Source organism: Malania oleifera, chromosome 3 (genome assembly GCF_029873635.1).
Source record: "Malania oleifera isolate guangnan ecotype guangnan chromosome 3, ASM2987363v1, whole genome shotgun sequence".
Lineage (NCBI taxonomy): Eukaryota > Viridiplantae > Streptophyta > Magnoliopsida > Santalales > Ximeniaceae > Malania > Malania oleifera.
The window spans coordinates 69,464,719-69,608,897 of record NC_080419.1 but is presented as its reverse complement, the minus strand read 5'-3'; the positions used below and the strand labels follow the sequence as shown (position 1 = coordinate 69,608,897).

The 144,179-nt window shown below is 35.6% G+C and overlaps 1 protein-coding gene, 1 long non-coding RNA gene and 1 pseudogene across 11 annotated transcripts; all 3 read left to right on the top strand.

Moving 5' to 3' along the window:
• LOC131151356 (uncharacterized) overlaps window positions 1-1,777 on the top strand; it is a 4,754-nt pseudogene extending 2,977 nt beyond the window's left edge.
• A 44,717-nt stretch (window positions 1,778-46,494) lies between these two features.
• On the top strand, window positions 46,495-93,197 carry LOC131150625 (uncharacterized). 10 transcript variants are annotated; one of them, XM_058101460.1, is made up of 5 exons: window positions 46,495-46,851; window positions 47,565-47,837; window positions 69,356-69,461; window positions 82,254-82,397; window positions 92,692-93,197. In XM_058101460.1, the coding sequence occupies exons 2-5, from the start codon at window positions 47,578-47,580 to the stop codon at window positions 92,938-92,940; spliced, it is 759 nt and encodes a 252-aa protein (XP_057957443.1). In that variant the 5' UTR covers window positions 46,495-46,851; window positions 47,565-47,577; the 3' UTR covers window positions 92,941-93,197. The 10 variants fall into 10 exon arrangements, with proteins under 10 accessions (XP_057957443.1, XP_057957449.1, XP_057957448.1 ...); XM_058101465.1 differs by having other exon boundaries at window positions 46,580-46,851; window positions 47,570-47,837; XM_058101464.1 differs by having other exon boundaries at window positions 46,700-46,843.
• On the top strand, window positions 54,505-55,317 carry LOC131150626 (uncharacterized). The gene is made up of 2 exons (XR_009135578.1): window positions 54,505-54,813; window positions 54,929-55,317. It is a non-coding gene; the product is annotated as an uncharacterized LOC131150626 (long non-coding RNA).
• Window positions 93,198-144,179: the final 50,982 nt, after the last annotated feature.

Here is a 144,179-nt window from a genome sequence, read left to right as displayed (position 1 = left end):
TTGATATTAGAAAATGTTTAGAGAAAATGTCCATTGAAAATAATGCAAGTGAAAATCAAGAAGCAAACGAAAAATCACTTGAGGATAATGAGAATGGAAATCAAGAATTGCCTAAAGATTGGAAATACATTAGAAGTCATCCTATAGATCAAATCATAGGCGAACCATCCCGCGGAGTAGCCACCAGATCATCATTGAGAAATATAGTAAACCACTCCGCTTTCTTATCCCAAGAAGAACCTAAAAATATTAAAGAAGCCGTAGAAGATGAATCTTGGGTAATGTCCATGCAAGAAGAACTTAATCAATTTGAAAGAAGCAAAGTGTGGACCTTAGTTCCTAGGCCAAATGAGCACACCATCATTGGAACTAAATGGGTATATAGAAATAAGAAAGATGAAAATGGGGGTAGTAACTAGGAATAAAGCCAGACTAGTTGCCCAAGGATACAACCAACAGGAAGGGATTGATTTTGATGAAACATATGCTCCTGTTGCTAGATTAGAAGCCATTCGTATGCTACTTGCCTTTGCCGCTTTTAAAAATTTTAAATTGTTTCAAATGGATGTTAAAAGCGCATTTTTAAATGGCTACATCAATGAAGAGGTATATGTAGAACAACCACCCGGTTTTGAGAATCATAAATATCCCGATCATGTTTACCGGTTGTCTAAAGCCCTGTATGGATTGAAACAAGCTCCTAGAGCTTGGTATGAGAGGCTTAGTGGTTTTCTATTAGAAAATGAGTTTACCCGTGGCAAGATTGACACTACACTTTTCATCAAGTCCAAAAATGATGATATGCTCCTCGTTCAGATTTATGTGGATGATATCATTTTTGGAGCAACCAATGATGAGTTGTGTAATGAGTTTGCCAAATGCATGCAAAGTGAGTTTGAAATGAGCATGATGGGTGAACTTAGTTTCTTCTTAGGTCTACAAATTAAGCAAGCTAATCATGGAACTTTCATATGCCAATCTAAATACATAAGGGACTTGCTAAAGAAATTTAATATGGAAGATTGTAAAATTCTTGGCACACCTATGAACTCTTCCATAAAACTTGATAAAGATGAACAAGGGATCCCTGTTGATGTAAAATTATACCGTGGCATGATTGGAAGTCTCCTATACCTCACTGCTAGTAGGCCTGATATTATGTTTAGTGTGTGCATGTGTGCTAGATTTCAGGCTAACCCTAAGGAATCTCATCTGAAAGCTGTTAAACGAATCCTTAGGTATCTAGTTGGAACTATAGAGTTAGGACTTTGGTACCCTAAGCATACTACTTTTGAGATTGTCAGTTACACTGATGCTGACTTTGCCGGTAGTAAGGTTGATAGAAAAAGCACTAGCGGCAGTTGCCATTACTTAGGACAATCTCTTGTTTCTTGGTTCTCCAAGAAACAAAACTCAGTTGCCTTATCCACCGCCGAAGCTGAATATATTGCAGCTGGAAGTTGTTGTGCCCAAACTCTTTATATGAAACAACAACTTGTGGATTTTGGATTGCACTATGAAACAAACAATACCGATTAAATGTGATAATACTAGTGCAATCAACATCTCTAAAAATCCTATCTCACATTCACGAACTAAACACATTGAGATTAGACATCATTTCCTTCGTGATCATGTGCAAAAAGGGGATGTGGCTCTTGAGTTTGTATGCACAAATGAACAGTGGGCCGATATATTCACTAAGCCACTACCTGAGGATAGATTTATACAAATTAGACGGGAGTTAGGCTTAATGCATAATAGAGAAGCTTCATAATCTAATATATTCTATAACTTGCACAAATTTAGGGGGAGCTGCTTTATATTGTGAAAGTTGGTTGTTGACTGAGTGCTTATGTCATACGTTCACTTATTGCATGTTCATATTGACTATTGCCTATGATTGCATTATTTGTCCAATTCATGGCCATTTTGAAAGTTTATTTGCTATAATTGGCTTATACTGAACTGTGTGAGTAGTTGTGGATAAACTGTTAGGAAATATAAATTCAAACAGGTTACACTTACACAGGTTTATTTTTGGAAAGTCCTATTTACAAACGGCACTCTGCCGAAATTTTTCAAAACGGCACTCTACCAACATTAGTCTTGTGTAAATGTACCTAATCCAAGCCTGTTCCTTTAATTCCGATGACCCTTTTTGCTGTTGCCAAAAGGGGGAGATGGACAGAAAGGCAAAATTGGATGCATTTTGTGAGGGGGAGCCTTCTCAAGGCTTAACCCTAACCCTATAGTTTTGCCAATCGAGTTTGTCATCATCAAAAAGGGGGAGAATGTTGACCTTATAGGTCACACCCTGGTTTTGATAATGACAAACTCAATTGTATTTAATAAATATCCAGTTCATGTGCAGGTTTATACTAACATACATTCAAGGGCACGTGAAAACTTGAAGACAATTTCATATTCCCAATTGTAATATCTCTAAGTGAATTTTGTCTGTAATAGTACTTAGGTTGTCTGTAATAGTAATTAGGGTACTGGTTTGTAATAAGCTCACACACATCACATGAATGATTTACTTTGTAAGCTCAAACCGAACCATAGAAAGACCTTAGAGTGTACCTTCGGGCGACCGAAGGTCGACCGACATCGGACTTTTTCGGTGTCTTCAAAATTGGACCCCAAGTGGCCTTAAGACACACACATATGCACATATGTTTATTAGGCACTTAAAATTGATTGAGTTGGGTCAATTCGGGACCGAAATGCACACTTGGTGCACTTTCGGTCAACCGAGCCAAACAGTTCAAATTGGCCCGGTCGACAGAAACCGGTCCGGGTCAACTATTTGACCCGGTCCCGGTCGACTGACCCCTTACAGGTCATTTGACCTCGGTCGACCGAACCACCTGGGAGTCAACTATTTGACCCCCCGGTCGACCGACCACTTTTGTACTCCAACAACTCGGTCAACCGAAGTGCCTCGGGAGAATTCCCAACAACTCGGTCGACCGAGCCGTGCAGTTCAAAAAGGCCTCGGTCGACCGAAACTCGGAGATTTCAAAAATCGCCCTTACCCGGTCGACCGACCCCTTAGTTCAAAATGCCCTCGGTCGACCGAGCTACTTGAGTCCCGGTCGACCGAGCTACTTTTGGTCGACCAGACCTCTCGGGTTGCCCTGATTTTTTTACCGCGATTAAATTTTTTAAACAGGGTTAAATTTTCTTAAGTGTCATTAATCTTTTCTGAAAATTCCTAATAAGTCCCCAACGGTCAAAATTCTTGGTATGTCTATATATACTCCTTCATTTGGTGGATTAAGCACGGATTAGCAAATAAATTAAGAAAAATTTTCTCTCAAGCCAAATACTCATATTTGCCTCCTACTACTTACATTACTTTGAAAACCTACTCAAGCTTACACTCTTCATCTATCCAAATCATTTGTAAGTGTATTGAGTCTTTTATTTTTGGTTAGCTCTTCATATTGCTGTGTATTTGAATCGATTTTTGAGAGCATAACCTAAGTTTTCTTAGGAGGCTTTGCCAATAAGCCTGCCCTAAGAAAGACTCTTTGTGACATCCCAAGTATTGCACTCTAGTTGCAATATCTTAGGAAGTTCATTTTTGTTTGGAGATTGCAAAAATACTTTCAAACATATTTGAATATCTTGTGGTGTTCATATTGATATATTTGGGAAAGGATAGTCGTGTGTGTGTGATATATAAATCTTTGTGGTATTGTTTGTACAAGTTTTATAAATATATATCATTTACCGAAAACAAAGATTATCTACTTTGCAATACAAGCACATACGCATTCTATTGATTGATAATATTGAGGCTTGCTTGGTATTCTGTGTGAACACTCTTGACTGAATATTTTGAAGTGCACAGATTACTATTGACACTCTCACGTACGTGTTACACTGATAGAAAACATAGTTGAGAGATTGACATATTTAGACCACACAGAGCTTACATTTTAAATCACTTGTGGTGTTTGTGTTTGTGCGCATTTGTGGTACATATCTGCTTTACTTGAAAGCACAATTGTATTGTACCTTTGATTGTATATCTGAGAGATTCCAGGCGTGGCCTGAGGGGGCGGTAATCCAGCCCGGTAAGGATTAGTGTAAAGGTTGAGGTCAGCCCCGCTAATTGACCTGGTTAAGGTTGAGGTCAGCCCTGTGGTAATTTGACCTGGTTTGTATAGGTGACGCTCCACCCGTTTAAGTGAGTAAGGTATTGTGATAATCCTTGTGCTGGTTAGCCAAGGCGGGGACGTAGGCGGTTGGCTGAACCTCGATAACATATCCGCGTGTCATCTTCTCTTTACTGCTTTCTGATACTTGTGTGATTGTTTAAACTGCTTCATCTGATCTCTGGCACATTTACATCATTTGCACTAGATTGACCCTAGGCTTGTGAACATACTGCTACTAGGAGGAATACTTAGAAGGTAAAATTTAAAAATACCAATTCACCCCCTCTCTTGGGATCACGGTAAAGCTAACAATTTGTACTCTTAAATCGAACTTGGATACTTGATGGGAATTAAATATGCAATAAAAAAAAAAACATATTCATATTTAACTTGCACATGCTAAGAGATTTTTTTTTTGAATTTTAATATAATATAATAACATTTAAATTATATTTAATTCTTTATAAACTAATACAAAATTAAAATTAAAGATTTTTTCAAAATATATATTCTTAAATTAAGTTTGAATGTTTTGATAAAAACTAAATATGCAATGTAAAAATACATATTCATATCCAACTTGCACATGTAAAGGAATTTTGTGTAAATCCAAATTTTAGAATATACTTTTTGTTCATATCTGTTTGCATGTGTAGCACCTCCAAACCCAGTAGAGTCTAATGTGCTACTTCTTATATTTCTAGTGAAAATAATAACAACGAAAATAAATAAATCTCAGATATTATTATATTATTATATTTATATATATGAAAATTTTAAATTATTAATGAATCTGATCTAGCAATTAATTATGAGTCATCAATATGGGTACGTGTTTCTACAAACATAAATAACATATTTAAATTAATTAACGTGTCTTCAATAATACTACCATTTTTCTTAGAGAATAAGGATTGTTACCTATCCTTGGGAGCCTTCACATTAATCTCATTTTCTCTAATGTTACTATCTTAAGGATCCATTCTTAAACAATAATTAAATGTTATTTTGAAATCATAAATCTATTATGAACATATAATAATATAACAAACTAAAAGAAATATTCTAAACTACCCAATCCTACCCAAATCATGTTTTATGCCTAAACTCTGGTAAAATCTATATGTTAGAGTATGTAGAACCTATATCCTATTCTCTAATACCAATTGTAAGGACCCGAACCCGAATGAGTTTCTACATATAAATTTTTCAGCAGACGCAAATAAATCTGAATAATTTTAATACCAGAGTACTAATTAACTTTATTGTAAATATATGTCTCAACTATTAAAATGCAAAACTCGAAAATTTTAAAATATACAAACCTATTCTAAATTTTATTATGCTAAATTTTTTTTTATTCTACTTTACTCTTTCTACTCCTGCTCATGCACTTGCTACTCTAGATTTTTTATACACTCTTCAAAATGATTTGAAATGTAAAATAATGATTGAGGTGAGACGACACTCAGTAAGTAAATAAGATTATTATTAGTGTGTGACCAAAATGAACTTTCATAATTTTATAAAATAATATTTAATACTATAACTTCAAAAAAATGCTTTTAAATAAATGTAAATTAAAAAGTTATGCATAAAAACTTTCGTCATCAACTATAACAGTAAAATTTTATAATCATATACTATAATTGTTAAATTAAACTTTTAACTTTAAAAAACTGTAATTATAATTTTTAATTATATACATATATATACTTTTTCTTATACGTTTATTTTATATCATCATTTAGGTACAATAGTAGTCATGTTCATATAAACTTATACTTTACCTTCAAATCATCAATAACTCTGTATACGTAATTTAATATGTATATACATATACTGTAAAAATCAACCTTAGGCCTATTAATTGTAAGTCATGTTTACCCCCATGATTGAGTTGTGCGGTTCGAAGACTGAACTTAACTGACTGGCCGGCTAATCTAAATCAACGTATATCATCATTAAGTGAGATTTTCCCTATTAAACACTGGTCCAACCCAGGTGTGCACTCAGGAGAAATTCACTACCATATAAAACCACTCTATAAACAGTGTGGGTGCACTTTGATCCGTTTAAATTTTAAGTTGTGGTACCGAACATTCGTAATTTTCTGTATCGTCTGTACCATAAAAGGTTTTGAAAACATCTTATTATAGAATTTATAAAATTACAATAATATCATGAAAATCTCGATTTTACTCATATTTTCATAAAATACGCAACGTAAAAATCAACTCATGTCATTTTTATTTATACTTTCGTGAAATATGCAACGTAAAAATCAACTAATACCACACAATTTTCGTGTTAAAAATATTTTCTTGAATAAAAATTAATGATGTAAAATACCCGAGGGGTTTAGAACATTTCTTAACTCAAAAATAAATACAAGTATATTAAAGATAAAACTAGTATAATTAAATATGCATAAAAATAAACTCAAGAGAATTAAATGAAACTAACTAACATAATCGAAATTTACTTACAAATAAACTCGGGAATGAATTTTAAATAAAAATCTAACATAATCAAATTTACTTACCTCTTCTTTTACCTTGTGCTACGAACACAATGACTATCTCTAAGAAATGAGATCGGAAAGAGTGGGCAAGTAAAAACTTACTCAAAAATTCTCTCTCCACCACTAATTCTTTCACTCACTAATCTTTCTTTTCCTTTGAAAATTTTTATGAAAAATGAAGGTTGAGAGCTTCATATTTATACGAAAATTTTGGGGAAGAAAATAGAATTTGTAAAAGTGTAAGGAGAGGGGTGAAATTATAATTTTTTTTTTAAATTAAAGAATGGGCATGAGATGGGTTAGACATGAGTTAGTTATGGGATAAGGATGGAGGTCATGTGAGAGTGCTTGCCACCGCTCTCCTTTAATTAATTTTTAATTAATTACTTACTTAATTAATTATTTATTTTTTTAACTCATTATTATTATTATTTTTAAGTCATGTTTTAGTTTTTTTTTTAAGAATTAAATTCGAATTTCGAAAACTCATGTGGGCCCCACATGGTCTTGTGGGCCCTAGACAACTTCAAAACCCAAGTGGGTCCTATGTAACTTCAATAGTTCTCACATGATTTTATGAGCCCTACATAGTTTCGAGACTCATATGGATCCCACACGACTTCGGGACTCATGTGAGCCTCACATAGGATACCTATTATTATTATTATTATTATTATTATTATTATTATTATTATTATTATTATTATTTTACCATATATTTTTACAAATTATGTTTGTTCAAACACTATTTTATGTATATGTACTTATTTACGTGTACAAACAATGTCTATCCTGTTTATCCTATGAAATTCTATTTTGACCAAGTCTACCTCTAGGGAGCAACTGAGCCGCAATGGTCTATGAGCACTCGCTAAGACAAGGTCTTTCTTAAGCATCAAACATGTAATCAATGATCCTACAGAAGAGCACTTTTGTATTGATATTAACTTAATGAGCATTTTTGTTATTATTATTATTATTATTATTATTATTATTATTATTATTATTATTATTATTATTATTATCTTGCTTTAATCGTATATATATTTTTGAGTCATCACATAGATGGCTTGCGATCAAGCCATGTGCCACCCATCAACACATGTCACCCTCGGGTGACTCGTGGCATTATATGAAGTTTTATCTTTTAAAAGGAAATATATTATTTAATATTATTTTTTTCTTTTCTTTTATCTCTCTTTCTTTCTCTATCTCTTTCTTTCTTTCTCTCTCTCTCTCTCTCTCTCTCTCTCTCTCTCAAACACACACACACACACACACACACATCTTTTCTCTCTATTCTTCTTTCTTTTCTTTATTAACTCTTTACTCTCTCTTCCTCTTTTTTTTTTTTTTTAGGTGTATTGGAGAGCCTTGCCACCGTTAGATATCACCCTAGCTTGATCTATTCTGATCGAGTCGTCGCCAAGTCACTTTCAATGATGAGGACTCCCAACCTAGTTATGGTTGAATCTCTCTCTTTCTTTGATATTGTAACGCCCCGACTCGCCACGTGGACCTAGAGTGTTAGAAAACATAACATAACATACAACAAAAACACTCTTTGATACCATAAATAAGAGGGTTCAACCCCGAAGGGTTCACGGTTGCCCTTTCCATAAACAACATACAATAAAGCAGTGGAAAAGTTTCATTTTCACAATACCATATCAGAGTTCTAAGTCATTACTATTACATAAATACTTCCAATGTTTCTATTACAATCCCAAAAGATACCTAACCATAGTCCAGTACTTACACGAGTACTTACAAAAAAAGATTCCCAAAACACTACGCTCCATAACCCACTAGAACGCTAGGTCCAGTTTCTTGTAGGACCTGAAATAAGATTTGTATATTGGGGTGAGACACTTCTCAGTAAGGTGGATCAGATTACATTAGTGTGTGATCATATAAGTTTATTCCAATAGAAGATAATAGTAAGTTTAACTGAAATGAGTTACGTAGTTAAAACATTCTCAATCCTATAATATAGGATATATATATATATATATAACTCCTGCAAAAGATAGTGTAGCTCATTACAAGCAAGAGTTCTCGAGGTTGGGGTAGGATACAGGCCCATACAATGTAAAATCCCTCGGCTCGGTTCTCAAAGTTGTAACTTCGCCCATTTTATTTTTAAATCATGTATATGCATATCAAACTCCTCCCTGCCCAAGAACACCACATAAACACCATTTACTTCCCCCATAGTACGGGTTGTGCGGTCCGTAGACCCGATCTAGCTCTGGCAACCCACCAGTCTAATCACTTCAATGTTTCAAGTATGCCTTGGTCAATCCCACCCTAGATCAAACACCAGAGTCAGTGACCAATTGACTTTTCAGATACCCACCCTTACCAATAAGGTGTGGTTGCACTGTATCACCCACTAGCAACTGTACCGTGCTCTCTTAGTAACTAGTTCCTCAAGTCGTTTATACATCACATATATAATTTATAATGAAAGCACAGTAACCTATTTCCATTCCATAAAGTATTTAAGTTATTCTAGTATTTTTCACAAACTCATTCATTTATCAGCATTACCGGACATTCATAGCCCTCGGTCTTAAACTGGCATCTCGTTTTCCCACAATTCCCTGAAAACAATTTGGAACTCTAGTTCCTATATTTCATACCAAGTATTCCACAAGTTCAGTTCATTCCCATTAACCATCTCATGTCACACTCATTTGATTAAATATGCTATAATATCATAAATGGTTTGCAAAACTACGATTTACATAAAATAGGATTTCAAGCATCTCCAACTTTTAATATAATAAGAATATATAAGTTTAATGAAAAATGGAGACCATACCCCGAAACCATAATTTTTTTGAAATCATAAAATATAGTTTAACCGATTTAGATTTCAAAAGTAACTGATGTAAGACAAATCCCCTTACCTGACTTACAAGAAACCCCACTAGAAACCCCAAACTCCACACCCTACGATGTTTGCAGTTCAAAATCCTGAAACTACATTTTTACCAAAGAAATCAACACAAACTCTAGATCAACAACCATTAATCATTTCCTAGTCCTTCCTATAGTTCACAACAACCATAAAGCCTTAAAAACCTACTTACCCTAATTTTGGAGTAATGCTTGAAATGTTCTTATCAAAGATTTGTTCCGCTAGACTTGTAGAGAATCTCCCCTAGATCCTTGTAGTAACTTTCGATCGTCGAATTTGTCAACGAACGGCAAGAAACCATAGAGAGAGAGAGAGAGAGAGAGAGAGAGAGAGAGAGAGAGAGAGAGAGGGAGGGAGGGAGGGAGGGAGAAATTAAGTTTCTTAATGAAGAAGCAAACAAAATATCCTATTTATAGACCCCTTGACCAAGTCAAATTCGTTGACAAATGACGCCTTTGCTGACAAGCTACTGAAAGTCGTTCATCGAAGAAAGAAGGACCTCATCAACGAACCCTAGGCCTGATATTTTCTTGACGTTCTGGATCTCTTCATCGATGAAGCTCTGAATTTCGGTGACGAACCACTTTGGGAATTCGTTGACGAGAACATGGAACTCGTCGACGAAACCTGCTAAAATCCATTTTTATTTTCTTTCTCATTTATTTCTTTATTTTACTGGTTTGGGTGTCTATAGATATTTTATCTTTTTCCCCCATTTCTTTTTTTTTTCTTGGCTACCAAGAAGACCGAACCCTGAACCCCCCTCTTTAATCTCTTCTTTTTTCTTCTTTTCTTGGTTTCCAAATAGCCTAAACCCATTTATTTTATTTTCTTGACAAATAAACAAGAATATTTTTGTAATGACCAGAAGAATAATGGTATTTAAATAATAAAGAGAGATGAAAATGGAAATAAAAAAAAGGCGGCAGCAGACTTCGTCGACAAACGTACGAAGTCTGCTTCCGCCCTTTTTTTTATTTCCATTTTCCTCTCTTTATTATTTAAATACCATTATTCTTCGGGTCATTACAATTTTAGGGTTTGGACTTTGGGCTTAGGTTTGATCTCGGTCAAACTCGGTTTGGGATTAAGTCTAAATCAGGGTGTTTGTATAGCGTCCCAAAAAATTATATGCATGGAAGTGTATATATATATATATATATATATAAATTAATTAATTATTATTAAACTAAATTAATTAAATAAATAATATAATAAGATATTAATTAATTAATAATTAATAATATATATATATATGAAAACAAGTTGCTGAGAACTTGAATTGCAATTGCAAACAGAACCCCCCCCAAAGCGTACTCTCCGTCTCTCTCTCTGTACTTTCTCTCTCTCTCTCTCTCTCTCTCCATGCTCCATCTTTTTCTCTCTCTAAAATTTTTTCATCAAATCATGCGCCAATTGAAGAACGAGAAGTATCCTTGGGTTCCAAATTCGCCCACCGACATTTTAACTGGAGTGGATTTGTCGTAGGGTTGTTATAGGCACCACTCCAGGGATAAGATAACTCTCTCTCTCTCTCTCTCTCTCTCTCTCTCTCTCTCTCTCTCTCTCCTCAATTTCTCTTCTGATCTTCAGTTAAATTAACGATCAGACGCAATATCAGGGTCCCAACTTCCATCCTCGTTGTTTTAATCGGAGTGGATTTGTGATTTGGCCTTCCTAGACACCACTCTTGGGATAAGGTGAGGAGTATAAATTGTGTCTGTTGTTTTAAAAATTTACCTGATTAAATTCTATTATTTAATTATTAAATTGCAGTATTTGATTATATTAGATTTTTGGAGATATTATTGAGATTAAATTAAACTACAGGATTGGATCATATTAGATTTTTGGAGATATTCCTGAGATTAAATTAACCTGCAGGATTTAATCATATTAGATTTATGGAAATATTCGTGGGATTAAATTAAAATATAAGATTTTATTATATTATATTTTTAGAAATATTCTTGGGATTAAGTTAAATTGCAGGGATTTGATTAAATATAATTTTTGGGGATTATTGTGGAATTAGATTAAATTGTGGGGATTTGATCATATTGGTGTTTTTAAATATGTTAGAAACTAAATTTAAATATGGGAAGTGGATCAAACTCACATTTTTAGAATTTAACCGGTTAATGGGAGCGTGTGAGTGTAGGAATATTGAGATAATTTTAATTCTAGGGTTGAGATGATTGAATTGAAAAATGTGGTTTCAGGGTTTTGAGCTCCAATCGCTACAGGCATCGATTTAGGGATCCTAGCAAACACCTTCTTAGTAAGTAGGTAAGGGGAATAAATTATAATAGATATTTTGGGAAATTGAATGGTTGATTAAAATATGTGAAAATGAGCACATGGTATATAGTTTTGAAAACTATGATATTGATATTTTTCCTGTGATTATTATATTATGATTACAAGTTAAAAAAATTGTGTGGCATAAGGAATATGAAATAACTGCTTTATACTGGAAATGTAATGAAATGAGATATATATATATATATACAAATGATGTTATGAGATATACGAATACATTTTTGTATGGATATGATAATATGAGATAAATTGACATGTTTTATACAAATATGAAGATATAAAAAACACAGATATGTTTTACTGAGAAATGATAATATATGTGATATACAGATATATTTTTTAGAGAAATGATGAAATATGATATACATATATGTTTTTACAGAGATATGATAAAATGTGAGATACAAATATATTTTTACTGAAATGATGATATATGTGAAATACATAGAGTTATTTTATACTGAAATGTTGAAAAGAGAATTATACAGAAATGATGAGAATTACAGAAATGATGAAATATGGACACGGAAATGTGGAAATGAGAATCCTGATGGACCATAGTATACAGAGCACGATACTGTTGCCAGTATTTTGTGATTAGTGCAACCACACATCTGGTACAGAGTGTGGCGAGACAGTTGATTGGGCCTGTGAAGGGTTGTGTTACCCCCTAGGGTCCGAACCAGGATTGGGTAGGCCAATTGTACTACAAACGCGTTCCCCATTTTGATCTAACTGGGTAGACCAACCGCGGTTAGGTCCTGCCTTTAGGCTACACAACTCAGTTATGTGGGGTGAATACATGACGATGTGAATATCCATATGTTGGTTTCTCATTACAGACGCGATAATATGCAGCCATGAGCTATAGATGCAGCGTGTATTATATACTGGTGGATGCTCATGAGTTAGAAAATGTTTATGAAAAGTTAAAAGTGAAATGAACAAACATGAATTATAGACAAGTTTTGTTTTATGCTGGTGGATACTCATGAGCTCGATTATAGAAATGAGAAATGATATGAGAAATGACCAATCATGAGTTACAAACGCATTGTGCTATATGTTGGTGGATACTCATGGGTTAGAGAATGAATATGAATATGAGAAATGAGAGAGTATGTATATGATAAGAGAAATGAAAGAGTATGAATATAAAGATGAATTATGAAAGTATATGTATATGATTATAAGAAATGATAGCTTATGAATATGAATATGAGAAATGATATCAAAGCTTATAAAACTATGTTTTATATCTATATGATTATGAGTACATATCTGTATATTTTTTTCAGATGATATAATCATTTAAATGAGTGTATTATGATATAACTAAACTCATGTGCCACACACTGTCAATAATTTATTCCGTCTTATTGAGAGGTGTCTCACCCAAAATTTAAAATTTCAGGAAACCAAGACAGACTAGCAGAGAGAGCTCCGAGGTAGAGGAGATCGTAGTATCCTAGTATTCAGGGAAATTGTTTGAGCTAGGGGATGTGTTTTGTGTAACCCTTAAACTATTTTATGGATTTTTGGGGATATATATATATCCCCAAAAATCCATAAAATAGTTTAAGGATGTATATATATATATATATATATATATATAAATAGTCTAGGGATGTATATATATATATATATGTGTGTGTGTGTGTGTGTGTGTGTGTGTGTGTGTGTGTGTAGAGTCTTGACACTCTGGTATTGTATAGCATTTTGGATGGTATTGTATATTGGGCTCAAACATTGTATGTAATCTGCTACATGGATAGAATGTTTGGATGGACTAAATACCCAATACCCGCCTTAGGGTTGGGTTATGTATAATATATGGTATCAGAGTTAGTTGACAGAAGATGATTTATTATTATTGTTGAAAAAAAATGGTAGAAAAATCAAGTCGTCATAGTTTTTTATCAGAGCCTAGGTTGCTAGGTTCTGCAGGCTTCAGCGGAATACAATACTAGAGTATAAGAATGGATCTTGAGGAGAGTAGGGGATGGGTAGATTGGGATATGAGTCAGTCATTAATGAAGGATAAAATAGAAATTTAGGGTTCTATCTTGCAGCCTAGAGATAGGAAATTCTGTGGTGGTTTCTGTGATTTTCCTGGGGTGACGATTTTAGGAAAGCTATAGTAAACTATTGTCGGTTCTTATTTCTGAGTGGTAAGACTGGATCTTAACCTAGGAATAAAGCTGATAAGTCGATTGGTAGTAAAAGGATATTTTACGATTCTTAATTAGATAAATGTACTAGTTATGTTATGAAGTTAGGATCCTCAGACTACTTTGTTTTATTTCCAGGGAAATTTTGGTAAACCCCTTGACGGTTTTTGTTTCTGAGCAGGGAAACTGGAACTTGAGAAGTTAGTTGGTTGGGTAGGTTATAATTTCTGTGGATTCAGGGTTTTGTCCTTAAAATGGCTTGGGGCATATAAGAAGGATGATAGTTAAGGTTTTGAGATTGAGTGGTGCGTTAAGACTTACCTTGGAAATGTGGATTTTTAACTGTTTTCTTAGTAAGAAAATTATATTAGTCATGTTAAGGTATCGAAAATCTAATATTGTTTTGGTTCTATTTTCAGGATGGACCTCGGGAATAATAACGCAATTGCTGGAAGTAGTGGCAACGTGGGGGCTTCCAGCATAGATGGCAATGACCTTGAACGCTGTATAGTGTAGGCCAACAGGTCGTGGTAGGGATTGTGTGGAACTATGGGGGACAAAACTGCCCACCTGCTAACCCGGGCTGCATTATCGAGCAATTTACCTACATGAATCCCCCGACTTTTACGGGGGGAGCCGATCAAATCATTGTGAAGGAATGGATCCAAGAGATGGAGGGTATATTGGTAAGTCTCCGCTATGCAGACGAGTAGAAAGTTCTATATGTTGTTTTTAAAATGACTGGAGAGGCCAAGCGTTGGTGGATGTCGGTGAAGTTACTCAAAGAACAAAGGACGGAACTAGCAACCCTGACATGGAACCGTTTTAAAGAAATTTTCTATGATTGATACATTCACTCTTCTACCAGAGATGCCCAGGCGGAGGAGTTTACGAACCTGAACCAGAGGAAGAGGTCCATGCCTCCTGGATTTCAAGCAGGTACCAATCAAGGGCCTTGAAGAAGACATAGTGGTAGTAGAGGCCAGAGATAGGGAATGGGAGATTAGATTGAACAGGGTAATCTATCACGCCCTCCTTGTCCTAGGTGTTACAAGAGACATTCAGGGGAATGCCGGACTAGGAGGGTGATTTGTCATCAGTGTGGAAGATCCAGACACGTGGCACATGATTGTTGTGCACTGCCTAGTAATATGTATGCTTCTAGATAATTCCGTGGAAACATCTAAGCACCCCAAGGTAGCTAGCAGAGGAACACCGCCCAGGCGCGGGTGTATTCGCTTACACCAAAAAAGGTGAAGACTGTAGGTGACGTGGTGACAGGTAGTATAGTTATAATTTTACTTAAATCTATTGTTTTGTGTGATTTAGAAGCAATATGTTCTTTTATTTCTTGGAAGTATATCGAACCGTGTAAGATGGAAACTTAATTGTTAGATACCAAATTATTCGTAACCACACCAACTGGAACAATGGTAAAATGTATAAAGGTGCTTAAGGGAAAGATATTGCCCACTGATCTTGTAAGTGCTTGATATACATAGGTTTATATGATCTTGGTAGTGGACTAGCTAGCTGTCAATTATGCCAGTATTGACCGTTATAAGAAAGAGGTAGTATTCAGACCTCTAGGAGAGCAGGAGTACATGTTTGTAGGGATATGTGTGCATACCCCATCACCGATATTATTAGCCATCCAGGCGAGGAGGTTGCTACTGGAGGGATGTCAGGGATACCTGGCCTGTGTAAAGGAAGCATTAGAAGGGGAGTTGAGGTTAGAGGATATCCCAATAGTGAGGGATTTTCTTAATGTATTTCTGGAGGATTTGTCAGGACTGCCTCCTAATCGTGAGGTGGAGTTTGCTAATGATCTATCTCCAGGAACAGCGCCAATTTCTAAAGCTCCATAGAGAATGACACCGACAAAATTAAAAGAGTTGAAAAAACAGTTACAAGAATTTTTAAACAAGGGGTTTATTAGGCTTAGCAAGTCCCCTTGGGGAGCACCGGTATTGTTTGTGAAAAAGAAAGATGGGTCGATGAGAATGTGCATTGACTACAGAAAAATCAATAAAGTGACAATTAAGAATAAATCTCGCTTCCCCGCATTGATGACTTGGTTGATCACCTTCAGGGGACACAGACTTTCTTTAAGATTGATCTTAGATCCGGGTACCATCAAGTGAATATTAAGGTAGGGGACGTTCCAAAGGCAGCGTTCTGGACTCGTTATAGCCATTATGAGTTCTTGGTTATGCCGTTCGGACTGACAAATGCTCCTACCGGATTCATGGATCTGATGAATGGGGTTTTTCATCAGTACTTGGATCAGTTTGTTGTAGTTTTTATTGATGATATTCTGGTGTATTCAAAGAGTCCCAAAGAGCGCGAGGATCATTTGAGAATAGTTTTATAGGTGCTGAGATAAAGAAAGTTGTATACCAAATTCAATAAGTGTGAGTTCTAGTTGAAACAAGTCACCTTCCTTGGACACGTGATGTCCAGGGGTGGCATTTCTGTGGATCCGAGCAAGAATGAGGCGGCAGTGGACTGGGAAAGACCAAAAAATGTTCAAGAAGTCAAGAGTTTCTTGGGATTGGTAGGATACTACCACCGGTTTGTAGAGGGACTCTCTAAATTGTCAACTCCTTTGACAAAATTGACCAAGAAGAGTATGAAGTTTGAATGGACAAATGAGTGTGAATAAAGTTTTTAGGAGTTGTAGCGGTGACTCATCACTGCACTGATTCTAACAATCCCTTCAGGAGAAGGGAATTTTGTAATTTACAGTGATGCATCACACAAAAGGCTCGGTTGTATTCTAATGCAACAGGGGAAAGTGGTAAATTATGCTTCCCGACAACTTAAAGAGTGTTGACTTTTTTAGTCCAATCCCTGATTTTGATAATGACAAATTGCAAGTTACTTAATGTGTGTATTCGGTGCTTGATCAGGCTTAATATTTTAGCGTATACATAAGAAAGAGATGGAAGCTAGGAGGAACATAAAGACCATATCATCCGACGTATTCCATGACAAATCTGAGGAGAAAAAAAAGAAGGAGAAGACATTTGTTCTATATTGTAAATGCGTTTTATTTTATATTTTGGGTTTGTACTATTATGGACTATAATAATTGCATTGCATGCATGATGGAATGAAAAGTTCAATATGACCATAGACTAATTGTAAGGAACCAAAGTCGATTGACGTTGGACTTTTAGGGTCAAATTCAAGGTTAAAATTGTACCTCTGAGTAGCCCCGGTCGACCGAACCATTCTGGTAATAACTAGCTTGGTCGACTGAATACATTGTTGGTTGAAAAGACTAAGCCTTGGTTGACCGAATCCTAGGAAATGTATAAGCCTTGGTCGACCGAGCCAGTCAAAAGTCAACAAGTTGACTTCTCACGGTCGACTATTCTAAAATGAACGTGTCGTCCTTCATCGATCGAACCGGAACGCATCTGACCCCCAACTGTTCAGCTAATCGTTTGTATAGTTCAAATTGACCACGGTCAATCGAACCACATGAGCGATCAACCGAACCTTAGCAATGGTAGACCAAACCTACGAAGGGTTCTAAATCTCCTTGAGACGGCCAACCATTTCCGTGGTTCAAAATTGCCACGGTTGACAAAACTTAGCAATATGGTCGACTGAACCTTGAAAATGGTCGATCGAACCTCTCGAGTTGGCAAAATTTTTACCGTAGGTAAATTGGGTTAATTTTCATTAAACATAATTAAACTTTTTCCAAAATATCCTTGATGTCCCCAATGATTATATTTTTTCCAAAAACTATATATACCTCCTCATTTGCTAAGATTAGTAAGAGATTAGCATATCGATTAGCATATTTTTCTCTGAAAATTTCATTGTGCTAAAATTTTATATACTTTCACATCTTCTTAAGCATATTTTTTTAAAACTCTTTCTCATACACATTTGATCATAAATTCTTAGAAAGAGCATATTTCCTCACCTTCTTCACTTGCATATTGATTGCATTTCGAAGCTAGGTTGAGTGTTATTTTTGTGAGAAAATTTCTTACCACTCAGAAGCTTAAACTCTCTCCCATACTTTCATTTGTTGATTTGATTTTGGAGAGTAGCTTAAAGTTTTTCCCATTGTATTTTTCATATAAATACTAAATTGGGAAAAACTCTTCATTTTCTTAAGAACTTGCATCCTTATTGCAAGTTTCATAAGCTTGCTTTGTGTTTTGATAAAAAATATTTTGAGTAAGCTTAAATTCTAATATCCATTGTGCTTGATATTTGAAAAATACTATTGCGATATTTGCGTAGGGTTGTAGAGACTCTTTGAATATTCATATTGCGAATATATTATCTTTAAATCAAAGGTCTCACTCTCACATATATATATTAATACACATATTATTGAGAGTTAACACAACGGTTAACAAAATCTCACTTGAGCTTAATATCTCATCATACGTGAGTGTATTGAGTATACTGTTGTACATCATTTGCTTAGTTTAGAAGCACATCTATTTGTACACAAAATTATTGATTATCTGTTGTATTCTCGACGGGTTATGGGAAGAGGGAGGCTAGCCTTACGAATAGTCCTGAATTGCTTAAACTCGGTTAGGTGAGCACCAGAGTGGTTCAGACCCGGTTAAAAGAACTAGGTGCACCAGCCTGTGAGGTGTTGTAAACGGTGTTGCTCCACTTGTGAAGTGAGCAACTAGTGGAATCCTCTTGCTTGTAAGCTTGAGGCGGGGATGTAGGCAGTATTGGCCAAACCCTAATAACATATTTTGTGTCGGCTCTCTATTTAATTTTTGCACTTTCAATTCCGCACAATGCTAGTACTTTAACTGCAGTGAATGTTTTAATTACTTTAAATATTTGCATACGTACTTATTTGGGGAATACTGAGCTTCCTATACTTGTCTTGATCATTTGCTCAGTTTTATATTAGTGGGTAATTGACATTTGCTTAGAAGGACCCTAGGTTGCAAAATACTGGTGAGGATTTAACCTAGGTAGAAAGTTTTAAATACCCAATTCACCCCCTTTTTTGGGAATACACCAATTCCAACAATTGGTATCAGAGCCTTGTTGCACTAAACTTAAATGTTTTTGCAAAATATGGCAATGACTCACATTGGTGTATCCCCATTCGGTAAGGGACAGTCACCTTCTAGGCTTCCTGTATTTTGTGGTGTAAATTACACCCACTGGAAAATTAGAATGAGAGTATTTATAAAATCAATTGACTAGTGAGCCTGGTAGGTGATTGTCAAAGGAATTTGTATGCCAACTAATGAAAATGATATAAATTTATTGCATACGAATTCATGTGCCATGGATTTATTATACTTTGCTTTAGAGACTAATGTTTTTCTTGAGATCATGGCATGTAAAAGTGCACAAGAAATTTGGGAAGAGCTAGAAAGGAGATATGGAGAAAGCAAAGAGGAGGAGTCTACTACTCCAAACATTTTAACTCCAAAAGATCCAGAGGAGGTAAATCATGGGCCAATAACATTTATTAATAAAGAGGTATATGGTTCACCTTCTATTTTAGTTAATGATGTATTTGATGATTTTTGTGTTATATCCTGCAGTACATCATGCTATGAATCATCTTATGCTTCTTGTGATGATAATGCTAGCACTGATTCATGTGATAATTCTTGTATTAAATCTTACGTTGAATCATGAGCATCTAATTTTGGAAGCATGACATCTTATGAGAAACTAAAAAAGAAATTCCTTAATGCTCATCAGATTACAATTAGGATGTCTAAGTAGAAAATCTTTTTAAAAAACAAAAGTAAAAAGTTGGCAGCATAATTAGAAAATCTAAAAGATTATCATGCCACATTAGAAAAGAGAAAGATTAAAAAGATATTGAAATTTATTTGCTTAGAAGAAGAAATAAATGATTATTCTAAAGTTACACCCAAAGTTAAAAATGAAAAGAATAATCATGTTAAACCCTTTGGAGTAAAAAGAATTAGTTCTTTCAAAAAAGGGTTCATCTTTTAAAACCCATATTCATCTGCATGCCTTATTTAGAGTAAATAAGCAAAATTTTTTACATGCACATAAAGTATGTTTATACGGTGAAAGAAAAGGGCACATCATATACACTTATCCATCTAGAAGTGTCAGAGGTTTAGAAAAAGAAATTATGTGAGTAATTCTGAAGGCAAATCTCTCTAGATCTAAGGAAAAATGGATTCAAATTGAAATTACCTAATCATTTAAATTTTTCCTTAGATCTTAGGATTAGGTGTAGAGATTGTGATGACCAAAAGGCTAGGAAGTGGTCTAAGCTTAAAATATCAAATCTTAGTATATGCATTCACTATGTAATATTGTTTTGCTAAGAACCATTAGAGAATCATGCCAATGTGGAAATACATGTAATATATCCAATTGAACTTAATGCATATATATCATAATGATTGGCGAAAATGAGAAAACATTGGCTATAACTTACTAAAACGAAATCCACTTCCAAATGGACAAGGCTACTATGCCTGGTATATAATTCAAAATGCTTAACCCACACTTAAATATAAAAATCTTATAGTAGAAGCATTTCCTTATCCACTCATAATGAATACTCTTCTGAACCTAACAGAAATTTAAATTGATAAGAGTATTTATCCAAATTCGCTTCACAAGCTCTCAATCCTTCAAGTCAAATCCTTAGAGTTTTGTATCTTTTTAGCTAAGTGAAATGGCTAATATGATGGCCATAGGTTTCAACATATATGACAATGCAATAACTGAGATACCTATGCATGAATGTTAAGAAAGAAAAGTCATTTGAACTTGAGCCTCTCACACGTATTGAGATTCATAAGAAAAGAGGCAGACATAGGCTTATCACCTTAATGGATATTCATTGTGACTTTTTTGTCCGATAAGCCTAAAGCATTCATCACCAAACTTAAACCATCAAAAATCTTAAAAATCTTGGCTAATGGAATTAGAAAATTATGAAAAGGCATAAAATGGATTAGCGCATAACTCAAGGGGAGTATTATACTTTCATGTCTATACAAATTAAATGCTCTCATTATCTCATAACATTCATGCCCATATGCCTTAATGAATAACAATATTGCACTAAACTAAAAACTATCCTCTATTCTCTACTATTTATATTCTTTGATTAATAGATTATATTTTATGAATTGTTGATTGCTACCTGATTACATGCGTAGTCTAGAATACCTCCTGCATGGCAGATGCAGTGATGTGAACTGCATGCTGGTAGTTGATTTTAGGTTGTTACATGATTCATATGTATATTTTGTTGAAAACAATCATTTATCAGGTATAGGTTTTATTGGGAAAACTTTCAATTTACAGATGGCATGCTGCTGAAATTTAGTAAAATTTTCCCAAAATAAAACCTTGTACAAAGATAATTATGATAAAATAAATGTTGAAATATTTTTGAAAGGATGAGTGAAAACAAAATGAATATTAAATTTCATCCTTACATAATCATCGAGAATATTTAGGGGAGCTCAGCTCCATCCCTATAGCAAGAACATAAATAACTCATATGCATCACATCGTTTTTTGAATATTGAGGCTCTTTTTATATCCCTGAACATCATATCCATCTCTTAAAACTCAAATGAATTGATATGGATTGTTCTAGGCTATGTGCACTACTTCTTGCCTTAATATATTACCTCTGATGCAATCATAACCTATAGGGACGATTATACCGGTTGCATGTCTAAAATGATTCATCTGATATCTAGTGTGAATGGGATTAAAATATTTAAAGTGATTACTTACTGACTAGCTTTCTTAATGGAACTAATCTATGTCTAGTATAAGCAGCTCATTGCATCTAAGCTAGGACTCAAATTAAAAGGGGGAGCATCTAAACTAAAGTTCTATCCTATTTTGCTCACCAACACTTATTCTACTTAGATCTACTTTGAATTTATTGTGGCATGTAGTAAAATGTAATATTTCTATTGCAAATCATAATATGTCAATTTGCCACAATCAGTTATGTTGCCATATGATCCTTAGTTTAAATTGTTTGATATATTTAGGATCTTTGTGGTTGATTTTTCTGGTCATATTTTATGTGCGCTTAAATGATAATACTAGAAAAATATTGCTTGCATACTCTTTAAAGTTTCTTTTTCAGCAAACACGCCCCCAGTACTTCTTGACAATATCATAAAGGGGGATATATATATATATATATAAATGCATATTTATAACTTTATTTTGCAAGAAATGGTTTTATGTTAAATATATTTTGTTTCTTGCTTGTGAACTAAATTGTTATGCCCAAATTTTTTTTAAAAAAAAGGCAACAGGAGGAGTTATATATTCAAAGTGCTACATCAAAAAGGGGGAGGATTTTTTTTTTTTTAAGCTTAAATGCCTAACAAGGGGAAAGTTTTTCAAAAAGGGGGAGCTCTCTTTTACTAAGTCTATTTTAAATGAGCAATTTTTTATACTTAGCCTAACCCTTTTGCTGATGTTAAAAGGGGGAGAATTTTTTCTGAGCAAAATGTGTGAAAATGTTTTTAAAGAGGGGTAAATATTTTCAAATGGGGTTGACATCTGAGCTGCATACATGTCTGTGCCTTAATGCCTAAACTAAATGCATTTAGTTGAAATGTCTTCTTTTATGAATATGCTTGATCTATATTACTTATTTTTCAATTACGCATATTCTTAGGGGGAGCCTTTTTGGCTAAACCCCATTTTGCTTTGGTGCGTTTGTCATCATCAAAAAGGGGGAGATTATTGACTTTTTGAGTCGGATCCTTGGTTTTGATAATGACAAATCGCAAGTTAAGTATGTGTGTATTCGGTGCTTGAGCTGGCTTAATATTTTAGCACACACATAAGAAAGAGATGGAAGCCAAGAGGAACATAAAGACCATATCATCCGGTGTATTCCATGACAAATCAGAGGAACAAAAGAAGAAGGAAAAGACATTTTTTCTATATTGTAAATGCGTTTTTGTTTTATATTTTGGGTCTCTAATATTATGGACTGTAATAATTGCATTGCATGCATAATGGGATGCACCCGAACCTCAGATCGAGCACCTGAATCTCGCGGGGTAAATTAATTTTTACTGAAAAATTAAAGGGTCAAACATGATTAAAATGTTAAACTCATTTAAAATCTTTTTAATAATGTCCATTAAGTCCCCAACGATCATAATTTTGCCCTTGCCTATATATATCTTCTTATTTGAAAAATTAAGGGTTGATTAGTAAGATCATTAAGGAAAAACTCTCTCAAATTTTCAAATCTCATTTAGCCCATACTACTTCCATGCACTCTCTATTTTGCTATTTCCTTGATAGATCAAGTTCCCAAGAATGTTATTGAGTGTTTTACATTACTAAAACTCTCCTTGATTGTTGATTGATTATTGTCATTGAGAGTTCTTAGCTAGGGTTTTTCCTCCAGTTTAAACAATAAATCCTTGAGTGGGAATACCCTTATAGCTAGTGAGTCTTTGCATCTTGATTGCAAGACTCATCAAGCTTGTGGATTTTGATTTGCAAAAACATTCAAAATATCCTTAAGATATTTGATTTGGATTATGTTAAATTTCCTTTGATCATTTGTGTATTGAATATCTTATCTTGAATCAAAGGTTGAACTCTCACATATACATACACTCATACATCTAAGAGAGTTTACATATTGGATCTCACCTAAGCATTAAATCTATATCATCTATGAGTGCATATTTGTTTGTGCTGTATTTTAATACATATCTGCTTTACATGAAAGCATAATCACTGTACCGGTTATATTGTGAAAATACTGTTGTATTCCAAGCGCGGTCTGAGGGGGCGGTAATCCTGCCCGATAAGGATTGTTTGTAAAGGCTGATGTCAGTTTTGTGATAATTGACCTGGTTGTTTAGGTGCCACTCCAACCGTTAAGTGAGCCTTAGTGTAATCATTGTGCGGATGTGCCAAGGCGGGGACGTAGGCAGGATTGGCCAAACCCCGATATTATATTTGGTGTCACATTTACATTTCCTACATTATATTCTGTTGTGTACTTGATTTAATTTCCTTACTGAATATACTGCGTATCTAATAGACACAGAATTGCATTGAGTTGAGAAATATTGAAATTGCGTTGTATGCTTTAAATATTGGTAAATATTTCATATCTGCAATTTCATATATACTTAGACTACCCCTAGGTTGTGTAATATTGCTGCTAGATTAGTTTATCCTATGAGAAAATTTTTAAATACCAATTCAACCTCCTTTTGGGATTGTACCAAAGCTATTATATATATATATATATATATGTATATATTTCTTGCAATAGATAATTCAGCATCGTTACAAGTGAGAGTTCCCGACGTTAGGGTCGGGTACAGGCCCATACACTGTACAATCCCTCTGCCTGGTACTCAAACATGTGACTTTACTTATTTTAGTTTTTAAATCATGTATATACATATTTAGAACATTGTCCAGCTTTGAAACAATAATGACTATGCCAACACTACCCCGTGCGAGCGGGTTGTGCGATTTACTATAGTCCGACTGAATCCACCTGGTCCATTAATCCACCAGTGGCACACTCCAACCCAGCCAAAAATCTCGATACTCACACTGAAAATCATATGTGTGGTTGCACTGTATCCAGAATATAGTAACGAAACCACACTTAAACTTTTTAAGGCTTCATATAACGTTGAGCTTTTTAAGGCTCTTATAGTAACAAGTTGCGGTCCCAATATCATATATACAATTTACAATAAAACAAATTAACTTGTTTTCAATTCACAAATCTCCTGTACAGTTCCAGTATTTTCACAAACTCATTCATTCATACTCTGGTATAAACTAGCACACACCCTCTCGATTTAACCCTTTTCACATATAAAACTCAATATATAATCGACACCTGTTTTCCAAATTTTCAGATAGTAAAATGGAACTCCAGTTCCTATAGTTCATATACATGTATAACAGTATAGTATATTCCATTTCATATCATATGTCACACTCATTTGGTCAAAAATCCGCTATATATAGTATATAACTCGAAAAATAACATTTAAATGGAAAACAAGGGGTTCAAGCATCTCCTACATTAAGATTAATGCAAATAACGAAGTTTTGAAAAGTTTGGAGATCATGTGCCAAAACCCTCATTTTTACCAAAACCATAAAATCGTAAAACCAGCATTTTTACCTGTTGAAACTTCACAAATAAGCTATCAATACGTGCATATAAACATAAGCTAACTTTTTAGAGGTTTAGTTTTCTAAAAAGAATGATGTAAACAAATCCCTTTACCTTTCCCCGAACTCCGAAACATCAACTATACGGCTCCCAAAACAACGAACCTAGTTCTTAGAACCTATAAACCGAAGAACAATACTTTAATACAATCCTATTTACTACAGATCTACCAAACCAAAAACGAACTTAGACCCTTACTTCAAATTCGAGATAAAACCCAAAAATCCTCAAAATGAAGATCTGATCTGCTATAATCGTAGAGGTTTTCCCCCTTATCCATGTAGTAACGTTGGATTGTGGATTCGGGTGACGAACAACGAAGGATCGAAGAGAGAGAGAGAGAGAGAGAGAGAGTTCGCCAGTTCTAGAGAGAGAGAGAGAGCTTTTGTCTTTCTTAACCATGAAGTATTGAAATAGATATTTATAATTTAGCTGACCCGGCCAAACTCATCGATGAAGTGGAGCGCTCATCAATGAGAAGAAGAAGGGCATTCGACGACGATGTAGTTGGCCTCGTCGACGAGCCTAAGATTCCAAAATTCCAGAAATCTTTCAGTATACTCTCGTCGATGATCCTTTGGACCTCGCCGACGAGTCACAGAAGAGACTTCATCGAAGAGAGAGGAGCCTCATTGAAGAACCCTGTTGTTTTCACCTTTTTAAATTCCCTCCCCTTTTTTTTATTTGTTTAATTCACATTTCTTGGGTCGGGTCCTTACAACCTCCACTCCTTACAAGAATTTCGTCTTCCAAATTTGTTAATTGTTTCTAAGCACAACCTTACCTTATAACTCAGTTCTATAGAAGAGTCGGCAACCACCCACACAGCGGCTCCCGCCCAATTTATTACATACCCTCACATATGGCAGAGGAATACCATGGTTACAACAAGATGCTTCGGGAGATTACAATACACATACAAAACTCTCTTGAAAACCATATCTAAACTAACCTAAACCACCTATTCTACTACACATACATACATTCTTACTTACTTGTCTAACTATGACTATCTCTAAATAATTGAGGCTACTTCTGGCGTATCTCTAACTCTAATTCCCATGAAGCTTCCTCCACTGTGTGATTACGCCATAATAACTGCATTAACGGTTTCTCCTTAGTCCATAACTGCTACACCTTCTAATCTAATATTTGTAGCGGAACCTCTTCGTATGCTAATGCATCATTGATCTCCATAGGTTCATAGCTCAATACGTGCGAAGGGTCTAGCACGTACTTCCTCAGTACTGACATGTGGAACACGTCGTGAACTATGGATAGTGCTGGGGGTAATGGCCCTCGATAAGCAACCGGACCTATCCTTTCCAGGATCTCGAATGGCCCAATGTACCGAGGTCTTAGTTTCCCCTTCTTCCCAAACCTCATTACTCCTTTCATCAGAGCGATCTTCAAGAAAGCTCCTACTTCAAACTCAAGCTCTCGTCGATGAGTATCTGCATAACTCTTCTGCCAACTCTGAGCTACCCTGATTCTCTCTCTAATCAGCTCGACCTTTATAGAGGCCCACTTAATCAGTTCCAGTCCTAATATCTGCCGCTCGCCTACTTGATCCCAATACAATGGAGATCGACTCCGACGACCATACAATGCCTCATATGGTGTCATCTCTATACTGGCCTAGTAGCTGTTATTATACGCAAATTCCACAAGCGGTAGATATCGTATCCAACTATCCCTAAAATCTAGTACACATGCCCGCAGCATATCCTTTAACGTCTGAATAGTCCTTTCAGACTATCCATCCATCTGTGGGTGAAAGGGCATACTGAATGTAAGTTGCGATCCCAAAGCATCCTGTAGACTCTTTGAGAATCGAGAGGTAAAATGTGGGTCTCGATCTAAAACGATCGAAACTGGGATACCATGGAGTCGTACAATCTCTTACACATATAGCTCTTCCAGCTTATTTAGAGAATAATTGACTCTGATTGGAATGAAATGTGTAGTCCTTGTTAACCGATCTACTACAACCCATATAGCATTCTGCCTATATACCGTCGTAGGTAACCCCAATACTAAATCCAACGAGATATGCTTCCATTTCTAGGTGTTCTTCTGGCCTCTGGTGCTCTGCCTTGACCTGCTGACATGTTAGGCACTGCGCTACAAAACGGGCAATCTCTCTTTTCATGTTCGACCACCAAAAAGATTCCCTCAGGTTTTTGTACATCTTCATACTTCCTAGATGTACGGTATAGAGCAAACGGTGTGCCTTCTCCAATATGACCCATTTAATCTCAACATCATTCGGTACACAAACCCTACTGTGGAATCTCAATATCCCATCATCAGAGATATTGAAATCCGACTTTAAACCACTCTCTACCCCTTCCACAACCTCTACCAGCTCTTCCTCCTCCTTCTGAGCTGTTTTGATCCTCTCTTGTAAGGTCGGTTGTACCACCAAGCTAGCAAGAAGAGCCTGGTGATTTCCTTCCACAACCTCTAAGCCCAACCTTTCCACGTCTATACATATCTGATGCTGAACTCTCATTGCTGAGACTGACGCTTCAACGAACTTCCAACTCAGAGCATCAACTATCACATTTGTTTTTCTTGGGTGATAACTAATGGTACAGTCGTAGTCCTTTATCAACTCAAGCCATCTAAGCTACCTCATATTCGGCTCTTTCTGGGTGAAAATGTACTTAAGACTTCTATGGTTAGTAAAAATATGGCACCTTTCACCGTACAAGTAGTGCCTTTAGATTTTCAATGCAAACACTACCGTTGCTAGTTCCATACTCTTTAAGTTGACAAGAAGCATAAGCAATCACCCTTCCCTGCTGCATTAGAACACACCTGAGACCTTTCTTAGAGGCGTCACTGTAGATAACAAATCCACCATCCCCAAATGGAATGGTCAATATAGGAGCAGTAACCAGTCGTTGTTTCAACTCTTGGAAACTTAGTTTGCACTCATCCGTCCAATCATACTTCATGTTCTTCCTCGTGAGTCGTGTCAAAGGACCAGATAAATGGGAGAACCCTTCTATGAACCGTTGGTAGTATCCTGCAAGACCCAAAAAACTTCTGGCCTCCTGAACATTCTTCGACCTTGCGTAGTCCACTACCACTTTTATTTTACTTGGATCCACTGATACCCTTTCTTTGGACACTACATGCCCTAGAAACGTAATCTGTTCCAGCTAGAATTCACATTTCTTTAGTTTAGCATATAACCTCTTTTCCCTAAGCATTTGTAGTACCAATCTCAGATGAACTTCATGTTCTGCAGCACTCCTAGAATACTCTAAGATATCATCTATAAATACCATGACGAACTAGTCTAAGTATTTGTGAAAGACCCTATTTGTAATGACCTGAGGAATAATGATATTTAAATAATAAAGAGGGAGGGAAATGGAAACAAAAACAGAAGGAGGTAGCAGACTTCGTCGACGAACGTTCCGCGTTTGTCAACGACATTGCACTTTGGGAGTAATAACTAAGGAATTTAATCAAGGACTCATCGACGAATAAAAGAGATTCGTCGACGAGGATAATATAGGGTCCCGTCGACGAGGGTATGTTTCGTCAATGAAAAGATATCGAGAGAATATTGGGGTGACTCTGAATTTCGTCGACGAAGGAGAGAGCTCATCGAAGAATTTCCTATTGGCCTCGTTGACGAGGTGACGTGCTTCATCGAAGAAGCTACTAGTATAAATTGTGAGAAATTTGGGTTTAAACGCAGAAATTGGGAAAAAATCTCTCTCTCTCTCTCTCTCTCTCTCTCTCTCTCTCTCTCTCCTCTATGGTTTCTCTCTCCTCTCTCTTCGATTTCGGCTCCGTTGTTTGCCGGATTGACGATCTGAGGCCACCACGTCGTTCCTGGGGAAGTTCTCTCCAAATCTGTCGGAGCGGATCGTTGGTGGAAGTAAGTTGAAATTCATCCCTGAGTTGAGGTAAGACTTTTTATTTGAAATTTGGTTTTTCCATAGTTGAAGGAAATGATGTACTCGAATAAATACTAAAGTTTTGTTCTGGGAATTATCATTTTCAGGGTACTGCTCAAGGTTTCGTATGGGTGTAAGACCAGTATTATAGAGGGGCTTTTCAGTTGCCAGGTAAGGGGATAAATTAAAACAATTATTTTTCATTGAAATTATTATTATTTAATAGTAGAATAATTTTCAGAAAGCATGTGATTATATATGAGTATAATTGAGAAAATGTAAGTTTGGGAAAATACTGCAATTGTATAGAAAATGTGATTTTAGAACGGAATATATGGTTTCATTCAATTCGTGTGGCGTGAATATTGTTTTATATATATATATATATATATATATATATATATATATATTATACCATGTTAAGTTAGATTTACAAAATAAAGCATGTTTACAAATATTTTTAGGAATAACATGATAAACACAGTAAATTATGATTTCAGAATATATGATATGTTCGGCGCAAAGCCGTAATTGATGGTCGGTGCAAGGCCGCAATTATTCATGTTATTTGGTGCAAGGCCGCATTTATTCATGTTTTCGGTACGAGGTCGTAATTATTATGTTAATTTAGGATTCAGAAAATGCTATTATTTGATTTACGATAAACAGTATATGTTTATGTACTATATGTTAGTAGAACCCGGATGATAGTTTAGTTTAGTTTCAGGTGCACGGTACCGTAGCGTATTAATCAAATATCTATGTTCAGATTGGTACTAACCACCCCAAGAGGGGTGGGAGATGGATAGTCGATGTGGCTTTCAGTGTAGAGTTGTAGACGTCCACCTGGCAGTCCTTATGAGGGTGTGGCGGGCCCATTGTTCTTACAGACATTTTGACTCGGCAATGGTCGACTAGCCATTTTCGGGTCCCGCCTTCAGGCTGCACAACCCGTCATGGGGGCTAATACATGACATCAGTTAGTTATACATCTTGGGTATTTTTCAGTATTATAAATTATATAAGATAATACATGATTAGTATGATTACTTGGAAGTATGAAATTATATGTTTATCTAACCATATTACGATTTATGTTTTATGGTATGTGAAATGTACGATATATGTATTACAACATTAAGTATTCATGTTACCATACAGCTGATTTTAATTTATCTACCCTTACTGAGAGGTGTCTCACCCTAAGTTTAAATTATTTCAGGAAACGCAGAGAGACCGGCGAGTCAGGGCTGCCGCTGAGTGAGTTGAGCTTCCTTGCTAGAAGGGTAAGTTTTGGTTTAGGATTAGGAGATTTTTGTTGTAAGATCCTAGGTTTATTTTGATGTTTTGGAGTTTGTATATGGATACAGTATCTTTGGGTATATAGTAGACTCTGGTATTATGTAATTTATGGTTGATGAATGTGATTTTCATTTACTGTTGCTACCCATGGGTTCAGGTTGACTATTTTATTTATTCTGCTTTTATTATATGAATATCTAAGCAAGTCGTTACATTGTTCATCAGATCTATAAGTGTCATAGGTGCATTCGTCAAATCGAAAGGCGTAACCATAAATTCGTAATGACCATAGTAGGTTTGAATTGCTGTCTTTGAAACGTCCTCCACTTTCACCTTCAGCTAGTGATACCCAAATCGTAGATCGATCTTAGAGATCATCTGTGTGCCCTGAAACTGGTCAAATAAATCATCAATCCTGAGTAATGGGTATCTGTTCTTTATCGTCACCTTGTTAAGCTCTCTGTAGTCGATGCATATCCTCATCGACTCGTCCTTTTTTTTTACAAATAGCACCAGTGCTCCCCAAGGTGAAACACTTGGTTGAATATACCCCTTGTCTAGTAGCTCCTATAGTTGCTCCTTCAACTCTCACAGTTCTACTAAAGCCATACGATATGGAGCTTTCGATATTAGCGTCGTACTTGGAACCAATTTGAAAAGTAAGGTGTAGTCCCAAGAGGGGGGTGAATTGGATTTTAAAATTTTCTTTTAATTCCTTTTAAGAATCCTTAAACTTCTTTTATTTCTTTTAACTAATTCTTGACTTGTTTGTTTAATTTTTTAATCACACAAGAACTTAGTTTATTTTATATAATCAACAACACAACTATGTAAACATCCAATCTAACACCACAACACAAATGACCAAAACAAAGTACAATCAAAAAACCAATTGATTTGCCAAGTATAAGTTAACTGTAGCACTATTTAGATTGATGAAAGCTTGCAAGATTCAGCACTCTTTGAAATATAAACATATTCCAATTAATATCAAACTTTAAACCATTCAACCACAATATATTATATTCAACTTTCAGCTTTTGTTGTCAGCCCTGAGTATATAAATTTGAATTTAGCCCTGTATATATGATATGGTTTCTTTAATGCAATCTACAACTCAAATCCCAAACAACACAAAATTTAAATAACCTCTTGGTTAATTTTTCTTTGGGTGTTAACCAACCAACATACTTCCTTTTGAGGTTTCCGCAAAAGTTTGATCAACCAACGTACGCACTTTCGGTTTCCGCAATCCCAAATCAAAATTGAACCTTGAGTTTATTTAACTTCTAAATTATGTAGTTTGTATGATACCAATTAAATCATCCACGCAATTTAAATGTGTTGAAAATAAAGAGTAAGGGAAAAAGAAAGTGAGATCGGGATTTTTATGAGGTTTGGCTTATACCCAGCCTATGTCCTCACCTTTGGAAAATCAAAAAAGGATTACTAAATTCAGTTCCTTTTCCTGGCGGAACAATATCGTTTACACACTCCTTCAGTAGGCTAAAGCCCGCCTTTCCAAACGATGTACCCTCGTTCGGTCACTCCTTCAATTAGGCTAGGGGTTGCCTCTCTAAGCAATATCCCCTTGCGTAGACAACGATCCAAACAACCCTTGGAATCGTCAATCTACAAGATACAAATCAAATATTTGTGTACAAAGAATTTGCTCCTATAAGAGTTGATTAGTACAATAATTCAGAATTATATACTTCAAAGTAAATAATAATATGAAATTTAACTTGAAGCTCAATGAAGTATATCACCGATTAATTCTTTCAATGATTGAAAGATTTAGAATTTGTAGCACAAGATTGGTGAATAGAATCAGCAAGAACTCAGTAAGCTTCATGCAAGTTGAGAGGGAGAGAGAGTCTTGAGAATTTGAGAGCAATTGAGAGAGATGCTGAATTTAATTCTTTGTTGCATTGATTCAATGATATTTGAGGCCTATTTATATACTTTAAAAGGTATGTAACTTGATCCCCAAGTGACTTAGAGTATTCCCTAAGTTTTCAAAAAGTTTGAGCCTCAAGCAACCTCATTTAAAAAATTTGACCGTTACGAAAATTTCAAAACAGCCACGTGACAATTGACTGTCCATTTTTGGTAGTTGGATGTCTAGTTAAATTAAAGGGATAGCAAGGTGGTAGTCGCCTGTCTGAACATGAACAGGCGTCTCAAAATGCACAAACAGTCGTCTATCAAGTACTCGACAATCGTCTGTCATGCTGTCAACTTCGAGCACCCTTCGGTATTTTGGTCATAACTTTTTTTATGTAACTCCAAATTTTATTTTCTTTATGTCAAATGAAAGCTAAGGGAAAAACCTAAAACTTTAAAGTTGAACACATTTTAAAATAAAGATTATTTGATGAATAAAAATATACATCAATGCAGATGTAGAAAAATTGACAGCAATTGAAAAATCCTCTTTTTGGTGCTTTTTATTCCAATTATGATTCTAACTTTTTTGAAATAATTTTTGACCTTATACAAATATTTTCCAAGTATGTTAAAAGGTATCTAGGTCCAATAAATTAACCTAAGAGTTTCATGCATCCATATTAAAATTCTTTGAAGTACTTACATGAAATTTCCTAGACTCTTTCGAATTTTCAATTCTTGAATTCCTTGAGGCTTTTATACTTGTTTCATCTTTCTTTGAGTTTTCATCAAGTTTTCTTTAATCCTCATGCTCTCATGATCTTTAAGCTTTATTTTAAATCCATTTTTGAATCCATGCTTTAAGCTTCATATTGATCATCTTTCTTTGATATATAAGCTTTCATGAAATTTTTAACCTTACATTCATCATTGAGTCCTGAAAATATATCACTTAAACAAAGCATATTAAGTTCTACTTGTTTGTTAGCATCAAAACAGGATATTAAGCCTTGTAAGTCCAACAATATCCTCTTTTTTGATGATGACAAACAAGAAGGAAAAATTGGAGTGAGCTTTAAAAAAACTCTCCATTTCAATAAGCATCATCTTAACAATATTCGCAAGATCAATCATGCTCATCACTTCATTTTACAATCATGCTCATCACTTCATTCAAGTTCGAGTTTGTCAATCAATATCAAATACTTCTCCTCCTTTTGATATATATTATGTTCATGCTCAATTTTTGCTTAAAACTTCCCCCCCCCCCCTTTTGACATCAATCAAAAAGAAAAAAATAAATGATTGAGTTCAAATAACGTCACATTTTGAGCATATCATCAAACATGCATATCAAACATATGTGCACACTCAATTTATTATTTTTTAATATAGTATTTGTAGTGTGTTTTAATGGTCATGTATATGAGTTGTAACATCTTCATTAACAACTTTTTCCCCCCTTGACATTATTCAAGATACCAATTGTTGATTTTATGATACCAATTTAAAATTTAATTCATGATATCAATTCATTTAAAGGGAAAAGATCATAATATAAGTAATAGGTCATAACACTCCCCTGAATTCAATACATTCAGTTTTGTTACCAATTATACTTTTATCATCCCATGTTTCAAAACATTGATTCACATCATGTATCAAATATCAATATCATCTCAATATCATCAATGTCATACTATGCTCATAGATATAATCATACTTGTCATGCTCAAAAACAAATTGAACTTTTAGATTGTGATACCAAGTGAGCTTTTAAATTTTGATATCAATTAAAATATTCATGGATACCAAAGTAATTTATAGATACCAAAGTCATATTCACATTATGCATAGCTCATGGATACCAATATAACTATTATATCTTTCATAACTTATAGATAACAATATAAAGAGCAGTAAGTTTATCCATGTGATTCATCAATAGCATGCATAATTAAGAATTAATCTCATATCAAAATTCATGCTTTTGCTCAATAATCTCATGCTCAAATTTTCAACATAGTGAGCCATAAAATATCAATATAAGTCAAGTCAAATCAAGTCATACATATGAAGCATATAACATATCATATAAGCATGTAAGCATGTAGCATATAGACTTTCATTATCAAATATCTTTTTCTTAATCAATGTACTTATGTGATAAGCTCAATTTAATATTTTCTTAAGTTAAGCCTTGTAAAAATCATCCTATGATGTTTGCCAACAATGTCATTTTGAATTTGTTATAATAAGCTCTTAAACTCATCTTTAAGTTTTTCTATTTCAACTAGTTCATTTGTTGATCATGAATTAAGTTACTTTCTCAATTTTTAAAGGGGAATGACTTAATCCATGGAATTTTTTATTTATGAATTAGTCTTTCATTTTGGTACCCAAACTTTCTTGGGTCCAGTTGGTTTAATAAAAGATGTTTCCTTAATTCTTCATACTTGTTTAGTTTTCACACCCTTTCTTTTAAATGGACATTCAAACTTTATATGTCCATTTTTCTTGCATTGATAGCATATAGTGTTAGTGTAGGCATTAGAGGATGTGCTAGTATAAATTTTGGAAGTTTTTGAAAAATAACCCATGTAAAGATTCTTTTTCTTTTTATTTTCAATTCCATTAAAACCAATGTCTTCTTTATTTAGAGATATTCTTTGTGAGCTTATCATTTTATCAAAATTTGTCTTTCCTTTTGTGAAGTTATAAATGACCTGTTCTTTATCTTCAACTTGATTTTTGAGATCATTTATTTCAATGTTTTTCTTGTTATCAACCTTCTTTTGTGATTTCTCTAATTCTAAAGATAATTTTCTTATTTTATCCTCTAATTCAGAAATATATATATCTTTCTCATATAACGTTGAGGATAGGGATCGAAGGTCTTCTATTATTTTTTCATTCTTGCATTCTAATTCTTTAATTTTTAAGTTTTTTTCTTTTTCAGCAAGATTTTTGTATTCTAACTCCTTTGTCATAACTTCATTCTTACTTTTTATTTTCTTGATTCTTGAATCCTTTTCTCTTTCAGCAGTTCTAAGGGATTCTAACTCTTTCATTATACCTTCGTTCTTATTTTTCAATGATGTGTTTTGTTTGGTTACTTTGATTAGCATTTTATGTACTTTGAATAAGTCATTTTGAAGTTCTTCATAAGATGGCATACACTCATCATTGGATTCATCACTACAAGAATTATTTGAAGATTTAGATGAGGAGCTTTCCTCATCGTCCCAAGCTATAAAGCACGTATAAGCAGCCTCTTGGTCACTTGATTCATTTTCCGAACTACTTGTACTTATCATGTCCCAATTAGTAGCTTTCATGACCTTTTTGTTTTTATTTTTAGACTCTTTCTTTATTAGTGGACATTCTGGTTTAATATGTCCAGTTTTGTTACAATTATAACACGTATGAGTTTTATTCTTTGATTTCTTGGTGCTAATATCTTCTTCATCTAATCCAGATTTGGATTTTCTTTTGAATTTATTTTTCCTTCTTAGAATTTTTGCCAGCTTCTTAGATATGAAGGCTACTCCATCTTCATCCATCTCTTCTTCACTATTAGAGTTTTCTTTTGAAGTTTTGAAGGCTATAGATTTTTGGGCTTTAGTTTTTCCACTTCTATCGTTCATTGTCATTTCATATGTTAGGAGAGAACCTATAAGTTCATCTAAGGAAGTGGTCTTAAGATTTCTTCCTTCCACTATGGCGGTAGCTTTTGGTTTCCATTTAGGTGGCAACCCTCTAAGAATTTTCCTTATCATCTCATAAGTAGTGTAGGTTTTTCCTAGCGGGGAATTGATTATGTGAGTGAACCTAATAAACATATTAGTTATAGATTCATCCAGGTTCATCCTAAAGGCTTCATATTCACTTGTAAGCATATCGATCCTATTATCCCTAACATCTATAGTTCCTTCATATGTTACTTCTAATTTGTCTTATATCTCCTTAGCTAATTTGCAAACCATTACTCTATTAAATTCATTGGCATCTAAAGTACAATATAAGGCATTCATGGCACTTGAATTAACTTGCAACATCTTATGGTCTAAGTCTATCATATCATTTTTCTCTTTGGGTTGTCTTCCATCTACTAGTTTAAAGGGAACTTGGTCACCTTCCATGACAACCTCCCATGCTTTCCAATTCATAGTTTGAAGATATATTTGCATTTTCTTTTTCCAAAAAGTGTAGTTTAAACCACAAAAGATGGATGGCCTAGTTGAAGATTGTCCCTCTCCAAAAGGAGCTACGCCTAAGTGAGTCATTAGAATCTTTTTATAGCTACTAATTAAGATTTGCTATAAACTGTCTCTGATACCAATTGAAAAGCAAGGTGTAGTCCCAAGAGGGGGGTGAATTGGATTTTAAAATTTTCTTTTAATTCCTTTTAAGAATCCTTAAACTTTTTTTTTTTTCTTTTAACCAATTCTTGACTTGTTTGTTTAATTTGTTAATCACACAAAAACTTAGTTTCTTTTATACAATCAACAACACAACTATGTAAACATCCAATCTACAACCACAACACAAATGACCAAAACAAGGTTCAATCAAACAACCAATTGATTTTCCAAGTATAAGTTAACTGCAGCACTATTTAGATTGATGGAAGCTTGCAAGATTCAACACTCTTTGAAATATAAACACATTCCAATCAATATCAAACTTTAAACATTCAACCACAATATATTAGATTCAACTTTCAACTTTTGTTGTCAGCCCTGGGTATATAAATTTGAATCAAGCCCTGTATATATGAAATGGTTTCTTCAATGCAATCCACACCTCAAATCCCAAACAATTCAGAATTTAAATAACCTCTTAGTTAATTTTTCTTTGGGTGTTAACAAACCAACGTACTTCTCTTTGAGGTTTCCGCAAAAGTTTGATCAACCAACGTACTCCCTTTAGGTTTTCGCAATCCCAAATCAAAATTGAACCTTGAGTTTATTTAACTTATAAATTATGTAGTTTGTTTGATTACCAATTAAATCATCCACGCAATTTAAATATGTTGAAAAAAAAAAAGAGTAAGGGAAAGAGAGAGTGAGACTGGGATTTTTACGAGGTTCGGCTTATACCCAGCCTACATCCTCGCCTTTGGAAAACCACCAAAGGATTGCTAAATTCAGTTCCTTTGTCGGGTGGAGCAATATCGTTTACACACTCTCTCAGTAGGCTAGAGCCCGCCTCTCCAAATGATGTACCCTCATTCGGTCACTCCTTCAATTAGGCTAGAGTCTGCCTCTCCAAGCAATATTCCCTTGCTTAGCCAACAATCCTTATAACTCTTGGAATCGTCAATCTACAAGATACAAATCAAATATTTGTGTACAAAGAATTTGCTCCTACAAAAGTTGATTAGTACAATAATTCAGAATTATATACTTCAAAGTAAATAATAATATGGAATTTAAGTTGAAGCTCGATGAAGTATATCACCGATTAATTTTTTCAACTATTAAAAGATTTAGAATTTGTAGCACAAGATTGGTGAATAGAATCAGCAAGAACTCCGTAAGCTTCGTGCAAGTTAAGAGGAAGAGAAAGCCTTGAAAATTTGAGAGCAATTAAGAGAGATGCTGAATTTAATTCTTGGTTGCATTGATTCAACGATATTTGAGGCCTATTTATAGACTTTAAAAGGTATGTAACTTGATCCCCAAGTGACTTGGAGTATTCCCCAAGTTTTCACAAAATTTGAGCCCCAAGCAACCTCATTTAAAAAATTTGACCATTATGAAAATTTCAAAACAACCGCGTGACAGTTGACTATCCATTTTTGGCAGTCAGCTGTCTATATAAATTAAAGGGACAGCAAGGTGGTGGTCGCCTGTTTGAACACGTACAGGAGTCTCAAAATGCAAAAACAGTCGTCTGTCAAGTACTTGACAGTCGTCTGTCATGTTGTCAGCTTCGAGCACCCTTTAGTACTTTAGTCATAAATTTTTCTGTATAACTCCAAATTTGATGTTATTGGTGTCAAATGAAATCTAAGAGAAAATCCTAAAACTTTCACATTGAACACATTTTAAAATAAATATTTTTTGATGAATAAAAATGTACATTAATGTGGATATAGAAAAATTGACAGCAATTGAGAAATCCTCTTTTTGGTGCTTTTCATTCCAAAAATGATTCTAACCTTTTTGAAACAATTTTTGACCTTATAAAAATATTTTCCAAGTATGTTAAAAGGTATCTAGGCCCAATAAATTAACCTAAGAGTTTCATGCATCCATATTGAAATTCTTTGAAGTACTTATATGAAATTTCCTAGACTCTTTCGAATTTTCAATTCTTGAAATCCTTGAGGCTTTTATACTTGTTTCATCTTTCTTTGAGCTTTCATCAAGTTCTCTTTAATCCTCATGCTCTCATGATTTTCAAGCTTTATCTTTAAATCCATTTTTGAATCCATGCTTTAAGCTTCATATTGATCATACTTCTTTGAAATATAAACTTTCATGAATTCTTTAACCTTGCATTCATCATTGAGTTCTGAAAATACATCACTTAAACAAAGCATGTTAAGTTCTAATTGTTTGTTAGCATCAAAACGGGATGTTAAGCCTTGTAAGGCCCACAAAATTGTTGGTCGTACAAGGTTTAACACCTTGTTTTGATGCTAACAAACAAGAGAAACTTAACATATTTGGTTGAGAAATGATATTTCGGACTCACAAGGATCAAACATGTAAATGCAAGGTCAAGGATCCATTGCAAATTTTTACTTCAAAGAAGGATGATCATATGAAGCTTAAAGCATGAATTTCAAGATGAGATTTAAAATCTTGAAGAATATAAGAAAAAGCTTAAAAGTATATCAAAGCTTGAAGAAAAGTAAGAGAGGCAAAATAAAGCAAAGCAAAAGAAAGATCAAAGAAAAGACAAGCATGAAAACTCAAGCGCCAAGAATGTTCAAAGTCTTAGAAATCTTTATGTAAGTGTTTCATATTTGAAATATCTTTTGAAATATTGTTGAAGCTCTTATAGGGTTGAATATGGACTTAGAGACCAGATTTTTAAAACCCTAGAAAATGTGTTTGACAAAGTTATTTTTAAGTCTTTCAAATAACAAAGGGTTTAAAAATGAAAAATGAAAGATTTTCAAAAAATGGACTGGTTAGCCGAAGATTTTCAAAAAATGGACTGGTTAGCCGACTGACTAGAAAATATTAAGATTGGCTAGCTAACTGACAAAATACCAGAATGAATAAACTACCCAGCTGACTGATAGTTTGAACTAAGATCAGTCAGCCAACAGACATGCCTAGCTAACTGACCATTTTTGAATTGTGTCCGAGCTGACTGATATTTATTTGGGTTAAATTCTAAATAGACAGAAAGGTGTCAACTGCCTGTCCAGCCGATTGACCCTGTGAAATACACTACCCAGTCACCTATTCAGCCGATTGACTCCATGGGAATTTTAATTTTTAAACCTCAAAGGGAAAATTCTAAAAATTAGTTTTTCAAATATGAACGTTATAAAAACTTGGTAGACACTCCAAGTAACTTGGGGAGCAAGGAAACTAATCCTAAAATGTCTATAAATACTACCTTAATCCTAAGAAATTAATAACCAAGCAATTATACAGCAAACTTGCATTCAATATCTCAATCTCTCTCAAAGTTCTCCATTGCTCATACTCGTGCTGGGGGAAATCATCTGAATTGCTACTAAAATATCAACCTACGATTCTCATACTGAGTTTTCTCAATCACAAAAGAACCCTTGGTGATCTCTACACTTGAACTTCAATTCTATTTCATATTGGCATTTAAATTCTTGAAGTACATAGTACTGAATTTGTGCTTTAGCCTAATTAAAGGAGTGACTGAGTGAAGGGATATCACTTGGAGAGGCAGAATCTAGCCTATTGAAGGAGTGTGTAACGGTGTTGTTCCACCTGAAAAGGAATTGGTATAGTGGAATCCTTTGGTGGTTTGCCAAAGGCGAGGATGTAGGCTGGGGATAAGCCGAACCTCGTAAAAATCTGGTGTCACTCTCTTTCCCTTAACCTTTTTACTTTCAGCATATAAACTATGTGGATGTTTAAAATTTTTTAATACATTATGTGGATTAGATATTAAATAAATTTAAGCTTAATTTGTTTTTTGGGATTATGGAAACCGAAAGGGAATACGTTGGTTGATCCATACTTTGCAGAAACCGTAAGGGAGTACGTTCATTGGTGAAACACCCAAAGACTCTTTAACTGAACGTTTATTTAACATCTAAACTTTTGGAAAGAGTATTGGATTTTTTATTGGACTTCATTTTGAGAAAGCAAAATCATCATCATAGGGCTTGCATTAACCACAGGGTTTGAATCAAACTTTCATATATACAGGGCTGCAAACAAACAAAAGCTGAATCTTATATCTTAGTTTGGATATTGTGGTTGATTAGAAAAATTGATTGGTCTGGTTGATTGATTGGTTACTTGATTGTTTAAGTACTTTTGTTGTGTTGGTTACTTTGTTGATATATGATTGTGGATTAGATATTGTTTTAAGTATTTGTTGTGTATTTGATAAATCAACAAGAAGTCAAGAATTCATTAAAAAGAAATTTTTAAATCTAATTCACCACCCTCTTGGGACTACACTTTAGTTTTCATAACTCTATAACAAACTCCACCTCTCGATTTGGAGGTAATCCCAACAAGTCCTCTGGAAACACGTCAAGGAACTCGCACACTACAGGAATCCCCTCTAGTTTACATTCTTCTTCCGATGTGTCTTTCACAAATGCCAAGTACCCTTGGCATCCCTCCAGGAGTAACCTCCTAACTTGCATAGCTTAAAGGATCTGTGGTGCTGAACACACACACAACCCTAAGAACTTGAATTCATGCTCCCCTAGTGGTCTAAACACCACCTCTCTCTTATGGCAATCGATACTGGCATAACTAGTAGATAATTAGTCCATCCCTAGGATGATATCGAAGTCATGCATGTCAAATACAATCAGGCTGACTGGTAGTACCCTCTCATGAATTTCTACTGAAAAATCACTAACTATTTTACTACATACGACTACCGACCCAGATGGCGTAGCCACTACCAGTTCATGATCTAGCTGTCGAACCTCTAATCCACATAGTTTAACGAATCCCCAGGAGATAAAGGAATGCGTTGCCCTTAAATCGAATAATATAACAACTTCATAGGAAAGCATGTAAATGGAACCTGTGATTACATCACCAACATTCTCTGATGGAGTTAGGGAATACACCCTTGCCTGGTCTGTACCCTCCTATTAACCACCACGTTGCACCTGCATACCTCCTCTGTATGGTTGTTGTGGGGCTCCGCTATTCTCCTACATGTGACAATCTCTTATCTGATGTCCCGTCTTACCACATCGAAAGCAAGCCCTTGTAGTCCTCCAACACTGCCAAGAGTGCCTCTTACCACGTGTAGGATAAACAGGAGTGGATGTGGTGCTCTAATATGTACCACTATTGTTCTTCTTCCAGTTGCCTTGCCTTGCACTAGAAGAGGAACTGGGAGGTGCTGGCCTTTTCTTAGGAACGTGGGCCTCTGCATTTTCCAGTAGACTCTCATCTGCTACAGTGGCTTTGTCTACCAGAGTAGTAAAGTACTGTAACTGCAAGATCGCTATCTACCTCCAGATCTCCTTCTTCAGACCCTTCTAAAACTTTCAGGCCCCTATGAAACTTTTAGGCCTTCATTGCCTCATCTGGTATCGTAAATGGAGCAAATCGGGATAGCTCCTGGAATCTGGTGGCATACTGTTAAACTGTCAGCTACCCCTGCGTTAGACTTATAAATTCCTTCATCTTCGCGTTTTTGACCGTGTCCAGAAAGTACCGAGTCCACGTCATCGCTACTGGTATCGGTCGGTGCTCCTCCATCATCTTTACCGACACCCACCATCTCTCTGCCTCCCTTGACAACTTTAATATTGCAAAGATTACTTTCTACTTCTTTGTGTAGTTCAGAATATCCAGGATCTTCTCTATCTCTTGGATCCAATTCTCAACTCGAATCGGATCTGCACTTCCTATGAAAATAGAAGGCTTCAGTCTAGTGAACTGGTCAATGGAGCATCTTATCTCAGTTGTGGGACGGTCTTGCCCCTTATTCATTCGCACCACCTCAGCTATAAGCTGTTGTGTGAAATCCCGAAGTAGACTTGTGGAGTCACTGCCAGCCTCATGGCCGGCTCCCTCGCTACTACTGCCTCCCACGTTGGCAGTATTATCCCTAGACTCCATCCTAAAGAAGCAATTAAGAAAATCAATTAGAAGCTTAATAACCTAAGTATCAGCTAATACTACAATATTATTGACTCAATTCCCAAATCCACATTCCTAATATTGGCATACTTTAATGATTTAACATTCTCATTCTAACTCAAGTTCTGCCCCTCCACTCGGAAACAAAACCGTCAATGGATTGCCGTGATTTTCTGAACTTTTCGATTAATCTATAAAAACACAGAAGTTTGTCAATGGATTTCCGTCTCCAGGTATACAGAGTTAAACTTAAGATCTTATTTTAATCCTAAACTCTGGTATATTATAGTCTACAAAACCTAGCAACCTAAACTCTGAGCATTTCCATAACTAGGCAGTGTAATTCACATCACACCTCTGGATGGCTAAGGCTCTGATACCAACTGTAATGCCTCGACCCTTTATAAGGCCCCGAAGTGCTACTACACTTGTCTCTGATAAACATACATATACAACCCAACCTGAATAGAAACATACGGGTGTTTAATACTGATTTGTAATCTCATGCGCAGCAGAAAACATAAACATCCATATGGAAATCCAGAAGACATACTAGAGTTTCTAGCTGTATTCTCACATACATACAATCGTGCTTAAAACATAACCCATTCTTACAATCCCCAAAAAGACATTCTGAACTAAGTCTATTACATATACAAAACACTTATGTAATTTATACACAATATGACACTCCAAGTCCCTTTAGCAACTAGGACCGACGTCTTGTAGGACCTGAAACAAAGGTTGTATGTTGGGGTGACATACTTCTCAGTAAGGTGGAAGATATTACATCAGTGTGTAACAATATGTGTTTATTTCAGTTGAAAACAGTTACATATAAAGCATATTCTCAATATTGAAATATAGGAGATATATATATATATATATATATATATATTTCATGTAATAGATAATTCAGCATCGTTACAAACGAGAGTTCCTGAGGTTAGGGTAGCGTACATGCCCATACACTGTACAATCCCTTTGCCCGATACTCAAACCTATGACTTTACTTATTTTAGTTTTTAAATCATGTATATGCATATTTAGAACACCGTTCAGCTTTGAAACAACAATAACTATGCCAACACAACCCCGTGGCGCGGGTTGTGCGATTTACTATAGTCTGATCGAATCCACTTGGTCCATTAATCCACCAGTGGCACACTCCAACCCAGCCAACAATCTCAATACCCACACTAAAAATCAGAAGTGTGGTTGCACTGTATCTAGAATATAGCAACGAAATCACGCTTAAGATTTTTAAGGCTTCATATAATGTTGGGCTTTTTAAGGCTCTCATAGTAACAAGCTGCGACCCCAATATCATATATACAATTTACAATAAAACAAATTAACTTGTTTTTAATTCACAAATTTCCTGTACAGTTACAGTATTTTCATAAACTCATTCATTCATACTGTGGTATAAACCGGCACACACCCTCTCGGTTTAACCCCTTTCACATATAAAGTTCGGTATATAACTGACACCTATTTTCCACATTTTCAGATAGCAAAATGGAACTCCAGTTCCCATAGTTCATATACGTGTATAACATTCAATATATTCCATTTCATATCATATGTCACACTCGTTTGGTCAAAAATCCTCTATATATAACTCGAAAAATAACATTTAAATGGAAAACAAGAGGTTCAAGCGTCTCCTACGTTAAGATTAATGCAAATAACGAAGTTTTGAAAAGTTTGGAGATCATACGCCAAAACCTTCATTTTTACCAAAACCGTAAAATCATAAAATCAGCATTTTTACCTGGTGAAACTTCGTAAATAAGCAATCAATACATGCATACAAACATAAGCTAACTTTTTAGCGGTTTAGCTTTCTAAAAATACTAATGTAAACAAATCCCCTTACCTTTCCCCGAACTCCGAAACACGAATTATTTGACTCCCAAAATAGCGAACCGAGTTCTCAAAACCTATAAACCGAAGAACAATACTTTAATACAATTCTATTTATTATAGATCTATCGAACCAAAAACAAACTTATACCCTTACCTCGATTTTAGGATAAAACTTGGAAATCCTCAAAATGAAGATCCGATCCGCTATGATCGTAAAGGTTTTCCCCTTGATCCACGTAGTAACGTTGGATTGTGGATTCGGGTGACGAACAACGGAGGATGGAAGAGAGAGAAAGAGAGTTCGCCGATTCTAGAGAGAGAGGGAGAGCTTTTATGTTTCTTAACCATGAAGCAAAGAAATAGATATTTATAATTTAGTTGACTCGGCCAGACTCGTCGACGAAGTGGAGCGCTCGTCGACGAGAATTCGTCGACGAGAAGAAGAAGGGCATTCAGTGACAACGTAGTTGGCCTCTTTGACAAGCCTGAGATTCCAAAATTCTAGAAATCTCTCGGTATACTCTTGTCGATGATCCTTTGAACCTCCCTGATGAGTCAAAAAAGAAACTTCATCGACGAGAGGAGGAGCCTCGTCGACGAACCCTGCTGTTTTCACCTTTTCAAATTCCTTCCCTTTTTTCTTATTTGTTTAATCCAATTTTCTCGAGTCGGGTCCTTACATTATGCATTTATGGAAGCTTACTTCCTATGAAATTGGTTTTTATCTCTTCCAAACCCCCCCCCCCCAATGTTTGAATCAAGATTTTATTTAAGTCTAAGAGGATGATATAAGATTGAACATTATTTTAGTACTTCATGACTTAGGTTATATTCTAATAGATCGTGTTTGAGAATGAATTTTTCAAACGTGCTTGAGAATATTTATGGTGATGTGCTTAAAAAAGCAACGAGCATAATTACTAAAGCACAGAAAACCTAATCATTGTTTGGTCATTACTGCAGTGATTGATGAAGGGTTTGGTCAATTTTGAGAGGCTATACTATTTCTTTTATAAGACTTAAAACTCTAACTCCACGTTTGGTACGCAGAAATGAGAATGGAAATTAAATTAGGAGAAATAAAATCAAAATTTTTTCTTGATTTTATTATGTTTATATTTAAATTTTTATTTCATTCTTTTTTTCCCTATCCATTATATTTCATGAACCAAAACAATACGGTGATTGCCTTATTTTTTTTAAAAAAAATTTATTCACCAAATTAGAGGGCATAGGTAGTGTTACTATCTCAAAGGATCAAGTTTGTGAGTCTTGTGCCCATGTTAGGGGTAAACCCTTATGCTTAGACCAACAAGGAAGAACAACTTGAATTATAAGTTTGATTTGGTGGCATTAGACCCCGACTATCCTAATCCAAACAGTACTACTTAGTTTTCAGATATGCTAATGACAAGTTTAGGAAAAACCCAAAAGATGGACATGTCGATGCTTCGAGAAGATGAGGTAATGAGCATATGCACCATATATGGAAAGTTGTAGTTGTTGGCTCATTACTGCATATACAAAGTTCTATTAATTGTAAATGTGAACACTTATCACATTTTTCATGATATTATTATTATTATGCCTACTAATTTAAAAAAAATCAAGAAAATATTAAATAACAAAAATATAACAAAAGATTTCAACAAAAAATAGAAAATTCAAAAAACTCATTAAAAATCAATAAATGCATAAGAAAATAAAAAAAATATTTAAAATATTAATTTTGAAAATTGATTTAAATATTATTATTAGCATAATTTAATAATCATATTACTCATATAATATTTTAATTCTATGTTGAAATATAACAATATATTTATAAAATAATATACATGTATATAAAAGTTCCCAAACACCCCTTAGTTCTTCCATATTTATTATCAAAACTTTTTTCTAAGACAGTCAAATAGCACTTATTATAAACAATTATATAAGACTACTCAATTTTTTTTTGTAGTTTAATTACATAGATTCCCATAAATGTTGTTTTTTTTTGAAAAAATAGAAGATTATATTTCGGTATTTTGCTTTAAATTGATTTATTTAAATAAAAAAAATTGAATACTGAGATCTCTGAATTGAAAATAAAAAAGAGAGTGAGCGACACTGGGTTTTAATTTAATCCAGCGACAATGCGAGGCAGCACTTCAGTCTCCTCTCTCTCGTGAGCGGAAGCGGCACACAGCAATACCCTACCACCCTCTCCCTCTTCCTCACACGTAATCAGGTCGGTCGGCCGACGCAAACCCCTATTCTTCTGTTTATTCTTCGTTTTCTTCTGAACAGATTGCTCAGCTCTGTGTGTGTGTGTGGGTGCGGATGCGCGTGCATTTTCTCTTATTTTCCCTATCTATTCTCATTTGTTTTTCTCTCTCTTCTCTCCACTCGCTGTCCTGCATCATATTGATCTATGTGTCCATCATATTGATATTTTGTGTGTGTGTGTGTGTGTGTGTTCCCTTCTGCTATTGCTATATATTTCTGTGTTCAACCTCTGTTTCATTACTGTAACTCGTTTCTGCATGCACTGTGTTTAGTTTGTTTACAACTCTTCTAGTAAATTTAGACCATGTTTATCATCCCATGACAATGGAAGGGCTTTTCCCTCTTTGAAATAGCATTTGAGGCAAACGCAATGGTTTCATTAAGGAAATTAGCATGATCGGGCGAAGAATATGTTTTAGGACTTTCCAAGTAAAGAATATGTTTTAGGATTTTCAAAGTAACTGTGTTTTTTACTATCTTTTTAATGATGTTTGCTAGTTCCTATAATGGCCATTATCTGCTGAAAATAAACGGGGTTAATTCAATTTTTGCAAAACATCTAAATCTGGCGTTTTTGTGATCACTTTTCATTTCCCATGGTAGTTTTTGAGTTATGAATTTGAGTTTTCCCAAGCTACTTTGTTGCTAAATATTTATGCCTTAAGTTGTTTGCAGTGTAGGTGGTTTCATGGAGGGAGGAGAAAGCATATTAGATGTTATCTATGAAGAGGACAACTTGGAAAATGTTGAGGATATTGAGATGATTGATGTTGAAGAAGGAGAATGTGTAGAGCTGAATTCTCAACCTGGATTAGGACAAAACAGCTGTGGAGACATTAAAGTGGTAAACCAAGAGCCTTGTGGCAGAAGTCGCAGGCGTAGGGAAAATAAGAGGAGGAATAAGAAAAAGAAGAGTGGCTCAATGCCAAATGTTACAGACATAAACAGGTTTGAGCTCACCCAAAAGTTTCTATCTGCTGCAGTTTCGTTTGGCAATGTAGTTAGGTTTTCTTAATTATCGGAATTTGATCTATAGTCATTTGTTTATCATACAGGAAATGTAGGTGCATTTGCTTTGAGAAAAATGTTTAAATTTTCATTTTCAATTTTAATTAATATTTCCATGAAAAAAATGCTAAATACCTCTTTACCCATCAAAGTGGTAAAAATTGTTTTGTTTCCCCCAGTTTTTGACGAGTTCTGTAAGTGAAGATTGTGTTTACTGAGGTTTGATTCGATTGCATAAAACTTAAACCATAAGGAAAAGAAAAGGAAAAAAGCAAACCATGTATACATATCATGGGATGGTTGTAACTTCCTGCTTTACGCACATACATTGTGATATGTTAAACCTGGGCAGTTCAGTTGGATTTGTGGTGTGCACATCTCAATTGGAGGGTCCCTGCTCTTCCTACTGTGTCATATCTTTGCCAAGCATCACTGATTCACTCTTGCTATTACTTTTTTTTTTTAATTGATCAGTAAAGAAAAACTTATTAAAGGGCATCAAGGGGATGCCACTCAAGCACAAACAAAAACAAAAACATCACTCACTTTGCAGGGTGTCATTGTCAGGAATTGCAAAAGAATCATTCAAAACCAACCCACTATGCTAGCTCATTATTTTAGCAATCCAATGGTCTTTAACTCTTTATTAATTTGTAAGGGTATGTCCAATCCTTCCGAAGCTCTCATAATTCTTTCCTTCCACACAAACCAAAGATTACTAGTGGAGTGAGGGACAATTTTTCCTCCTTTCCTTGCTGGATGGATAGCTTTCCAGGCCCATATCGCTTCTCTCCCACTGATCTGGGCAATTACTGCTGCCTGATCAAAGAAGTGGCCAAGTTCCAAGAGTTCTTGGTCCAGGAGCAGTGCACGATGTGGTCAACAGATTTAGCATTATCCAAGCATCAAAAGCACTTATCAGCCCCCTTTTCTGCAAGTTATCTAGGGTTTGAATATTCCCAAGTGTTAGAATCTTTCTTTGCCTACCCCGCAAAGAAAGCAACCTTTGTGGAGGCTGCTATTTTCCAGTGGGTTTTCAAGGGAAGTTGTTGCTGGTTGCTTCTGATTGAGTGAGGTTCTTGTAAAAGGATTTGGCTGTAAATCTACCATTTTTTATCTGGGATGCACTATGGCTCATCATTAGCGTTCTAATGATGAAATGTGTACAAGCTGCCATAAAAAGTCCATAAGATGGTCAATTTCGCAAGATGTTTCTAACTGAGGGGATGCAACTTGAAGATGATTATTGGTAGGTGCATCCTTAGCGCAAGAAAAATTGAAAATGGAAGATAATTTTGCATTGAGGGGTCATTGGCCACGCCAAATATCATGCCAAAAGAATAAGTCATCCCCTACTTGAAAAATCAATAAGAGGGGAAAAACATCCCAACCTTTTTCAATCTGCTTGCATATTTATCAATGGATGGTATATGGCAAGGAGTTTTAAAATTTGATAAAACACCAAGATATATGATGCCGCCTTTTCTTATGATGCTTATCAATATGGTTTTTGGTGTACGCTTATTCAGCAAAAATTAGATTTTACATGGACATCTTGCAGAGAGCTAGAGAGAAAGAACACAGAGGGGTGGGGGTTGGGTGGGAGGAGCACGATGTGAGTACATGACATGACATAAGTCCCACATCCTTCTTTTCATATGTGGGAGTTGAGATCAACTAAGGAATAGCGTTTGCTAATATTGGAAGATTGGTTTTTCCAATTTCTGAAACTTGAATAGAAAACTTGGACGTCTCTATTGACTTTTGCTAAATGAAAGCAGAACATTCTACTCATAGTAGTTAAAAGTGTGACTAGGCATGAGGCGCAGTGAAGCGATCAAGCTAGCGCCTCATCCTTCTTCAGGCGAGGTGACTTTCAAGAGGCGCACTGATTCTCCAGGCGCATTGAGTCGCACCTTGAAATTTTTGAAGCTGTTAAGAAATAAAATGTAGCCAGAACCAACCCCAGCCCACTTCCAGCAATCCAGCCTTTGACAGTTGGACTTGCACCAGCCCTAGCCCTTCGTCTTCGACCCTTTGAAGCAGCATGAAACCAGCAGGAGAAGTTTGTCTTCGGCCATTGATCCTTCAAAGCAGTACGAAACCAGCAGGAGCCCTTCGTCTTCGACCCTTCGAAGTTCAAATCAGCACGAGGCTTTCATCTTCGACCCTTTGAACCAGCAGTAGCTCTTTGTCTTGAGTCTTCAAACCAGCAGGAGCCCTTCGTCATCGAGGTTTGAGCCTTTGTGAGTCGTTAGGCTGCTTCGATTTTCAAACTAGTAAGTCATCGTCATTGTCTTAATCTTCTTCTTCTTCAGTTCTTCTGATTCGTCTTCTTCTTCTTCTTCTTCAGTTCTTCTGCTTCTTCTTCTTCTTCTTCAGTTCTTCTGCTTCTTCTTTTTCAGTTCTTCTGCTTCTTCTTCTTCTTCAGTTCTTGTTCTGCTTCTGCTTCTTTTTCAGTTCTTCTTCTTCAGTTCTTTTTCTTTTTCAGTTCTGCTGCCTCCTGCCGGCTGCTTCTTATATTATTAACTTGCATTAAGCCTCTAAGTTAATATTATATAATGTGTGATTAATTATGTAGTTTAATGCAGTTTATACTTTATAATTGATATATAACATTTTTTCCTGAATTTTGCTGCTATTTTGTAATTTGTTTGGAAATGCAGTATACAAACTATATATTTTTCTGAAATATATTAATATATAACATTTTTTACTGAATTTAGATGCTGTTTTATTGTACTCTTTTCTTTTGATATTGCAGATGCTTTTGGGCCTTCAGCCTGGCAATTTTATTTCATTTCTAATTTGAAGTTTGAAATCTTGCATGCGAAATTACTTACGTTGAACTATGTTTGTTTCACTTGGAACTTGGTACTTGGTTGTCATAATTACTATTGAATATTTTGGCATTTTAAATTCTAATATTACTATTGATGTGTTTTTACATCAATTACCCACCAAATAGGCATTGTACACAATTTTAATAATAGTGTGCCTCACCTTCGTGAAGCATGCGCCTTCGGCTTGCGCCTCGGCGCCAAGTACTCTCTGCGCCTCGGTGTGCCTTGTGCCTTTGACTACTATGATTCTACTTAATTCTCCGAAGTATGCCGGTCATTGACATTGGCTGTGTGAATCATGCCATAACTTATGTTAAACCATGGCTGTGTCACTTTTGCATGTACCTAAACATTATACTCTTCCCTCTCTCTCTCTCTCTCTCCGCCCCTCCATATAATTGATTCACTTTTAATTTGAGAGGAATTATGCAATCATTAAATATTGAAATATTAATGGTCTGTTGACTATTTTGAGACTGTTTAGTAGATTTCAATGTTGAAAACTCAGTAATAATAAGTCATTGTTTCCTGGATATGGCCTGTTTTCAATAAACTCTTGAAAAACTGCTTTAAAATGGCATACCAAATTTATTTTTATAGAAAAAAGAAGAAATGCTATTGAAGAGGAGAAAATACAGCAAGGATCGTAAAAAATCCTCCTTAGATGAGAAGAAGACCAAAACAAAAAGGGAGAAAACATCAAAACAGTGATGCCATCCAATCATGCTGAAGAATTAAAAAAAAAAAAAACCCCTTTAAAACAACGAGCTGCATATCCCACAATGATGCTGTATTGTGAATCCTATCCCAGAGCATAGAGCAAGACATATTCCCTGAGAAAATACGAGCATTCCTCTCCAACCACCAAATACACAACAAAGCAAAAAAACCCACACGTCCCTATCACGGAACCATCTCTACTCCTTCCGATACCTTTAATAGAAATTGTTAACAAATCGTCCAATGATTTCAGATAGAACTTTATCCATCCAAATAGCCTAGATAATTTGCTATAGGTTCCTCCAAGAAAATGAATGGGGAAGAAACAGGTGAGAAGCATATTCTAGACTTTCAAAATATAAAGAACAAACAATAGGAGATAAAGCCTTAAAAGGCCTCCTATTTAGGAACGGATTGTTAATGTTAACTCTATTTAGAAGAACTAAATGAATAAAGATCTTAAGCTTAGTGGAGACATTGGCCTTCCAAATAGAAGTAGAAAAGACATATTTTCTTAGATAAAAAGCTCAAAAAAAAATCTGCAGGAGTACTTTCTGAAGAATTAAGAACCTTGACTAATAGCCCATCCTCATGGGAGGATGACTACCTCCCATGGTTGTTAAAATCACGACTTGAGTCATAGAATTGTATGATTCTACGATTTAATTTCACCCCCACAATCCAACTCCTGAGGAAAATCACATTGCTATAGAATCATGGCAGAATTGTTGGAATCTTGGAATCGAAATTGTAAGTAGGGTGATTATGTTCCTACAATGCTGCCTGGATTGGGTTTTTTACCCTCTTTGGGCTTGAATGGTAAGGCTTAATATGCGTTTTTACTGTACCAGAGTCCCCAAAGTTTTTAGCCCAAAATCTTTAAATCTAGGACAAAGTAGCTCCCAGCAGCAGTAGGCTGTGTTCGACAGCTGTGGTGTTTGATCAGCAGCAAGCCAGCAACCGGTGAACCCTTTGAACACCTTTCGTCACTCTCCTCTAGTCAACTACTCCTGTAACAGTCCTGTTCCTGTTCGATCACCACTCCCCATAGTCCACTCTCTAGTTGCCACTCAGTTCTGATAGTTCTTTGGTGTTCGACTCCTCTTCTCAGTCCTCTTCTCTCTGTTGAGCGCCTCAGCAGTCAGCAGACTCAGCACTCTTTAGTCTTCAACCAGGTTCTAGGTATGCTTGAGCCTTGAAACATTTTTTCTTCTTGAATCTTGAAAAGGAAGAACCATTCAGCAGAATCAGCACTCAGCACTCACAATGAGCTACTGCGACAGCTACTGAGCTTTGTTTTTCTCCTTCTTCCTTTTCTTTTTTTAGCTGAGTTGCTGCTTATCTTTGTCTTCAAGGAAGAATCAGCAATCTCTTTAATTTATTTAAGTATTTAACTTCATTGAAATTTTCTATTTTTGATTGATAATTGATTTGCTTATTTTTTTGTGAACTTGACAACTTGTTCAAATTTCTAAGTTCTAAGAGACTATGACCTGCGTTGCAGCTGTGCTTGCAGATTTAGAATATTGCCTGCTCTGCCGCTTACTGCTTACTAATACTATCTCCAGGTCACATGGTGACAACCTTATCGTTGCGCCTAAACTTCCCTTCAAAAACGAAGTAATGAGGCTTACAAATTTTAGTGAAAAGTATAAGTTAGAGTGGAAGGGAACGGATTGCACTATTATGTCTAATGGATGGACTAATAAGAAAAAACGTTCCATTTGTAACTTTTTGGTGAATAACCCTAAGGGAACGGTCTTCTTGCCATCAATTGACACTTCTAAAATTTCAAAAACTGCAGCAAAGGTTTTTGAAATGTTAGATGAGGTTGTAGAAAAGGTTGGAGAAGAGAATGTTGTCCAAATAGTGATAAAATTATGCTTCAAACTACAAATTAACTGGTGAGATGCTAATGGAGAGAAGGAAAAAATTGTTCTGGACGTGTTATGCAGTACATTGACTTGATTTTGGAAGACTTTGAGAAGAAGCTTCAAGTACATTGTGACTATTGCATAGGGTAGAAGCATTACGACATATATATACTCTAGGACCATGCTCATTACTTGGTTGAAGGAGTTTACTAAAGGGAGGGATCTCATTAGCCCACTTGTGACATGCTTTGCCACTGCATACTTGACTTTATCTTGCCTTGGTGAGCATAAAGGATCCTTGATTTCTATGTTTTCCTCAAACAAGTGGACCTATAGTCGGTTTGCAGCCCCTCACAAAGAGGGAAAAATTCAAAAGGATTGTGTTGGATACTTGAGGTTTTTGGCCATATGTCACTTCTTGTCTACGAGTTGCATTACCACTAATCAAGGTATTTAGGATGGTAGATTCAGGTGTAACACCTGCAATGGGGTTTATTTATGAGCAAATGGATCACGCAAAAGAAAAAATACAATTGAACTTCAATAGCGTTCAAAAGAGGTAACTCAAGTTTTACAATTGCTTTAATAATTAATATGCAACTAAAGTACTTTTAAAATGTTAAATCTCTTATTTTAAGTTGTTCTTGTTTTAACTTTTGTTGTTGTTATCAACCAATTTGGGACAGCATTGATGAGAGATGGGAGCTTCAACTCCATAGGCCATTACGTGCTGCAGCCTACTTTTTGAATTCCCATTGTCATTATAGCGCAAATTTTAAGGTAGATTCAGAGGTTAAGATTGGCCTATACAATTGCATGCAAAGAGTGGTGCATGATCTTGAAGAAAGAGTCAAAATAGATATGCAACTTGATAAATTTAAGAGTGCTGCTGGACTTGTTGGCAATGAACAGGAAAAAATGACAATAAATAGAAAATCTCCAGTTGATTGGTGGGGATCTTATGGTGATGGGTGTCCTGAGTTGAAAAGGTTTGCAATCAGAATATTAAGTTTAACATGTAGTCCGTCTTGATGCAAGAGATATTGGAGTGCATTTGAGATGGTACTAACTTTCTGAGTCTCTTTGCATAAAAATTTACATAATATTTAAGAATATGAAACTTTTGAATTACAAACTTGTAAATTATACTAGTATTGTGTATTTGTACAGGCGTATACGAAGAGAAGAAATCATTTACACCAAAAGAGGATGAATGATTTGGTTTTTGTTTTGTATAATTTGAAGCTAAAAGAAAGGCAAGCTAGGAGGGAGGCTGATCCTAAAGCTACCAATTTGTGTTTTTGATGATATCCCATATGATGATGAATATATAACAGAAAGAAAAAGCCCTACTCTTCCACCCAATGGAAGATGGTTGAATGTTCTTGATAGGGCAGGTCGTAAATGAGCCTTTAATGGTGATGAAAGTGATGAATCTTGGGATGATGGAGAATTCATTACAAGGACTACAAGAAGCATGTGAGTTTAGAAAACTTTATGTGCAAATATATATTTTTTGAAGCTAAACCTCATTTGACATAAAAAAAATTATGAACTCATAAATTTGTCTTCATTTATTCATTGTCTTGAATAGGTAGTTCAAATATTGATGTTGGGATAGAAAAGGAAGATTAAATACAAATTCATGAAGTGATAGTGACAACGAATTTGATGAACCCATGATTGATTCTAGAGATGAAGCATCCAATACATTTGATGATGATGAGGTCCACGACGTCGATGATGATATTGATGATGAACGAGATGAAGACATTGATGATGATCTTGATGTATATGGCTTAGATTGTCCCAACACGACGATCTAGCTTGACAGTTTTAGGCTTTTAGTTTATTTGTTGGTTGGTTATTATTAAAACCTATTTAAGTTTGTATTGTTAATTGGGTATGTCTTATGAATTGGATATTTGGATGGTTTGAATATTGAGTTTTAATTGTGTTGTGTGGGAAGTTGGGAACTGAGAATTTTGTTGTGGGGCACTTGGCAATGATGATGGTTTGGAATTTTGTTGATTATGATTTTTTTTTTAAATTTTTCATGATTTTATCATAAATTGGTTTAATTGAGCTACATTCCAAATATAATAGGAATGCAAGGATTTGAACCTTGATCTCCCCATTGTACGAGTGCTTCACCACCCGAGCTACATTCCTAAATTATGTTTTTAACTTGATTGACTTATTAATTAAGTTTATAGTCATAAGAATTGTCATAAAATTCCATATACATTTATTTTAAATATATATATTTTTTTACATTGAAAGTAGAATCTTACAATTCTCGATCGATTCTATGATCCGATCCTACAAACCCCTCCAAAGATACTACGTAGAATCCCGATTTTGACAACCTTGCTACCTCCACAACAAACACAACAAAGAAGAGATCTCCCATGCCTCCACATCATTAAGGGATCTACCAAATTGGAATTTTCAATAAAATTCATCCCCCATCAAAATACAAAAGGAAGAAATAATTCCTTTATGCAAAGAGGACATCTTATACAAACAAGGAAAGGAGGAAATTTCAATCTAGAACATAAGGACTCGCGAGGAAGCCCTTGTGGGACTCGTGGCCACTCTCTAACCTTTACCTTGCCTTGCAGCCTTCTTCGTCTTCATTGCCAAAATTCTTAGGCTTGCTCTTTGGTGACATTAGCTAGGGTCAAAGCATCTTATGTTGAAGTAACCTATTATCTATCGAAGGGATGTGTTGAAGATTTCTTTGAGTTTCTCTTTGAAAGGCTTGAAGTTTTTAGGTTTTTTCTCAACGACGAGTCTCTTTTTCTCTTGCAAAACAACTATTTCTTGTACAAAATTGACCATGGATGTGCCAGTAGTAGAAGATATTGGAGCGCTTGGTGCAGGTCGAAGGTAAATCCTTTCATCTGAGTCTGGAGAAGGAGGTGGAACCCCATTTTCGTGTTTGCTTAAGGGAAATGTTTCTAGGAATAGGTGGATTAAGTTTTTGAAGGTTGTTGCTTCATGGGTTGTTAATGGATTGTTAACTTTCGTTCGGCTGCATAGGGGATCTAGAAATATTCACAAAGGTAATCTTATTTGCTGGATGGTGATTAGATGGCTGAGGGTGGGGAAGTTTTTGGAGTTGGGGTTGAAGGGGGAAGGGAAAATTTTTTCGGTGTTCATTCTTGGAGGTTTAGATGGTATTAGATGGCGAAGCTTTGCGAATGATTCTGCAAAGGAGTTTCGTCCCAAGCTTGAAGGAGCAGGCTTGCAAGTTTGTCAACTCCTAGATCGTGGAGGCAGGTGGCTTCTAAAGGGAAGGTAGGTGAAGGCTTTGTAAGCAGTACGAAAATAAAGAACTTTTGTTTTCGTTGTGGGGGATAGGTATGTCTGAAGGAATCTGGAGCGATGACTCTAGTTGCTCGGTCCAAAGGAGGTTATCTAGGAGGAGGTAGTTCGCAGATCTCCAATACTTGCTGCAAGTGTCGAAGAGATGGCGAGGGTTGCAATTGGGGAAGATGAGAGGAAAAAGGTTGGGCCAGGATGACTGGCTCTCATTTTGGACTTAGGCCAGGTGTGGGAAAGGTGGGGCTTCTTTTTTAGCAAATTTAGGCCATTCAATAGAACTGGACCAATGTTTAAATAATAAAGCTATGGGCTTCTCTTTGATTTCCATAGAGGGATTCCCCCAACAGGGGAATACTCAGTTGGGTCTTGCTTCTAAGGAGGTCCAACACAATGTTATGGGGGTCCAGGCCCCTCTCATGCCTGTTCCTATCATTGATCTGGTTCATTTCCCTTGCCAATTGCAGTACTCAGATAAGGGCAGCCAGTTAATGAATTCCTCCTTTTCAGCTATTCAAGACAAACAAAAAGGGTCTCAGCATTCAATGTGTCATTAGGATGACTTAAGTATGGTTTGAAGAATAGGCTGGGAGAAAGTTATCGATAATAACATAAGCATAAGATCAGTGGTTGATTTGGGTTTCGCAAAGAGGTTAGAGGCTGGTATATCCAGGAGGAATAGAAAAACAGAAGATAGATTGGGTACAAAATCTGATGTTTCAGTTTTAACTGAAAAATATAAGGGCCCTAAGGTTTACGCTTGTCGGAAGGCTGCTCCGATGGTTGCAGAAATGAAGAAATTATATGAAGAGAAGAGGGAGCAATCTGGTGAGATAAGGCCAAAGAATATAAGGAGAGATTCTGCAGGGGAGTTGAGTATTGTGGAAGACGAGCTAGATAAGAGGAAGGTTATAGGAAGTCAAGAAGTTCACGAAGGAAAGGAGGTTAAGAAATGGGGAGTTTTTTCTGATAATGATAGTGATTACTTAAGTGAGTTTGAGTGTGATGGGGATTTGTTGTTGGATGAGATTTGAGAACAATATGGTTGCGACCTATCATATGTTCATCCAGCCTTGCTGGAAGGATTGGTGGGGGTTTCTATTTTTGAAAACAATGGATTGGGTAATAAACATCAGTGGAGGTGATTCCTAGGAAGGATTAGTAGCCCAAGAGATATTGGATAAATTGGATTTAAAAATGTGTGATGCTGGAGGAACGGAAGTGCGTTTTGTTGGGGGTAAGTACAAAGAAAAAAAGGCCAGAGGGAGCTAGCAAATCCTAAGTGCTCAATGAATTATGATGGAAAGGGATGGAAAATGGGTGTTCGAAGTTAATAGCTCTTTTTGCTTTTTTTTTGTAAATATTTTTTTATAAGTGAAGCAAAATTTATTTAAAAGGCATCAAGAGGATGCCAGCCCGCACTACAGCAAGTCAAGCACCCTAAAGGGTGTCACAAAAATCAAAGATTACATTATAGTCATTAAGAACATTCCCACTGTGCCCAGCTATTGACTGCAGTAAACTGGTGCTCTTTGCTGATCTGGAGTGCTGAGGTTGAATTTTTAAAACATTCTCCTATTCCTCTCTTTTTCCAAACGCACCAGAAAATCTGCAGTAAATCAGTGCTCTTTTTGCTTTATTGTTTTATTTTAATTTTTGTTTTTTTTTTTGTATTTTCTGATTTATTATTACTTTTTTGGGGCAGATTCCTTGCCCCCTTACATTGTAACTTCTCTTTCTCAATCTAATACACTTTCTTTTGTTATCGAAAAAATACAAACAAGGAAAAGAGCTGCAAAGTGCACCTTCACCTGCCCTAATGTCTTCCCAAAATTGATAATGATTCTCATTACCCATAATAAATTTGGTTTAAGGAATAAGGAGATGGTAAAAGTCTGAAAATACACTTACATGTACTCTCAAAAGAAACCCCACGTTAGCATCTCATCCCCATTACCCTAATTTTACTTTTAATATCTTTGTGCTAAGGGAATTTTCTTCTAAATGAAATTGCCAAAGCCATTTACCCATTAGAGCAATGTTTTCAGGCACCAACCTCCCAAGACCCAATTCCCTTTTTCAAGCTACGAACAATTGCCTCACTAGCCAAATGATTCCCTATTCTCCCTCATCCCAAATCACATAATGTCTCTCACTTTCTCAATATTTCTAGCTATCCCCATGCTAGAAAGAAAAGTCTGGATAAGGCCATAAGGGTGTTTCGTCACCCACTTAGAGAGAATTAAGCACCCTTCCAACCATCTAACTTCTTAGGCACCTTCTCTACTACAAGATCCCAAAACTCAACCAATCTAGGGTTGCCACCCAAGGGCACTCCTAGATAAGCTAAGGGGCCAATCTTAAATACCACACCCAGGTAACAAAGATATCTAGAAACACTCTAGTTAATAAAGCTAAACGACTCTTACCCAAATTTACTTTTAAACCAATGCCCTCTCAAACAATTGTAAAATAGTGAACACATCTACGATGGACTCCATCTTCTTGGAAAAACAATACTTCTGCAAGTTGAAGGATGAGGCACAAAACTCTCTCACCCCACCTGAGCCCTCTCACTAGGCTTTTATCTACAGCCCTAAGACCCTATATACTCAAAATATCCACCACAAGAGCAAACAAAAAAATAGAATGTGGACCTAACCCCTCTCAAAGATCTAAACCAAGACTCAAGGTTCTCCATTAATAATTAAAGGAAAAAAAGCATTACTGAACACCTCTCATCCGACCCAGCCAACTCGCACCAAACCCCTTCCTCATGAAGACGACCACCCTCTTTCTAATTAATTCAATCACGAACTTTTTCCAAAGCCACTTTAAACACAAACCACCCTCTCTTTCCTCTGAACATCCTCAACTTAGCTACTAAAATAGCATTCACAATCTGTTTACCTCTAACATTAGCACTTTGAGCCTTAGTAACAGTGTCATGTATCACTGAACAATACCTTTCTGAACCTTAGCAATAAACTTATACACATGGACTACTAGGCTGGAAATTTGCCACACTTCTTAGGCACCAAACATATTTTACTGGATTCACCTGTAATTTAGGAGGAATTTATGCTTTCATTAAAATATTTATGGTCTGTTTAGTTTGGAGACTTTTCTTGTTTCTGAGAATTTAGAATAAAAGAAATATGTAAATGCCAAATATTCAGAGTGGTTTGTAGATGCCAATGCTGAAAACTCAGAAATAACTTGTCAGTGTCCTGGAAATAGTTCATTTTTAAGAATTCTGGAAAATCTCCTTTAAATTGGTATACCAAATATTTTGCATCTCTCTCTCTCTCTCTCTCTCTCCATATTATGGATTCACTTGTAATTTGGGGGGAATTTATGCGTTCATTGAAATATTAATAGCATGTTCAGTTTAGGAACCATTTTGTTTCTGAAATGGGGGAATAAAAGAATATGGAAACAACACTATTTCAGATTGATTGATGGATTCCAATGCTGAAAATGCAGAAACAACTTGTCACTTGTGGAAATAGCCTGTTTTCATGAAATTCTTGAAGAACAGCTTTCAAATGGCATACCAAATATCTGTGAGCCTGTTTGGTCAGGATTTCAGATACATTTTTTTTGTCTGGAAACACAGGATACAACTAATACACAAAATTCTCTTTTGATTAAGTGTTTTGGAAATGTATCCAAAAACACTCCTAAAAAATGCAGATTTTTAGGAAAACATCTAAATGCGCTCTCTGTGTTTATGGATGGTGTTTCTGTTGCAATGAAGACAGGGATATGGGGTAATAACTCGTTTTTTATTGATAATGGCAGTGATGATAATTATAATACTAGTATTGATAGTTACTATTAATATTACAATCTATTAACAAATTGCCACTTGGACCAAACACAGTTTTACAAACAATTTTGAAAACAGCTGACTAAAACACATTTTTGAGTGAAATACGTGATGCAAAATAATATGGAAACTTTTTTTTTGAATCCTTATCCAAATGGGCCCTGCATTTTTGTTTTTTTCTAAAAATGGAGAACAGAAAATAAAATGGCCATAAAACAATCCTCCCTCCTCTCCTGGGTCCGTGATCATTGCAAAAGACAGAACTGTTTTCCTTGATCTTAGTTGTTTGTTACACCTGTATTTAGAAAAGGGTGTATAATCACTATGAGATACACACACACACACACACACACGTGTATATATTGCTGTGCAAGAAAGAAAGTGTGAGAAAGCTCCTTTCCACAGTTCCATTTTTTATTTTTTCAATTTATCAAATTATCAAAATCATAAAAAAAAAATGGCATCCATTTTGCTTTTTCTAAAAAGAAAATGTGCAAATTAATATGCATTTTCATATATTTCTGGATATAGTACGACTTTAATTCCTCAATCGATGATTCTTTTTAATTTTCAAATAATCATCCTTAATTTGTGAGAGCATCCCAAGGTTAAAGCCCTGATTGATTATCCATTTAAAAAAAATTAACTGATAGAAAATTTTCTTGTTGTATTGTTTAATTTAATCTTTATATTCCTATATCTATTATATTCCTAAAACTATCTAATGAGGATTCTAATACCTTGCCATCTCCTCTTCAATTCTCTCCCCTTACACCTTTGTCTCCTATGTCTTACCTTCTCGTTGCCCATCATCGACCTTCTATCATTCTTTCTCTCTCATTCTCTCTTAAAAAGGCTAAAATAATTATAGTAAAATTTACTTGAATTGATGTCACACAGTAGAATACAAATATGCATTTAGATGGTATTGTAGAAATTAGAAAGCTGATCCATGTGCATATCTTCAAATTATATCTTTCGATCAATTAAGATCAACTAGGCTGTGCTTTAAACTATTTTTGCTTATATTCGTTAGTGAGCCCATGTAATAGATGTGGCATAATAGTGCTTGAAGAAGTCTTAACTCGATGTTAGAAATCCTACTGCATTGAAGCCAAATAGCTCCCTTCCAATAGCAAAACGACACCTACACCAACTTCCCCTAGTTTCATATTTGAATCAAAGCTGTTAGCTTTGATAGTAGGGGTTTATGAAAATTACTGAAAAATCGAAAACCGGCCTGAAATTGGACTGATACTGTTTTTTGGTTTTTCAGATTCAATTGTAGTTTTTGGAGATGAAATTTTTTTATTTCAGTTTCACTTTTGGGTTTTAACCCAAAGATGAACGAAAAAACTGAAAACTAAATGTATTATTGATAATATGTGTGTATATGTGTGTGTGTGTGTGTGTGTGTGTGTGTGTGTGTGTGTATATGAATTTTGATATGTAACATTCATGGACTCTGGTTGTATATTTAATCAATATATTTTTTCCATCATAATTTATGATTTTCTATAACTTTTCTGTTGAAAATTTTGATATTTTTATAATAGCAATTAGATAATAACTGCATTTGAGGGAAAGGATAGGATTTTATAAAGGTGTTGAGGCTTTCCCAACTTACAAGTTTTCAATGTGGGACAAGGAGGTTCAAGTTTAACTCTCAGCTGGTTGCAATTGCTCCCCTTATTTCATCCCACATTGGAATACAAGAAATCTTCTTGCTCCCAGCTGCTTATAAATAAGCATTGCCGCCAGCAGCAGTCCTTGTGCCTTCCTTCCCCTGGGCGTGCAAGTTATACTGTGCGGGCCCATAAATGAGTTATGTATTTCCCTATGGCAGCACTATTGCTATGAACTTTAAGAAGGAAAAAGTTTGTCTCCATGATGTTCAGTAATTGGTCTATATCTATGTACATATGTATACGAGTGTCATGCACCATAGAATAACACCTACAATCTTGTGTGTGCCCAATGACGAAGATATTAAAAGAACAATTTTGGAAACACTGATATAATCTTTCTCACTTGCTAGGCGTCTTCTCTCTCTCTCTCTCTCTCTCTCTCTCTCTCTCTCTCTCTCTCTCTCTCTCTATATATATATATATATATATATTTTTTTTTTGGGATCATTACATCCTCATAAAAATTTCGTCCGAATTCTCTGATGTATTCCCTGAGGACTTACCTGGGTTGCCCTCTATACATTATATTATATAATACACACACACACACACACACACACACACACACACACTTTCTCTTATACTTGCTCTGTAAAACATCTCTTACCTCTGGGCAGCTATCAATCATGCATTCTTCCACACACACACACACACACACACACACACACACATATATATATAATTGAAATCTATAAAATTTGTAATTGTATACTGTATCTATTAACTGTAACATCTTAATTTTGGAGGAGTTTGCAAAGAGCCTTGAGATCCCGACCAACAAGGCCGCTACAACCACTCAATATATATATATATATAAGAATGCATGGCAACCGATATTATTATATCTCCATCCTGCAGCCTCCTCATCGACCTATCCTTTTTAACAAACAGAACCGATGCTCCCCATGGTATATATATATAGTCGTTGGAAGTCAACGATATTCTATCATATGAAGAAATACTAGTCATAAGTCATAGATATAAAGGAATGTGTGGGATACGTAAGGGTTACCCAATTTGTATCAAGGGAAGAGTACTAAGATGTATCGGGACTTGTGAGAGTCGTTTTGGCGGAATAACATGAAAATAGGGGACGGGTCGATGAGGATGTGTATTGATTATCGGGAGTTAAATTTATCCCAATATTAAGGCAATTCTCGGATGTATTCCCTGAGTATTTGCCTTTGGTTGAGTTTTCCTATAACAACAGCTATCAATCAAGGCTACATACATAAAAGACGCAGAATTGGTAAAGATACTTATATATATATATATATATATATATATATATATATATATATATATATATGATTGGGAGAGTGAGAATTTCAAATATAAAGAAATTCTCTAAAGACTGGACTTAGCTAGTTGGCCTACCAAACTAAGTCAAACTTTAACTTTAGACATTCACCCTTATGCATTTTATTGCATTTTGGACAATAAGAGTACTACCTGCCAACTTAGTAGTATTCGATATGCATGAGTTCAGAGCAGTCAATTTCTCCTAAGTGCACACCTAGTTCTGGACATATATATATTTGAGAGGATTGGTCCAGTTACTTACAGAGTAGCCTTACATCCTAAATATATATATATATAACATCCCTCAGGCCGGTTAACTGTGGGTCTATGCTGTCACTTCAGGAGATGCGGAAAATGCTAACGATGTGGCGACAATGGGCTGCTATGCATTCTTCCACATACATATATATATATATAATTGGTTGGCTAGACAGCTAAGTCTAGTATTCAGACCGCACAACCTACCCCCATGACTGGATTGTGCAGTTCGAATACTGTTCATAAGGTCCATGAATGCAGTAAGGGCATTAGTCAACCCAAATGGCATGCATGGCGGTCCATATTATTATATCTCCATCCCACGACTCTATATATATGTAAAATTATAGATGTTCGGTACCGTAGCTTATAGTTTACATGAAATGTACAACCAGAGAAAGAGGCCCATGCCTCAAGGATTTCACTCTCTCTCCCTCTCTCTCTATATATATATGTATGATCCACAAAGCTATCTGTAAGGTAGGAGGATCCCAAATATATATATATATATAAGTACCAGCTTGAAACATTTTTATTTTTATATTAGAGATGATGCATGGCAGCCCATATTATTATATCTTCATCCTGCAGCTATATATATATATATAATCTCGCACATTTCACCATATAGATAGTGTCTATATATATAGAACTTGCGAGAGCCTTTTTGGTGGAATAACAGCTGTAGGATGGAGATATATATGGGCTACCATGCATTCTTCCACATACATATATAAATATATATATAAAGAGAGGTTAAGCTAAGCCCCAAGTATATTGGATCATTCTGCGGGATGGATATATAATAATATGGGCTGCCATGCATTCTTATATATATAATAATGCATGACAACCCATATTATTATATTTCCATCCCGCGGTTGAACTCGATTTTGTGATCGGGGGGCAACCCAGGTAAGTCCTTAGGGAATACATCCGAGAATTCCCTTACTATTGGGATATCCTCAAGCTACATAACCCACAATTAATAGGCCTAAGGGATGTTTTACAAATATTAGAGGGGTGCCTTGTTGATTGTTTTGATAAGTCTGGTTTCCATTTGCTTTCCTCTGGCCTAAGTTATTATTGTTATTATGTGTGTGTGTGTGTGTGTGTATAGTATGAAAACCATCGGTACTGGTTTGGTTTGGGTCCACCATATTCAAAAACCAAGTTTTTTGGTTCAGCGTTAGGTATTGGTCAAAACCAGATTGATTCAAACCAGTTACACCCTATAGGATCCGACACTTCTCATCCACAAGGTCTACATGAGCAGGATGGCACATGAACACTTTGAGAGCCTAACTTCTACGGTTGGCTCTCATACCACTTCTTAGCACCAGGGAAGACCTCACGAGCTAGCATATAATGGATGAGCACCAACTTCACCCAAAAGCTTAAGCCATTGGGTTTTGGGCCCATCCATGTATATAAGCTCACTTGGTCTCCACTTCAATTTCTAATATTAGACAAACTAACAAGTGGAGTTCCTCAACAAAAGCAACTTATGATTCTCATCACTGAGTTCTGATTGAAGTTAGAGAATTTATGGAGATTTTGTCAGTTGGAGGGAAGATAGTCACCTGTTTAGCTACTACTGTTTTAGGAGAAAAATCATAGATTTTGAGCTCTACTTTTTGAAATTTTTTCCCTTTCTGGTATATAAGAGAATCAAGTATGGATTTTTTTTTCTCTTCCGATTTTCCCATTATGTGGCTTACCAAATTTTTCTATGAACTCAGTGGGTGATGCTCCATTGCAAAATATTTTGTCAACTTTAATGAGCAATTGCCATAGTGCATCACTGAAGCAAGACCCAAAACTTTCTACCAACAAATTTTGAATTCAAAAAATAAGTATAAAATTTTGAAAGCATGACACACATTGCAACACGTGTACATGCAGAAGACACTTTTTAGCATCTGCCTTCTTTATTCGATTTGAGCAACATCACTTATGACCATTGACTTTGGTTGGAGTTGTTAATGTGGCCATGTCATTGGTCTTCCCAGATTGACATATATGTTTTTCTTAGATAATAAAAGAAGATTACAAGCAAAAGTGGACAAGATATCCTCAAAAGAGAAACTTAAAGCAAAGAAAAAGAAAAAGACAACCCTAACCTCAACTGGTCACCCCTCAAACAGAATCCGAACAAAACCCACACCATAACTGCCCGCCCCGATACAAAATGCTACCTAAGAAAACCTTGTTTCAAACCCTTCCCATCATAGTTGATAGACCATTGCACCTAGCCTTGATTTTACTGCTGTCCAAATGGACTTCCTTGCTCTATGAATTGACAAACCACATACCCTTCTTGCCCTCCACATGTTGAAAATGAGACATAAAAGGAGAGGAACTGATCTCATTCTGCTCAATCTTGTCTTCCCCCTCATTTTCTTTATCATTCCCTGAACCAAGATCTCCTTCTAAGTCATCCTTTGGAGATGAAGACTGCAAGGAAGGCACACCCGTAAAATCTCATCTAAGTAGCCCTCCATCATAATGAAATCCGAGTCACCCTCCTTGCCTGACACATCTCCTCATTTCTTATTCTCTGTAGGGGTTTGCTCACTAACAGTCTTTTTAGGATCTATTTTCATCCCATTCGACTCTGAAGTGCAAAAATTGCCATTGTTACTTAATCTCTTCCCACACCAAATTCGAATTCTACTTCTTCCTAGGAAAAATCCACACATTTTGTTCCAACCAAAGACCCCATAAAATGCATACTTACTACACTTCCATAGAGCTCCATCAATACTTATTTTCAGGTATTTAATTGGCCTCTCAGCGGTCCTGGAAATTCCCTCAATGAAACCAACCCCCTTATCCTTACTCTTATGCCCTCAATGAGTGTACACCTTTTGATTTTGTTGTTTTCTTGGCAATCTGGGGATGTTTCATCCCATCCAGTCTCACCTTGTCATTGCTGGAATTTGTACCATTCTGGTTCCCAATGTGAATAGCCGTACCATTTTCTACCATGTGGGCTTCCTGACAGCCATCATCCTTAGAAACCTCTCTGGTAAGCTCAACACTCTTCAATGCTTCTCTTCAGCCGTTTCTCAGCTCTCTGGAGAAAGGCTCAAGTAGCTCCTTCTTGTTAGTCACCCCAGTCGGAGAAGAGGTTGCACAATGCTGTTTCTCTATCCCCTGTTCACTTTGAGCAAGACTGATTGTGCTACACTCAATGGTTTTGACATCCGCTGCTGCACGATCGTCTCCCACACTATCGGTCTTCTGAAGGAAGAATTCTGTTTGAGGAGGGTTCAGTGGTACGCCCTCTTCATTCATACCCCGAGTCCCTGAATTTTGATGGGTGTGGGCGGCTGCCCCTGGCAGCCCAAACAAATCCCTAGTTTGTTAGGGAGCCCACAGGCACATAAGACTTACCTAGAAAGCCCTTCAACAATTTGGTTTCTATTACTAAAATCGTTTTGCAAGTGGGCCGTATTCCCTGGCAAGCCCTGTCCCTGACTTGTTCTCCAGCAGTTGGGCCAAATTAATTGTGACATAGATGTTTAATGCTTAGATAGTTGGAGTGTTCCTTAAGAGATAACCAATAAAACAAAACTTTGCTTCAAATGATGTATAATATTTTTTATATAATATTTGTGGGTAACACATTTACTCTAAGTTTGTCCATGGAGTACTTTTTTTTTTTTATAATAATAAAAGAAAATGTGTTAGGGTAGAGAATGTACAATTGAAGCAATGATACTAAAATCTCAAAAAAAAAAAAAAAAAAAAAAAAAAAAAAAAAAAAAAAAAAACAAAGCATAACTCAAAAAGGGAAAAATAAAGAATAAAAGCATAATATTAAAAAAAAAACTGCAATATCAACCAAGAAATCCCCTCTTCAAACCTTTCCCATCATAGTTCATTGAACAAATTAGCTAATTCCCTTTGACCCTTCTTCACCTTGGATTTGTCACCATCAAGCTTGACTTCGTTACCTCCTTGATCAGATAACCTAAGGCCCAAGTCATCCAACAACCTCCAAGTATCAAAATCCTTCCCAGGAATTTCGTCTTCGATAGGAGTAGGCAACAGTCCAAGGAAACATTTTTGATAATTCTTTCTTTGTTTACTTGTTTTATCTTCATTTGTACATTTTAGATATTTTCGGGCACATCTCCATCTTTCTATGTGCCTATGACTAAAAGGGATTCGATTATAATTGGTTTGAGGTGTGATGATTATTATTATTGCATTGAGAATAAATTACCATGAATATAACTCATAAAATTTTAGATGATAATTGTAATATTAACACTTCAGAATACAAAAGCAATAGAAGAAGGCAAAGAGAGAGATAAAATATGAATAATTATGCTATGTTTGGGAGCATGAGTCCAACTTAGAATTTCTATTTGTGTAAATTTGGAAAAATACAATTTCTTTTATTCAAATCCATACAAATCCAAATTCAATCCTTGAACTACAAGCTTCCAAACATAGGGTTAATTCCTATGCTATGCACAATGTCATTGAAAAAGTGAATGGTTTAAAGTAGCTAATACTTATTAACAAGTATTATTACACTAATTGATGGTTTAAAAATTAAATTTATGTGTTGAATATAAATATAAATCAGTTTAATGAAAGAAGAAATTAACATTTTCATTTGAATATAAATCATTTTAATGTCAAAATCTGATTTTAAAACCTAGACCAGTGTCCAATTGGCATTGGGTCGGTTGGACGAGTGGGTCAAATTGGTGGTTGGTGGTTTAGCTGGTGATGTTGAGAGAGAGTATCAGCACTAGGTCGGTTAGACAGGTGGGTCAAATTGGTGGTTGGTGGTTGAGCTTGTGATGTTGACATTACACACACTATTGGTAGAACAATATATTAGAGTTAAAATTAATCACTAAACTAACACATTCTTGGTATAAAAAATATTTATTTGCCAAACTAACACATTCTTTGTAAAACAAATACTTATTCTAAAATATTCTTGAAACTTCTTGTTGTTATTATTTATAATTGTTATCAAGACTTAAAAGTCGAACAAATATTCAAAGATAGAGATAGAGATGTGTTTGATTGAATGCATATTAATTATTGGTATACATATTATTTATTTGGTCGTTGGACATATAGCCATATAGGTGAAGTTGGTTAGGTGTTAACTGATGAAGTCCTCATAACCTGAGGTCCCAATTTCACGTTTCTCCTGTGCAGGTTTCATGCATTACATCTCTTTTAATGAAATAAAAAATGTTATATTCCCCTCTCGATATTAAATAATTTTATGAATATCGTTGATCTTTTGTTTGGATGCTTACATAAAGATGTTTTTTAACTTTTTAATTATTCATTTACAACAATAAACCAAGTCTTAAGTTCCACTAGGTGGGATTGGCTATATAAATCCTTTTCCGCCAATTTGCATGAATTTTAATTCTTGTAAAAATACTGTTTATTTGGATGATTATTGAACATTACATAATATTTACACATTCTTCTCTTAATGATTATTTAATATATGAAATGTTCGTAGTACCTATGCATTACAAGGGCCTCTCTTTTCTTTTTATTGATTTTTTTTTTTATCAGCATCGCATTGATCTCTAATTGTTCTTTAAATTTCATATCCTTGCAGGTTTGTTATAGATACCTGTAAGCGTTTGAAGGAGAGGAAATCATACTTAATATGGACTGCTGTTGGCTGTCTCGGTGTATCTGCTTTGAGCAATCTTGTCAAAGAGGTATAGTTCTCCTTTAATGTAATGTAGTATTGAACAGGGGTGTAATTATTAACCATATACAACCAACAGATAGGTTTTGTTAGAAAATAAAACAGTTCTTAGAAAATAAAATAGGTTAGCAACCAGTCAATATATCTTCAATAAAAGGAAACTGTACCTGTTTCATTGAATATAGTAATTTATGACTGTCGGCCACAAAAAGAATATATTAACTATGTCTAATCAACAATTGGATGTCTCTGAGAGGGGATGAAGTTGTTATTGGTAATGGGGGATATTGGTGAGTAATATTGTTACTTCTGAGGTTTTGTCAACAGATGGTTGATACATTTAGGCTTCCATTATTTTAAATTTTTTAAAGATCTTATTTGAAACTATCCTTGCACTTGCAACCGAAATGCCTAGTTTGTTTGCTACGGAAGCCTTTATGTGTTGAAGATGAAATAAATTTAAATTAATGGTGTTGTATTATTCTTTCTTCAGTTTTTTATTTTTTTATTTTTTTCCCATTATCATCTTTCTCTTTGATTATAACGCATTGAGATTCAACTATTGGTCAGTCTGATTGCATGAACTCAGAAGTGAGCTTTCCTATTTCTTTTGAACATTGCGTATTATTTTGACTTTTGATCTTATATACCATCCTATGTGTTAGGTATTGAAAATACACCTACTTTTCCAGTTACTTCCCTCTCCTGATGTGAGGATATTGTCAAGAATAAACTTGTTCTTGAAGTGATTAAGATATATGAAGCAGACACCGTTGATTTCAAACTAGCTTGAATCTGCATTTTAGAATTTCAATATAAATGCAGCCATTGTTCATTGTTTCCATTCTATATTTTCATGAGTAAAGGGGACTTTGTGTTATAGTTGGCTGTTCATGTGATCTAATTTGTATGATTTTTCAACACAGGCATGGGCATGGGGCTCAATGCCATATGGACATGTCACATAAAGATCTGGATAAGTAGGATTACTTGGCATTAACGCATATATTGGTTTGATACATAAACATAATACTAATAATAAACTAACGTGAACTTAGAACAGTAGAACTACAATTACAAGATACCTCAAAGTAAAATATTCAAAATAAACCCTGAATTAACTAAATTTCCTAATGTATCAAAATTCCCAAAATTTAGATGAACTTCTAAATCTTCAGCCAGAACATGATCGCCGAGAATTATCCGTACTCCATATGTGGCCTCCCATCATGTGGCCATGTTGACATGCGAGGGATTTGCTGATAGTCTGATACTTCCCCCAAGTGGTGTCTTGGTGTTTCTTGGCCAATATTTATGTTGTACTTAAATTGAATCACAGGAAGAGGAAATCAATGTTGTATAACTTCCTGATGATTCTAGTATTGAATTCATATTCATTTACATGTTGTGCCTACATTCTTCATGCTTTAAACCTCTTTTCTGAATCTTTACATCATACATTCATATACCAATGTTGAGTGATGTTGAATATGGTATGGATTAATGTCTAATTATGTGATTTGTAGCGAGATGTTTTAGTCACCTTTTGCAGACTGACGACTCTTAGATTGTTTACGGTGGTTTATGTGCTTTGCCAAAATTTTCTCCATGGGATAAATATGTTTTCTTATTTTTAAATAATTTTTTCCTTAAACAAGTTTGGACTTGTTGCCTCTTAGCCATGAAAAATGGCTGTTATTTGGTGAATGGTTATGGTTATTATATAGGTACAGTAAAGAATGATATTACCTCATGAACCATTAGCCTCTTATTTAAGTATAATATAGACTAGTCTTTAGTTTGGATTAAAGCAAGTTAAAATCGCCTGGGTCCTGCAATAAAAGATGAGAGACCTTAGGGTTGAGGTCAATTTTGGACCAGCCTTGGGCTGGAAATGCTTATTCCACTCTCTGAACCACCTTGCTGACTTTCCTAGTTTCTAATGCTCAATGTTGTTTCCAAACCAATGCAGATGTTATTTGCAGAAGCCATTTCACTGCTTCCAATCATGTGGATGTTTTGAGCTGAGATATTTGAGGCTGAACCACTTCACTTTTTTTGTGTTGGAGTAGGTTAATATGATGTTCTTTTGGAGTTCCATAGCTATTCGGGTGATAACATACATTCTTACATTTGACACGTGTATATGTATATTGTTATTGTACCCTCTATAACTGCCTCTTATCATTTTTTTTGTGCTGGCAAAGAAGGAACTCAAAATGTCTGTTCTTGTCTGTAAAATTACTAAATCAAATTCTCGAAAAAAAAAATATTTTAAAAGATTTTGTTGAGTGTTTCCATGTTGGTTTGAAAGAATAATTTGTAAGCAATATTGGAAATTTCATAAGGCAACAATGGGATGTGTTTTTGCCACTGTAAATGCAAAATTTTTTTATAGGGAAGGAGACCTCTATACTATAGCTTAGAGATCCTAAGGGGGCATTTGGTTTGCAGCATCTTTCAAGATTCCCTGGGGTGTGATGCACATGGCATGCCATTCTCACGTTTGTTTTAGGATGGGAATTGATATGGCCAGAATGTGAACATTCTTGGGAATGAAAGGATTCCTATGAAACATGGGCATTCCATTCCCATGGGAATTCTACTTTTTGGACCAAACTGCTCTCACTATTTTGATGGGTTGGACAACAATGCTGCTATAATATAGTATTGTCACACAGTCACACTCCATTATTACATTTAAAATAATAAATTATTAATAAAATAAAAATAATGTTTTGATTTTGTTATAATAATTTACTATAATAGTTAATATTTATACACTTTATTGCTTTCAATTATTTTGGTTAATTGATTATTTAAGTGTTATATTTTTAAAAATGATTGTTGAAAATTTTAGGACATGGATTTATTTATTACATATTCTTGCTAAGTTTTGTGTTGGAAATATAATTATTCTTTATATATTGGTTATATACTTGTCAAGGGTATACTGATCATTTTCTTGAAATGCCTATTAGGATTCCCATGTGGAACCAAACATTGACAATTGAATCTTGTTTACTTTCCTGGGAATCTTACAATAAGACCAAACAAAAAAATCCCTATGAGGCGAGCATCCTCATTCCCAGGAATAGTTTTTGATGCTGCAAACCAAATGCCCCCTAAATCTTTCCAAACTGGTAGAATTGGGTCATTTGATGGACCAGCTTTAAGAGGCAATAGTTATGCTGATAGAAATAAGATTATGATGTCAAATTTGTTTGTATTTATAGGATACATTCTTGTTAATGGAACGATGCAAATTTTAACATTAATTCACTTGGGCATAATGGAGGTGTTTAATCGAAATTAGTGTGTTATGAATGTGTGGTCTTCAAGATTATTGTTGATTTTAGGGAAAATTCCCAGTTTTGACAAATTTTGTACCTACTAGTTACTCCTAGTTGTGGCAATGCCATTTCGTCTGAGAGGATCAGAGTAGACGCTTTACAGAAAGTTCTTGGCCATAAAAAATAAGTTATTTGAGTTGGCATTGGAAGGGCAAGGAGAAGATTGTTAATAATCACCAAGTACAGGAGGGGAAGAAGATTCTTTCTTCACTTGGCAGTTGAAGCTTGTGAATGCCTTGTATAGCTTTGGTGTGATTTCTGGTTCAGCAAGGACATTTCTGTGGTGGAGAAGGTTAATGGTTATTTAGTCATTTAGCATTATTATTATGTTTTAGAGTTTGGTTAGCAATAAGTGTGGGTTAGTAAGGGTATTATGGTTATTTCCATTTTACGTGACATATATTATAAATAGAGGGAGAGACCTATCATTGAGTTTATGTCTTCCATTTTACCCAATTATTCAACATGGTATCAGGGCATGATTCTGAAACCTAAACCTAATTGTTACCACCACCATCAAAACCAAAGCCTAAAGCCCAAAATCTGCTGCATGTCTACCATCATAGAAGAATTTCCAACAATGCTAGAGTCCTAGCCAGCAGCAGCAGAAAGTCAGACCAGTCGCTGGAATTTTCTGGGTGGCACTGCCAGTTCGAGAACATCAAATCTGCTATAAATTTTGCAAAAACAACACTATAGTCACCCACAGACACTGCCGATCTGCCCCCAACTAAAATCCCATCTCCAGGCAGTGTCCCATGTACTCTCATGCGCCAGTAGAAGGCTGCCAGGCGCCAGCACATGAAGCTACTTTCAGGCATGGTTTTGACCTGAAATCATCCAGCAGTTATCCAATCCCTCTATTACCACGTTATTGGAGTTTTTTGTGATGTTTTTTGCCCAAAGGTGTCACCTTTTTAATTTTTTACATGTGGCACCCAAGGAACGGTTGTTTGATGTTTCGTGGGATTTCCTGTGTCTTTTGATTCAATGTTCTAATTCCTTTCATATGTCAAAATATCAAGCTGTTAGGCATGTGTTTTTCTCAAAGATCCAATCTTTGTTGTGACCATGCACTCTTGGGTTATCGATTCTGCTACCCCTGACCATATAACAAGTGCAAGGAACTTCTTTTCTAATCTCCAGTATCGTAAAAATTTACCTCAAGTTACCCTTGCTAATGGGTCCATTATTGCTGTTAAGGGTATAGGAACAGAAAATCCTACTCCTTTTATCTCTCTTTCTTCTGCTTTATATTCCTAAATCTCCTTTGAATCTCATGTTGGTTAGTAAGCTTACAAAGTCACTAAATTGTTCTATCACATTCTTTCCTGATTCTTTCGTTATTCAAGATCTGAAAACAAGAAAGACACATAGCAGAAGACGTTAGGTTTGTGGACTTTACAACTTTAAGTCACCTTCTCCACCCAATTTTGCTCCCATTGTCTGCACAGTCTCAACTGCACCCCTTCAAATTCATTGTCACCTAGGTCATCCATCCTTGGACAAGTTGAACGAGCTTAGTTCCTACATTGAGTTTTGTGTCTAATCTTGAGTGTTAGTCTTGTCAATTGGGCAACCATCATTGTGTTCCCTTTGCTTCCCAGGTCAACAAACAGGTGGTTAATCCTTTCATGCTAGTCCATTCCAATATTTGGGGTCCTAGTTGTGTCACATCAAAGTTGTTTCGGTACTTGTTACATTTGTTGATGACTACTCTAGGATGACTTGGTTATATTTAATGAAAGATCATTCTGAGTTGTTTGATATCTTTTGTGCCTTCTGTTCCCAAATAAAGACTCAATTGGATATGTCAATTAGGACACTTCATAGTGATAATGCTAAGGAGTACTTCAATACCCAATTCAGTACTTATATGACTAACTCTAGTATGATCCATCAATCTTCTTGTGCCCACACTCCACAACAAAATGGAGTTGCAAAGTCAAAAAACAAACATATTCTTGAAGTCAATCGTACCCTATTTTATCAAATGGATGTCCCTAAAGTTTTTTTGGAGTGATGTTGTGCTCACTGCTTGCTCCCTCATCAATAAAATGCCATCCTCTGTCCTTGGTGGAAACATTCCATATTTAGTTATCTTCCCAAAGGCTCCTTTGTTCTCCTTTCCTCCTTATATATTTGGTTGTGTGTCCTTTGTCCATCAGTTAACTCCATCAATGGATAAGTTGGATCCTTGTGCTATCAAATGTATTTTTTGTGGGCTATTCCTATAGTGAAAAAGGATATTGATGTTATAGTCCTACTTTACATCGATTCTTTATCTCTGCCGATGTCACCTTCTTTGAGTCTATACCATACTACTTTGATTCCTTGAGTTCTCTTGACCTTGATGAGTCCCTTTCTTTGCCTTGCCTTCCAAATCAAAACCTAGCATCTGTGCCCAATCCTCCTTCATCTTCATCCAATTTGAGTCCTTGTTGCTTGGATCATCCCAATCTATAGGTATACACGCGGTGACTCAAGGAGGAAGTTTCTCCTCCAACTTCTACTACTGTGCCTCTAGTTCAATCATCAAATGATCTTGTTTCCCTTGATGTTGATCCTCCTATAGCTGTTCAAAAAGGTAAGCGCACTTGTACCCCATATCTGATCTCTAATTTTATTTGTTATGATTTTTTGTCACCCTATTATTACTGTTTTGTTAGTACTCTGTCTTTTGTTACTCTTCCAAATCTATTTCTGAAGTCCTATCCCATTCTGGGTGGAGTACAACAATGGTTGAAGAGATGCGTGCGCTACATGATAATGATACTTGGGATTTGGTACCTATTCCTCATGATAACTCCGTGGTTGGTTGTCGCTAGGTGTACAATGTGAAAGTCAATCTTGATGGTTCTGTGACTTGTTTGAAGGCCCACCTTGTTGCTAAGGGGTATACTCAGGGGTATGGTTTGGATTATCCAAACACATTCTCTTCGGTCACTAAACTTGCCTTAGTGTTTGTTCATTTCTTTAGCCAAAACTTGTCAGTGACCTCTACATCAATTAGATGTGAAGAATGCTTTCCTACATTATGATTTTCATGAGGAAGGTATATATGGAGCAACCACCTGGTTTTGTTGCTTAGGGGGAGTTAGGCTTAGTATGTCAACTTAGAAATCATTGTGTGGATTAAAACAATCTCCAAGAGCATGGTTTGGTTGTTTTAGTGCTGTATTACTTGAGTTTGGCCTTCATTGGTGTGTAGTAGATTACTCTGTATTTATCGTCATACTTCATCTTGCTGGATTTTGCTTATTGTGTATGTGGATGACATTGTGATCATTGGTGATGATGATCGAGGCATCCAAGACCTAAAGCTTTTCCTTTGGAGTAAGTTTCAGACCAAGAACTTGGGACCATTGAAGTGTTTCTTGGGTATAGAAGTATCGAGATCTTGCATGAAAATTGTCTTGTCATAGAGGAAATATTTTCTTGATATTTTAGATGAGATGGGGTTATTGGGATCCAAACCTATTTATACACCCATGGATCCCAATGGCAAGTTAGTGCCAGATATGTGTGATTTGTTGCCTACCCTATACTTATTGGAAAATTGAATTATCTCACAATCACTCGACTAGATATATCTTTCGCAACAAGTGTTGTGACCCAATTTCTCGATTCTCCGGGAATAAGTCACTGGGATGCAGTAATTCGTAATTTGAGATATCTCAAAGGTGCACTCGGGAAAGGTCTCTTATGTTAGGATTGGGGTCACACTCATATTCAGGGTTATACAGATGCAAATTGGGTCGTGTCACCTTTCGATCGAAGATCCACAATCAAGTATTGTAGCTTTGTTGGTGGTAATTTGGTCTCTTCGAAAAGTAAGAAACAAACTATGGTGGCTTGGTCAAGTGCTGAGTTAGAGTATAGCGCTATGGCACACGATACATGTAAACTTGTTTGGCTGAAGAACATGTAAAAAGAACGAGGTTTTCCACATTCTCAGCCTATGGTGTTGATGTGTGATAATTGAGCTGCTATTCATATTGCCTCCAACCTTGTCTTCCATGAGCAGACACATTGAAGTTGATTGCCATTTTATTCGAGTGAAACTTGAACAGAAGCTCATTACAACCACTCATGTGAAGTCTAAGCTTCAACTTGTTGATTTGTTTACTAAATCCTTGGGAGGTGCTCGTGTGAAATTCATTTGTAACAAGCTAGGAGCATATGTATATATGCTCCAGCTTGAGGGGGAGTGTTAATGGTTATTTAGTCATTTAATATTATTATTATGTGTTAAGAGTTTAGTTAGTAACAAGTGTGATTTAGTAACGGTATTATGGTCATTTCTATTGTACTTGACATATATTATATAAATAGAGGGAGAGACCTATCACTGGGTGTATGTCTTCCATTTTACCCAATTATTCAACAAAACAAAGCTGCAGGATATTGGTGTTATTGGATACTAATGAGGTTGGCATATGCTCTGTTATCTTCTTGAAAAACTTTATGGCTAATGAGATTTGTGTTTTGTCCATGCCAAAGCAAAACCACATGGTAGAAGTACTAGTTGCAAGGGCTTCAAAGTTTCCCGAAAAAACCTGTGATTGTTTTAGGTTGGTGCAACATGAGGAGGTCATGGCTAAAGGGCGTTAAAGATGAAGCAGCTTTGCCCAAATTGTGTGTGATTTTGTGTGAAGATTTGTTTACAAAAGGACTAGCTATTCAGACACACAACATAGTTGGGAGAAGGTGGGGATGACCATCTTCGTCTCATGTGTGGGGAGGCTACTATTTGGGGTAGCATTTTGGGTTTGTGGGAGAACTAAAAGACTAGGAGCATCTTCAAATTGATGGGCTGACTATTTTCTCGAAATCCATTGTTGTGGACTTCTTCCAAGAGCTGGGCTTCAGTCTTGCTAAGATGGAAGTTTTAAGGCCCAGTGAAGCCTCCTATGAAGGGAACATCAGAAGTCCTCTCCATTTTGTACTGCTTGGGACAGCAGGGGGCGATCTCAACTTGGGTAGGGACAATGGCAAGAAATGCCCATCTACTCAAAGGGCCCAGTTAGTTAAAGCAACTTTTTTTGTTTTCTTAAAAGGCCTATTAGAGGAGGTTTTTCCTCCTTGATGGTGAAGGGTTGGGAGTTGTGGCACGACAGATGACCTAGAAAAAAAGAGGGGGATCGACCATGTCCACTTAGATGCTGGCATAAGGAGTTGAGATGTTGGCCCTATGAAAGAAAGTTGGGGTTTATTATAGCAGGGTTTTTTTATTGGTAAGGAATGAGTGGGGAGTTTGGTTGTGGTGATGGTGGGTTGGAGGAGGATCTGCTGGGGTAGATTTTTGGAGGGAGGGGGGAGCATGCACAGTTTGGATGAAATTTAGACCGGGGAAGAGGATTTAGCTATTGTACTAAAGAAGTTGAGTTCGTAAATGTGGAGATACAATAAAACTTCAAGGTGGTGATGAATTGTGCCCTGATGGAGGTTTGGCTAGTACAAAAGATCTTTGAAAGGGAGACTGTGAATTGAGGGGATGACTTCCAGTAGGATCATTAAGAAGCTGAAGGCAGGCAGCAAAATTAGGGTGGTCCTTTGAGGGTTATAGCCTTATTGACATGCTTGAAAAAAGGATGAGAGAGGAATGAAGTAAATGTGCCCGTAGAAAGCTACTCCTAGTAGCAATGGTGCCAAAAGAGAACATTAGATGCTTGAGTTTTCCATCAACAATGATAAGGTTGGTGGAAAAGAAAAAATGAATGGGAGGGCACAAGCGCAACTATTTGTGTGATCATGATGAAGGGATAGTCTCTTGGAATGTTAGGGGTTTAAATGATTTAGATAAAGGTCCTTTAGGAACTTTGTTAATGATAATGCTTTGATTTGTAGTTGTTTCATGGGGTATGCAGTTATGCACATGGTCCAATGTTAGGTGAACCTTATACCCAGAATTGACAACTTCTTAGTTTCAACTGATTGGGAAGAAAGGAACACTAGTGTTGTTTAGAAGCTCCTTCCTAGGTTAGTGTTGGACCATCACCCCTTGGAAATGTGGGGATGAACAACTGGTCCAAACCTATTTCAATTTAAGAATATGTGGCTTAAGATGGAGGGTTTTAAAGATTTAGTAGAAATTTGGTGGGCAAAATGATAATGGAGGGACATGCAAGCTTTGTAGTGAGCTCAAAACTAATGGGACTAAAAATTGAAAATATAAAGGTGGAATAAAAGGGTATTCAGGGGCTTAAAATTTAAGGAAAAAAATTTAATGAGCTGGACTGAAAAGAGGGAATTGAGGTGATCTCTGCTAGCAGAAAAAAGAGAAATTTTTCCCAAAGTAGGAGCTTTCTAAAATGATTAGGATTGAGGAAATTTCATGGTGATAGAAGTCTAGTAATAGTAAACTTAGCTTCATTAACAAAGTAGAGGTGAATGATAGGGTCTTTGAAAAGGAGAGGGTAAAAGAGGCTATGTGTAGCTTCTATGAAAAGCTTTCTGCGGAATTAGGAAGATAGAAACATTTCGTTGAAGTTACGGTTTTTGACTACATTAGGGATGATTTGGCCAGTTGGATGGACTGGCCATGCGGTCTCGATGGATCCACTATAGATTTTCTCCAAGAGAATTAGGGATGGTTTAAGAAAGATGTTCTCAAAAGGTTTTGTTGGCTTATACAAGACACAGGACTTAAGCATCTTGAATAGCACATTTGTGACTTTGGTTTTGAAGAAGTGTGAGTGGAGCCACTCGTGTCAATGACATTTTGCCCGTTAGTTTGGTGGGACGTGTCTTCCAATTATTGTAAAAAATTCTAGCTAGGAGGTTAAGGACCATGTTGGGGAAAGTTGTTGGCCCATACCTAAATGCCTTTATGGAGTGTAGGCAGATCCTAGATGGGGTCCTTATTGCTAATGAGTTGGTTGATTGAAATGAAAGTTAACAGTTCTAGATGATTTGTAGGCTTGATATTTTTATGGAATGCACTCTTGTTTTTGAGGATATGTATTTTCAGATTAAGGTGGTGAAATTGGATGTGGATGTGTGTTTCAATACCCATCTTTTCTATTCTTAATAACAGCGCACTAGCAGGCTTTTCTCATTCTCCCTTGCGGGGCGCCCAGGGCTTTTGGGGGGGGGGGGGGGGGGGGGGGGGGTTGGCTGCACCTAGGCTAGAAGATCCTCTCTCCCTTTTCTTCATCATTCTGATTATGGAGGTTCTTAGCAAAACATTAAGGTAGAGTTTAGGATCATGGATTTTGGATCTTGGATTTGGATGTGCGTGGATTTGGACAAATTTCATTTTATACTATATTTTATCCAAATCCAATACAACTCCAAATCCAAAGAAACTTCAAACATGGGGTAATAAAAAATGGATCATGGATTGGTCACATGACTCTGTGTTATGGGTGGACTTTCGTGGTAAGATTCTCTTTTCCTTGCGTTTTGTAGATGTCACAATTATTTTTTGTGGTAAAGAGGTGCAGGAAATTTGCAATTTGAGGTGCATGTTGCTTTGTTTTTAGGCAGTATCAGGATTTAAGGTGAATCTAAGGAAGTGTAATTAATACTGATAGCAGCAGGAGTTTAAGATGAGAGACTTGCTATAGCGTTAGGGTGTATGGTGGGAGTTTCTCCATTGACTGATAAGGGCTCTTGCTATGGGGGCTAAATTTAAAGATAAAAGGGGTTTGGGATCCAGTGGGGGAAAATTTTGAGAAGGTAGTGAGGTGGAAAAGTTCTTTCCAAAGGAGGAAGAATAACCCCCAATAAGAAATAAGAATACCTTGGCAAGCTTGCTCATGCATTTTTGCTATCTAATCTCTATTTTGGGCTCAGTGGCTGGGAGACTGGAAGGGATTCAGAGAGGGTTTTTGTGGTTCAATAGCGGGGAGGTTTCAAGTACCATTTGGTAAGGTGGGACTGTGGGTGATGGTTAAACAGCGTGGGAGGGAGGGTTGGGCATCAAAATCTTGCCAAATTTAACATGGCTTTATCAGGGAAATTGTTATGGAGAATTATGATGGAAATTGTGCAGGTATGAGTACGACCATGGATGGTGGTTGGGGCGTGTGGAAGTGATCATAATGAGTGGATAATTTGGAGGGATAGAACATTGTCTGTTGGGATTATGAAAATAAAGTAGAAAATGATGTGGAAATTTTTCTGGCCATCTCTTTTGAAGTGGGAGAGGTTGAATTTGTACTCTTTTGGCATGACAGTGCAAAGATTCTCCTCAGAAACTTCTGTGTACTGTTATATTCCAACTGGCCAGATTTAGAAGTTAGTGAACATCTTTTTGCATATTTCAGATAATTTGGTCATGAGGGTTGTTCTTTTCATTTGGAGGGTTGGGAGCTTGAGATGTTCTATAACTTTTTTGGCTGCTTTAATAATTCTGCTGTTTTATAAGGGAGAGAAAAGGGTTAATTGGAGGAAAAAAAATTGCAAGTTTGAAGTGAAATATTATTTATTATTGATTCGGGTCAGAGCTTTATTGAAGATAAATTGTTCCTGGAAAGCCATTTGGGAATCTGGTGATCACGCAAAGGTTGTGTTTTTAGCATGGGAAGCTTTCAGTAACAAGATTTTCGTTCTTGATAATCTGGCAAGGGGACAGAAATGGTGAGGAATCTATGGGACTGCTCTAAACATAGTGGGGATTAAATGGACGGTGACAGATCCTATTGTTGAGGAGCTGTGAGCCTGAAGGTGTATTCATACTGACAGGCAGGAAAAAGATTATTGAACTAATCACCCTTATTATTTTTTGGCTTGTACAGAAAGAAAGACATTGGAGGGCTTTTGAAGGAGTGGAAATATCTCTCAGTATTGTAAAGGATAAGTGGTTTTGAATTTTCTTTGTGGTGGTTTTGTGGGCTAGTCCTTTGTAAACAGTTGAGCTGCCATTGATTTTATCAATGCTGTGTCCTCATAATTTCATTTTTTGTATTCTAGTGGCACCCTTTTGGTGACTCATAATATGGATTTTTTTTTTTTTTGGGGGGGGGGGGGGGGGGGGGGGGGGGTGGAGGAGGGGGATATACTGTCTACTACATAAGACAGTATCACAAACAAGCCCAAGGATTCCAAATCAAGGCACTTGTGATTTTATTTAATTTTTAGTTTTCTATTTTCATGGTATTTTTTTTTTCTTCATATTTTTCTATTAGATCCAAAATGAATAGATGCTAGAATTTTATCAATAAGAAAAAGTAGTGTCCTAGTATTATAGGTTTCCTTATTTTTATTTCTTGATTCCTAGGACCATTAGGTCTAAGTACCACTATCATTATTTAATTAATTGAGAATTTTGATTTGATAATTGAATTATGTGTTGGGTTTATCACTTCATCTCTTCCGTAGTTGTGTCTAGACTTGCATCTGCATTTTCTCTCCTTTCTCTTCTATTCCCTTTGTTCCTTCTTTGCTCATTCAACATCACTATGGCAATCTAAATGGATTTTTATGCAATATAATTATTGCAGGTGGATGCAATTCAGGTTTGTGGAGGTCAGATGACTGCTGATGGTAGACGCCATCGAACTGGTGGTGGCATATTGTGGAGCATCCTCAAAACACAAGAACCACAGGCCTATCAAGAGATAATGAAAAGAGGGAGGGAGTTTGAGGTGTGTACCCAACCTCCTTTTAGTGAATTATCTTAAGAGCCATGTCCAGTTGCCAACAGCAACTGGAGGGCTTTTGCAATTATGTTGTGCCATAGCTGTGCCTGCACAGGCAACATATGCAAATAATTACAGCTTACTTGTTTTATCATGTTTAGAGCAGAAAATAATTGTTATATTGTGCTGAATTCTTTAATGCTACATTTGGGAACATTGTTTTTCGAGGCATTTGATTCGCACAAAACTCAATACAACTTTTGAGTTTTCTCCTAGTCCACACAACTCCAAATTCAAGGTTCCCAATCGAAGTTTTCAGTTGCAGAATAAGAGTTGGTTGCTTGGGTAACTAGAGTTAGGAAACAGGCATAGAAAGCTTAGTATGATTTTGTTCACTGCCAGAGAAATGTTGATGGCTTGTTGATAACAAATTATATTAACTGCCAAAATGAATTGACGTGACTATAGTTTGAGCCACCACATTTGTGTGCATTAGGCGTCTTAAATCCTTGTTCATGTCACTTGAAAACATGTAATGAGTGAAGCATACCATTACTGACTACACTAGCATAATGGTACCTACCATTTTATTTATTGTGAAGCCTACAATGGTTAATTGCACAAGTTGAATAAAATAAATTCCTGCCAAACATTTTCCCTCAAAATTATTTGATTACTACATTTCAAGATTAGGTCCAACGTCCCCCCTTCATATTCGATATTGTACATTAATAAAGTAATAAAGTGATATGGCAACATGAGAGTGATGGATACCTTTTTACTGGGGACTCACACAAGAAAGAGAGGAAAAATTCCTCTCTGCCAGTGTGTGGAGATACGCACATGAGAGGAAGAGAGAGAGACGGGAGTGTCATGGGACTCTTGACCACTGTCTGAATAGTGAGCACTAGCGATGTAATCAGTTAGGATCAATTCGGTTTTGCCCAGAACCCATGAATCTATTGAATTTATTGCTTTTTAATTTTAAAGACCAAAATCTGATGGTTTCATTGAAACGAAGGACCGGATTTGTTGGTTCTTTTTTAAAAAAAAAAAAATAATAATAAATTTCAACATGAAAGAAAATTTAGGCCCAAGCAGGCTAAGCCAGCAACAAGCCTAACAATCTGTCTATGGGCCAAATTTTGTACTGAAGTAACACAAATGCGAATTGTAAGCTATGAGGCATATATGGACTTGAGCCAATGAGAGCATGAGGGGAAAGGGTAGAGTGTGATTTTATAAGAGGAGGATTGGGTCAATGTGGGACAACTTGTTCCAATGACCCAGAAGCAGCCAGCAGTAGCACTAGGCAGTGGAGAGCAGAAGCCTGGACCCCTCCCCTGTCCCCCATCAAAAAGAGCAAGGTGTTTGGGAGTCTCTTCTTCTCTATAAAAGCCCTGCCCCAATAAAAGTAAATCTTAAGCATATATATTTTTCTATATATATATATATATATATACGGGTTTTTTGTCAATATTATTTAAGTGAGAAAGCACGAAAAAAGCAATGATCAGTTTTCTTCAGTTAAATGGTAAGCAATTTTGGGTTACATTTTTACATGCTTCAAATAACTACAACAAAGAAAGGCACTTTGGGATCTTCTACTAAATTTCTTTCTGAGAATCAAGGATAAGCCATGGTTTGTTATGGGAGATTTCAGTACTAAAAAAGAGTTAGAAGAAAGTAGTACTAACGTGCCTGTTGCTGCCAAATATTGGCTGGAATATGTGGATTGATCTCTGATCGTGGCCACCTGCAAGGAATCAAACAAGAGAGGCTTGAAGAACCCAGTGTGTACTCTGGGGGATTGTTCTAATGCCTAAGTCAAGGAGTGTGAGAGGAGAAGATTATTGCAATAATAAGAATAGATGAGAATAAGATGCCTTAAGTCTTTTTGAAGTGCCCTTTTTATAGTAGTTGGGGTGGGGGGCATGCTTATATTCAACAACAAAAAAAGCAAGCTTGAAGTCCCACTAGGTGGGTTCGGCTATATGAATCCTTTTCTGTCAACTTATGAGATCATGGACCATTTGTTTTTTGGACAAATTCAGGGCTATTAAATCCTTACTATCTCATTCCAAGTTATTTTAGGTCTACTCCTACGCCTTCTACTGCCCCTCACAGTAACTAACTCTCTTCCTCACTGGCGCACTATGTGGCCTACGTTGCAAGTGTCCACACCATCTGAGTCGTCCCTTCCTTATCTTATCTTCTATAGGAGCTACACCTAACTTACGGCAAATATATCAATTCCTTAATTTATTTTTCAGTGTTATACCACTCATCCATCCAAACATTCTCATCTTGGCAACTTTTACTTTTTTGATATTTTTTTTCTTCGTCGTCCAACATTCTGATCCATATAGCATAGATGGTCTTTAGCCGTCTTATAAAACTTTTCTTTTAATTTTAAGGGTATTCTATGATCACAAAGCACACTTGAAGCGCTTCTCTATTTTACCGACCTACTTTAACTCTATGCATTACATCATCTTCAATTTATTCTTTAGCTTGCATAATATATCCAAGGTATCAAAATCTATAAGTGTTATTTATTTTTTCATCATCAAGATTAACTTTGTCTCCACTGAAATTATTCTTTCTAATTTCAACTTATCCTAAAGCCTCTAGATTCCAAAGCTTTTCTCCCTAATTTTAACTCAGCCTTTACTTCACCCCTAGTTTCATATAATAATACAACATCATCTGCAAACAGCATACACCATAGAACCTCATTTTGAATGCTCTTGGTCAGCTGGTTCATCACTAAAGCAAACAGATAAGGGCACAAAGCAAATCCCTGGTGTACATCTATGGGGATGGGAAATTCTCTAGTTTTTCCATCTATAGTCGTTACCCTAGTCATTACTCCATCGTACATATCCTTAATGACATCAGTATACCTACTACATACACTTTTTTTTTTTTTAAAACCCACTATAGAGCTTCCCTAGGTACCCTATCATATGCTTTCTCTAAGTCAATAAATACATATGCAAGTCCCTCTTCTTTTTCCTAAACATTTCTATTAATCTTCTTAAAAGATATATAACTTATGTGGTAGATCTCCCAAGCATAAAACCAAATTGATTTTCTGAGACCTTCGTTTCTAGCCTTAATCTTTGTTCAACTACCATGTCCCACAGTTTCATAGTTTGACTCATAAGTTTAAGTCCACGATAGTTATTACAGTTTTGAATTTCTTCTTTATTTTTGTATATAGGTATTAAATTGCTTTTCCTCCATTCATCTAACATTTTCTTAGTTTTTATAATTGTGTTAAATATATTAGTTAAGCATTTTCAAATTTCAATTGGGATGTTATCCGGTCCTATAGTTTTTCCATTTTTCATCTTTTAGTGCAAACTTAACTTCGTTAAGTCTAACTTTGCGAATAAATCTCATATTTTTAGTCTTTTCCTCATTTGTCAAATTTGAGTTTAAGTCTTCTATTTGATTTTCATTAAACAACTTACTAAAGTAACTTCACCATCTTTCTTTTAATATGCCCTATTAATCTTGGTTATATCAGTTCCCCCCCCCCCCCTTACTCTCGAGTTTTTAATCTTATTTTATCGACTCAAGAATACCATGGGATGTCTAACCCATGCAGGCAATTTGGCTACATTTTAACCATTTGGATGGCGTGGACTCATTCCGAGTTGTTTAGGCTCATTTGGCCCAATCCAAGTCATTTTTTGGTGGGTCGTGCTCACTTCTTGTTGCCTCGTGAGCGATGCTCATCCGATGGACTATTTTTGGTGAACCGTGTTCATTTCTTGTTGCCTCATGAGTTGTGCTTATCAAATGGGCATCTTCGGGCCTCATGAGCAGTGCTCATTAGATGAGCCATTTTTGGTAAGCCGTGCTCACTTCTTGTTGCCTTATGATCTATGTTCATGAGGTGGACATCTTCGGGTCTCATGAGCAGTGCTCATTAGATAGGTCATTTTTGGTGAGCTGCACTCACTTCTCTTTGCCTCATGAGCTGTGCTCATCATATGGGCCATTTTTTGGTGAGTTGTGCTCACCTCTTGTTGACTCACTCATCAAGTGGACATCTTTGGGTCTCATGAGTGGTGCTCATCAGATGGACCATTTTTGGTGTGTCGTATTCACTTCTCGTTGCCTCATGAGCTATGCTCATTAGATGGGTCATTTTTGGTGAGCCGCGCTCACCTCTTGTTGCCTCATGAGTTATACTCTCAAGTGGACATCTTTTATTTTTTTGTCGGATCTAATACTTTCACAGATGCCTCTTGTGGCATTGCCGCCTTCCTTTAGATGTTGTTTCTACTTAAGTGGCCTCTAGATCATTTTCCTTTTTTGTTGTAAGATCATGCCAAACATATCTCCCGCCTTCTTTTGGAAAGCTAAGAATTCGTTTAGGGGGCACACTTTGCGATGAATAGTCCACCGGTGTAGAATGGATCGATTGGGGTGATTGATCCCCAACAACAAGTCCTGATTTGGAGTTATGTGATGTGGCTATGGTTAAAGGTAAGAATCCTCTTGGTTTCCTGCAAACGGCGCCAACTGTGACTATTAAAAATTGGTTGGAGAATGTGGATTGATCTCTGACCGTGGCCACTTGCAAGGAATCAGACGAGAGAGGCTTGGAGGACTCGGGGTGTACTCTTCTAGGGGATTGCTCCGATGCCTAGGTTAGGGAGTGTGGGAGGATAAGATTATTATAGCAGTAAGGATATATGAGAATAAGATGCCCTACCTCTTTTCGAAGTGCCCCTTTTTATAGTAGTGGGGGGCATGCCTATGTTAAATTCAGTGTTTATGGATCACTTATTTTGATGACAGGAGGTTATAATTTAATTTATGGTTATTTATATTGGGGAGTAATGATGGTTTCTTAATTTTGGTCTCTGATTAATATGCCCTATTAATCTTGGCTATATCAGTGCCATGCAATAGCTTTGCTGCTATGAAGGATTTTCAGGCTATATAATTCAAATCTGGACGATAGTCCTTTTATTGGTTCTTTGTTTACTTGGACCAGGATTTAATTGTGAGAATTGAACAAGAGTAATGGTTTCTCCAACTACTAGTCAATAATTCCCAAACTTGAAATTTGAACTTTTGCCTACCAGTGTATCAGATTATTGTTCTGTAGTGGTTACTCTGAATTCAGAGAGGGTTTAGAATGGGCAAGCTCCCTTCAGATTCCTCAGTTGTTGGGTTGAACATATAATGTTTCTGCAAATAGTAGCAGACTCATAGAACATGATAGTTAATGGATCTCCAATGCTCAATTTCTGTCAAAAACTATTGTACTTTGGGCAATTTAGAGAAGTTTCATGAGGAGCATTTCCATGGTTTATGTAAGAAAACTGATGCTGTGAGAGAAAATTTGCTTCAAGCACAAACTGCTTTTCTTACAGGCTCTATAAGTTCTGAAGTTGTAAAGGGAAAATTGAAAGAATTTACAAAGTTGCAAAGTAGTGAGGAATATATGTTGATGCAGAAGACTAGGCAAACTTGGCTGAAACTAGGTGATAAGAACAATAGGTTCTTTCATCATTGATTACTGCAAAAAATACTAGATCTTAAATAATGTTTCTTTTTAATGCTGCAGGTGAAAAAATTGATACTATTGATGTTATCTTTGCTGAAAATTGCTGGATTTCCATAAGCAATTATTAGGGAAAAAAAATGCAGAGATTTAGGCCTTGTAATTTGGCATATCATAAGAGAAATATAAACTTTGAATGTAGCTCTTCATGTAAAGATATATCGGGCATTTCAGTGCTAGAAAAAGAAGTAAAAGAGGTTATTTTTTCATTCTCTGATGATAAGGCACCAGGCCTAGATGGGTTTAATGTAAGAGTTCTACAAAATTCGCCAGAGCATTTGGTAAGGATGTAATTGATGATGTTCTTTTCTTCTTTAAAGATTCCAAATTACTAAAACATATTAATGCTACTTTCTTGACATTAATTCCCAAGACCAAACATCCTGGGCATTCAAAAGATTTCAGACCAGTAGCATGTTGTAACTTGGTTTACAAATGCACAAGAAGAATACTAACTAATAGGCTTAAAAAATATATTGAAGCTTTTCGTTGATATAAATCAGACCCCTTTTATAAAGGGGAAGGAGTATTCATGAGAATTTTCTACTTTTGAAACCTTAAGTATAATTTGAATAATAGGTCTTTAAGGATTGTTTTGAAAGCTGATTTACTGATTGCTTTTTGATTCTATACATTGAGATGCAATTCTTCAACTACTGGAATGTATTGATATACCAAAGAATTTTTTTGGTTGTATGAAAGAATGTGTTACAACACCATGTTATTCTCTGCTCATTAATGGCTCACCCAAAGGTTCTTTAAAGGGGAAAGAGGCATCAGACAAGGGATCATATTTCTCCTTATATTTTTGTTATGATGATGGAGATTTTCATTAGACTTTAGAGATAGCAGCTACACAAGGAAAAATGGTATATTGTTCAAAATGTAAGAAGCTGCAATTGCTGAACCTTTGCTTTGCCGATGATTTCTTAATCTTGGCTCAGGGGAATATTCAATCACCTATATGTATCAAGCACATTTTACATATATTCTACAAGATTACAAGGCTGAAAAGTAATCATGCTGAATCTGGAATTTTCTATTCTGGTATTCCTATGGAAGAAGCTAATCATGTTGTTCAGATTCTTGGATTTTTAGTAGGAAAGCTCCTTGTCAGGCACCTTGGTTACCTTTTGGTACCAAAAGGACTGTGATATTCTATTGGAAAAATTATCAGTGCGGATTAATAAATGGACCCATAAAATGCTTTCTTATGCTGGTAGGCTTCAATTAATCAAATCAATACTGCACAGTATATGCGCTTATTGGGTGCTGCTGTTTTTCTTCCCCAAGCTGTTATACATGATTTAGAGAGAAAATTTAAAACTTTTCTTTGGGAGTTTATTATTGGATACAAATTGTAGCAACATATTATGAAAAGAAGTTTGCAGTAATTTTACAAAAGGAGGCCGTGGGATTAAACTTCTTTCAGAATGGAACAATGCTGCAATGATCAAATTAATTTGGCAGATATGCTCTTCAAAAGGGTTCTTATGGTTAGTCTAGCTACATTTCTATAAATATTTTTAGGTAAGAATTTCTGGGCATTGTGTGAATCATCATCAGATTCCTGGATTTGGAGGAAGGTTTTAAAAACCAGATTAGTAGCATATTCACACACCAAGTATTCTGTTGGTATGGGAAAAATATTTGCATTCTACATGATAACTGACACCCCTCACAGTCCATTATTGGAACATTATGGCCCTCAGTTGCAGTTTGAGCTGGGTATCATAGAAACCAAAGTGGAAGAGTTTATATTAAGAATCAAGGGTGGCATTGGCCAAGAAGGCTATCTCAGAATGTGCTATCATGAATGCATTACCTTTATCCTAGACAAGGGAAAGGAATGTAAAATCAGTTGGGATTCAAATTCATTGAGAAGTTTTTTATCTTATTAGCTTTGGAATCAGCTAGAGCTAAGAATCCTATCTCCATCTGGGCAAATGTACTCTGGACATAACATGCCATTCAAAGGCATTCTTTTGTATGTTGGCTAGCTATTCGAGATAGATTGTCTAGAAAGGAAAAGCTGGTTTCATGGGGCAAAATTACTGATACTTCCTGCAGTTTGTGTAAGGCTGCTACTGAAACAATTTTTTAATTGCATATACACCGGCACATTTATAACACAATATGGTCTGAGTTCGGAATACTGGCGGCTCAAATGAATTGGGAAACCAATCTTTACTGGCTGTCAGGCCTTGAAAATACAAAATCTGATGAAGTTTCAAAGCTGCCATGGTCTGCTGCACCATATCATTCTTGGAAAATGAGAAATTTGGTGCTATATGCTGAAGCTAAAGCTGATATTTACACTATTGCGAGCTATTAAAGATGTTAGATTTAGATGTATGAGCATAAAAAATTTTGAATTCTTAGTCAAAAGACCTAGCTGATTGTCCTCCTCGATAATATATATATTTAGCAAGCTATTAAAGATGTAAGGTTTAGATGTATGAGCATAAAATATTTGAATTCCTAGTCTTAAGACTTAGCTGATTGTCCTTCTTGATCATATATATATTGGTTTTTCGGTTCAGTTATCTTGTAAAAAACTGAAATTGAAACTGAAAACCCTTTTTTTATTGAAAGCTAAAACTGAAAACTGACACTGCAAACCCTTTTTTTAATTAAAAACTAAATTGAAAACTGAAACTGGAAAACCAATCCAAAATGTAAAATGGTTCGGCTTTGTCTGGTTTGGGGTTTTTCAGTAATTTTTGTACACCCCCGTGAGTAGTGAGCTTTGCTTCTTGGGAATAAACTGATTGCTGGAAATATGGATCAAGTAAATGGGGGAAAAATATGCAGTGGATCATGGTCTCTGCTGATCATGGTTTTCAAACCAGGAAATGCACCGACTGGTTCAACTGTAACCAGTCACCAAGTCGGTCTGGGCGGCACCCCATAACTAGAAATGAAGCGAACAGGCATTGACCCGGCCAGAATGGTCTGAACATACATCGGTCCGAACTGCGGTCAAAAGCAGGTCAACCCAGCTCTTTGCTTTATAATGAAAATTAATGGAGGAGGCGTGAGTGCTGAGGTTTTGAACCCATGACCTTCCATAACACATAGTTGCCTTACCACCAGTCCAATTGATGTTCTTATGCTTATTAATGGGTTAAATTATGCAGACAAACAGAAATATACAAAAACATCACACACATATAAATAATGAAAATAATAATATAATAACTATCTAATAGTATATAATAATAAGTTTTAAGAATATTTTAGAAAAATAAGAAAAATTTGTACAAATTTTATTTAGATAGTGATTATTTTTTGTTTTAATTAGCTTATAAGCAGCTTTAACTATATATATAAATGTATATAGATATATATATCCATATATGTTATATAGGATCGGTGATATTATTTTTCTAATACACACAAAAATAATATGCAATATAATGTCATTCTAACATCACCAGTTCAACCACTGGTTTAACCCACCTGTCCGATCGATCTAACCGGCCCCCAATGGCTTCACTGGGTTAGTCACTGGTCCAGTTTTTAAAGCCATGCTGCTGATGTTCTGTGGTTTTACTTTAAATGCTTGTTTGAGAAACTGAACAATATGGTCATTATAGAATGCTAGTCATGGGACAAATGATGCGTGTGTAATGTATCTTCATTTATTTATGTTTATGACATTAATCAAATTTTTACATTTTATTATGTTTGATTTTGTTTTTAAAATAAAATTTTTTCTTTTTATGCCTCTTAACATTTACTCTCATGCCATGAATTATTCTAAGTTGGGCAAAATATTGCCAAGTAATAGTAAAATTTTTGTTGAAATTTAAAAATGTTAGGATCTTAAAAAATTGGCACCAAAGAATGAGTTTTAAATACTTAGTTATGCTATCTTAATGTGCTAGTTAAGTAGTCATAGGTTAATAATGAGGTAACTAATATTTTATTTTATATTTGTAGTAGTTTATTACTCAAATTTCAATCAATATTTTTATAGGGCATTTTAGGAGAATAAAAAGTGGGGAATTCTCTTAATAGATATAGATATGCATGACTAGACATTCGACTCAAGAAGTGATATTTGTATGTTATGACAGCGAGGCCATGAGTTTTAAGTACTTTTTCTATTGGATTCCATCTGCTGTATTAAATGTTGTGTTTGATAGGAAAGGGAAATTGAAGGATGGAAAGTCACTTGGTCCAATAGCTGTGATGCATAATCAAGAAAGGAAGCTCGATGTTTTAACCATTGGATTAAGAAACTTTCCATCCTCTTCCTCCTACAATGTCAGGGTTAGTGAAATCTGTGTCATGGCTTGTTCTTTTATGTTGCATCTGTATGTGGCATTGAAGATTTAAAAGCCAAAATTCCATGATACCAACAGAAAACTCTTTTTTTTTTTTTCCTAATAATAACAGCAAACTGTTTTTCAATTTGCAATTAAAAAAAAAAAAATCAACTAATTGTTGCTCATTCCTTCTCTTCCTCTTCTTAATCAACAAATGGAATCCTGATCCCAGTTCTTGGCTTGATTGTATGAACTTGTATTTTGTATAGGGAGCATGTTAGATATAGAATCATGATGGTGCTTTCCTGAATCAATTTGCCGCCCCTATTGGCATATTTTCTTCCTTTAGAACACATTATGCTTCAACTTGAACGATTTGCTGATCTTTGTATCCAAGCCGTGAGTTAAAATTGCAGTATTGTCTTTTGTTTTGCAGAAGCAATTTAGACAACAAAACATCAAGCAAGCAACAGAGAATAGCAAAGGTGTGTCTTCTAAAGAAATTGCCTGTGCGCCCACTGATCAGGGTACAGCCAGTGTTTCAGATGGTTCACAGCCAATACCAGGAGGAGGAAATCCTCTTGATCAGTCCAACAGTGAAAGGGAGCGGGTATCCGTTCATGACAGGATAAGAGTACCTGTTTCATATGACGATGTGCTTGGTGAGGATCAGAATGATGGTTAGCATGATCTCTGGAACAAATGAGTGTTTATATATGACTCCATCAATTTCATGCATTTTTCAATTTTGAATTTTGTAATTTTTGCCCCAAAGTCATTTTCTCCTTATTGATAAATGGTTATATGTCAATCACATCATTTTCTTTTCATAGTGACGAATTTTTGCTTATTTGATGGATGATAAGCATGGATGGTTTCATTAACCACACATTTGTACATAGAACTAGAACGGAATCATATCGAATGGTATCGAGTTTATCACTTGAATTTGTCATGATCACCATTCAAATTTTCATTTCATTCATTTCCCGCTCCATAGCAAAATATGTAAAACAATTCTTTTAATGAACATTATTGAGGTGTTTTGGCTTTCACTGACAGTTGGTACCCCCTTGGTAGAAAAGGTGGGATTTTGTTAGGAGGATCTCATGCCCTGCGTGAGGAGTGGTTGTTTGTTTTGTATCATTTGAAAACAAACAATTCACGAAGATTTAGTGTTCCGAAAACAATGAAGATTTAAGCAGTAAATGCATAGGGTTTTTTAGCATGGGTACATGGGTTGCAGGTCAGGGTTTGTGAGGTAATTCATGTTGGAACTTGTTAGAAAATTGTATTGTATTTGTTCAAACGTGAATGCATACCAAAGATGTCCTTGTATGGATTCGAAGAGAGACGATTGTAAGATCCCATGATATATGATGGCCGCGCTTCCGAGCTTAACATGGCGAAATAGGGAATCTCTACAGATTGATCATTTTGCAGCTTAACACATTCACCACTTGCCATCATAACCTTAATGGTAAAGAAGCTGCACTGAGGTCCCAACCTTATTGCCAGTTCTCTAACCACCTATTTTGTGCCCCCGTGTATTGCTGCAACTGAGCAAACACCTCCCCTAAGAACAAAGTCGGAGAGAAGGGAATTGTTGATCAGGAAATAGAATATAAGGGTGTGTTTGTTTTGCAAGATAATTGTGTTATTTTGCAGGCTTATGGCGAGGAGGTTAGACGAAGATTACTCTAGTCCATGTTTGGTGCGAGTAAATTATGCGATTGGATAGGCTGTTGGATCCTCTTAGGCTAATTTTATTTTGTATTTTTTAAGAACATAAAGGAAAAAGGAAAAAACAGATTTATGGGTCCCTTTTAAATGGTAAGACTGCTATAGCCAATTTAGTCCTTCAGTACCACTCAATCCAATACAATCATGTTGGGGAGTCTGTCTGTACATGGAAAGAATAAAAAAGGGGACGTGATTTGTGAGTATGATTTATAATCGTGTGCCCATTCTGTCCTCATTGGAGTTCTTTTTTGGACGGGAGACGTGAAATCATTTTACTTTGCCCCGGCAATATAATCATTGGGGTTATCTTTCATACCAAAAGATATAAAATTATGCTTTCAAAAATCAAAATTTAATAGCATTTTATTATCTTCCAATTACCTACATAATATATATATGTTGAAATGTTTTCTAAAATAATTGATTTTCTAGAATGTCTAGACTAGGGCGCAACTGGGTTATCTTGGAAGTCAACCAGGTCTACTAAACACAAAGAAACAATTGAATATATTGCAGACTATGTCGACCAAGGTTCGACCAAGATGCGACCAGGTCGACTTTAGAAATCTGCTTCACGAATGATAGTTAATAAAATAGTTATTTAACAAATTATTTAAATTTGAACAGATGTAATTATTCGGAATAGGCATAATTCTCTCTTACTTAAAGACGTAATTAACTCCAAGAATCATATAGAAATATTTAATCATTCTCTCATTCTCTTTGTCTCAAAAAGCTTTCACAAATTTTGTCTTCTTCAATCCTGAGTTTTGTTTTCTATAGAAATAGAATTTCATAAATTTGTTTAGATTTTTCTAAGGGTGTTTGTGGTCAGTTTTTCGTTTGTGTGTAATGCAAACTAATATCAGATTATATTCCGAACTTCATTGTATCCTGGAAACGTATTTCTGACTCAATACACACCGATCTTGTAAAGACCCGAAAAATATAATAATAAAAACAATTGGAAAAGGAGGATTTTTGGGTTGGTGAAGAGCAAACCGGTGATGGTTTTTTGGAGCATTAAGAAAATCGTCGACGTTTATATGATTTTACCGCAATAACATAAGTGGGTAAACGGTAAAAACTGGGCCGGTTAAAGAGCAAACCGGTGAAAAATTTCTGAGAGCTTGAGAAAACCATTAAAAGGGATTCTGCGAGCTTCATTGTTTTAATTAAACAAATTCTCTCTCTCTCTCTCTCTCTCTCTCTCTCTCTCTCTCTCTCTCTCTCTCTTTTTCTAAAACCTACTGCTCTCTCTCCATTTTCTCTATGATTTCGCTCTGACCTTAGCTCGAATTGACGATCAGAAGATACCACGAGGTTCGTGGGAAGATTCTTTTCAACTTAACCAAAGCAGATTTTCAATTTGGAGTTTTAGGGTACCACTCCAAAATTGAGGTAAGGGTGTTAAATATTGGTTTTAATTGTTAAATTGGAGTATTTGGGGCCTATGGAATACTAAATGATAATATTCTGGAGGTTGAGTTGATTAATTTGGGGAAATGTGAATTGAAGCCTTTTGAGCTGCAAACACCGTGGAGCATAGGAATTAGGGTGTTAATGGACCTCTCAGTAAGTCAGGTAAGGGGAATAAATTATTAAAGGTATTTTGAGTACTATTGGTTGAGTTAATACGTGAAATTATTATGATATGAAAATCAGATAAAAATTGTGTGGCATATGAGTAATACTGAATTGTGATGTTTTGAAATGTGAGACATGATTATAAAAATGTTTTCTATGATAAATGGGGAAATATGAGAATATGATATGTTTTATGATGAAATGTGGAAATTCACAAAATGATATAGAGCACGGTACCGTTGCTAGTGAGGTGCTAGTGCAACCACATGGTCTCATGGTGAGTGTGGTGTTGACAGTTGATTGAATAAGTGAGAAGGGTAGTTTTACCCCCTGGGTCCGGACCAGGGTTATATGGCGGACCAATCGTACTATAGACGTATGGATGATTTCCTATTTTGATCTAACCGGGTAGCCCAACCACGGTTAGATCCAGCTTTTGGACCGCACAACCTCGACCATGGGGGGAAGCATGGCGTGGAGAAAATATCCTCAAGGTAGCCATGAGTTACAGAAGTAGATGTATTGGTTACCAAGGACACTCATGTGCTAGATGATGAAATGAAATTGAAATTGAAAAGAAAGAACGTGAGTTTAATATCATAGATAAATAAGGCAAAGTAAAACTCTCCGCCTGAGGGCGTACTGAGTAAGGTGAGTGCCCTGATAAGTATTAGTTGTAGCCACACCTAAACTATTCGGACAAGGTTACAAACGATATCAGAGCAGAGAGGAGCTACATATTTGGGCGTGTGATCTCCTCTATCCTCGAGAACTTTCGCTGTTAAATATGGGCTGCATGTGAATGAGTTGAAAAATGGAATTAAAGCTTATAATAGTTTGTGTTTTATATCTATATGACTATGAGTTTAAATGGTATATTTTTCTCAAATGGTATTATCACTGAAATGAATATATTATGATATGATGAAACTTATACTGCCACACACTGTAAATAATTTATTCCGTCTTACTGAGATGTGTGTCACCCAAATATTTAAATATTTCAAGGAACTGAGAAAGATCAGGTGGTAGAGCTCCAAGATAGAGGGGAGCTGGTACCCTGATAGACAGGGTGAGTGGTTGAGCTAGGGATGTGTGATTCCTCTAGAGTTTATGGTTGATTTTTGAGAATATGTTAGACATGTGTAAATATATATATATGGATGTGTAGTGCTCTGGGTATTTTTATTCTGGATGATTTGTATACATTGACTTCCACTGTTAGGATTGCTTGTATGACTGATTACCCGATACCCGCTTCGAGTCGGGTTATGTTTAAATGGTATCAGAATTTATGGCGTGGCCGGTGTTGAGTATGTTCGAGTATGATTAATATTTTTTATTTATGAAAAAAATGGTATGAAAATTGGGGCGTCATAATTTGGTATCAGAGCCTAGGTTTGCTAGGTTTTGTAGACTTTAGTAAACAGCGAAATACAATACTAGAGTGTAGGAATGGATTGTGAGGAGAATAAGAGATGGGTAGATTGAAATATAAGTAAGTTTTTATTAGAGGATGAGACTGGGAATTTAGGGTTCTATCTTGCGACTTGGAGGCAGGAGTTCCGTGGTTGTTTTTGTGATTTTCCTGGGGTGACGATTTCAGGAAAATCATGGATACTATCGCCAATTCTTGTTTCAAAGTGGTAGGATTGAATCTTAAATTGGGATTGAGGATATTGGAGATGAATGATTGTAGAGGAATATTCTATGAGTTTAGTTTGTTGAGTGTGTTAGTGATGTTGTGATGATAAAATTCTAGGATTGTTTTATACCATTTTCAAGATGGACCTAGGGAGTAGCAGTGCACAGGTTGGAGGTGATGATGTAGGGCCTTCCAATATGGGTGCGGAGACCTTGATACAATGTTACGTAGCGTCACACAACAGGTGATGGCAGAGATGGCTAGAAGTTCTGGGGAGCAGAGCTGCACGATTGAGCAATTCACGTGTAGGAGACCTCTATCGCTCTTCGGAGGGGCTGATCCACTAGTAGCTGAGAATTGAGTCCAGGATGTAAAGGATATGTTGGCAGTTCTCCCATGTACAGATGAGCAGAAGGTACTGTTTGTGACGTTTAAATTGACTGGGGCTAAATACTGGTGGAAATTGTTAGCTTTGGTGTATTCCCAAGAGGGGGGTGAATTGGATATTTAAAAAATTTGTCCCTAGGTTAACTAATCTAGCAGTAGCATTACACAAACCTAAGGTCTTTCTATTTAATTATAAACCCAATCAACACATGTACTTCATATAATGAATCAAGCATACAATATACATGTGCTGAAGAATAAAAGTGTGGAAAATAAATTTGCAAAAATATAAAGAACATGCACGATATGTTATCAAGGTTCGTCCAATTGTGCCTACGTCCCTGCCTCTAACTCGCAAGCATAAGGATTCCACTAATGCTCACTTAACGGGTGGAGTAACACCTACTACAACCAGGTCAATTAGCACAGGGCTGACCTCAACCTTTACAAATTCTCCTTGTGGGGTGGAGAAGACCCTAACAATCCTTACAGGCTGGATTACCGCCCCCTCAAGCCATGCTTAGAATACAACAATATTTTTCACAACATAATTGGTATAGTGATTATGCTTTTCAAGTAAAGTAGATATGTACCCAATATAATCTATCACATGCACATCAACAGGTAATGTAAGTTCAGTGATGTGAATATATGTGCAAGTAACACTCAACAAGATATGATCACAATAATGTTCAAGAGTGTTATAAACAAGTTGTATCTTTGAAACAAGCTAAATGAAATCTCACTAGAAAATTAGGGTTTCAAAGATGTTAATTAAATATTCAAACTTAACTCAAAAAATTTTCCTTCAATGTAATGAGCACAAGAGTAGTTTGAAAATATTTTAGCTTGTAGAAAAATATTTTGCACAACAAAATCAAAACTATATGAATCTTGCAATGATAATGCAAAGATCCTTAAGCTTGTTAGTTTGTCCCAACACAAGATTTATGATGTTCAAATCTGTAGGATAAACCTAGCTAAACTCTCCAAAATAATATCAAACAATCAACCAAACAAATGGGAGTATTTGCACTATCTAATAAACACAAGAACAATCAATAAACTCTCACAATATCAAGATATATCAAGGGAATTAATATTTGAGAGTATTTTGGGAAAAATGAGATTTTGAGATAGAGAGGATTTTTGCTAATGATTTTGGCTAATCTCATCTTAATCTTCACAAATGAACCCATATTTATAGACAAGGTCAAAAATATAACCGTTTGAGACCTATTGGGCATTCTTAGAAAATTCAAAAGACACTTAAGAGTAATTATCCCATTTTAACCCTTATTTACCTCAGGTAAAATAAATTTAACCCGAGAAGGTTCGAGTGGTTGAACCGAGGTTCGGTTGCCCGAATAGACTCATTTTAAAATATGTTTTAAAATATTTTGGTAGCCTGAATATTAACTCGGTAGCTCGAACCAAAGTTAGTAGTATTTGTTCCTAGGTTTGAGTGCCTAGTTCCAAGTTCGATTAACCGAACAAGCCAATTCAGTTGCCTAAGCCCATTTTGAACGTGATCATTCGGGCGCCCGAGTAGTTGAAAAGGAACCTGACACAGGTTCAGGTGCCTAGGGAGATATGCTCAATATAGGTTCAGTGCCCGAAACATGAAGTCAACATGTTGACTTGTTCGGTTGCCTGAGCCGTTTTACATGGCTTGGGTTCGGTCACCCGAACCCACTCAACCTTTTCAATTAAGTCTAGATTTTTGCCTTATTTAATTCCCCTGATATAATGAGTGATGTTGGGGACTATTTTACGTGTAAGTTCTAGGACCTAGGGTCTTTCTAAAGTCTTTGAGGACACCAAAAAAATCCGGCATCGATCGACCTTCGATTGACCGAAGGGTGCCCCAATGACATTTGGTACCCTATGGTCAATCTATGGTCATGTTGAGCAACAAAACCTAAATGCATGACATGCAGAGATTACTACAGACCGATATAAATTATTACAAACCCAAATAATATAAATTACAGCAAAAAATAATCTTTAGGGTCTTCAGGCTTCACTTCGCGTGCCATCAATTGATTTGCTAATATAAAACTGCACACAAACTTGAAAGCTATCAAATATTAGAGTATTTGTCATTATCAAAACCGAGTGTGACCTATAAGGTCAACAGAGATTAGTGAAACTGTTGGAGGAGTAGAGACCTGAGCCTGTAGCGGTGATGTGAAGCCACTTTAGGGAGATCTTTTTCGAGAGATACTTCCTCGCTACTGTTAGCAAGTGCGAAGGCAGCGGAGTTTTTGCATTTGACGTAGGGGCCAATGACGATACAAAAGTATGCAGTTAGATTTGTTGAGCTATCCCAGTGTGCCCCATATTTGGTGTCAGATGAGGAAAAGGAGGCGAGGAAGTTAGAGGAGGGCCCGAGACAGAGTTTGTTTGAGCAGGTTATAGGCTTCCGGGCCTAGACTTTCGCAGAGGTAGTGGATAGAGTTACAGTGATTGAGAATAGCCTCTAGGGAGGCACTGTGGTACAGAGCCAGGGAAAGAGGCCCATGCCTTCAAATTTTCAGGCAAGGTCCAGTTGAGAGCCTTGGAGGAGATAGGATAACAGAGGAGGACGGAGATAGGGAGTGGGAGATATGGAAGTACAGGGCAGAAAGATTGTAACAACCTGATTTTTCACGCTATTTTTTCCCCTTAAACATATATAGCAAATCTCCCCGCATTATCTGCTAAAAACATCTCAGGCCCTAAGGGAGCACTAAGGAAACTCTGTTCACATTACATTCCTAAGCAGCGATAAACATAAAACTGTAAACTATATTTACAATATTAGAAATCTAAAAAGTCCCAAAATATACATTATAAAACTCCCAGTGACATCTATCAAAAACCCTGGGATCTACCCAAACAACCAACACCTAGGAAACACTCACCCTTCAAAAAGGGCAGCGCAAAAACCTCTCTACCTGTGAGCCTGATTTGCTCGCCTAGCTGGATCACTTGAAAAATGTTAAGTCACTGGGATGAGACAATGCTCAGTAAGAGAAAATATGCTATCACTAGTGTGTGGCAATTGAGTTACATTTTTAATATATTGATATAATACTGAAACTGTAAAAATGTTAATCTAGTATACCGTACAGATTACATTTATCACAGTTTAAAATAAAACTATATATCTGAGTTTTCTTGTTACACATAATTCTAGTATTATAATAAATCTGCTATTGTACTGTAAATCTGTATATATAGAAACAACTGTGATAATATCCTGGGAACTGAATGTCATGATTTAACCCCCCATGACAAGGTTGTGTGGCCCGTAGGTGGTACTTAACACTGGTTGGCCCACTAGGTAAGTCAATCTGAAACCCTACCAATCATCAATCTGGCCCACTACAATCTCTCTGGGCATGATAACTAGTCTCTACCTCATCAAACAGGCCTCCTTAACCCAGAATACTGAGGAGACTGCAATCTCTCCATAGACACAGTTGATGGAATCCACATACTATCTGAGATATGTGGTTGCACTTTGATATGAAAATAACAATGGTACCGTGCTCTACTGTTTGAATCTGACTGAATATTTCCTCAAGGTCTGATACTATTTAGTACTGATACTTATAATTATCTTACTGTTTTTACTATGATTTTAAAATAACTATAACATTTTTAAACTGATCTGTATAATCTGAATTTCTAACTGAATAACTGAATAATTGAGTGTTATGGTTTTGAAGTCATGACATTCTGAAAAATACTATAAATCATATTTTTTGAAAACTGCATATCTATATTTTCTGCTAATATACTGTAAAACATGATATTTGTAAAACTGTATAAATATTATACTAAATTGTTAAGAACTCATGCCACACAATTAAGTAATTAAAATCTCATGCTCTAAAATCTACATCACCTAATATAATAATAATATTATGGAAAAACTGAATAATAAATTGATAAATACATAATTTTCTAGTAACTTTTTGAAATTCCTTGCATAGCGTATTTTCCTTACTTATCTGTCTGAGAGGCTGGCTTCCATTCAACTCTCGCACCCACGGTGTACCAATCCCAAAAATTTGCATTTACATATACAAATTCTCCAGTAAATAAATACACTCATATTTCCTGAGATTGCCTATTCATAATTTCTTGAACTATAATTTACCTGGGCTTCCGAATAGATACTTGCTGAGCTCTTCAACTCATGACTATAGGGGCCCAAAACACCGTATTCCTAAAAAGATGACACCCCAAATTTATTCTACAAAACACCAGTATATTCTCATAGAATATAAAATCTGACCCCAAATAATACTAGTAATACTAAAAATACCTAAAAATCCACTTACCCAAATTTTAGGATGGTTCCCAAACGGCTCAAATTTAATTTCCGCTCTAACTAGGTTGTAGAGAATCTCCCTAGGACTACCGTGGTAGCTTCTGATTGTCGAACTGGGGAGAATCGGAGTCTAAAATCGTAGAGAGAAGGGGAGAGGGTCGATTTTTAGAAAGAGAGAGAGAGAATTTCTAGCACAATTTCTTGCTGAAAAATCCAATTTAGGCTTACTTATAAAACTGGATTCGTCGACAAGACACGTCACCTCATCGTCGAGTCCATAAAGGAAGTTCGTTGCCGAATACAAGTCTCTCGTCGATGAACTTTAGGCTCTACAAAACCCCCTCTCGGTAAATTCTCATTGATGAGACATGTGTCCGCATCGACGATCCCTAGAAGAATACTCGTCGACGAAATCCTTGTATTCGTTGACGAGACCCTATGAGTCCTTTTTAGAATTTTCCCTTCTTTTTTTATTTTACTATTTAATTACTATAATTCTTCAGGTCTCTACATTCTCCCCTCTTTATAAAATTTCATCCTCAAAATTTGTTTTCTGTATTGAACATCATCCATTAAAGAAAATAGGCTACTTATTTTATTAATTACCCACATGGCCGAGAAAAGAAACCTACCTCAGCTAAAATTCACATTTCTTGAATTTTGCGTACGACTTTCTTTCTCTCAATGTCTGCAACACCAGTCTCAAATGATGCTTGTGCTCCTCAAAATTCCTCGAGTAGACCAATATATCATCTATAAAAACTACAACAAACTGATCCAAAAACTGATGGAACACCCGATTCATTAAATCCATAAATATTGCTGGTGCGTTAGTCAACCCAAATAGAATCACTAGAAACTCGCAATGCCTATATCTAGTTTGGAATGCCGTCTTCGAAATGTCTTCTGCCCTAATTTTCACCTGATGGTAATTTGACTGAAGGTCAATTTTAGAATAGACCTAGGTCCCCTGAAGCTGATCAAACAAATCATCGATCCTAGGAAGAGGATATTTATTCTTGACTGTCAGTTTATTTATTTCCCTATATTCTATGCACATCCTCATGGTCCCATCTTTCTTCTTCATGAATAGAATAGGTGCTCCCCAGGGCAACACATTGGGCTGGATGAATCCTTTATCCAGCAATTCTTGCAATTGATCTTTTAGTTCCTTTAACTTGGTTGGAGCCATTCGGTAAGGTGCTTTAGATACTGGTGCCATCCCCGGTAGAAGATCCACGGTGAATTCAACTTCACTGTCTGGTGGTAAACCAGGTAATTCTTCTAGAAAAACATCTGAAAATTCTTTGACCACAGAAACATCGGCTTGTTTCAGTTCTTATTTTGGTAATTATTTTATGTAGGTGACAAATCCCTGGCAACCATCTTGAATTAGTTTTCTCACTTGAATAGCTGACACAAACTGTGGCGAAGCCCGCAGCACACGTGAACCAATAAATTTGTAGTCATGCTCATCAAGAGGTCTGAAAATTACTACTTTCAAATGACAACTAATACTGACATGATTAACTGCCAACCAATCTATACCCAAAATTACATCAAACCCTTACATGTCTAATATCACAAGATCAGTTGGCAATACTTTTCCCTAAATGACCACTGGAAAATCCCTAAGTACCTTCCTACACCTCGCCACTGATCCATTCAACGTAGGTACAACTAACTCAACATCTAAAAACCGTGTCTCATACCCAGTCAATTTAGCATACCCCGATGAAATAAAAGAATGGGTGGCACCTGTGTTAAAAAAACAACAAATTTATACGAAAAAGCGGTAAAGGTACCTGTAACTACGTCTCCAGCCACCTCGGCGTCACCTGACATCAACGCATAGACCCTCGTCGGTGTAGCATTCCTCTGCTGGCCTCCATGGGGCACCTGATAACCACCCGAAATGGTCTGAGAGCTAGTTCTTGAGCCGGCAATCCCTAACATGACCAAAACTTGTGCCCGGGTCTCCCACAATGATAGCAGATGTTCTCTACCATCCTACATTTACCTAGATGCCTCCGGCCACATCTAGGACAAGCAGGAATAGTTTGTCCACCTTGAGGACCACTGCGACCCATCATTCATCCCTGACTTCCTCCTTATCGATCTCCCCTCCATGGCCCCCGGCTAGAACCTGCTTGGAAATCTTGAGGCATGGGCCTCTTCCTCTGACTCTAAGCTGCGACACCCCTCTGCATGCCACTCTTGATAATAGCAGTTCTGTCCACCACCTTTGCGAATGTCTGAGCCCGAAAATCGATGACCTGCTCAAACAAATTCTGCCTTTGACCTTCCTCAAATTTCCTTGCTTTCTTCTCCTTGTCTGGTGCCAAGTATGGGGAAAATCGAGACAACTCAATAAATCGTGCTACATACTGTGATACTGTCATTTTCCCCTGAGCTAAATGCAGTAATTCTGCTGTCTTCTCACTCTGAACAATAGCATAGAAATATTGCTCGAAGAACAGCTCCTTGAACTGACTCCACATCACTAGCATGGGATCAGGCCTCTGCTCCTCAATCAGCTTTGCCGATCTCCACTAGTGTTTTGCCTCCCCTGTCAATTTAAACGACGCAAATGACAACTTATGTTCGTCTGTACATGAAAGCACTGCCAATATCTCCTCAATGTCCTGAACCTAATTTTCAGCCACAATTGAGTTAACTCCTCCAGCAAAGAATGGGGGCTTCATCCACGTAAATTTAAATTAGGATAGCTTCCCAAGAGGGGGAGTGAATTGGATTTTTAAAATTATTTCAAGTTTAGTTATTTTTTGTATATCAACAATTACAACAAGTAAATACAAAAACAATTCAACCACAACCAATCAACAAGATAATCAAAATCTTGATCTTTGTATCAATAGCCCTGTAATAAATTGTAAAGCATGTTGAATTTATGTAAGCCCTGTGTTTATTCCAAACTCACAATTCTTCTTTGTGTTTAGTTTTTAAACAAACTTTCAGATTAATAAGTTTAGGATGATCAACCAACGTAGTTCCTTTCGGTTTCCGCAATCAATGCTGATCAAGCTAAAACAAATTATCCTCCGGTCTATTTAACAACCATACACTCAGAATTAACAATTTAAAGCATACATGCAGATTGTAAGTATTGCTGAAAAATAAAGAGTAAAGAAGAAAAGAGAGACACAAGGTTTTAAGAGGTTCATCTTATATCCAACCTACGTCCTCGCCTTTGGCAAACCACCAAAGGATTCATTAGTTCAGTTTCGTTGACGGGTTGAACAATACCGATTACAATCACTCCTTCCTTTAGGCTAGAGCCTGCCTCTCCAAACGATATTCCCTCGTTCGGTCCAACGATTCTACAACCTTGAATCCTCTATAAACAAGAATCAAAATATAGAAAATTTTGTGTACAAAAGACACTCTCATAGCAGAGTAGGTTAGTACAACATTCAGCACAAGTATACTTCAAAGTAATTTAAATATAAAAGAATTTGAAGCTCAATATTGAATTTAGATCACCAAATATCTTTCAAATATTGAAAGATTCAGTCTTTGAAAGCTTTACTTCGGAGTTTGAATCAATAGCAACTTAGTATTTGAAGTTGGAAGAACACAAGAGAGTTTGAAAGCTTTTTAAGAACTTTGATTGCTGAAAATTTCTTGGTGTGTAAAATATTTGAAGTTTGGGGCTATTTATAGATGTTTTAAAGGTAATTCCTTACTCCCAAAGTTTCCTTGAAGTAATCCCAAGTTTTTCAAAATAGTAGTGCCCAAAAAATTCATTTAAAAAATCTTCTCGTTGGAAAATTTTAAACCAACGTTCGAGTGGCAGTCACTTGTCGTAGAACAACTTTAAAACTTAGAACATTGGCAGTCGCCTACCAGAACCCAAGTAGTCACCTGGCATGACCACCTAGGTGCCTGGCTATGTTCAGGCAGTAGCCTGGCACCCTATTGTCTCTTTGAAAATTCTTCATTTAATTTGGGCAGTCGCCTACCACATGAAGTCAGTCGCCTGGCCCTTCTGTTTTAAAAAATTTTCTTTTTAAAACCCTTCTTTTCTTTGATTTGAAAAACATACTTTAGGGTTTTTCTAAAAATATATTTCTAAGTTTCTTTTGATTTTATGAGAGCTTCAATTCATTTTATACTTGAAATTAACTTGAAGTACTTACATATAAACATTCTTAAAACTTTATTCCTTTGATCTTCAAGTAAGTCCTTGTTCTTTTATCATCTTTGAGTTTCTGATCTTTTCTTTGAGCTTTCATCAAGTTATCTTTAATCATCATGCTCTTCAAGATCTTTTTTTTATCCATAAACTTTATCATCCTTTTGAGTTTTGTCACTACCTTTAAGCTTTGCCTTTTTTCTTGAAAAACTTTCACTTAAACCATATTAAACACATCATGATTTGTTATCATCAAAATAAAAATTGTAAGCCTTGTTTAGGCCAACATAAACTACTCGATCGTGTAGCCACGCTCCCTGAGGCTCCTAGCCATCTCAGCCATCACCTGCTGGGTGACGCTGTGCAATACTGCTTTAGAATATTTACCCCCCATATCAGAAGGTCCTATTTCGTCACCCCTAGCATTTGTACCATTGCTCCCTGGATCCATTCGGGAAAGATGAAGGATATAATATAAGGACCCTATCTCCCTTACATATCTAATTTATTTCATCTAATTGAAATCTCATATTCACTATTAACTACCCTTGTCCTAACTCAAAATCCAATCCTACAACCTAGACACACGACTCGTCAATAGTTTACTATGACTTTCCAGAAATCGCCACCCCGGGAAAGACACAGAAACCACCACAAAAACCTTGTACCCAAACCACATAACAAAACCTCAAATTTTTTTTCCTATATTCTGGTATTGTTTCCACTGCACTCTAGGGTCTACAGAACCTAACAACCTAGGTTCTAATACCAAATTATAACGACCTGATCTTTCATGCCTTTTTTTCCCTTAAACATATATAGCAAATCTCCATGTATTATCTTCTAAAAATATCTTAGCCCCAAGGGAGCACTGAGAAAACTCTATTCACATTACATTCCTAAACAATGATAAACATAAAATTGTAAACTATATTTACAATACTAGAAATCTAAAGAGTCCCAAAATATACATTACAAAACTCCCAGTGACATCCATCAAAAACCTTGGGATCTACCCAAACAACCAACACCCAAGAAACACTCACCCTTCAAAAAGGGCGGCGCAAAAACCTCTCTACCTGTGAGCCTGATATGCTCGCCCAACTGGATCACCTGAAAAATGTTAAGTCACTGGGATGAGACAATGCTCAGTAAGAGAAAATATGCTATCACTAGTGTGTGGCAAATGAGTTACATTTTTAATATACTGATATAATATTGAAATTGTAAAACTGTTAATCTAGTATACTGTACAGATTACATTTATCATAGTTTAAAATACAACTATATATCTGAGTATTCTAATTATACATAATTCTAGTATTATAATAAATCTGCTGTTGTACTATAAATCTGTATACATAGAAACAACTGTGATAATACCTTGAGAACCAAATCTCCTGATTTAACCCCCCATGACAGGGTTGTGTAGCCCGTAGGTGGTACTGAACATTGGTTGGCCCACCAGGTAAGTCAATCTTAAACTCTACCAATCATCAATCCGGCCCACTGCAATCTCTCTGGGCACGATAACTAGTCTTTAACCCAGAATACTAGGGAGATTGCAATCTCTCCATAGACACGGTTGACGGAATCTACATACTATCTACAATATGTGATTGCACTCTGATATGAAAATAGCAACGGTACTATGCTCTTCTGTATGAATCTGACTGAATATTTCCTTAGGGTTTGATACTATTTAGTATTGATACTTATAATTATCTTACTGTTTTTACTATGATTTTAAAATAACCATAACATTTTAAAACTGATTTGTATAATCTGAATTTCTGACTGAATAACTAAATAATTGAGTGTTATGGTTCTAAAGTCATGACATTCTGAAAAATACTATAAATTATATTTTCTGAAAGCTGCATATTGATATTTTCTGCTAATATACTATAAAACATGATATTTGCAAAACTGTATAAATACTATACTAAACTGTTAAGAACTCATGCCACACAATTAAGTAATGAAAATCCCATGCTCTAAAATCTCCATCTCCTAATATAATAATAATATTCTGGAAAAACTAAACAATAAACTGATATATACATAATTTTCTGGTAACTTTCTAAAATTCCTAGCATAGCGTATTTTCCTTACTTATCCGACTGAGAGGCTGACTTCCACTCAACTCTCGCACCCACGGTGTACCAACTCTAAAAACCTGTATTTACATATACAAATTCTATAGTAAATCAATACACCCATATTTCCTAAGATTTCCTAGTCATAATTTCTTGAACTATAATTTACCTGGGCTCCCGAATAGATACTTGCTGGGGTCTTCAACCCATGACTATAGGGGCCTAAAACACCATATTCCTGAAAATATGACACGCCAATTTTATTCCAAAAAATACCAGTATATTCTCATAGAATACAAAATCTGACCCCAAATAATATTGGTAATACTAAAAATACCTAAAAAATCCACTTACCCAAATTTTAGGATGGTTTCCAAACTGCTCTGTTTATTTAGGTGTAATCCCAAGAGGGGGGGGGGGGAGGGGGGGTGAATTGGGTCTTTTAAAAATTCTTTGAAACTTATTTACCAATCAATCCCTATATCTATGTTTAACTAATTAATGGTTGGAATTTGATGTTGATTTGAATTACTAAATCAATGAATTCCTTTTTACCCAATTAAGTGCATGTAAAGTTATTCAACAAACACAAGCAAGCTGAAAATTGAAATACGATGCGGAAAATAAAAAGGATAAGGGAAGAGAGAATGCAACCACGATTTTACGAGGTTCATCCAACCCGACCTACGTCCTCGCCTTGAGCAACCCACTCAAGGATTCAACTATAATCCCTGCTCCTTAAATTGGGATGGAGCTTCCCTTAAAATCTGCTGCTTACAAGAGGTACAGCTCCCTCCTAATCTGCTGCTTACAAGAGGTACAACTCCCTCCTAATCCGCTACTTACAAGAGATAAAACTCTCTCCTCAACCTCGGTTCACAAACTGAACCTTGAATACAATTTAATCTGCAAAACATTCAATGTTGCTTCTAACAAAGCTAGTTAGTACAATTCAAAGTCCTAGTACATAATCATATGATAAAACTCTAAGCTCAGAATGTATGGAAACGATACAATCGTTTATGTATGAAATGCTTCAATACACAAATTTTCTCTTTAACCAAAACTCCCAAGTAATGATATATTTAAAATGCTTTGGAGTATATTAGGGTTCTACTTCACTTTGTAAAGATGCACAATTATGTCTATTGTGAACTTGTTAAAAGCCTTATCTTGAATATTTTATCAATATATATCAAAAAGCTTTCTTTCAAAATATTTAATCACAACCCCGATCTTTGTAATATGTAAATAGATATATGATATGTAATTCAAAGATCAAAATACTGAGTATAAGGTTTTCCAAACAAAATATCCTTCAATAAGATACATATTTATGAATACCAAGGATATATATTCAAGTGTTTTAATATATCTAAAATATGAATCTTTTAACTTAATACACACTTGAATCAAACTATTCAATCAATCACACAACTTAATCAAGTAATGATCTTGTTTAAAAATAAATATGTATATGTATATGCACATCCAAGATCAACCTTTTAGTACTTAATCAAAAATAGATTTTTCAATAATAAGCTCTATGAATACTATATGTATATATGTATATATACTCTAGAATCAAAAATCAATCAACCAAAAGCTAAACAACTTTCTCAAGTAATGATCTTTTCAAAAACAATTTTTATATGTATGTGCACACTCAAGATCAAACTTTTCTAATGATGTTCAATAACAAGTAATGAGATGAGAAGTTCTTGAAAATAATAACTTGAATGATCAAACCTCAATACCAAGTTGACAATCAAGATGTATAAGAAAGATCCCTTTGAGATTCTAAATTGATTTGCCCAAGCTGGATGAGTAGAAGTGGAAGTGTAGGCAATCGTATAGCAATGAGAGCAAGTTTCTCAATATTCTTTCAATAATATGTATTCTTCTCTTCTTGTGTGTCTTAGCTTGATTCTAGGGTTTAGATATTTAGTATTTATAGTGTCGTACCCTTAGGATTGATCTCAACCATTGGATCAAAGAAAAGCCTCGCACGTTCTATTAATAAAAATCTGAATTTTAAACTTTCCCGCGACTTCAGGCAACTGAAGTGAAGTTCAGGCTCCTAAAGTGGTGACTTCAGGCGACCGAAGTTCCAGTTCAGGCAACCGAAGTACCTCGGCCTTCTTGCTGTGTTTTTCCATTAATTCTTCAGGCTACCGAACTTAATCTTTAGGCTCTTGAAGAAATTCTTCAGGCTATTGAGGGTGAATTCAGGCTACTGAAGTCTCTTTTTTTCTCAATTTTCCTTTTTTTTTTTTAAATTAAAGATCTATTTTACTTTCTTTCTTGGCTCTTTTATAAAGGTATTTTCCAAGGTTTTAAGAATATTTCTAAGTCCATGAAAGTCTCCTAATGATATACATGAAATGCATGAATCCTAAAATCATTCTAAGTTATGTTGAGCCTCAAATTAAATCATACGAGAATGTAAGTACATGAGTTCTAAATTCTCATTCCCAAGATATTCTTGGACTTTGTCGCTTGCATCTTGATTCTCGTACTCTTTGAGTTCCATGGTGCTTTCCAAGATTTGTAAACTTTAGTTGAAGGTTTCCATGACTCGTTATCTTTCCGTGCATGCTTAATGTAAGTCCTGTTCACAAACTCAATGCACAGATCAAATACAAAGTGATTTGTCATTATCAAAACAGGATTGGACTCGTAGAGTCAACAATCTCTCCCTTTTTGATGATGACAAATACACGAGCAAAAATATATAATGGGTTATGCCTAACAAGGCTCCCCCTCAATTAATGCATCAAATATTCAATGAATGACAATATGCTCATGTTCATATACAAAGTATTTAGCCTGAATCCAAATGAAATATGAAATATGCTTATGATGAATATGCTTATAAGGTTTCACCTATGACATCAGCCAACTGTTTTTCCCCTTTTGCATATCTCCCTCTTGCAATTAGTTTTACCAACATTCTTTGCTTCCATTTTATTATTTTTGCTTCCAATTTTTCTCCCCCTTTTGACATCAACAAAAAGGTGCATAATAATAAGACATGAATGGACATACTCTTATGTTCTTCTCCCCTTTGAAATCTTAAAGTTTTAATCTTGTTCAACCATTAGATTTTTAACAGACTTTACTTCTCCCCTTTTTACATCAACCATCCACCTTGCATAATGCATAAGATTCAACGATTATGTGAGGATACCAAATATATATTGATGTGATATCAAATGTGAACTAATGTTGATACTAAAATTTGATTGATTTGATACCAAGGGATTACATCTTAAGTGACGTTGCTCCCCCTGAATTATGTCATCTAATATAATTCAAGGCAACCACATTTATTTTAGCTTAGAAAAGTTCTCCCATGTTTTACTTCCTTAAGCTCAAACACATTATGGATTATTCAATAAAATATCTCTCCCACTTTAGTTCTCATCAAAGATTTACTCTAGTATATATCTCTCACCTTTTTGATCTTCAAACTAAATTGTGCTATAGATATTTGCTTTAAGTACATTCTGAAAAGAATTATAACGAGATAGACTAACCATACAGATTCTAATTATATCAATGCATTTCAAAACAAGGTCATGTGGTTAACTCAAACAATTTTCGGCAATGGAATATATTTTTCATTTTGCATATTCAATAAAATCATCAAAATTGAGTGCATGCAACAAGTGTAGTTTAGAATAGCTTAGAAAATCATGTGGTTAACATGTTGTATCACATCTGCACAAATGAATTTACACATACCAATTATGATTTGATACCAAATGTGAACACAAGATATGATACTAAGTGTGCTTATGCTGATGTTTCAGAGCGATAGTATTTTCAAGTTAAATTGCTCCCCTTTAGTTATACTCTTATCACAATCTTATGTCTTTTCCTTGTAATCATTCTTCACTAGTTTAGCCAAGTGTTCTAAGATTTTTGAATGATTTATACTTAACTTTACCAACTTTAGCTTAGAAAACCAAAAAGTCATAAACCATTTTACTTCAGAGTCATAAGCCTATATTGCTTCTTTTCTTATGCATCTCAATGCATAGGTTTCCTAGTCATTTGCGTTATTATATAGATTGAAACCTATGGCATATAGCTTAGCCATTTGACACATTCAAACTCTTCTAATAGATTTGACTTAAAGTTTGAGGGTTTTTGAAGTGAGATTTTTCAAATACTCTTAACAGTTTAATTATCATTAAGTTCAGAAGAATATTCATTGTGTGTGGACAATATTCAAAATATTTTCATGAGAGTGAATATATCCAACTACATAGGCCAAGGAGCAATTTTGAATAATATTAATTTTGGAACGCTGCTCTTTAGGTATTTCTAATTATCCAATTATTGGACGAAACCTTATAAGTATGTCTTTAATTCTAAGCAAGGGTACTACCTTATAATGGATGAGTCTTTACCGGATATGATCAGGGTATGGTAAAGATTTCTTGTGGAGGATGTTGCTTAATCACATATCAAACTTAGGGATTTTTACGTTTTAAGCACAACGGGAATATTCATTAAGAATGTCTTTGTAAACAATTTTATTCCCTTAGAGAATTCCACTAATTTGATTATAACAGGATATCTTTTAATAAGCACTTGAAAGATATAGAGTTTATGATTATTAGTGCTTGTGGCTAGAATTATGACTGATTCAACCCTTCAAGGATCCAAGAGTGAGTTTAGGATTAGATGATTTTTAATATATGATTTATTACTAAAGGCTTAGTCTTATGCAATGGACATGATCTACTTAACTTAGGATTTTAATATTTAAGCATGTGTTAAGCACTAAGAATTATTCGTTAAACGGCAATGCTCTACCTCATTTGGAAAAGGATTAATTCTTCAAAGTATGATTTTTGTCACTAGCTCATTGCAAGGATATTAGGTTCATGATATTTTAACAACTAATCTCTTAACCTTCACTTTGAATACATCAAGATTAGCATGCTATTCAATATTTCAACATTTTACCCAATCATTACGATATAAAAGCATTAGGTAGTTAGATTGGATATATTGTTTTAAAAAAATCATATTAACTCAACTTTCTTGTAGGATTCTTAGTATAATAATAGTGCAGTAGATACACATACTAAGATTTACATATTAAGCATATACTATTCCCAAGCCTATTAGTTATCTCGTCCCCCTTTTTTTTTGTGTGGCTGACTTCACTAAATTCTCAATCCTAAAGTCTAAAGGGGAGTATTTGGGGTTTGTTTGGTACTCATTTTTGTTTGACTTGCCAAACCTGTTTGAGTTTCACACCTTTCCTTTTAAATGGACAATCAAATTTAATGTGTCCTTTATTTTTACATAATACACAGGTGGTGTGAGCATACGGACCATAAGAGGTACTAGCATAAAATTTTGACTTTTTAACAAAATACCCCATGTATAGGTTCTTTCTTCTCATATTTTCAATTCCATTGTAACCTATACCTTCTTTGTATAAGGTCATCTTTTGGGAACCTAAGAGCATGTCAAAATTTTCTTTTCCCTTAGTAATGTGTGGATGATCTTAGCTTGATCCTCTATCTTTCTTTCTAGGTCTTGGATTTTTGAATTCTTTAAGCCTTTACAAACAACTTGTAATTTTACCAATTCATCGGTCATTCTGTTTGCTTTACATTCAAGTTCAGAAATTTTAAGATCTTTGGCATTTCCACTCGAAATCTTGGATCTTAACTCCTTCAGCTCTTTTTCCATCATATCATTCTTGTTTTCTAATTTCATGATTTTCAAATCCTTTTCTTTTTCAAAACTGATTTTTGATTCTAAATCTTTCAGTGATGCCTCATTCTTGGTTATTAATCTCTTAATTTCTAATTCCTTTTCAGTATTTTCTTTTTCCCAAGAAGTATGAGACTCTCAAAAATCTTCTAACTGTTTTGCTAAGTCTTTATTTTCACTTTTCAACATTATTTTCTTTTTGGACATCTTTGTTAACATTTTAAGAACCTTAGCAAATCCCTTTTGTAATTCCTCATAAGATGGCATGTTATCATTATCAGATTCATCACAATATTCACTACCAGAATTATCACAAGATGTATCACAGTCATTGCATGAATTACTTTGAGAATTTGAATGAGAAGTAAAGTGAGTAGAGTGTACCTCTTCATCAACTAATGCAACAAGGCCACAATTTTCTATTACCTTATCATTTGAGTATGGATCTCCCCAAGTAGAGGACTTCTTTCCTTCAGTCTCTCCAAATCTCCTATCGAATTCTTCCCATATCTCCTCAGCACTTTGACATGACTTGATTTCGTGAAAAACATTAGTATCTAAACCAAGCAATAGAATGTTCATAGCACTGAAATTTATTTGCATTAATTTCATATCATTCTCATTCAGCTCATATTCAGATTTAGGGATTTCAACATTATCAACAATTTTCATAAGAACTAAGTTTCCTTGAGAAATTACTCTCCAAGTTCTCCAATTCATGGATTTGATAAAAATAGTCATTCTCATTTTCCACTCGGTGAAATTTTCACCATAAAACATTGGAGGTCTTGCAGAGATTTTTTCCACACCAATTGGGGATACACCAAAATAATCCATGTGATCCTTTTACAAATTAACAATTATGTCTATGTACACCCACACTGATACCAATTGTTGATTTAGGTGTAATCCCAAGAGGGGGAGGTGAATTGGGTATTTTAAAAATTCTTTGAAACTTATTTACCAATCAATCCCTATTTCTATGTTTAACTAATTAATGGTTGGAATTTGATGTTGATTTGAATTACTAAATCAATGAATTCCTTTTTACCCAATTAAGTGCATGTAAAGTTATTCAACAAACACAAGCAAGCTGAAAATTGAAATACGATGCGGAAAATAAAAAGGATAAGGGAAGAGAGAATGCAACCACGATTTTATGAGGTTCCCTACTCCTTAAATTGGGACGGAGCTTCCCTTACAATCCGCTGCTTACAAGAGGTACAACTCCCTCCTAATCTGCTGCTTACAAGAGATACAACTCCCTCCTAATCCGCTGCTTACAAAAGATACAGCTCTCTCCTCAACCCCAGTTCAATAACCGAATTTTGAATATAATTTAATCTACAAAACACTCAATGTTGCTTCTAACAAAGCTAGTGAGTACAATTCAAAGTCCTAGTACATAATCATATGATAAAACTTGAAGCTCAGAATGTATAGAAACGATACAATTGTTTATGTATGAAATGCTTCAATACAAAATTTTTCTCTTTAACCAAAACTCCCAAGTAATGATATATTTAAAATGCTTTAGAGTATATTAGGGTTCTACTTCACGTTGTAAAGATGCACAATTATGTCTATTGTGAACTTGTTAAAAGCCTTATCTTGAATATTTTATCAATATATATCAAAAAGCTTTCTTTCAAAATATTTAATCACAACCCCGATCTTTGTAATATGTAAATAGATATATGATATGTAATTCAAAGATCAAAATACTGAGTATAAGGTTTTCCAAACAAAATATCCTTCAATAAGATAAATATTTATGAATACCAAGGATATATATTCAAGTGTTTTAATATATCTAAAATATGAATCTTTTAACTTAATACACACTTGAATCAAACTATTCAATCAATCACACAACCTTAATCAAGTAATGATCTTGTTTAAAAAATAAATATGTATATGTATATGCACATCCAAGATCAACCTTTTAATACTTAATCAAAAATATATTTTTCAATAATAAGCTCTATGAACACTATATGTATATATGTATATATACTCTAGAATCAAAAACCAATCAACCAAAAGCTAAACAACTTTCTCAAGTAATGATCATTTCAAAAACAATTTTTATACGTATGTGCACACTCAAGATCAAACTTTTCTAATGATGTTCAATAAAAAGTAATGAGATGAGAAGTTCTTGAATATAATAACTTGAATGATCAAACCTCAATACCAAGTTGACAATCAAGATGTATATGAAAGATCACTTTGAGATTCTAAATTGATTTGCCCAAGTTGGATGAGTAGAAGTTGAAGTGTAGGCAATCGTATAGCAATGAGAGCAAGTTTCTCAATATTCTTTCAATAATATGTATTCTTCTCTTCTTGTGTGTCTTAGCTTGGTTCTAGGGTTTCGATATTTAGTATTTATAGTGTCGTACCCTTAGGATTGATCTCAACCGTTGGATCAAAGAAAAAGCTCACGAGTTCTATCAATAAAAATCTGAATTTTAAACTTTCCCGCGACTTCAGGTAACTGAAGTGAAGTTCAGGCTCCTAAAGTGGTGACTTCAGGTGACCGAAGTTCCAGTTCAGGCAACCGAAGTACCTCGGCCTTCTTGCTGTGTTTTCCCATTAATTCTTCAAGCTACCGAACTTAATCTTCAGGCTACTGAGGGTGAGTTCAGGCTACTGAAGTCCCCTTTTTCTCAATTTTTCTTTTTTTTTTTAATTAAAAATCTATTTTACTTTCTTTCTTGGCTCTTTTATAAAGGTACTTTCCAAGGTTTTATGAATATTTCTAAGTCCATGAAAGTCCCCTAATGATATACATGAAATGCATGAATCCTAAAATCATTCAAGTTATGTTGAGCCTCAAATTAAATTATACGAAAATGTAAGTACATGAGTTCTAAATACCCATTCCCAAGATATTCTTGAACTTTGTCGCTTGCATCTTGATTCTCGTACTCTTTGAGTTCCATGGTGCTTTCCAAGATTTGTAAGCTTTACTTGAAGGCTTCCATGACTCGTTATATTTTTGTGCATGCTTAATGTAAGTCCTGTTCACAAACTCAATGCACAGATCAAATACAAAGTGATTTGTCTTATCAAAATAGGATTGGACTCGTAGAGTCGATATGCTGAAATTAAATTTTCCCTTCGGTTAGGTTGTAGAGAATCTCCCTAGGGCCACCGTGGTAGCTTTTAATTGTCCAACCGGGGAGAATCGGTGTAATAACCCAAAAAATTTTAAATAATTTGAAATAATAAGGAAGAAAGAAGGGAAGGAAGATTAAATTTGAAAAGGTGGTAGGAAGCATTCGTGGACAAATACTAGTCTCGTCGATGAATGTTCTTCTTAGCTTATCGATGAGGGTACGTGTCTCGTCGACGAGGAATTACCGAGAGGGGTTCTTCGCATGAATGAAATTCGTCCCCGAGTTGGCTATCTCGTCGATGAACTATGTAGTAAGACTTGTCGACAAATCGACGTGTCTCATCGACGAATCCTTGAGTATAAATAGTGGATTTCTTTCATTCTAGCACGAAATTTCTACATGTTTCCCTTCTCTCTCTAAAGCCTTCGGCCATACCACCTTCTCTCTTCGATATCGAGCTGGATTTAGCTCGGTTCGATGATTAGAAACTAGCACGAGACTCCTGAGAAGATTCTCTGCAATATAGGTGGAGTAGATATTTGATTTGAGTAGTTTGGGAAACATCCCAAAACCAAGGTAAGTGAATTATTTTAGAATTTCCTTAGCAAATATTGTCATTTGGAGCCTAGGAAGTGTTATAAGGGTGTTTTGCTAAGATTTGAGGAATTTGGAATTTCTGAATTACAGGGTTTCATTTTGTTGATTTTGGGTCGAATTTCAAGGAGCAGGTAAGGGGAAGTATTTTATAATGGTTTTTAATAATTTTAAACAACTAGTTTCGAGTATAAATTTATATATATATATATATATATATACAGGTATAATTTTCTAAACCTTGATGGTATTGAAATGTTGTTTTTAGATAATAAATTATATTAGAAAAAATAATTGCGTGGTTGAAACCATTTTTTGGATAATTAAATGATTGTGGATATTGTGGAATGAATAATTATTGAGAATGCGAATATTGTTTGATTGTGAATTCTGGCTAGTTGAATATGTTGATGTGTTGTATATTGTGATAGAATTATTGATATGTTGAATGGTTGGTTGTTTGTTAATTTTGGGTTGTGGTTCATGTAAATTACGTTATAGCATTGGTAGTGGTATGAGGAGGTCATTATATCGTACCTGGTATAACCGTCATATAACGTTGGCAGTGGTATGAGGAGGTTGTTTACCTATTTACTATGAATGGAGTGTTGTTTTTAGTCCTGTGTGGACCAGTCCTATGTGGACATTTATGCTGTGATTTGATTAGTCCTGCGTGGACCAGTCCTGTGTGGACATTTATGCTGTGATTTGATTAGTCCTGTGTGGACTAGTCCTATGTGGACATTTATGCTATGATTTGATTAGTCCTGTGTGGAAATTTATGCTGTGATTTGATTAGTCCTGTGTGGACTAGTCCTGTGTAGACATTTATGTTGGGATTTGTTAGAATCAGATGATTACATGACATGTGGATGTAAACCCTGTGTGGGTAAAATTGGAAACTGTATGAATATTCTATGTGGAATGATTGTGATAAGGGTATAAGTGTGACTTTAATTAATTAAGTAGGTTGGGTAAAGTAGATTACTCCACCCGAGAGCTTGCTGAGGAAGGCGAGTACTCTGGTAATTATTTCTGGATACTAGAGTAGAGGAAAGCCACTTGTATGGGCAGGTGATCTTCCCCATTCTCGGTGACTTTACCTGGATACATAACCCGAGGGTTTACTGAGAAAGGTGAGTGCCCTAGTGTTAGCGCTAGAGTAAAGGGAAACTACTTGTATGGGCGGGTAGATTTTTCTATTCTCGAGAATTACCAATAAAAATATTGATGATTGAGGAATGTGATTGGTTGGCAAAGCCATTGACTTTGTGTGATTATGGGCACAATATTTTGGGTTACTTGCGGAACGTGGATGCACTTTGGATAGATATTTTAATTGTATATTAAACACTTCAGCCACACACTATTGTAAACTATTTCTTCCTTACTGAGAGGTGCCTCACCCCGTCTTATATTAAATCTTTTCAGGTTATCAAAGAGATCGAGCTTAGATAGCTCCAGGGTGGGTAGTTTTGTGAGTAAAACTAGAACGGATATGTATCAGTTTTTATAGATCTTTATATTTCTTTCAGGTTTTGTAATATGGTAAACATGACTATATGATATAAGTTTTGTTAATGTATAAATATAGAACTCTGGTATATTATGTTTGAGGTTATTTTTATTATTTTTTTCATTCCGTTAATGGTATCAGAGATGCGTGTCGGTCTCTTAACACTTCGGGCCCCATGTGGCGGGTTTGGGGTGTCACAATCGGAGTCAAAAATCGTAAAGAGAAGGGGAGAGGGTCGATTTTTAGAGAGAGAGAGAGAGAGAGAGAGAGAGAGAGAGAGAGAATTTCCTGCACAATTTCTTGATGAAAAATACGATTTAGGCTTACTTATAAACCTGGATTTGTCGATGAGACACGTCGCCTCATCGACGAGTCTATAAAGGGAGTTCGTCACTGAAAAGGAATCCCTCGTCGACGAACTTTAGGTTCTGCAAAACCCCCTCTTAGTAAATTCTCGTCGACGAGACACGTGTCCACATCGACGATCCCTAGAAGAATACTCGTCAACGAAATCCCTGTATTCGTCGACGAGACCCTATGAGTCCTTTTTTGGAAATTTCCCTTCCTTCTTTTTTTTTCTTTTAATATTTAATTACTATAATTCTTTAGGTCTCTGCACAGATGCCCCCTCTTTGTCCCATATGCTACAGGAGACACCCGGGAGAGTGTTGGGTCAGGGAGACTATTTGTTATCGATGCCATCAGCCTGGGCATATGGTGAGAGACTGCCGAGTACCGCTAGCTATCACGCATGTTCCTAGACCATACAAAGGAGGTTTTCAGACACCCTGAGGCGGACAACAAAGGAATACCGCCCCAGCACGAGTTTATGCACTGACACCGGGTGGTGCTGAGGTGGCAGGAGATGTCGTGACAGGTAATATTTCAATACTGTCATATAAAGCTACTGCTTTGTTTGATTCAAGGGTGACTCATTCTTTTATTTCCCGTGAATTTATTAAGTTGTGTGGGTTAGAAACTCAACCATTAGATGTCAGTTTGTCAGTGGCTACATCGATATGGGCTATAGGGATATGTAAGAAGGTACTTAGGAACTGTCCAGTCTGTATTCAGGGGAGGTCTTTATCAGCTAACCTGGTGGTTTTGGATTTGCATGGGTTTGAGACAATTTTGGGGATGGACTGGCTAGCTGCCCACTATACCAGTATTGACTGCAATTAAAGAGAGGTTGTGTTCAGACCAGCATGAGAATAGGAGTACAGATTCGTGGGGTCATATGTGCTCACCCCACCACAATTGTTATCCGCTATTCAGGCGAGGAGATTGTTATTAGAAGGTTGTCAAGGATATTTGGCCAGTGTAAAAGAGGTGTTGGAAGGGGAGTTTAGGTTAGAGGATATCCCGATAGTGAGGGATTTTCTAGTTGTTTTCCCCAAGGATTTGTCGGGACTACCTTTTGATCGTGAGGTAGAGTTTACTATTGATCTAGTTTCAAGGACAACACTGATTTCTAAAGTGTCGTACAGAATGGCACCGGTAGAGCTAAAAGAGTTAAAAGAATAGCTACAAGAACTGTTCGATAAGGGGTTTATTTGGCCCAGTGTGTCACCCTGGGGAGCGTCGATATTGTTTGTGAGAAAGAAAGATGGGTCGATGAGAATGTGCATTAATTACAGAGAAATAAATAAAGTGACTATCAATAATAAATACCTGCTTCCCCGCATCAATGATTTATTTCATCAACTACAAGGGACACAAATTTTCTCGAAGATAAATCTACGATCTAGGTATCATTAAGTAAAGGTTAGAGCAGAAAATGTTCTAAAGACAGCATTTAGGACTCAAAATGACCACTATGAATTTTTGGTTATGTCATTTGGACTGACGAATGCTCCTACAGTATTTATGGATTTGATGAACCAGGTATTCCACCAGTAGTTGGATCAGTTCGTAGTGGTATTTATCAACAACATACTGGTGTATTCAAAGAGCCTAGAGGAGCACGAGGAACATATAAGGATAGTACTTCAAGTGCTGGGGGAAAGGAAACTGTATGCGAAATTCAAGAAGTGCGAGTTCTGGTTAGAGCAAGTTACCTTACTTGGACACGTGCTATCTAGGGGTGGTATTTCAGTAGATCCGAGTAAGATTGAGGCGGTAGTAGATTGGGTACCAAAGAATGTGTAGGAAATCAGAAGAATCCTAGAATTGGCTAGGTACTACTGTAGATTTGTTGAGGGTTTTTCTAAATTTTCGGGTCCATTGACTAGATTGACCAGGAAAGGTGTAAAATTTGAGTGGACCGAAGAATATGAGCGGGGTTTCCATGAGTTGAAGCAGTGACTCATCACTGCACCTATGTTGATGATTCCTTTAGGAGAAAAGGGTTTCATGATTTACAGTGATGCGCCACATAAAGGACTTGGATATGTACTGATGCAGCAGGGGAGAGTTATAGCATATGTCTCTCAACAATTGAAAGAATATGAGAAGAATTACCCTACCCATGATCTGGAGTTAGCAGTGGTGGTCTACGCGCTGAAAATTTGGAGACACTATCTGTATGGGGGTAGGTGTGAGATTTTTACCGATCATAAGAGCTTGAAATACTTCTTCACATAGAAAGAACTAAACATGAGGCATAGGAGATGACTGGAGCTGATAAAAGATTACAACTGTACTATCAGTTACCATCTGGGAAAGGCTAATATAGTAGCTGATGCTTTGAGCTGAAAATTAGTAGGTTCATTAGTATCTGTAGTGGTGATGTAACATTCGATTCAGATGGATTTAGAAAGGCTCAGTGTGGAACTCGTAGAGGGTGATCATTAAACATTTATTGTTGATCTGGTATTACAGCCAAACCTACAAGAAAGAATTAAAGTAGCTCAGATGAAAGACAAGAAATTAGTGGAAATTATGGAAAAAGTACAGGATGGTTTAGAGGAAGATTTTAGTATCTCAAATGATGGAGCCTTGAGGTTCCGTGCCAGGTTGTGTGTACCTGCCGACCCTGAGATTAAGAAAGTAATTATGAAGGAAGCGCACTAATCCCTGTATATGGTATATCCTGGTAGAACTAAAATGTATAAGGATCTTAGGGAGTCTTGGTGGAGTAATATGAAAAAAGAGATCGCTGAGTTTGTAGTGTAGTGTTTGACATGCCAACAGATGAAAACTGAGCATCAGAGACCAGCAGAATCATTACAGTCACTTCACATTCCTGAGTGGAAGTGGGAACATATAGCAATGGATTTTGTCACGGGACTACCGCCGGCACTACATGGATAGGACGCCATTTGGGTAGTCGTAGATCGAATTACAAAGACTGCTCTTTTCTTCCCTATCAGAGCTAACTACTCCATGAGTAGAGTAGAAGAGTTGTATATACAAGAGATAGTTAGAATGCACGGCGCGCCAGTGTCCATAGTTTTGGACCGAGACCCATGGTTTACATCTCAATTTTGGAGGAGTTTACAAAAGGCCATGGGTATTGTTTAGCACAACGTTTCATCCTTAAATATATGGGTAGATGGAAAGGATGATACAAATACTAGAGGATATGCTACGAGCATGTGTGCTAGACTTTGGAGGCAATTGGATATGATTTATGCCACTAGTCGAGTTTGCTTATAACAACAGCTATTAGGCCAGCATTGAGATGACACCATATGAGGTGCTATATGGAAGGAAGTGTCGATTCCCATTATATTGGGATGAGATTGGGGAAAGAAAGATTTTGGGGCTAGAGCTGATACAATAGACTCATGATAGAGTCAGACTTATTAGAGATAGGATTAGAACAACACAGAGTTGGCAGAAGAGTTATGTAGATACTTGCCGATGAGAATTAGAGTTTGACGCAGGGAATCATGTATTTCTAAAAGTGGCACCACTGAAAGGAGTTATGAGATTTGGGAGGAAGGGTAAACTAAGCCCTAAGTATATTGGACCATTCTAGATTCTTGAAAGAGTGGGTCCATTTGCCTACAGGTTGGTGTTACCAACAGTTTTGACTAGAATCCATGACACATTTCATGTTTTCATGTTGAGGAAATACGTCCAAGATCCCTCCATGTGATTAGTTATGAGGCATTGGAGCTTGATTATGTTTTATCTTATGAAGAGATGCCAGTGCATATTTTAGACTGGAATGAACAAGAGTTGCGTACAAAGAAATTCCACTGGTAAAAGTGTTATGGCATAGTCATACAGTAGAGGAAGCTTCCTGGAAATTATAGGAACATATGCACCAGAGATACCCACACCTGCTCAATGGGACTCAGGGTTGAAGGTATGTATTTTGATTTGTATAGTATAGAATAGGTAGTGTTTTGGTTTTATGATAAGAATGGTTTTGGCAAGAATTTTCTTTGAATGGCTGTAATTTCTGAGGATCGTAAATGTAGTCACGGTATTCCTTTTCCATAAGTGAGGGTAATTAATAAAATGGTGGTGTTTCTCATTAAGAATGGAAATGTGATAGATGACAAATTTTGAGGATGAAATTTTGCAAGGAGGGGAGAATGTAGAGACTCGAAAAATATAATAATAAAAATAATTGGAAAATGAGGATTTTTGGGTTGGTGAAGAGCAAACCGGCGACAATTTTCTGGAGCATTAAGGAAACTGTCGACAATTATATGGTTTTACCGTAGCAGGGTAAGTGGGTAAACGGTAAAAATTGGGCTAGTTAAAAAGAAAATCGACGACGAATTTTTGAGAGCCTGGGATGGTTTTCTCAACAGTATGGAAATAAAAGGGATCCTACGAGCTTCATTTTTTTAATTAAACAAATCCTCTCTCTCTCTCTCTCTCTCTCTCTCTCTCTCTCTCTCTCTCTCTCTAGAACCTACGGCTCTCTCTCCCTTTTCTTTACGATTTCGCTCCGACCTTAGCCCGAATTGACGATCAGAAGATACCACGAGGTTTGTGGGAAGATTCTCGGTAACTTAACTGGAGCAGATTTTCAATTTGGAGTTCTGGGGCACCACTCCAAAACTGAGGTAAGGGTGTTAAATATTAGTTTTAATTATTAAATTGGAGTATTTGGGATCTAAGGAATACTAAATGATAATATTCTGGAGGTTGAGTTGATTAATTTGGGGAAATGTGAATTTCAGCCTTTTGAGCTGCAAACACCATGGAGCATAGAAATTAGGGTGTTAGTGGACCTCTCAATAAGGCAGGTAAGGGGAATAAATTATAATAGGTATTTTGAGTACTACTGGTTGAGTTAATAAGTGAAAATGAGAATATGCTATTTTGCCTGAAATTATTATGATATGAATATTAGATAAAAATTGTGTGGCATATAAGTAATACTGAATTGTAATTTGAAATGTGAGACATGATTATAAAAATGTTTTCTATGACAAATGAGGAAATATAAGAATATGATATGTTTTATGATGAAATGTCGAAATTCGCAAAATGAGATATATATATTATGAAAATGAAATGTGTATTGAAAAGATGGGAAGAAATAGAAAATGAGGAGAATATTGAAATGTGATATATACCATTATGAGATGAGATATGAATACTGAATGTGAAAGTCGAAATGTGAATACTGGAACATGAATATGAAAATATGAATATGGGAATGTGAATGTTGAAATGTAAATACTGGAATATGAAAATGAAAATGTGAATATTGCAATGTGAATACTATAATGTGGATACTGAAATGTGAATGTTGGAAATGTGAATACTGCAATGTGAATACTAAAATAAGAATGTGAAAATGTGAATATTGCAATGTGAATGTTGCAATATGAATACTGATATGCGAATGTGAAATGTGAATGATATAATGTGGAAATGAGAACCCTAATGGACAGTTGTTGATATAGAGCACGGTACTGTTGCTAGTGAGGTGTTAGTGCAACCACATTGTCTCATGGTGAGTGTGGTGTTGATAGTCGATTGAGCCAGTGAGAAGGGTAGTTTTGTCCCCTGGGTCCAGACCAGGGTTATATGGCAGACCAATCGTACTACAGACGCATGGATGGATTTCTTGTTTTGATCTAACTGGGTAGGCCAATCGTGGTTAGATCCAGCCTTTGGGCCGCACAACCTCGACTATGGGGGGAAACATGGCATGGAGAGAATATCCTCAGGGTAGCCATGAGTTACATACGCAGATGTATTGGTTACTCAAGACACTCATGTGCTAGATGATGAAATGAAATTAAAAGTGAAAAGAAAGAGCGTGAGTTTAATATCATAGATAAATAAGGCGAAGTAAAACTCTTTGCTTGAGGGCGTATTGAGTAAGGTGAGTACCCTGATAAGTATCAGTTGTAGCTACACCCGAGCTATTTGGGCAAGGTTACAAACGATAACAAAACAGAGGGAAGGTATATGTATGGGTGTGTGATCTCCGTTATCCTCAAGAACTTTCACTGTTAAATATGGGTTGCATGTTAATGAGTTGAAAAATGGAATTAAATTTTATAAAAGCTTGTGTTTAATATCTTTATGACTATGAGTTTAAATGGTATATTTTTCTCAGACGGTATTATCACTGAAATGAATATATTATGATATGATGAAACTTATATTGCCATACACTGTAAATAATTTATTTTGTTTTACTGAGATATGTCTCACCCAAATATCTAAATATTTTGGGGAATTGAGAAAGACCAGGCGGTAGAGCTTCGAGATAGAGGGGAGCTAGTATCTTGATAGACATGGTGAGTGGTTGAGCTAGGGATGTGTGATTCCCTTAGAGTTTATGGTTCATTTTTGAGAATATGTTAGACATGTGTAAATATATATATATGTGTGTGTGTGTGTAGTACTCTGGGTATTTGTACTCTAGATGATTTGTATATATTGATTTTAGTTGTTAGGATTGCTTGTATGACTGATTACCCGGTACCCACTTCAGGTCCGATTATGTTTAAATGGTATAAGAATTTCTGACCTGGACGATGTTGAGTATGTTCGAGTATGATTAATATTTATTAAAAAAATGGTATGAAAATTGGGGCGTCACGGATTTGATGGGAGCAAATAACATTTTAAGGAAAGCGATATTGTAACGTACCTTGAACCATTTTTTGTTCTACAACATTTTCTCTATTTATTATTTTACAATCTTAAAGTGTTATTCACAAAATGGCTGGTTCTTCAACCTTGAGGGAATTTGCTATGGATTTTTCAAACTTGAACGATATGATGGAAGTATTTTCAGGCGTTGGCAGAAAAAGATGCACTTTCTTCTTGTGGGTCTCAAAGTGGTGTATGTTCTGACCACCCCCAAACTTGCTGTGAATGAAAATGAGACTTTGGCTTAAGGACGTGTAAGGCTAAAATGGGAACAATGTGATTATATATGCAAAGGCCACATTTGCAATTCAATGTCAGACAATATGTTCAATCCGCATCAAAATATGGCTACTGCAAAAGGGTTGTGGGATGCACTTGAGGCTAAGTATTTCAAAGATGATGCAACTAGTAAAAAATTTCTAACTAATTTTTTTTTCAATTATACCATGCTTGATAGTAGACTTGTTATATAGCAGCTTCATGAAATTATGCATATCCTTAACCAGTTTAATCAACATAATATGAAAATGGATGAATGCATTTCTATTTCGTCTTTTATTGATAAGTTAGCTCCATCTTGGAAATATGTTAGAAAATATTTGAAGCACATGAAGGATGATATGTCTCTTGAACAATTGGGCCAACATTTCCAAGTTGAGGAAGTGTTTAGGCAGAACCAGAAAGGTGCAGAAGAGCATACTTCCAAAGTGCATATGATGGAAGAAGGAGACAGTTCTAAAGAGACCCAACATCCCAAAAAAAAAAAGGAACCTAAAAAGGAAGTTCAATTTTGTCAAGAATTAAAATTAGAAAAAGAAAGGTCCATGCTTCCATTATAGAAAACTTGGACACTACAAAAATGAGTGTTGTCTTCTCAAGAAAAAGCAAAATGAAATGAGTTCGTGGCTATGATTTCTGAAATCAATGTTGTTGAAGATGACTGTGCATGGTGGATTGACTCAGGTGCAACGAGGCATGTTTGCAAAAACAAGAGTTCATTCTCAAAGTATGAACCAGTGGAAGATGACAATGTTCTCTATATGAGAAATTCATCCACTGTTGCATTCAAAGGCAAAGGAGATGTCACTTTGAATTTACTTTTGGAAAAAGTTTAACTCTCACTGATATATATCATGTACCAAAAATTAGAAAGAATTTAGTTTCTGAAAGCCTACTTAATAAGTTTGGCTTTAACTTAGTGTTTGAATCTGACAAATTTGTACTCTCCAAGGGTGGAGTCTTTGTGGGAAAGGGCTTTATGTATGAGTGTAACACCCCGAACCCGTAAACTTGGTCCGATACATTATACCTAATTAACCATGTTTTGTGGTGCCCTGAACCTGCCTTGTGGGACCCAGGTGCTACATCATTCATTTTCCTGTACCTATTATTCCATTAATAATTATGCAGCGGAAAACATAACTATAGTCCTCTATCAATAATATACCAAAGTTTTCTACTTCTATCTACATTCCAAAGTAAACCATTCATCCACCTGTATCCACATATATACATATCTCCAAAAACATACTCCACAACTTCCAGTATTCACAACTCAGAGACTTAAAACATAAAACATAAAACATAAAACATAAATTTATACAACCCAAAAATATCATCAAGATTATACCCTTTCCCTTTTCTATAACCCAAAAATACTGTAATAATCTCAATCTCTCTAGGCTCGATCTTGTGGAGGTCCTAAAAAATATAAATTTGTATTTGTATTTGGGTGACACAGTAAGGGAAGAAACAATATATTAAATCAGTGTGTGGCTAACATGAGATTATAATCAACATAATATTCAACATTTGCATATTTTTAACATAATTTCTGAAATCATTTTATTAACCTAATCAATCACATGCAAGATATATTACCCACGAGAAAAACCTAAGGATAGGGGTGATTACCCGCCCATACAAGTAGCACCCCTCAGCTCTGATACTTTAGGCAACTCGAAGGTCACAAATGAAGCATACCAGGGCACTCACCTTACTCGGTAAGCCCTCAGGTGAAGAAGTAATCTCGTACTCACACAGTTCATCCAAAGGTTTACCAGCGAAGGCTCCCGAGAATGGGGAAATCTACCTACCTATACAAGTAGTTTCTCTCTACCCTAGTACGTTATGCAACCTACTGCTACACCTGATACTAACCAGGGCACTCACCTTTCTCAGCAAGTCCTTGGGTGAAGAGTTTGCCCCGCCCAAACGTAACATGTTCTACAAGCATAAATAATGATACTACCATAGTACATTATTTTTTCTGTCATTATTTTGTAATTCTCATCTATTCATGTTTTCAACTTTGACATTTCGTAACATTTCACTTTACGTGGCTCTTTCCCATTTCACATTGTTCACATTTCACATTTCATTTCCATTTCATTCTCATTTTCATTTCATTTCATAATATACACAGCATCTTTCAGCTGTTTTTGTGTTAGTCCCAGCATCTTTTAGTTGTTTTTTTGTTAGTCCACATAGAAATGTGCTAATCTACTACCCAACATCTTTCATCTATTTTTGCATTAGTCCCAACATCATTCAGCTATTTTTGTGTTAGTCCCAACATTTTTTGGTTGTTTTTGTGTTAGTCCCAGCATCTTTCAGCTATTTTTTCCAGCACCTTTCAGTTATTTTTGTTTCCATGATTGCATTAACACTCACATGCAGCATATTTCATATATCGTTTTCATACTCAGTTCATTTCCTGTATATCTTACATCTCATACATATAACATAATTCCACACAAAATTCTATTTTATTCATGCCACACTATTTAGCAGTAAAATTCATATATATATTTCCTATAAAATAAGTCAACCTACATTTAACATTTATATACTGAAAATATACCTTCCCTTTTTACATAATTATCTTGAAAATATAATTCACTTACATCAGTTCATTTTCACATATACATATTTAAATAAACAGCCCTAGGCTTACAAAACATAATTTAAATGGTTGGCATTTTAAACCCATACAAAAATATATACACGTATATTCATAACATATTTCATTTTCCAATTAATTCATAAAAATCTGGTTTAATATATATTCCCCCTTACCTACTTTCTTGAACTACACCAACAGGAACCCCCAAAAGATGTTTGTAATGCTCACCCAGACCCTAAATTAAAAACCCTAGTTTAATCAAATAAACCCCAAATAATCTACTATTTCTATTTTTTCTCAACCTACAAATCTTAAATAAACCTTTAGAACCCCAAAACTAAGAATCTTAACCCTTACCTTAACTTAGGAGCGTTTCCCGAAAAGCTCAGTTTAGAAAACTGCTCCACTAGATGTGTAGAGAATCATCCCTAGAACACTGTAGCGGTCTCCGATCGTCGATTCGGGTTGAATCTGGGCCAGAAAGTTAGAGAGAAGTGTTGGAATTGGTGTGATCCCAAGAGGGGGGGGGATGAATTGGGTTTTAAAAACTTTTTGCCTAATTTAAACAATTCACCGATTCATTACAATATCATATCCCATTCAACATGTATACGTGTAAGTAAAGCGAGTTTAACAATAAAAGCAAACATACACATGTGCAGTATCTTATTTAAATCAAATGTGTGCATAAGAATAATTTCGACATTAAATAAACATTCATATATATGCTGAAATTAAAGTGCAGGAATTTAAATAAGATAGAAAGAGCGACACTAGATTTGTTATCGAGGTTCGGCCAAACCAGCCTACATCCCCGCCTTGGGCTTACCCCCAAGGATTCCACTATACCTGCTCACTTAACCGAGTGGAGCAAAAGCCTTTTACATCCTCTCCTTACGGGGCGAGGAAAACCCCAGCTCAATTACTAGGCTGAGCCAAACTAGTCTCACTTGCGGGGCTGAGACTCCCCAGTTCAATTCTGGGCTGAACTGAATCGATCTCACTTGGGGAGCTGAGACTCCCCAATTCAATTAACGGGCTGAATTGAACCGTTACATGAAAATCATTTTGTACATAAAATATGCTTCTAAACTAAGCAGGGATGTACGACATTAAGATCTAATATGCATTCTCATATGATTTTAAATGAAGCTCATGTAGAGTATGGGTTTTCTCTCAAAATATTTTTCAAGTAAAACTTGAGAGTTTGGAAAAAGATTTTATTTTCTAAAATGATTTACCTTTATAAAATAAAAGGAGAAGCATCTCAAGCAAGTATATATTAATTTGATATATGCTCAAGGCTCCCTCTTGTATAACCCAAAGAAATTCTCCAACAAATGTATTTCAAGATAAGAGTAGGAGAATATTAGGGTTTTCTTCAAAATGATTGACCTTAGTAAAATTAATCCCAAGAAGGCATTCAAGCAAAATATATGAGCGAGAATATTAGCTCAAGCCTTCAAGACATTTTTCACAATAAATTTCTCCAAAAAATATTTTTCCAATTAAAAGAATATGGGAGAAATTTAATCTTTGAAGAACATGAAAAATAGAAAGGCCTTCAAGCAATATACATATAGAGAATGTTATATGCTTAAGCCTCTTCAAATATAATCCCAAAAATATTTTCCCCAAAAATAGTTTTCAAAAGAACAGAATAGGAGACATTTTAATCTTTAATAATATATCACAAATGAAAGAAGAAGGCCATCAAGCAATATATATGTATATGATATATGCTCAAGCCTCTTCACATAAAACCCCCACAAATATTTTCTCCCAAAATGATTTTCAAATAAAAGAAGAGTAGGAGAAAAATGAGAATTTAAAGAACAAATGGGGTATAGAAGTGTGGGAGAATCAAAGAATGATAAACTAAATTAATAAAGGGATTCTCCAACTATTTTCAAGTGTTTTCGGGTTGTTTTTATAGGCAAAAATCCCTTGTGACCGTTATATAGCCGTTAGGACCTTAAAATATATTTTTATTTTGAAAACTAGCCTTTTTTTGGCTGTTGGGACACTTTCCCGAGAAGGTCGGTCAACCAAGCTCAAGGTACGGTCGACCAAGGCTTGAAATCCACGAGTTTCGGTCGACCGTAGTGAAGGTTCGGTCGACCGGCCTCAACTTTTCTCCGCAAACACTGTTTAGTGTTTTGGCCATAACTTTTTATATACAACTCCAAATTATATGTTCTTGATATTAATATAAAGATAAGAGAAAAGCCCACAACTTTAATGTTAAACACATTTTAAGATAATGAGTTTTGGTTTGAGAAAAATGTCCATCAATGAGATGGAAGAAACATGAAGGGAGTTTTTCTCTTACGGACACGTTTCAGTTTTTTGGCCATAACTTTTTCTGTGTAACTCCAATTTGGAATTTCTTGGTATCAAACGCAAGATATGGGAAAATGACACAATTTTAATGTTGAACATGGTTTGAGATGAGATCTAATTGAGTGAGAAAATTGCTCATTTCTAACATTCGGTCGACTAGCTGGTTGACCAACCCCTTTGAAAAATTTAGTTTTTGCCTTCTTTTAACTTTAAAACCATTTAAAAACCTTTGTATAAGTTAGGAATTTTATGAAAAAAGTTTTTCATGTTATTTGGAGGTCCTATGGTCAATCTAAGGTCAGGTAGAGCTTCAATTTTAAATCATGTGAGATGCATGCACATTCAACCTTAATTACTATTACAACCCTGAAAATAAATAAAGTCTTCATGTCTTCTGCTCCTCAATGCTCCATGGAATATGCTGATTGGTGTTCTTCTCAATGCTTTTTGCGACTTCCATTTTGCATTCATCACTTGTGCTTACAGAAATATAAACCTGTTCACACTTAGTTACACAAGTGGGATACTGTGGTTTGTCATTATCAAAACAGGGATCAGACTCAAAAAGTCAACAAGAAGGTAGAGAAAATAGTTTAGAGAGAGAAAAAAATGGAGAAAAGAAGATTTCTTCACGAAGAAGCTTCCCTGGTTCCTTTATACTCGATTTTGCCACGTGGCCTCGCCGACGAGTAGACATGATTCATAGGCGAGTCACAGAAGGAACTTCGTCGATGAGGAGATTCATTCATCGATGAGTATTAAAATATAAAATTTACTTATTCTAGATCTTCTCGTCGACGAGGAACTGAGCTTCGTCGACGATTTTTAGTAAAACACTCGTCGACGAGGTCTGTTGTTCCCTTCTTTCAAAATTTTTCCATTTTTCCTTTATTCCTTATTTATCTATTCCATTTATCATTTTCCTAATTATTTAACCATTAGAATTTTTCGGGTCGTTACAATGAGGGTATGTTTAAGCAATATCAATAAAGTAAATGTTTCTGTTTATATTGTTGATTCACTTTCTTTACGGCATAATTGTTTAGGACATGTTATAATACTACAAAATTGCATGATATGGCTAATATGGAATTAATTCCTAAATATGTAAATGACATAGATGATAAGTGTAGTGTATGTGTTAAAACTAAAATAACCAGAAAACCTTTTCCTAATGCAACTGCTAGAATTTCTTCTTTACTTCAATTAGTGCATAGTGATGTATGTGATTTGCATGGTACACCTACCATAGGAGGCAAAAAATATTTTGTAATATTTATAGATAAATTTTATAGATTCTGTTATGTTTATCTTATGCATACTAAAAATGAATCAATTGATAAATTTAAGGTTTATAAGGCAAAAGTTGAAAACCAATGTGACACTAAGATAAAGTGTCTTAGATTGGATAGAGGGGGTGAATATCACTTCCCCACCTATTGTGAATCTGTAGGTGTGATACATGAAACATCTACAGCATATACTCCACAACAAAATGGAGTGATAGAAAGGAAAAATCGAACATTGGTTGAAATGGTCAATGCTATGATGTCAAATTCAGGATTAAGTAGTGGTTATTGGGGTTAAGCCTTACTAACTGCTTGTCATATATTAAACAAAGTTCCTTTTAAGAGGAATAAAACTTCTCTATATGAGTTATGGAAGAAAAGAAAGCTTGATTTAAAATATATTAAGATTTGGGGTTGTAGAGCAATTGTAAGGCAACCTGAACCTAAGATAAGGAAGCTAGGTGAGCGAGGAATAAAATGTGTATTCCTTGGCTATGTTGAACATAGCAAAGCTTACAGATTCATGGTAATTCAATCAAATGATTCTATAGGAGTTAATTCAGTGATAAACCTAGTGATGCATAATTCTATGAAAATAAGTTCACTTCCATACAAAAGGTTAGTGATCAAAATAAATCAGTGGAGACTTTGAAACTACTTTGTAATAGTGGTGAACCTTCTGAACCTAGTGAACCTAGGGAACCTAGGAGGAGTAAGAGGAGGAGAACAACAAAGTCTTTTGGACCAAACTTCATATTCTACCTAGTAGAAGGTACTAGAGAATCACACTCTAGACAAACTAAAATTTCACCAAGTGTGAAATCAGATCCTCTTACCTATAGAGAAGCAATGAAGTCTCAAGATTCTACATTTTGGAAAGAAGCTATAAATGATAAAATGGATTTTATCATGGGTAATAAAACCTGGAAATTGGCTTATTTACCTCCTGGTTCAAAACCAATAGGTTGTAAATGGATTTTCAAAAAGAAAATGAAAGTAGATGGAACAATTGACAAGTTCAAAGTAAGGTTAGTAGCTAAAAGTTTTACACAAAAGGAAGGCAGAGACCACTTTGATATTTATGCTCCAGTTGCTAGGATTGCAACTGCAACTATAAGAGTCTTGCTTGCTTTAACTTCCATCTACAAGTTTGAAATCCATCAAATGGATGTAAAAATTACATTCTTGAATGGAGAATTGGATAAAGAAATTTACATGGTAGCATTTTCTCTATTTTCTTATTTTACAATATATATATATATTTATATAACAAATCGATTCACTTCATTTAACTATGGTTATTGAATGAGTTGCAGCGAAACCAAATTGATTTTACCAAATTTAAAAATAAAAATAAAAGTGAATTGAAACTCAACTAAGAAAATGTCAACTATTTTTGTTTGTTTTGTTTAATTTTGTGGTTTGATTTGATCTATTAGTTTGGGTTTTATCTTGGAGGGAATTTTGCTTCTATCACCCATATGTAAAGAGACAATTTTGCCTTTAGGACAGTGGCTATACCATGACAAACAAGCTATCTACATCCTATTCTTTTTCATTCTTCTCAAATTTATGACTTATTGTTAAACGTCACACCCGGGGGTATATAGAGTCGGAGGGGAGGGGGGTGAATGGACTCTTTTCGTGTATTTAAAATTTTCTTTACAAAACAAAATTCTTGACAAGATTCAAGCAATTATATACCAATATATGGAATGTAAATCATGCACGAGACAAATAATAAAGAGTAGGGAGAGAGAAGCTTAATGCTGGTATTTAACGTGGTTTGGTACCAAGCCTGCGTCCACGCCTTAGCACCAAGCCAAGGATTCCACAATCCACTAAGGATACTCCTTCACTGGTGGTGAAGCTTTAAAACTCGAGAACAAATCACTACACTTGTTAACAAATCCCTATCGCACTCACCAAAAGCCTTCACTTCGGTTCACAAAGAACTGTCACCAAACAGTTCACGAAGAACCTTACAAGAAATTGGGTATACAAAGAATTTTCCCTCACAATGAGTTGATATCACTTACAACACAAACCTCAGACTATCTCTCAAGTAATGAATCAAACACAGTTAAAAAGTAAGAGAGAATGAGCACTTGTGAATGAAGAATAACAATGCAAATTGTTAGGTGCTTAGGTTTTGGTATAAGAAGATGTTTTTCACTAAAAATGATCAAATCCCTTCAAAAACATGTCTAAACAAGCCTAATTGCTTGCATTTATAGCCAAAGAGCCAATATGAACGTTAACTAGGGAGCCAATCCCATTTGATTGGCTTGAGTTCTAGCCGTTGGAGCGCTGGGCTCAAGGCCTCTAGTAAACTAGTCACCCTACTGGTCGACCAATCCCCTACATTGATCGACTAGTCACTGGCAGAAAGATGTATTTAAGCTACTGGAATGGTTTGGTCAACCAATCCCCTAGTCTAGTCGACTAGTACCTTGAATTAGAAAAAAAGTCATCAACATAAAAGCTATGAGATTTTTTATTAGCTTTCCATAGACACCAAGATCGTCCTTTTTGGACTTTTTTTGTAAAGACTCAAAAAATATAATAATAAAATAAATTGGAAAAAAGAAGTTTTGGGCTAGGAGAAAAGAAAATCAGCGACGGTTTTCTGAAGTGAGGAGGAAACCGGTGACAGTTTTTTGGAATTACCTCGGGTTACTAATAGATTAAACGATAAGAATAAAGCTAGTTAAAAATAAAATCGGTGATGTTTTTCTAGAGAGCTGAGAAAACCGGCGACGATTTTATTTGGAGAGGTGATATAAAGAAAAGATCCTACGAGTGTTTCAAATGAAATAAAAAATTCTTCTTCCTCCTTCTATGAAAACCTACATTTCCCCTCTCTATTTTCTTCAATTCCCGCTCCCTTAAGGCTTATTTTGAAGATTTGGAACCACTACAAGGTTCGGGGGATCATTCTCTGCAAAGCTACCGGAGCAGATTGTTGATTTGGGGTTTTGGGGCTTTATCCCAAAATCAGGGTAAGTGGGATATTTTAAAGTTTTATTATTAGATTGAAGTATATGGAACCTAGGAAGTTTTAAACGAGTGTTGTTTTGAGATTTGAGTTGATAAAATTAGAGTTTTGAATCAGGGTTCGGGTGAGCGTCGTAGGTATCAATTGGGGTTTCTGCAGGCGTAAATCAAGAAATCAAGCAAGGGGAATATATTAAATCAAGATTTTTGAGGAAATAAGTGGTGAAAAATGGAAATATTATGTATATATGTATATGATTTTCACGTGGGTTCTGAAAAGCCAACCGTTTGAATTGTAAATTTCTAAGCCTAGGGCAGTGTTATTAGATATTATTTGTGAAAATGGAAAGTTAAAATGGCAGATTTTTTGGTTAATTGTGTAAGAAATTAAATGTATATTTTAAGTATCTAAACGATGGTTATGGGTTGGCTTATTTTACAGTAAATGTATGAAATATATTGTTAAATTATGTGGCATGAGTAAAATGAAGTTTCTGTGTTGAACTATGATATATGTATGAAATGCTGGAATTACTGGAAATGTATTGAGAATTAAAATGTGATATGATTTATTTTGCATGTGTTTGGTAATGTCAAATTATAATGTATGATTTGAGAACTCCGGTGGACCAGAAAAGGCATAGTACTATTGCGGATATGTATGGTAGCGCTAGTGCACCAACACATCTTAGATAGAGTGTGGAGACAGGATGGTCGATTGTGCTAGGAAGGATAGCATCCCCTTGGAGTCTAAACCAGATATGGGAACAGCCAATCAAACCTACAGATTATAAGATGTGGTTGATTTAACTCTGTAGGGCCGACCAGGGTTAAGACCAGTTTTCGAGTCAAACAACCCGTCATGGGGCAGAAGCATGACTATGATTATCACCGGTATAAAGGGTTCTAAATGCATAATTGTAAGTTTAACCATGGATAATATGAGAACAACAGATATGGAAATAGCAGATATGGAAGTAATGGATATAAGAAAAGCAAACGAAAATGACTTGAAAACAGAATATGTGAAAACAGACATGAATACATAAATGAGGAATGCAGAATATAAATGTGAATGTAATGAATGATACAGAGATAACATCATAAAGAGTATTGTAGTAAAGTATTATCAGTATTAAATATGGTAGTATTATATGTATTTGGGGCGGGGTATCTTTTCACCCGAGGGCTTGTTGATAAAGGCGAGTGCTCTGATAGGTATCAGATGTAGTCATATTGGGTTGTGCTCTAATAGGTATCAGATGTAGCCATATTGGGTTGCATAATGTATTAGGGCAGAGGGAAGCTACTTGTATGGGCGGGTAATCTTCTTTATTCTCGGGAACTTCTACATGTAAACTTTTGTGTGAATGTGTGAGTACGAGATAAACTAACCACCTGAGGGCTCACTGAGTAAGGTAAGTGCCCTGATATACTTCAATTGTGATCGTAGGTTACTTAAGGTATCAGAGTAGATAGGTACTACTTGTATAGGCAGGTAATCATCCCTATCCTTTGGGACTCTCCTTGGTAAAATACATTACATGTGTTTAAGTAGGAATAGAGAATGATTTCTTAATTGTGGTTTCTTTTGAAAATAATGAATATATATGTTGTACATACACTCATGATAGCTACACACTGATTTAATGTATTCCATCCTTAGTGAGATGTGTCTCACCCGATAGTTGAATTTCATCTTTTTAGGACCTTCGTGTGATCGAGTTTAGAGAGCCCGGGGTTGGTATAGCATTTTTGAAAGAAATAGAGGGTATAAACTTTGGTTATAATTTTTGGGGTTGTAATATATTTATGTTTTTAGAATTGTGAATGATTGTGATACTGGATGTTGGTTTATACTTTTGAGGTTGTATAGATATAGAAACTCTGGTATATTATTGAGGAGTTGTTATTATTTTAGCTACGTAACTGATATAGAGCCAAGTTCAGGTACATGGAACATGTGGCACCCGAGGCCTGCTTCGTGGGTTCGGGGCATCGCGAGGCGGTATCAGAAATTTAATTCAAATAACACTTCGGACCCTAGTTTTGGGTTTGGGGTGTTACATTTTGGTATTAGAGCATAGGTTTTTGGATTCTGTAGACTTAAGAATGATTAATACCAGAGTATGGGAATAGGTGATAGTGAGGATAGGAAATGGGTAGGTTAGGTGTTAAGAAGTTTAGGATTTTGTCTTGTAGCCTAGAGGCAGAAATATGTTTACGATTTCCTGTGATTTTTCTGAAGCAGTCGACGGTCTTAGAAAAGCCATGGTAAATCTTAAATGATTTCATTTTTGAGTTGTAAGACTGGTCCTCAATTAAAATTTTGGATGTATATTAATTTATATTAATGATTGTGTTGAAAGGGTTATGATAATGGAATTCTTATCTCTTTTCTGTTCTATTTTCAGGATGGATCCTAGGGATGAGGATGTAGAGGCTGAAGGAAGAGATGATTCAGAGATTTCCAGTGAAGAGGATATAAATACCTCCACGATGCTGAGGGGTATAGCTTGACAGGTTAGGATAGAAATGAGGAAAGATCCTAGAGAGCAGAACTGTCTAGTGGTAGATCAGGGTTGTAGCATCAAGGAGTTTATGAGACCGAACCCTCATACTTTTGAGGGAGGACCTGATCTAGTGACTGCAAAAAACTGGGTTCAGCAAATAAAGGAGATAATGAAGTACTTGGTTGCATGGTTGAGCAGAAGGTCTACTATGCCGCATTTAAGATGGTAGGGGATGCAAACACTAGTGGCTTTCTGTGAAGCTGCTAGAGGAACAAAGGTTAGTAAAGATAACTCTAACTTAAGATCGATTCAAGGAGCTATTCTTTGATAGGTATTTCCCCTTATCTATTAGAGAGGAAAAGATTAAAGAATTTACTAATCTCACACAAGGAAAATGACTAGGAGAATACGCGGCTAAGTTTGTTGAACTATTGTGCTTTACTCCATTCCTAATCCCGAATGAGGCGAGTAAGGCCAAGAAGTTTGAAAAAGGCTTGAGACGAAGGGTTTATAAACTTGTAATAGGGTTCTAGTTCCAGAATTTCTTGGACTTGGTGGATAAGGTTTCGGTGTTGGAGAAGAGCATTCAAGGCGGTACAAAGCCAACAAAGCAGAAGAAGAGGTCTGCACCTTCTAGTTTTTAAGCTGAGGGTAGTCAGGGATCATGGAAGAGAGAGAAGGATGTTGTGGGCCTGAGGCAAGAGACGGCAGATCGGGATTATTCTGGTTATCAGGATAATATGTCTTACTTTTTATGTTAGAAATGTAATAAGAAGCATAGGGGTGAATGCCGGATTGGGACTCCTAATTGCTATAAGTGCAGTAAACCAGGGTACATCAGAAGGAATTGTCATGAACTGTTGCCTATTGCACCTGCACCAAATCAGTTTAGGGGAAATTAGCAAGTACCCTGAGGTGGAGGTGGTCCAGCACATGTGTATACAATGATTCTGGATGACATAGATAAAACCAAAGGGGCAAGTATGAGTTTATGTTTAAAATAATGAAGGTTTTATTTTATTGTAGTTAGTATAGAATTTCAGATTATGGTATATATTGAATTGCATAGGATATAGTGAGTTAACAATTGCAGGTGGAAATGAACGATTAGCAAAATTTTGAGGATGAAATTCCTTAAGGAAGGGAGAATGTAAAGACCTGAAAAATATAATAATAAAATAAATTGGGAAAAATAAGTTTTGGGGCTAGGAGAAAAGAAAATTGGTGACGGTTTTCTGAAGTGAGGGGGAAACCAGCGATGATTTTCTAAAATTACCGCGAGTCAGTAATGGGTTAAACGGTAAGAGTAAGGTCTGTTAAAAAGAAAATCGGCGATGCTTTTCTGGAGGGCTGAGAAAACCAGTGATGGTTTTCTCTGTAGAGGTGATATAAAGAAAAGATCTTGCGAGTGTTTCAAATGAAATAAAAAATTCTTCTTCCTTCATCTCCGAAAACCTACATTTCCCCTCTCTATTTTCTTCGATTCCCGCTCCTTTAAGGCTTATTTTGACGATTCAGGACCACTACAAGGTTCGGGGGATCATTCTTTGCAAAGCTATCGGAACAGATCGTTGATTTGGGGTTTTGGGGCATTATCCCAAAATCAGAGTAAATGGGATCTTTTAAAGTTTTATTATTAGATTGAAGTATATGGAACCTAGGAAGTGTTAAATGAGTGTTGTTTTGAGATTTGAGTTGATAAAATTAGGGTTTTGAATCAGGGTTCGGGTGAGCGCCGTAGGTATCATTTCAGGTTTCTGCGGGCATAATTCAAGAAATCAGGTAAGGGGAATATATTAAATCAGCATTTTTGAGGAAATAAGTGGTGAAAAATGGAAATATTATATATACATGTATATGATTTTCACGTGGGTTCTGAAAAGCCAACCATTTGAATTGCAAATTTCTAAGCCTAGGGCAATGTTTTTAGATATTATTTGTGAAAATGGAAAGTTAAAATGGCAGATTTTTTAGTTAGTTGTGCAATAAATTAAATGTATGATTTCAATATCTGAACGATGGTTATGGGTTGGCTTATTTTACAATAAACGTATGAAATATGTTGTTAAATTGTGTGGCATGAGTAAAATGAAGTTTCTGTGTTGAACTATGATATATGTATGAGATGTTGGAATTATTGGAAATGTATTGAGAATTAAAATGTGATATGATTTATTTTGCATGTGTTTGGTAATGTTAAATTACAATGTATGGTTTGAGAACTTCGGTGTGCCAGAAAAGGCACAGTTCTATTGCGGATAAGTATGGTAGCGCTAGTGCACCCACACATCTTAGATAGAGTGTAGAGACGGGATGGTCGATTGTGCTGAGAAGGATAGCGTCCCCCTGGAGTCTAGACCAGATATGGGAATGGTCAATCATACCTACAGACTATAGAATGTGATTGATTTAACTTTGGAGGGCCGACCAGGGTTAAGTTTAGCCTTTGGGCCGCACAATCCGTTATGGGGTGGAAGCATGACTATGATTATCACAGGTATAAAGGGATCTAAATGCATAATTGTAAGTTTAACCATGGATAATATGAGAACAATAAATATGGAAATAGCATATATGGAAGCAATGGATATAAGAACAACAGGCGAAAATGACTTAAAAATAGAATATGTGAAAACGGACATGAATACAGAAATAAGAAATGCAAAATATGAATGTGAATGTAATGAATGATACAAAGATAACACCATAAAGAGTATAGTAGTAAAGTATTATCAATATTAAACATAGTAGTATTACATGTATTTGGGGCGAGGTATACTCTTCACCCAAGGGCTTGCTGAGAAAGGTGAGTGCTCTAATAGGTATCAGATGTAGCCATATTGGGCTGCATAACGTATTAGGGAAGAGGGAAGCTACTTGTATGGGCAGGTAATATTCCTTATTCTCGGGAACTTCTACATGTAAACCTTTGTGTGAATGTGTGAGTACGAAATTAACTAACCACCTGAGGGCTTACTGAGTAAGGTAAGTGCCCTGATATGCTTCAGTTGTGACCGTAGGTTGCTTAAGGTATCAGAGCAGAGGGGTGCTACTTGTATAAGCGGGTAATCACCCCTATCCTTGGGGACTCACATTGGTAAAATACCTTACATGTGTTTGAGTAGGAATAGAGAATGATTTCTTAATTGTGGTTTCATTTGAAAATAATAATATATATGTTGTACATAAACCCTCATGATAGCCACACACTGATATAATGTAGTCCATCCTTACTGAGATGTATCTCACATGATAGTTGAATTTCATCTTTTCAGGACCTTCGCGTGATCGAGCTTAGAGAGCTCGAGGTTGGTATAGCATTTTTGAAAGAAAAAGAGGGTATAAACTTTGGTTATAATTTTTGAAGTTGTAATATATTTATGTTTTTAGAATTGTGAATGGTTGTGAATACTGGATGTTGGTTTATACTTTTGAGGTCGTATAGATGTAGAAACTCTTGTATATTATTGAGGGGTTATTATTTCCGCTGTGTAATTGATATAGAGCCAGGTTCAAGTACATGGAACACGTGGCACCCGGACCCCACTTAGTGGGTTCGGGGCGTCACGAGGCAGTATTAGAGATTTTTTTCAAATAACATTCCGGACCCTAGTTTTGGGTTCGGCGCATTAAATTTTTAGCAAAAGTTATGCCCTAAATACCGAAGGGTGTTCTGGACTTGAGGCGCACTACGTTAGTCGATGATTGCTCTGTTTTTCCTCGTCAAAAAGCCTTTTAATGACTTAAGACATTTTTGGACAAAAGAATATGAAATATGTAAAGTCTAATTAAGTTTAATACTTGTCCAAAAGAGTTTCCCCTTGAATATAAGAGATCTTGTCAATAAAAACACATTTGAAAAATCATTTTGATATCTTATATACTTGTATGTCGTTTATTGAAAATAAAATTTACTTTCTTTGAATCCTTAGGATATAAAGCTCGTTTTGGCAAAACCGGGACTAAGTATGTAGATGTTTAAAGTACTAGAATTTTTGAAAACTTGTCCCTTAAGAAAACACATTTAAGCTTAGGACTTTTTGACAAACTCTTTATATTTGAAAACTATAAATGTTGAGTTTGTGACTTAGTGAAAACCTAAAACTCAAGTTTCCTAGTATGCATGCATTTGCTCAACTCTTGCTTAGAAATCATGTAAGAAACAAAACTAGAAAGAGTTACAAAATAGACTACCTCAAATACACACCCATTACATAAAATACAACATTAAGCTTCCTTTGGTGTGCTTGGGTCCTTCCGAGTGAGTGTCCATTTGATCTTCCTATTTGAATGTAAACTCGGTCTGATCTTTGTCTTTGATCCAGCACTTCATGTACGTGTACCTATACTAATATGATCTACAAAGATGGAAGGACACTAGGAATGACATATAGGTTAATATCATCAAAACATATAAACCATGATAGTGTAGCCACCAAGACTAACACTTATTATTATGCAAATTTAGGAGTTATTGGCATCACCAACAAAAATTATGAAAACAAAAACTAAAAATACTCGAAATAGTAATTAAGTCCGCTAGCAACTTATTGGTTAATATTTTCAAAACTAAAAAAAAAATCTAATTGGACGAATACTCATGTTTATACTGGAATCAAATAAAAATTAAAAATTTTATTAAAACAATGAAAATACAATAAATAAAAATATAAATTAATAATAATTAGTTTATTAATCACCTTTTAATGACTTAAGAAAACTTATGAATATTTGAATATTTGAATGATTTTTTTAAATATAAATTAATAGCAATTGAAGAATATTTAAATATTTGAATGATTTTTTTTTTCAAAAATTTAAGAAAACTTATGAATATTTTTTTATTTTAACTCTATCTAAAATCACACGGTCATTTCATTTTAATTTTAACAAAAATATCTCTAATAAATTAATTAATCCATAACAAAAATTTATCTAAAGTACTATGGCAGTTGTTATCAAGACAAATGAAAACTATAAATTTTGATTTATGGAAATTGTTGAAACCAAGAAAAAAAATTAATAACGTAAAATATTATCATAATCTATTCCTAATGTACTTCAATGAAACAAAAAAAAAAAAAAAAACACAAAAAATGATACAAGTAGCCCTAAACTTTATTTACTATTCTGATTCTATTTTTTGGACATATGTCCCAAAATATCATAGGTAGTTTATTCGTTTCTCAATCTTAGAGCCACTTAATGACTTATATCTCCTATCACTAAGTTTGACCTAGATATACTCTTATTTACTAAAATGCAAACTCAAAGGCATTTTTGACAATTTAACCCCTCAACTAGCACATATTGACACGGGATGCCCCCAACTAAATTGATGATTAGACGAAATCTTTAATTTTTGTAAAAATTAAACTTAGGGCAATATTCTTATAATTTGTTGAAAAATTAGGAGAAAATAGAACTGTGTTCCGCTATTAAATAGGCCCTTCTCTTTTTTCAAGTCAAAAAAGTTGTGGAATAGCATGTGTGTGTGTGTGTGTGTGTGTGCGCCCGCGCGTGTGCGTGCACGCGTGTGAAAAAAGGGATAGAGTTAATATGTTGGAGTTATGTGACTTGTTTTAAATTAATTTGTCCGACATGAACTTTGGAGAAGTTTGTAATCATTTACGTTCACACACCCCCTCCCTAACTAAAAAATGCATCTTTTAGTGATGGTTTTGAGAATAAACATTGAACTAAATCATATCAACATGCGCCTCACAAATGTTTTAAAAAGTTTCGCTAAAATATAGTTATCTTACCGTTTTGAATTATCTAGTAATGACCAAATTAGTTTTGCAACATTATTATTAGTTAAGTTTAACAACTTCATTATCTAAACTAGTATGTCAATTAGATCATTATTAATCAAACACTTATTTTTTAAATAATGATTTAACACCTATTTGTCTCAAATTTTATTTTATACATTCTAC

What these genes read in the sequence shown, in the direction of transcription:
- LOC131150625 (XM_058101460.1), top strand. Translation starts at nt 47,578, where the DNA reads ATGGAGGGAGGAGAAAGCATATTAGATGTTATCTATGAAGAGGACAAC. An exon ending in AATGTTACAGACATAAACAG is followed by an intron (nt 47,838 to 69,355) that starts GTTTGAGCTCAC and finishes ATATCCTTGCAG; the next exon opens with GTTTGTTATAGATACCTGTA. An exon ending in AAAGAGGGAGGGAGTTTGAG is followed by an intron (nt 82,398 to 92,691) that starts GTGTGTACCCAA and finishes TTTGTTTTGCAG; the next exon opens with AAGCAATTTAGACAACAAAA.